Source organism: Salvia splendens, chromosome 15, assembly GCF_004379255.2.
Source record: "Salvia splendens isolate huo1 chromosome 15, SspV2, whole genome shotgun sequence".
NCBI classification, from domain to species: domain Eukaryota; kingdom Viridiplantae; phylum Streptophyta; class Magnoliopsida; order Lamiales; family Lamiaceae; genus Salvia; species Salvia splendens.
Window position 1 is genome coordinate 2,360,636 of NC_056046.1, and position 109,255 is coordinate 2,469,890.

The window sequence follows — 109,255 nt, forward strand, 5'->3', positions numbered from 1 at the left end:
AAAAAATTGCTCTGGCATTAGTAAATGCAGCAAGGAGACTGCGGCCATACTTCTATGCTCACACGGTATGCGTCTTAACCGATCTGCCTCTTCGGCAAGTTTTGACCAAGCCAGAAGCATCAGGCAGAATCGCCAAATGGGCCATAGAGCTGGGAGAACACTCAATCGAGTACCTACCTCGGAAAGCCATCAAGGGACAAGCCTTGGCAGATTTTCTTACAGAAGCCAAGTTCGATCAAGCAATCCCTGTCATTGCCGAACAGAAAAAGTCTGCCAATGCCGAACTAGCACAGCCCTTGGAATCCGAAGTAGAGCCGCCGGACTGCTGGAGTGGATTCGTAGATGGAGCTTCAAATAAGACGGGAAGTGGAGCTGGTATTCTACTTATCGCTCCCGACGGACACGAGGTAACCTACTCACTTCGGTTCCTATTCCCCACTACTAATAATGAAGCCGAGTACGAAGCCCTCCTGGCCGGACTCCAGTTAGCGCAAAGTCTGCTCGTCAAATCTCTCAAAGTCCATTGTGATTCACAAGTCATAGTAAATCACATGTTGGGTACAAGTGAAGCTCGTGACGAGAGAATGAAGAAGTATTTGGACAAAGCGCAAAGCATCAGCCGAAGTTTCTCCTATTTTCGGATAATCCGCGTTCCCAGAGCGGAAAATAGCCGAGCAGATACCTTAAGTAAGTTGGCCTCAGATCCGAGCTCAAAGGCGGAAGAATTAATGCATCGAAGCATTGATGAAGCCGAGGTACATTCAGTATCCAGCTCGCCGAACTGGATGACGCCGATCTTGCAGTATCTGGATCAAGGACAATTGCCCGAGGATAAGAGAGAAGCTCGGAAGATCACGTGCCGAGCACTTCGGTACGAACTTCATGAAGGAGTCCTCTTTAGAAAGTCTTACCTCCAGCCGTTATTGCGGTGCGTAGGACCAGAAGAGACGGACTACATCCTCAGAGAAGTTCATGAAGGATCGTGCGGCAGCCACATCGGAGCTAGAGCTTTAGCTAAAAAAGTTCTAAGATGGGGATATTATTGGCCAACCTTGGTACAAGAAGCAGTGCAGCTCGTCAAGACCTGCCCGAAGTGCCAAATCCATGCAAATATCCCAAGGATGCCGCAAACCGATCTATCCACTATGCAGAGCCCTTGGCCTTTCATGCAATGGGGCATAGACATAGTGGGACCACTTCCTCAAGCTCCTCGGCAAATGAAATTCCTAATCGTTGCCGTGGACTACTTTACGAAGTGGGTGGAAGCTGAACCATTAGCTACGATAACGAGCTCGAAGGCATTGGATTTCGTCTGGAAGAACATAGTGTGCCGATTTGGCATACCCCACATCCTCATCTCGGATAACGGGACTCAGTTCACCGACAAGACGTTCAAGAATTGGTGCCAAGAGCTGAATATTCAACAGCGGTTCACTTCGGTCTCTCATCCACAAGCAAACGGACAAACGGAGGTAACAAATCGTATCCTGGTGAAAGGGTTAAAAGCTCGGTTAGAACAAGCCAAAGGACAATGGGTAGAAAATCTCCCTCAAGTCCTATGGTCCTACCGAACTACACCCACAACCTCCAACAGTGAAACTCCGTACAGTCTGGTATACGGCACTGAAGCCGTGATTCCGGTGGAGATCGGCGTACCCAGTCCCCGAACTCTAAATTTCTCCTCAGAAATGAATAACGACGGACTGAGAGCCGAGCTAGATCTTGCCGAAGAAAGAAGAGAATTGGCATGCATAAAAGCAGTCAAGTACAAGGAGCAAGTAGCCCGGTATTACAACCAAAGGGTGAAGAAGCTGCAATTTCAAGTGGGAGATCTCGTCCTGAGAAACAACGAAGTAAGCCGAGCAGAAAAGCTGGGCAAGCTCGAACCCACATGGGAAGGTCCGTATCGGGTGTCAGAAGTCCTCGGCAAAGGGTCTTACAAATTGGCTCACATGTCAGGAGAACAGGTACCCCGAACATGGCACATTTCCAACCTCAAAAAGTTCCATTTGTAAGAGACAGTCCGGTCAGTCAGTCTTGGGTCCTGTTTGCTCAATGTGCTTTATTTTGTTTGCTTGGTCTTTTTTTGTCTCTGTGCGTTTTGTCTGTGTGTTTTGTCTGTCTCTGTGTGTGTCGTCTCTTACAAATGTTACTGAGGTATCTTGTTCTTCGAAGGCTGATCCCCTTCTTAGAACATATACAAGCACACGATTGTGAGTCAAAGCTTCTACAGAAGATACAAGACCACAATTCAGCTTAAACAAGCAGTTCGTCTGAAACGAGCTGCAATAAGCCAACGATTGTGAAGTCCAAGCTTCTAAAGAGGATACAAGACCACAATTCAGCTTAAGAATCAAGCACTTCGTCTGAAACGAACTGCAACAAAAGTCTGATTCTCGCGATAAAACTTGCCTGAATTAGGACTAGGGAAAGTCCGATCCACGCGATAAAACTCGCCGAATTAGGACAAGGGAAAGTCCGATCCCCAAATTAGGACAACGGAAAGTTCGATCCGAGCGATAAAACTCGCCAAATTAGGACACAAACCAAGTCCGGTCAAAGAAGAGTTCACTTCATCAGACCGAGGACAAACATCAACTTACCCCGTACCTTGATCCAGAATGCCGAAGTGATTCACTTCACTTTTCGGGGGGGGGTAGTGATGGAGTACGTACTAAGCAAATACTAAACAAGCCCAACAGCAGTAAAGCCCAAGAAAGAGTATCAGTTCGGCATGGCTAAAGAGTATCAGTCCGGCATGACTCAAGAGTTCAGTTCGGCACAACCGCAGAGTTCGGCCTCAGCCTACAGCTCGGTAAAAGCCAACCAATCAAACTCTGCTCTCTGGTCGGCATCAAGCTCTACTCTCAGATCGGCAAAAGCTGCTCGGCAATAATTCAGCAGTCCGGTCTCAGTATTCGACCGAACTAGGAAATAGTGGACTCATGCAAGATTTCCACCTCCGCTACACCGACGATCTATTTAGTGGTGTCAAGCAGTCATTAATTCATGCAGAATAGTGGACCCATGCAAGGTCGCCACGACCTCCACGACATCCACTACCTAATAAATGCTGCATGCCACGATCTTGGTTCAATGTATAAATAGAACCTAGGTCAGATAGATAAGGCCTTCTGTTAACTTCTGTTAAGCTCTCTAGAGAGAAAATAGCAAATAGCAAGTCTGTATTGTTAGCTGTAGAAAACAGATCAAGCAATACAACTCTGCCCTCTTTTCTTCCCGTGGACGTAGATTTACCTCAGTAAATCGAACCACGTAAATCTCTGTGTGTTGATCTTCCTTTATTTTTACGAGCATTCATCACCATCAAAAATTCGCCGATTCATCACCCACCTTTTTTGTTAGGATTTTTTTTCTCTATGTTTGTACTCATGCTATTTAGTACGGCTATATATCATATTGAAACATCAATTGCTTTTCACATTTTTTGGAATGTAGAGAGAATTTCTCACGACTCGAAAATAGTCCTTGGTTGCGACCAAGATTTGGACATTTCAAGCACACTCCTATCATCAATTGTTGGCCGAATACTGCTCTGGGTTCATGGATTTTGGCCTTTTACTTCTACTTGAGCTTCGGTTGATTGGCAATTTTGGTTCGACATAGATAATTGTTTCAATTGTTAATATATATTCTTCGGGGACGGAGTGAGCATTATTAAGAAAAGTGTGTGGAAAAAAGTTAGTACTCCATCCATCCCTTCTAAGATGACACATTTTCATTTTTAGTATGTCCCAAATAAAATATTTATCTCTCATATTTACTCCCACATTTTCTATCTCCTATTAAACATATTAACTAACTCCTAAAATGTAGTGTCGACCAAGAAATGTGTCAACTTAGCTAAGATAGAAGGATTAGTATACATGTCTCACTTGTATATACTCCCTCCGTCCCATAGAAATAGTTCATTTAGGGTTGACATGAGTTTTAATGTGTAATTGGTAAATAAGAGAGAAGGAGAAAAATAGTTGAAATTGTGTAGTGGGAGTCCGCAGTCGGGGCCGCGACCGGCCTCGAAGACTACATGTACGCCTAAGGCGTGTCGCGGCTCCCCGTGTCGACGTCGTCGCAGATCCTTGCCACGCAGCTGGCGTTCACGGCGGCGCTCGCGTTCGTGCTGGTGAGGCAGCGCTTCACGGCCTACTCTGTGAACGCGGCGGTGCTGGGGCTCCACACGGACGGCGACCGGCCGGATCGGGAGCATCTGCTGGGGTTTTTTCTGACGCTGATTGCGGCGGCGCTGTACGGACTGATTCTGCCGCTGGTTGAGCTGATGTACAAGCGGATTTGTTGGGGTGGAACTAATAAATAGATGAGAGTTTGAGGACTAAAGTGGAATAAGTAAAATTGAGAGAGTTAAGCGAGCTGATCTCTGCAAAAAAAAAAAAAAGGCAAGCTGATCTCTGCAGCTCGAAGCTTCGGATAAAAGGAGCAGCTCACACACACATTTTCTCCAGTCAGAAATTGAGAGAGATTCAAGAGGGGAACACTATCTTGGTGAGGTTCGTGTTTGTTCTTACTGTGATTGTAAAGAGCGAATTGTATGTGAGCACGAGTGTTCTAGGTCATCTGGATTGTAGTTCTTGTTGTAATTGCTTGGAGTGTTTAAATAAAGCTTGGATCACCTTCTCCGTGGACGTAGGCCTTTACGGCTGAACCACGTATCTCTTCTTGTCATTTCCTGGTTTTTGTTGAGATTGATATTTGGTGTTTGAGAATCGGAGCGCGATCCACACGGTCGATGCAACCTTGCTTTGGAGATTCAGTTAGTTATATGCTTCTTTGCCACGGCGTTTTGTAACAAAGATTTCAAGAATACCAACTGGGAGAGACGAGATACTACGTTGTTGTGGTCGTAGCTTTTCAATGCTTTTTCTTGGGTGCAATCGGAGCTATCTATTACTCATCGTCGCTATTATCAGGTATCGTCATCACTCTTTTTCTTCCCATCACTAAATTATTGGCTGTTGTATTCTATCACGACAGATTCCGAGCTGAAAAGGGTGTCTCTCTCTCTATTTGGGTGTTATTTCCTATTTCTATGGTGATATCAAATAAGTCGATGATCGATAGCCTTGGTATCTCTACGAAGTGTCTCCAGTCTCTGTACAAGCTTTTTTTAGTGATTTTCGAGTGTGGCAGTGGCCAATTTTTTAAATTTAGGTAGACAAGGCCTTATGAAGCCAGCTGAAGGATTTTTATTACAAGAAAAAACAGTTGTAATTGAAGTATTTTCATATTGGGTTTCTCAAATAACTTATTTCAAATTGTAGCCCAAATATAACGTAGTAGTACTATTTTGTTTTGTATCGAGGAAGAATTTGGGTTTGGCCCATGAGCCTTGGATTTTATTCATAGATACTACTCCTTCCATCCACCAAATATTGTTTGTCATTTTTATCAGTCTATAAAATATTATCCATTGTTTGTTTTTTTCTATTTTTATAAGTGGATCTCACTTATCACTAACTTATTATATTCACATTCTATTATAAAATTAAAATACGCTCCCTCCGTCCCATAAAAATAGTCTTATTTTTTCATTTTGGTATGTCGGTCTCCTTCTCTACCAAAAATACTTCAATCATTTTCCCTACAATTCCTACAAATTATAATTTTTTTGGTTGGTAATTTGCTGGCACCTATAATTCCTACAAATTTGATAAAAAAGATCACGGAGTAAAATCCAAAAAAAACTGTCCCCATTCTTACCAAATCAAATCAAATCAAAATTCTATTGATCAATAAAAATCAAATAAATGAGAAAAAAAATGTATTATTCCCTTTTACATTATTTCGTATATTGTCAATGATGAAAACTGCGATGATTATTGGAATTTTATATGATTGAAACAGGAAGAAAAGGTGTATTGTATTAGAAAAAAGGGTCAGAGTGGCAAATTAGTCATGGTATGATAAAATTAATAATGGAATCGGTTTAAATAAAACGGACCCGATTCAATTTAATTAGGGAACTATGTATGTACAATTTATATAAATTTAACTCGGGATTATAGTTACTCCTATAGTTTGTTTCATGAGGTCCATATATATATGAGTTTGTTTTAAAATAAAAAAAACGTCTAAAACCTAATTTCATAATCTTGCTGTCACTGATACATTACATATTCATCTGCTCAGACCTCATTTGTTATAAATAAAAAATATACTTTCAACAAATGCAGTACGTGACAATATTCAGAAATTAAGTATTTTTCACAAATTAAATTTGAGTTCCATTACTTTAATAATAACGATCAGCTAAGTTTAATCATGACAAATTGACAATAATTGAATAAGCTCGACTTTACGACTCAAAACACTGATCATGAGTCATGACTACAATGCCTACTCCATATAAACGTGGAATAGTAAGGTTCACCACCTAACCCTTATTTGGTAGGTATAAAGCAAAAAAGTAAATAATGTCACGCCTTTATTAGGCACCACTTTTGATGCGTGTATTGTGTATATCTCGTCAATCTTTTTTAATAAAATCATTTACATGGATAACCTAGTTACAATTGTATATTTATATACCACGTGACAGAGAATGTTTGGCGCTTTAGTTTCTTTCGCAATTAATTTTTATTACCTTTGTAAAAAAAGTTGTTTTTGGAACCAAAAGACAAACTTGCAATAATAATACATAGCATGCTTTACGAATATTTTATATGTAAATCAAATGAGGAAGTCTGTGAATTAGGTTTGATCGAGAAGATGTCGGTCGAAATTGTAAAAATCACTTTTTATTGATGAACCCATGAACTCGCTTTATAAAATATCCTCAAAATATGTTTCAGTTTTGAGAAATTGTCTGTAAATTACTACTCACATTATGCACTTAGATAGCTATCTACCTAATTGACAAGCTCCTACAAGTGAATAGATTAATTTAAGTGCCATCACTCTCAATAAGTCACATATTTGAACAACTGATAAGCTAATTGTCTCAAGTCTTAACTAACTTATTTGAATCCCATGACACATTTCTAGCTGTTGAGGCTTATACTTAGTTTAACTGCTGTATTACCTTTATAAAGTATAGTGCTAGTAAGGCCATCCACAACGCTGTTCCTATACCGTTCCTTAAACTACTATTTGCGGGCCACACTGTACTTTTTTACTCCATTCCTTAACTAAGGAACGGAACCTGCAACCCTCCGTTCCTTAACCGTTCCTTAACCGTTCCTTAAATTACTATTCATTCAATTTCATTTTTTATTTTTATTTCCAACTCAATTCAATTAAAACAAACACACTTTAATAAAAAACAAACACACTTTATTAAAAAACACACAACATTAAAACAAAGTTACAACTTAAACTTAAAAAAATAAAAAGCACACAATTAAAATCCTAAAAAAATAAAAGTACACAATTTTAATAATTTCATCCGCCAAAGTTTGCCCAAATGTGCTCAATTAGATCCTGTTGGAGTTGGGTGTGTGCGCTAGAGTCGCGTGTCCTTGCACGAATAGATAACCGTTCTTGTATAGAAGGATGCGCTCCACATCGAGGATCCATTAGTTTGATTAAATTTGGGAGAAGAAAAACAGAGTTGATTTGAGATGAAAATTGGGGTGGAAATAGAGAGGATTTGAGAGGAATAGATGTGTGTTTGTGAGTGAAATGAGTATGAAATAGGAGTATTTATAGAGTAAATAAATAAATAAATAAATAAATAAATAACGGCAAAAAAAACCGGTAACAATACCGTTGCAAAAAAAAATTTATTAAATTTGAATTTTTTTTAAAAAAAATCGAATTATTGCGTCACCGTGACGACGCCCACTCGCGGGGCAGCGAGTGGGCGTCACGCGTCGAATGGGAGGCCGCCACGTCGCCTCGGCGCGTGGCGGAACGTGTCGTGCCGCGTCTCGCGGGAACGGCACCGGCACGGAATGGCGACGACACGGGCGGCTGCAACGCGTGCCGCCGCGGTTCCGTTCCTCCGGAACGAAATAAGGCACCGCAACGGCACGCGTTACGGGTGCTCTAATTACCTTTATAAATTTGAGCACTCCTTAAAATAACTGTTTTCTCAATCATTAATTGGTTAAAATCTTGATGGTTTATTCAGTCACTAATTGGTTAAAATCTTGATCTTGACATCAAAAGATAAAGGTGGATTAAAAAAGTAAAGGAGAACGAAATAAACACTCTTTATTTGAAGTGTCCAGAACACTCATGTGCACGAATAGCGAACTTACAATACACATAGAACACGCAAAACCTAAAACTTTTGTCTGCGTTAATTATGAATATATACCACTTGTTTACAATAAATAATTACGATTAAATAAATAGAATTATCATGATGGGATTTTATCAAGTAAAATAATGAAATGGGAGTATCATTATGCACAAGAGGTTAATATGCAGCCTGGACCACTTCAAATCTTCAGCAGTAGTATGATTTTGTTGTACGAATTTAATTTTAATATTCGCACCACCTTTTCAACAAAGTGTTTATAAATAGTAAAGTAAAATTCGTTTCACGAATGATAAGTTAAATGTACCAAGGCTAAGGGATCCCAAGTATGAGCATATACATTCAAGCCAGGGACGGAGACACCAGTGGCCAAGATACCGCTCGAGCGGGGGCTTGGCCGGTCGCGGAACCCTACCACCATTGATCATCCCCCGCGCCGGCGTGCCGGCGCCCCAGCACCGAATCCAAAATTTCACAATTGAGTTGTTGCGCGCCGCCCAGAAAGTTGGGGAAGAAAGATGTAGTAAATGGGCTTCAACTAATATACTGGGCCTTAACCTTTACTACTACTACTATTTAACTATTTTCTATTGAATTTTAATAATAAAATAAGTTCAAAGTTTATTTTAATTAAACCCCACATGCCAAGTAGCCGATGAGAAATTCTTTTTCATCAATTTTGCTCTCTTCTTTTAATTTACTTTTTTTTTACTTCGTATTTTATTATCAATTTTTTATGCAAGGGTGGACACTTGTCACCATATTCCCAAATTTAAATTCATCAAGGAGTATAAAGTTTGCACACACTAAAATTTAAATCTCCTTATCTTAATATTTTATAGATAAAATTCAAGTACAACACTATAATTAGTTGGCACACAATCTCCGTCGTTCTAATCATCAATTATAAACATTTTATGATTTAAGTTAATTTTGATTATATTAAAGAAATAAAATCAAATTTAAAGACAAATAACTAAATTACAACAACTAAAGTTTTGATTCTAATACTTCTGTCTATAGATTTATTTTGATTCTAATGTATCATTTAAATTAATTTTTTACTCTATCACTATATAACCCTTAAAAATAAGAATTTTCAAAAAGACATGAGTTTTAATGTACTATTGATAAAATAGTAGAAAAAAGGAAAAATAATTAAATTTTATTTAGTGAATAATATGTCCTATCTCATTAGAAATAAAAAAATTCCTAAAACAAAGGGACATACTAAAATAAAATATAGTTTTTATTTTAAAGGTTGGATGAAGTATTTCTTGATATCCATGATCACTTACTTTTGGATTTCAAACAAATATTAGTTCTTCTAAATTTGATTGTATATTTTTTTAGTTCGATTTTATTTTTAAAAATTGAATAAAATAATAAATTGAATTATATATATTATAAATTATTTTTTAATATTATTATTTTCAATATTTTAATAATATTATTTACTATTGTTATATAATGAAATTTAAGCACCGGCTAATTTATTTTTCTAGTTCCGTCCCTGATTCAAGCAATTATTTATACACATTGTATATTAGCACTCTCTCCTTCAATAGATATCTCACTTTTTATCGGCTCGCATCTTAAGAAATTGTTTGAGTTTACAAAATTAAGAAATTGGTAGAAAAAGTTAGTACCAGAATACAATACCTACTTATTTATATTGATCTTATAATAAAATGTGAGTGGAGTGAGTTAGTGGAACGTGCATAGAATTCACTTGCTAAAAATGGTAAAAGTGAAATGAAATTTTTATCGACGGACAGACAGAAATGAAAAAATAAGATATTTATTGACGGAAGTATTTAGGAAATAAAATAGTGGCAATAGTATATTCCCATAGGGTACATATATTCTGGTGCTAATAATAAAACTTCTCAATAATTTCTACACTTTAGTTATCACTTTTCAAACTCGACAGACGAAACGTGATTTTCGGTGGTGACTGGTGTTTTTTGCAATATTTTATATAATTTTTTTAATTATTGTACAACCACTGTTGATTTAATTTGTTTTAATTTAATTATTATTTTATTCACAGGAAAGCCAATATAAATACCTCCACCACTTAATGCAATCACCACCAAGCATGGCTTCCCTTCAATTATCATGCACGGTGCTCGGCACCACCGCCCCCAAACCCCACACCCTCCCCAATGCAAGGCGGAGCCGTCGCTTCCACGTCTCGTGCAGCGGCGGCCCGGCCGAGGAAGGCAAGGTGGACCGCCGCAACATGCTCCTCGGGCTAGGAGGCATGTACGGTGCGGCCAACCTAGTCTCTGATACCAAACTAGCTCGGGCGGATCCGCTTCTTCCGCCCGAGTTCAAGAGCTGCGGGGTCGCCTACGTGGGCGAGGACCCACTCGACGTCAACTGCTGCCCGCCAACCTCTGACGTCATCAAGGACTACAAGCTCCCGCCCGTTCACCGGCTCCGCGTGAGGCGGGCCGCGCACCGGCTGAACCTTGCCAACGTGGCGAAATACAAGAGAGCCGTGAAGATGATGCGGGATCTGGACGTGGCCGACCCCACCGATCCCCGCGGCTTCTCCCAGCAGGCCAACATCCATTGCGCTTACTGCAACGGCGCCCACGACCAGGTCGGCCACGAGGGGCTCGACATACAAGTCCACTTCTCTTGGCTCTTCTTCCCCTTCCACAGGTTCTATTACATTTTTTTATAATTCCCTCCGTACTCGAAAAAATCTACCCATTAGTCTTCTATTAACAGTCCATTTTTGTCATTTTCATTTATTCTCTATTAATTTTTTTACTATAAATAGTAAGTAAGTAATAAAATAAGAGTGTGATAAGTTATTTGGACATGTGGTCAATTAATAAAAGTTGTACAATTAAAAGAAAAGGGTGTCAATAATTGTGAACAGACGAAGAGGGGAGTAAATTTTAAATTACAAGAATTTAAATTTAAAGATTGCGTTGTTATCCGCAGGTGGTACCTCTACTTCTACGAGAGGATCATGGCGGATCTACTGAAAGATCCGACATTCGCCCTCCCGTACTGGAACTGGGACCAACCAAAGGGCATGCAGCTCCCGTGGATGTTCGACGAAGAGGACTCGTCCCTCTACGACCCCAACCGCAACCAAGATCGCCGCCCGCCCGCGGTCCTCAACCTCGCCCTAAACAGCACCATCACCGACCCGGTCCAGATCATCTCAAACAACCTAAGCCTCATGTACAACGAAATGATAGGCACCCCAGCCTCTGCCACCGACTTCATGGGGAAAGCCTACCGAGACGGGGACGCGCCCCCGACCTACCCGGACGGGGGCACGTCCGAGAAAGGGTCCCACACCGCGGTGCACGCCTGGTTCGGGGACCCCAGGAACGAATACAATGAAGACATCGGAAACTTCTACTCCGCAGGAAGGGACCCCGCTTTCTACTCCCATCACGCTAACGTCGACAGAATGTGGACCATTTGGAACGACATCCCGGCCGATTATCAGAAGGCGATAACCGATCCGGATTACCTCAACGCGTCGTTCTTGTTCTACGACGAGAAGAAGCAGCTTGTGAGAGTCAAGGTCGCCGACTGTTTCAACCATAAAAAAATGGGGTATGACTACGAAAAGGTGGACATTCCATGGGTGAGGTCGAAGCCGCCGCAGAGGGCGGCGGCGGTGAACATCCAGGATCTGTCGAAGGGGGTGAAGACGGCGGAGAAGGTGTTCCCGCTCAAGCTGAGGAAGACGACTAGGGTTTTGGTGGCGAAACCGACGGTGGGGAAAGCGGATGAGGTGCTGGTGCTGGAGAATATAGTGACGGATAATCGGAAGCTGATTAAGTTCGACGTGTTTGTGAACGATGAAGACGATAAGCCGGAGGAGGTGGATAGGGCGGAGTATGCTGGGGGTTTCACGCAGCTGCCGCATAGGGTTAAGGCGAAGAATAGTGTGAGTGATCTTCGGTTGAACTTGAAGCAGCTTTATGAGAATATTAATATTGCGGATGATGATACGGTTGTGGTCACGATTGTGCCTCTAATTAACGGCGAGGCCGTCACCATTGGTGGAATTAAGATTGTGGAGGCGCCGACCGCCTGAATCTGCCGACTAGCTTTGGGTTCAGACTTGTTTGGTTTATGCAAAGACTTGTGAGAACAAGTGACGTGTGGGTGTGTGTTAATTTGTTTCCCTTTTGTAATTTTGTTTGAATAAACGTCTGTCCTCTTGTTTTGGATATTTTATATAGTAGTAGACTAATAATTTCTTGTCGCGCATCAATTAATGAGTAAGTATCCTAGGTTTGGTTCGACCTAATCCTAAACATCGGGAAAGAACCAACAAGAAAACCCGACGGAGCTTATAATTACGCTCGACTCGTACTTAAAATAAAATAAATAATCCCAAACAATATTCTGAAAAACCAAAAATAACAAAAGAAATAAAACATAACTTTGCTTGCTTATTTAGGCACGAACTCGGCCCATCTCTCGGGTGGGCGTCGACTCCTCCTCGGCCTCGTTGCTGCAATGGAAGGTTGCGCTGGTTCATCTTCCTGCGCTCCTCTGTCCTCCTCTCGCTCCTGCGGCTCGTCGTCTGCTCGAACATGGTCAGGTGATTGTAGGAACGTATCAGTTAATTTTATTTTATGAAGCTAAATTATGATTGAATAAACTGTGGATATCGTGTTATAATTTTAGACGTTTTAAATGTTCTATATTTAAAATAAGAAATTTATAATATACTAGATTATAAATTTATTTAAAATTTTAGTTATATGTACGTATTTAATTTTCAACTGGATTCATCTGCATTCAATTTATTCATAATGCTATATATGAACATCATTTAACCGAAAAGTGATCAATTAAATTTTTACTTTTTCGATTGCTGAAGCCATTTATGTGGTCATATTTGTATTTACTTTTGACGTCATCAATTAGTGCATCTGAGCATCTTTTATTTTCCTTGCAGTAACATGAACGAGGGAAAGAAACCAAAGAAAAATGAAATCATTTAACTTTTTCATCATAATTTCGTGTTCACCTATTCCTCACATGAATCTTTTTATTTATTTTAAATTTTACCTTGACATCAAAATATTACTAGTAGTATTATTTTAATGTTTACGTAGAAGAAGTACACATACAAAAATACTTTATAAACTATATTGACTTATTCCCGAGTTTTTACATATGTTCTTCAGTTTTTTAATTTGTATATATAATTATCTTGTTAACTTCCCATTCAATAAACCAGTTGCTGATCACTATTCATATTAAATGTAAACATTGAAAATGACTAAACGAGGAAGCCCTTGCGTTAGAAATCCAGATATTCATAGATAATCTGAAAGCCATTGTATATATTATATAATTAATTTAGAAAAGAACAATAACCAACAAATCAGAGTGGCGCAGCGGAAGCGTGGTGGGCCCATAACCCACAGGTCCCAGGATCGAAACCTGGCTCTGATAATTTGTAAATATCCATTTTATTGATTACTTTTTAGTTTTTCGCCATATATTTCTACTTTATTGATTACTTTTTAGTTTTTCGCCATATATTTCTACTTTATTGATTACTTTTTAGTTTTTCGCCATATATTTCTACTACTTATACTGGTATCCATTTTATTGATTACTTACTCTGATAATTTGTAAATATCCATTTTAAATATCCATTTTATTGATTACTTTTTAGTTTTTCGCCATATATTTCTACTACTTATACTGGTATCCATTTTATTGATTACTTTTTAGTTTTTCGCCATATATTTCTAGTACTTATACTGGCATCCATTTTATTTGTGTGACCAAAAAAATCCCATCAAAATTCTAATGCAGCAAACTGTGTGTGATAAGTAAGAAACTCATGGCAAAAAACATGCCTTCATTCACCTAAAACATCGATCTACACACAAAGCCACCCTAAAAAAACAGAGGAACAAACATCATAACGTCGATCAACACATTACAACACCACCCTAACAAGAGAGAAAAGGACATGTTATTTTTCAACCAAACAGGAAAGAAAACAAACACCACATCCTTCGGTCCTCACAGGAAACACACACACATGAGCTACCAAATCACACATAGATAATCTTGACTCCACCAATGGTGATATCCTCCCCTCCATCTCTGGGCACCAGCGACACCAAAATCTTGTCATCATCCTCCACATCCAAATCCTCCAGCAGCTCCGTCAACCCCAGCCTCATCTTGCTCTTCACATTCGCAGCATTCTTGTGCGGCACCTGCGAGTAACCCCCCGCATACTCCGCCAGATCGATCACATCGCTCGGCCCATCGTCCTCGTCGTTCACGAACACCTCAAACCTCACAAACTCCGACGTGTCCACCTCAATCCCTTCGATCACCAGCAGCTCCTCCTCCTTCTCCTTCTCACCCTTGCTCCTCTTCCTCTTTGGCCGATCCACCAAAACCCTCACCACCTTATCCAGCTTCACCGGAAACACGCTCGCGTCGGTCGCCTTCGGCGCCGACGACTCCTCCGCCACCTTCAACTTCCTCACCCTCGCCTTCGTCTTCGGCCTCTTGTTCAGCCACGGAATCTCCACCTTCTGAAAAGTGTAACCCATCTTCAGATTCTCCACCGTGTCCCTCACCTTGACCCGGACCAGCTGCGCGTTCTCGTCGTAAAACAAGAAGCTCGTGTCGAGCCAGTCTGGGTCAGCGAACTCCTTCGGCTTCGAGCCGCGGAGATCACGCCACACAGACCACATACGGTCCACGTTGGCGTGATGGCAGAAGAAGAGTGGGTCCCTTCCGGTAGAATAGAAGTTACCCATGTCCTCTCCTGCCGGGGAGTTGGGGTCCCCCACCCACGCGTGTATCGCGGTGTGGGACCCCCGCTCCACGGTGCCAGCCCCGGGGTCGGGTTTGGCCCCGAGCTCGTATTTGGCGCCGTAGAAATCCTCCAAATTGACCGCGCTGCGGACCATCTCCGAGTACATTTCGGTGAGGTTGCTCGGGACTACCTTGTCTTGTGGAGTACTCGATTTTTTGGAGAATCGGAGATCGGCGTAGGGAGGCGGGTTGGTTAGAGGGAGGTGGGCTTGGTTGCGCCTCGGATTGAAGAGGGGAGAGTTTTCTTTGACGAACATGGAAGGCATGGCCATGCCCTTGGGGTTGTCCCAATTCCAGTAGGGAAGGGCGAAGGTGGGATCATCGATCAATTTGGCTAAGATTCTCTCGTAGAAGTATAAATACCAGCGGTGCCAGGGGAAGAAGAGCCAGGAGAAGTGGATCTGGAGCTTGTTGGAGGGGTCAGCGCCGCCCTGGTCGTAGGTGAGGTTGCAGTAAGCGCAGTGGACGTTGGCTTGCTGCATGAAGCTGCGGGGGTCGTCGGCGGGGAGGGCCTTCATGAGGACGGTGGCCTTCTCGTACTTGGCGATGAAGGCGTTGTCGGCGAGGTGGGCGGCAGGGCGGACGCGGATGTCGGTTGCAGAGGGGAGCTTGTAGTCGAGGGCGTTTTCGGAGAAGGGGGGGCAGCAGTCGACGTCGAGGGGCTGGCGGAGGTTGAGGTTGGTGCCGCGGGTGCATTTGGCGAGGTCGGGGGCGGGGATGGGGGAGGCAGGGGCGGCGCCGGGGAGGATGAGGTTGGAGGCGCCGTATAGGCCGCCCATGCCGAGGAGGAGGTTTCGGCGGTCGACTTTGCCGGGGTGGGATTCGGAGGTGTTGCAGGAGATGGTGAGGCGGTGGGGTGGTTGGGGGAGACGCGGCGGGCGGGAGAGGGAGGAGATATTTGTGATGGCGACGGTGGAGAGAGGGAGAGATGCCATGGTGGTTTAAAGTTGGAAGTTTAATGTGGGGTGGGTTTGAATGAGTTATATAGAGTGGGAGTGTGGAGTTTGGAGTGGGATTATTTATTATTGCATGTGTAATAAAAGGATGTAAGTCTGTATCGTTTTTCATAAGTTGATATTGTGGATAAGCTATGGCATGGAGTCATTTTGGCACGTTTTGGTCTTTTTGGTTTTGCTACTTTTTAGTGATGGGTATATGTCAAAACATGGTTAGGTTAATCACGGTTTTATAGTTTCATGTGTTCTATGTTTGTCCTCGTGTTCTGTTCGGTTGGCTTTTTTCTCAAAAGCTTGATCTATGACAAATCACTTTCGATCTATCTTATTTTCACCTTAATGCCATATCTATGTTCTATTTGCCTTAGAGCATCCGCAATGGACGACGGCACGCCCGATGGTGCGCATCGTCCGCGCCATCCATCGTCCGCACCCATTGCGGGTGCGTGCCATAGGGCGCGGACGATAGTCGTGCCCTATACTTCGATCGCGGAGGATAGCGCGGACGATGGCCAATAGCGCGGACGATGGCTATCGTCCGCGCCATCGTCCCCCCCATTGCGGCTGTCGCGGACGATGGTCATCGTCCGCTCCATCGTCCGCCCAATTGTGGAGGTCGCGGACGATGGCACGCGGTTTTGATTTTCTATTTAAATCTCGTTTCTCATTCAGTTGTGCATACGAACATATCGACTATCTCTTTACATATTCTCTCTCTACATCCAACCAAAATGAATCTCGGCGACGACACCAATAGTTCTAGTTCGTCTGAATCCGGTGGTTCGCTTGACGAAGCATTAGATGCAGCCGTTGAAGAGGCCATGGCGGCGTGCTATGCGCAAATGCAGCGCGAGAAGGAGGCGGCGGCAGCGGCGGCTGAGCAAGTCCATTGGCCTATTCGACATAGGTAGTATGTCCGACGTGACCACCAGGAAGCTCACAGACGTCTGGTTGAAGACTATTTTGCCGATCAACCGCGATGGGGCCCGACTGTTTTCCGCCGCCGGTTTAGAATGTCGAGGTACCTTTTTCTCAGCATTGTTCGTACATTGTCTTCACGTGATGAATACTTCACGTTTCGGGAGGACGGCATCGGGAAACCCGGCCTTACACCATTGCAAAAGTGCACGACTGCTATTCGTCAGTTGGCATACGACACCAAGGCGGACCTTTTTGACGAGTACCTCCACTGTGGGGAGACTACAGGCCGCGAGTGTCTGAAGAGCTTTTGTCGGGGGATAGTAGAGGCCTATGGCGACACATATTTGCGCAAGCCGACAACCACTGATTGCCAGGGTCTGATGCAGATGCACGAGAGGGCGCACTGGTTTCCCAGGATGCTCGGGAGCATCGACTGTATGCACTGGGAGTGGAAGAATTGTCCGACGGTGTGGAGAGGCCAATTCACAAGTGGATACAAGGGCAGCCACCCGACGATGATCCTCAAAGCCGTCGCTGACCATCGGCTCTGGATCTGGCATGCTTACTTCGGTGTAGCCGGATCGAACAACGACATCAACGTCCTCAACTTGTCCACCCTCTTCACCGACCAATGTAACGGCAACGGCCCGGCCATCGAGTTCACTGCCAACTGACGCCAATACCATATGGGGTACTACTTGGCCGATGACATCTACCCACGGTGGCCAGTTTTCCTAAAGACGGTCAGCTGCCCAATTGGTGAGAAGAGGGTTTTATTTGCGCAAAAGCAGGAGGCGGCGCGGAAGGATGTCGAGCGGGCATTTGGGGTGCTCCAATCACGGTGGGTAATTGTGAAAGGGCCGGCTCGTTTCTGGTACAAGGAAGTCATCGCCGATGTCATATATGCGTGCATAATCATGCACAACATGATAGTCGAGAGTGAAGGGGAAGCATCACCGACTAGAATGAAGACGACCGTGCATCTAGCTCTTCCGGCACATCGACCGACACACCCGATAGAGGGTTACCGTTAGGCTTTGAAGATGTTCTATCTAGACAGGCCTCAATGCACAACCAACAGGAGCATGCGCAGCTCATGAGTGACATGATTGAAGAAGTGTGGGCTCGTAACCGCCGTCGCTGAGTTTGCGTTTTTTTTAATTCTCATTGTAATGTATTATTTTTTATTAAATGAAATGAAGTTTATGAAATTCGTATTTTAATGTTTTATTTTTTTTTTAAATTCTTATGGATTTTGTAAATATTAAAAAAATGATGACGTGGCGCGCTATAGAGCGCGCCTTAGGGCGCCCCACTGCAGGTGGGGAGGTAAGAGGATAAAACTGCTGACGTGGCGCGCCTTAGGGCGCCCCATTGCTAATGCCCTTATCACTCTCCACTCCTCGGCCATTTTGTGTTGCCGCCTCTACAGCCGATTTTCGGTTTCTTGATATTGGTGGGTGGTTTCTTGATTATGATGGCTGGTTTTAGGCCGATTTGTATTTTTGGCTATTCTTACTATAGTTTAGTTCAATTTTGGATGGTACTATGCACTATTCAGTAGGTGAGAAAGGTCACCTGTATTTGGAGAGGTCATGCAGATGGCATGGTCAAAACATGCAATTTGTGCTTTGCAGTCTATGATATTATTGGACCGGAACTCCCTTTGTCTATTTGTAATACCATAGCTGTGCATGTACCACATAGATTTCATTAATTAGTTTTTTTAAGATAAAATTAAACAAGCTTAAATTATGATTAATCGTTATAATTATTTTTAACTGAAAAATTGAGATAAATATAATTAATTTTATCCACCAAACATATTAATAGCATTATCTAAGATGTAATCTAGTCTATCTAATAATATCAAATTTAATAGTAAAAGTTTTATTCTAGACAAAACTCGTTCGTACATACATATTGTAATTCACTATTATTTCATCAAACAAATTCCCTAAAATCATATAGTCCCCCAGTCTCATTAAAATAGGCTGAATTTTTGTTCGTGTCCGTCGTATAAAAATAATCCATATTTATTTATGAAAAAAAAAATTCATTCTTTTTTACTTAATTATTTATGAGTCCTACCAACATTATATTATTTCAGTGACTTTTTTTCATTTCACTTATTTTAATAATTACTTATTTCAGTATAAAATTTGTATCATCACAATTAATCTATTCCTATGAGAGAGGGAGATAGCAAGTAGTTACATATTTTGAACAGATTGGACATGCAATATCTTCTTCTACTTGCAATATCTTAACAATACGAAGTGGCCAAGTGGGTTCCATAGGAAATTATTATTGTAGTACAACCAACCCATTTTTAAGTACTCAATGTTGTTTTTAATTTAGCTTTTGGAAAGAATATATATGTATGGCTCAAAATATATTCCAATACTCCTAAATCCTAATTGGAGATTTGAGTGCCCAGACAGATATGTAAAAGTATACTCCTACTATTCACTTCTCTTGCCTTTTATTTTCAAAGAAATACAGATACCAGCACTAATTCTTTAAAAGGACTTTTATTATACTCTCTCGTCTATAAAATGTTGTCCAATTTTATCATTTTAGTCCGTCCGTGAAAAATTGTCCATTTTGCTTTTTTACTATTTTTGGTAAATGAACTCCAATTTTCACAAACTATTTACACTCACATTCTATTATAAAACTAATATATAAACGTTGGACCCTTGGTTCACTGATTTTTTCAACTCATTTTTCCTCACATTTCTTAAAACTTGTGCTGAGAGTAATAATGATAAAACACAGCTCAGTCAATAAGGATGCTCTCTTCCCATTAATAAAATGCTTCTTCTCAAATTAATAAGTAAGTCAGAGGTTTAAATTACCATATTCAAAAAAATGAATGAAGATGGAGTAGTATTAACAAAATTCACAAATTAAGTTACTGAACGGAGTAGTTTTCAAAATAGAAATAATCTTGAGAGATTGGAAACAAGGTACACTCACCCACTGCAAAGGTAAAGCACTAAAGCCCGAAAAGGATAAAAGGATGGGATTTGGATCCCCTGTTGTACTGTGCACACAGGGATAATAAAAAAATATTTTTTTTATTATTAAAAAATTGTTTTGTGAGTGTGCACAGCAATGCTGTGCACTGCAGGGGATCCACCCAAAAGGATGGGGATGGATCCCCTGCAGTGTATGGAAAACGCAGCACGGTGCTGTGCATTGGAAACGACACCGTTTCGTGTTTATTTGCCTTTAATTAGTTGTAATAGTTGAATGGCAATACTCCATAGTGAATGCGAATGGTTGACCTTTTTTGTTCTCTTTTTTTTCTTTTACACCATAGTACTTAGTAATTTATGTTCTTTATAATTTACTAGTAAACTTTAATTAGCAGTTATATTTAAATGGTACACTAGTAAATTGGCGATTTTTTATAATTAGAAAATGACGACGCATTTTTATATTTTGATGTTTCTTTTCCTCTTTATTAATTATTATAACTCAGTTTGTTTGATAATTCAATTTTTAATTAGATATTTGTATGCAAATATTTACATGTGTTTTGTATTATAATAGTTTAATTTATTTGATAATTTAATTTTTAATTTACATGTGTTTCTAATGCACAGCACCATGCTGTGTTTTCCATACACTGCAGGGGATCCATCCCCTAAAAGGATACCTACTTTCAGTTCCATTGTCTACATCATTTACTCATTTCGTACAAATATAATTGACTAAAATTAACAATTTGAATACTCCCTCCAGTCTCACAGAGATGATCTCACTTTGATCGGGCACGAATTTTAAAAAATGTAATGAAAAATGAATTGAAAAAGTCAATGGAACGTGAGTCCAACTTTTATATATTAGTTTTATAATAAAATGTGAGTAGGAATGACTTAGTGGAATATGAGGTCCATAACAAAAAAAATGGCAAAAAGTGAATTGAGACAAATCTTGAGGGACGGACATAAATGAAAAAATAGGACAATCTTTGTGGGACAGGAGAGTAGAAAACAGAGTATTTAAAATTTTGAATATAGAGCCACATTATATACCACCTACCAGTCAAGGAAGAGAAGTCACATGCTATGTTAGGTAGTCAGATAATAAGAGGTCACGTCCTAAATGAAATACCGCCCTTTTATGAAGTGGAAAATAATGACTTTCACCACCACTGTAATTTTGACAAATTTATTTAAAAGCTTATAGAAAATTAATTTTACACTTGTACTACTTTTTTTTACAGCTTATATAGCTTATAATTAACTTTTAAATATATTTTTCTTTAATTGAATTGACAAAATTTAATTCGTGGTGAAATTTAAATCATCTTCAATCCATTTACACGAAATTAAGTAGTCTGGTTTCATTATCATTTAGTCAATTCATCTAAAGTGGGGTATTTGAGTATTTCCCATAGGATGCTTCTTCTTATACTCCATTTGAATTCATTCATACTCACAATATACAAAAAACTCAATTTACTAGCAATACTACTAGAGTGTTTACTCTAGTGACCTTTTTTCTAGTATCGTTTCTGAGATTTAACTCTACTTAAAAATACCTCTTTCTATGTTTCTCTTAAAACACGTAACATTAGTTCATTCCACACTTCACCCTAGTCCTTAGGGTGGGAGCCTTAATTGCATTTAACAAATTAAAGAGGAGTAGTACTTAGAAAAACCCTCTCCGTCCCAACTTAAGAATCTTGTTTTGCCATTTTCGTCCGTTCCAACTTAAGAGTTCTATTTCATTTTTACCATGAATAGTAAGTAGGCATCACATTTTCATCAACTTATTCCATTCACATTTCATTATAAAAGTAATGTATATAATGGGACTCATATTACACTAACTTATTTAACTCACTTTTCTTTACATTTCTTAAAACATGTGTCCTAACTAATTAGGACTCTTAGAGCATCCACAACGGTGGCGTCCGTCGCCACGGCGGTCCGCGCCGCTGCCAGCGAGCAGCTGACGTGCCACGGCGGTCCGCGCCGATGCATCGAGCAGCGCCGTGCCAGCGAGCAGCTGACATGGCGCACCCTCATTCGTCAACGGCATAGCCGTTGTGTTTAAATTATTTTTTTAAAAAAAAAAATCAGTTTTTAATTAAAAAACCGATAAAAAAAATTCACTTCCCAAAAAAATTATATCCGTTTATAACCGTTTTTTCCCACTTTTTAATTTTTAGGATTTTAATTATGTAATTTTTAATTTTTAGGATTTTTAATATTAGCCAATAATTATGTAATTTTTAATTTTTAGGATTTTAATTATGTAATTTTTAATTTTTAGTATTTTAATTATGTAATTTTTAATTTTTAAGATTTTAATTATATAATTTTTAGGATTTTAATTATGTCTTTTTTATTTTATTTGTAATTTGTAATATTTATTGTGGTTTTTTAATGAATTTTAGTATTATGGAAATGTTTTTGTGTAATTGAATTTTAAATTAATTGTGCTCGTCCTTGCGGAAGAGCACAGCTGTGGGTGTTGTGCTCTTGCCAGAGAGCAGGCAGAAAAAGTGGGGTCGGGCCCACAACCGTGCCGCTGGCAAGAGCACGGTTGTGGATGCTCTTAAGTTGAAAAGGAGGGAGTAATTCAAGACCATATATGCGTATAATTATCTCAGTTCATTAATTTTAAACTTAAAAGACCAATTAATTTGTCGACATCCACCAAATCTAGAGTTTGGAAGAACGTCGTCTCATTCGGAATTTAAAAAACATCTATGCGAGAGCTTGTAAGACTAGGATTGAGTTTTGGGCATCATCTTGTTTGGGGTTAACCACATGTGCGTTCATGTTGAGAATCATTTCATTGGAAGCTTTGAAAGACCAGATGATGCACACAAATTCTAGACGAATGGTGCTAAGATGTAAGATGTGGAAATATCTAAATAGTAGGAGTAGATATTTTAAATAGAAAAATACAATCGTCGGAGATATGTGCACTTTTAAACCAGACGAATGGGATAACCTTAGGCGCCAGTGTACATAATCTTGATAAAATCTGATGAAAAAGACTATACATTAGTCAGGACATCCGCCACTCAACTTGATCTGTTTTTGTAATTTTTGGACATGTCACCATCATGTTTGTTCAAATTATAAATGACCAAGGGCATTGAAATTATTATGAATTTGTTTTGTAAAAGCATGCTTCAGTAGTACTACTACTTCTGAACTTGTTTTGTAAAAGAACGTTATTTTCTTTAATGCTATGAGAATGAAGTTAATTTAGTCAATGGTCTTGTCTTTTTATATTCTGCTGGATATATCATGCGCAAATAAGTCAAGTTCCATACCTAGTAAATTTAAAGATCATTGTAGAATAAGTTCAGTTCAAAGTCCAAATAGATGGGGATGATTTATGTTGAATGTCTACATGGCAAGTTAAGATGTACTCCCTCCGTCTCGCCATTAGAAGTCTCATTCTTTGGCAGCACGAGTTTTAAGAAATGTAAAGAAAAATGGGTGAAAAAAATTAATGGAATAAGAGTCTTACTTATATATATTAGTTTTAAATGAAATTTGAATGGAATTAGTTAGTGGAAGGTAGGATCCTATTACCATTTTTTGTAAAAATAAACTGGGGTTCCTATTTTTGAATAGACTAAAATGGAAAAATGAGACTTTTATTCGGTAAGAGAGAGTACTAACATTATGATCAGTTAATCACATACACAAACGAAAATAAAAGAAATTGCCACATACACAACTTATACCAGGTATGAACAAAGGTCCCACCTTATTTTCCTTACACACCAACCAAAAAAGAAAACAAAGAGAAAAGCATCACTTATTTATGCTCCTAGTTGGTGGAAAAACAGCAGCAGCCCATGCACACAATCAAACAGCCAAACAAGAATAAAAGAGAGAGCTCAAGAAAAGCTAAACATAGATGATCTTGACTCCACCAATGGTGATATCTTCTCCCCCAGCTCTAGGCACCAACGTCACCAAAATCTTGTCATCATCTTCCACATCCAAATCCTCTAGCAGCTCCCTCAGCCCCAGCCTTATCTTGCTCTTCACCTTCGTCGAATTCTTGTGCGGCACCTGCGAGTACCCTCCCGCATACTCCGCCCGCTCCTTCACCTCCCCCGGCTCGTCGTCCTCGTCGTTCACAAACACCTCAAACCTCACAAACTTCGACGTATCCACCTCAATCCCCTCAATCACCAGCAGCTCCTCCTCCCCCTTCTTCCTCTTCGGCCTCTCCACCAAAACCCTCACCACCTTATCCAGCTTCACCGGGAACACATTACTCACACCAACCGCCTTAGACGCGATCCTCGACCTCCTCACGCGCGCCTTCGGCCTCTTGTCCAGCCATGGGAGGTCAACTTTCTGGTAAGAAAACCCCATTTTCTCATCCTCCAGAGTGTCCTTCACCCTCACGCGCACGAGCTGCGCGTTCTCGTCGTAGAAGACAAAGCTGGCCTCCAGCCAGTCTTCGTCCTCGAACTCCTTCGGCCTGTGGCCTCGGAGGCCACGCCACACGGACCAGAGGCGGTCCACGTTGGCGTGGAGGGAGTAGAATATGGGGTCTCGAGCAGTCGAGTAAAAGTTCCCCATATCCTCCCCCGCAGGCGAGCGGGGGTCCCCCACCCAGGCGTGCAGCGCAGTGTGGGACCCCCGCTCGACAGTGCCGGGGCCGGGATCCGGAGCGGTCCCCACCACGTATTTGGCACCGTAGAAATCCTCTATGTTCGAGACATTCCGCACCATCTCACCGTACATTTCGGTGAGGTTGGTCGGGATTATGATATTCGGGTCGGTTTTCGACGTGGAGGAGTAGAGGAGGTCGGCCGGGGTAGGCGGGAGGTGGGTCTGGTTGCGGCGCTCGTCGTAGAGAGGGGAGTTTTCCTTGACGAACATGGCCGGAATGGCCATGCCGTCGGGATTGTCCCAGTTCCAGTAGGGAATAGCGAAGGTGGGATCATCGATTAATTTCCCTAAAATTCTCTCGTAGAAATAGAGATACCATCGATGCCAAGGGAAGAAATGCCAGCAGTTGTGGATTTGGAGCTTTTCTGATTCGTCTCCGGTTTGATCGTAGGTGAGATTACAGTAAGCGCAGTGGACGTTCGCTTGCTGCATGAAGTTGCGGGGATCGTCGTCGGGGAGGGCCTTCATGAGCGCGGTGGCCCTCTCGTATTTGGCGATGTACTCCTTGGAGGCGAGGTGGGCGGCGGGGCGGAGGCGGCGGTGGTGGTGGGAGGTGTGGGGGAGTTTGTAGTCGATGATTTTGTCGGAGAATGGGGGGCAGCAGTTGACGTCGAGGGGTTGTTGGGTGTTGAGGTTTGTTCCTTGGGAGCATGTGGAGAGGTCGGGGGAGGAGATGGGGGTGGCGGAGGCGGGCGGTGGGGTGGTGATGAGATTGGTGGCGCCGTAGAGGCCGCCGATGTTGAGGAGGAGGTTTCTTCGGTCGAGTTTGGGATGTTGGGGTGTTTTTTCGACGTTTTCGGCGTTGCATGTGACTCCTGAGGGGATGTGGGGTGGCTTTCCGGTCAGTTTCCGGCGTAGGGTGAGGTGGGAATGCGAGGAAATGGTGGGAAGGGGAAGAGGAAGGGAGGCCATGTTGGTTTGTGGGTGGAAAGGTTATGTTGAAGAAGATGTTATATAGAGCATGTGGTATGTAATTATTTCAATTTGCGAATAATAATAAGGTAGGATACAAAATAAAATATACTCCAAGAGATTAAGCTGATTAAATTTTTATAACTTGCTTAATTTGGGTACGAAGTTAGAGTTAGGTACGAAGCTCATGCATTGGATGACTCAAACTTCTGACCTATTGATTGGAGGATAGACTAAATTCGTGTTTGTTAAGCGAATTTAATGAGAATTTGTTTGTTTATGTTTTAGTTGTTGATTAGTACGTTCTATATTATTAGTTTGCAGCATTTTCTCACGATTAAGTGCAACTTAGTTGCTAGTAATGATCTTTTACTACGATAATTGCATAAGGGGGATGAAATGTCAATGTTAATTGGTGTGATTAATTGAATATGTCTAAGATCATTGCTCCAAAGTTTTGAATTGATTTCGTTTTTAAACTATTCAAATTATTCAACCACTCCATTTAAAATTTAAATTTTACCTACTACTACAGCAATTTGCCCTATTTCTTTTGGAATATTTTCCGACTTAAGATTCATTGAATAATAATACTCCCTACAATATTTCTTTTGGAGTAATCATATCTATGTTTGCTAATGAAGTTTGACGGAGAACAATCTTCGGAAACTGTTAATATAAATACTCATATAAAATTAGAACTAATATTTTGTTGTTTTCATTTTATTTTATTATATATGAGCTTCAACAGATTGAAGAAATTGTTTTGACAGTTGAGAGAGATCAGGATTATTTTTCTTGGTGAATTTTAAAAGAGTTCAAATCATATTGAAAATTTCTTCCCACCATGAGGGGATTTTTGTTTTTTTGTAACTATAAAACAAATATCCCTGTTTTATTTAGTTTGGATTATTATTTTACATATTTATGAGGATATATAACCTGAAACTGGCAGCCACCACTTTAGTGTCTTACATTTTGATTATTTTTCTTTTTTCATATTTACGCATGGCGGCTTCGAGTGGCAAAGACTTTTACAATTTTAAAATCTTAAAACACCATTCGTCATACATGCATACAAAAATTATGAATTCATATCGATATTAATATTAAAATCAATGTACAGGATATATAATATCAACAAATTAGAATGGCGTAGATTCAAACCTGCCTCTATTAAATTTCATTAGAATGCTTCCAATTGTTACAATTGTGTTTTATTTTCGTTAATGGTTTCATTTTATATCGCCATTTTCGATTTATGATTTTAGCGCCAAAAAAAACTATTCAAATGCTAGTGTGCATTTTAGAGAATAAGTGAGAAGTACTTTTAAATAGTAAAAAAAAACAATTATGTCTTGAGCATACACAAAAAAAAGTAAAGTTTTCAAATTTCCAAATATTAAGATAATACTATGAATTAAACTAATGTTCAAATATACTGTACCCATTTCTTAGCGAATATTGTCTGAAATTTTTTACGATGGATTGAGAGATGAAGAAAATACATAAAATTCTTATCAAAATTCGGTGTTTAATCTTACACAATTTGATGGGACTGTAGTGGTAGATTAGTAGGTAAAGAAGAAAAAAGTTGTAATTACAAAATTATTAAAAGTGACGTTGATTTGAAACGAAAATAAATTCTTCTTATATGCGAAATGTCCTAAAAGTTGAGAATTGTTTAGTTAAGTAATCCTTATTTTATGGGCTAATTTGCACTTAAGACATAATCTTTGGCCCAAATTGCTTTATTGGGCTAGAAATCCAATCTAATCTTAAAACGAGTAATCCTTTTGGGCTCATAGTCAGAGTGGTAATTGCCTTATTGGGCTAGAAATTCTTAATTTGGACTTGAATATATATTTGGATTGGTAGTAATTATTTCCTCTTTTGGTTTAAATGTATACTATATAGTGCATAAATTGAATTGAAATCCGATTCCCGAAAAATTGTTACGGTATTAGTATGATATTGTTCATTTTAGAACAGTCCATTACAGATTTTTTTTGGATCATTCCAAATAACATTTATACCAGTCCTTACTAATTAGAGTTGTGAATATATTTTCTAATTTTTCTTGTTCATGTAGAATATTATTTGATAGTACTAACTTATACACTATTAAAAATGAATAAGTCCGTCGTCATTTTTGTTTCAAGATTCTCTATGAAAACCAATACTCCTACTTTATAGGTAGAAAAAGGTAGCTAACCGGACGTGCCAATTTTGTCAATTTATTTATCAATATATCTATTTTATAATTTATTTAGACTAGATTTGGACATTATAAGTTAGGTACAAGTAAATGTGACAAGCTGTTGGGATGGAGTAGTTGAGTATATGCACTTAAGCTTCACATGCATTGTCTATAAAATAAAATAAAATCATATCTACCACTTTGGAATTTTGCGATTTAATCAAAGCCATCTTCGGATTACTTCTAACCACTATGGTTCTTTCAACTAATTATAAGCCATGTAAGTTGAAATTGCAATAATTTTGGAATAATTAATGAAATAAATTAGTAATAATCAGGACAAACACAAACATGGGACGATAAAAATTCGTTGTCGGACTCTATTCGACGCTCCAATTACGTGGAGATTGACAATTTGCATAAAATGTCACAAGATGCTAATACTTGCCTTAAATTAGACCATGGTTGACACACAATTGAAGTGACATTTCTCCTCGAGTTTTTTTTTCCTCGAGTTTATTAACGCAAATGGGACATATTACTAATGAATTGTGATTCCTCATCTTTCATGATCATCTCTCTTATTCAGTTTGTTAAGAGCATGCGCAGCAGTGGACGGACAGCGTTCGTCCGTCCGTGCCAGCTCCACCGCCGTTGAGCTCGCGCCGCTGGCACGGCGCTGCTCGCTGCGAAGAGCACGTCCGTGCCAGCGAGCAGGCGACGTGGCGGCATGCGATTGGGCAACGGCATAGGCGTTGCCTTTGAAAATTTTTTTTATTAAAAATCGGTTTTTAATAAAAAATAATAAAAAAAAATTCACTTCCTAAAAAAATATATCTATTTATTACCGTTTTTACCACTTTTTAATTTTTTTTATTTTTTCCCTTAAAAATACACATTTTCATCTATAAATACTCTCACTTTCACATCCAAAAATTCACACCAAACTACACAATTCTCATCTTCATTCTCCCATATCCATTATCATCTTCATTCTCCCATATCCATTCTCAATCTTTCTTCCACTCTTACACCATAACAATGTCCGACCACGGCGATAACCCCCCGGGCTCCGGTTGGGACCCCCGAATGGTTCGGTTCAACCGCCGACCGCAAGGAAGGAAGAAGGCGGCGGCCAACCGCCGTCGAGCCGCGGCTCCAACCGCCGATGCTCCAGTTCCCGCTCCCGTTCCATATGAGCCACCTCCACCCCCACCAACTCGTTGTGACAGCTTTTGGCCCGACTCAATATGGCCGATAGGTCCACTATGATCCCCTCGCTACTTCGATCGCACGAGGCCATGATATTGGGCCTCCAAAGACAATTGGGGGTAGTGCCGCCGGATGAGTAGTCGTCCATGGGGCTATTTTTAGCTTTTAATTATGTAGTTTTTTATTTTTAAGAGTTTAATTATGTAATTTTTAATTTTCAGGATTTTAATTATGTCTTTTTTATTTTATTTGTAATTTGTAATATTTACTGTAGTTTTTTAATGAATTTTAATATTATGTAAATGTTTTTGTTTAATTGAATTTTAAATTGAATTGTGCTCGGTCTTGCGGAAGAGCAGTGAGTGTTGTGCTCTTGCCAGAAAGCAGGCCGGAATAGTGGCGCCGGGCTCACAACCGTGCTAGCTGGCAGGAGCACGGTTGTGGATGATCTAATGCTCTTTTAGTTTGAAGGATGGTCCCTCTTAAACTTGTGTGTCTAACTTAATATGTTTGCTCTTTTGAATATGTTTTGTTTTTCTAGACTTTATAAAGGATGGCCCAAGATGCTATCATGGTAAATTTTTAAATTTTATTTTGTGTCATTAAAATATTTCATTAACATTTAGGGAGAATTAAATTACAATAAAATATTACTCTTTAAATAGATTCGGTTGGTATCACATTTGTCCGTTGGTGTCCCTCTCCCTCCATCCAATGTTTTTGAAATTACTCTATTGTCCTCACCTCTACGGTTTATCCAAATTTTTATCTCTATGCGTAAATTCGAACTTTCAAACTTCCAACCTTTCTCTCTCATCTCTCTGCCTTTTTTTTATCGTGTCCCAATAAGAGCTGTCATACATACACACAGGTAGTGCACAATTGTCTTCATAAATGCCACAGCGGTTTCAAATTTAATGCTCTGCAAATAGCCATTCAGTTTAAGCTCTGCTCTTCAACTTTGCGCTGCTGCTGACCTTCTCAAGGTCTGATTTTCTTATAAGCTTCTTTTTTTTATACTATTCGATATTTGTTTGAATGTTTGTTCCTAGTTATTGCCCTGCTTCGAAACGCTCATACTGCATTTTTTGTTAATGGAGGAGTATCTTTTTTATGCGATTTTGTTTTGGTACTTTTTCACTTCACATTGATTTGTGGTATTGAGCTTTTTCCTCTGTGAAATGTAATCTCTGCTCTCTTTTTTTTGCTTTACCCCCCTTTTGGCTGCTTTCATTTTCAATTCACCCTCCGTTTGTAGATCCACGACTGAATCCTTTTGATTGTAAAATTTCGTAAGAAATTACAGAGATTGGGGATTCTGCAATGGGTTAGGTTAGATTTGTGGTCGAATTCTAAAAGAAACCTGCGATTTTGTTGAGCTTGTTATCTCCAATTTCTGTGTTCTGCAATTCGACTTTTGAAGCATGTGACTATGCTGAAGTTTATTTTAACTGAATGGCAATCTTATTGTTTCATTCGATTAAGCAGATAAAAAATTTAGAAGTTCATTTTGCTGTCGAAATCATTGACTTGCCCTCAAAGAAGAGAGAAATGCGACGAACAAGGTATTTGCAGTCTAATGAGTAGCCTCCCCCTATTTAATTGTGTTTTGATTTGGTTTTCATTTTGCTCTTGTCATGATCACAGTAGAGTAACAGAAGTAGCTCAACGGCAATCTCCTCGGGGGCCTCCTAACATGAGAACGTCCAGCGCTGATTCCTATCCAACACATGTTCGTCCCAGGACGGAGAGGAGCCCAAAAGTAGGCGATGGTCGGATACAGAGAGGCACCCAGTCTAACCCGTCGAATCAGAAGAAACTAGGAACTCGAATTGCAGATTTGGAATCTCAGCTTGGCCTTGCAGAGCAGGAGCTCAAGAGTCTGAAGGGCCAGATAGTGTTAACCGGGAGTGCGAAAAAGGTGGGGCAAGATCAACTTGAGAAGAAGCCTAAGAAACCCCAGAAGGCTCCCGAGTCATTGGAAATCGTAGAAAAGCACTCAACTCCAGCTGAGGCACGTAAACTGAGCAAGAATGATAGCACTGCAGTGTATGAAGCATCAGACGAAATCCAGGACGAAACTGATGTTTTTGAAGTTCCTAATGAGAAGACAACCGTGGAGCCTAAGGCTGAACCAGAACTGCCAGCTGAAGATGATGAACTCAAACCTAAGACTGTTTCGTTGTCAGTTGAAACGCCAGCAACTGCTGAGTCGGAGAATCCATTGGTTGATGAGTTGGCTTCAAAGAATGAGGAGATAAACTTGCTGAAAGCCCATTTGGATGAGAAGGAAAAAGAATTGGATGTTTTTCGTCAAGAAAATGAGAGCCTAAAGAGCCAGCTTGATGAGAAGTTGCTGAAGATATCATCAGCTCAATCTGAGGTTGATGGATTGAACCAGAAGTTGAGTGTGGTTAGCGAAGAACTGGAGAAGAGTAAACATGGTGCTTCCCAGATGAACGAAAAGTTAGAAGCGACGGAAAAGGCAAAAGAGTTGCTTGAGAATGAGATGAAGATGCTTCGTGTACAAACTGAGCAATGGCGAAAAGCAGCCGATGCAGCAGCTTCTGTTCTGGCTGGGGGGATGGAGGTGAACGGCAGGAGGATATCGGAGAGATGTGGATCCATGGATAAAGTCTATGGCAACATGTTCGATCATGTTGGTGGGTACGCGGGTTATGCAGGCTCACCTGGACTAATAGAGGATGGAGATGATGATTTTGGAAGTGAAAAGAGGAAAGGCATCAGAATGTTTGGAGACCTGTGGAAAAAGAAGAGCCAGAAGTAGATTTCGACAATGCCCTCTATTTTGATCAACTGTGTTTTCTTGAGGCTTATGAAAATGGTTTCTCACCATTTGTTATTTGTGTTGTTCTGTGTATCCTGATGATTCTATCAATCACTGTCGTAGAAGTGTCGTCTTCACCATTAATTATAATAGATATGTACTTAATTATGATTATCATGGTCGCTAGCGCTAGCGTATGGTAGAACACTAAGCTCGACATATTTCATCAGGATGTTCATCATTCCATGCTCATCGATCATCACATCAAAACTAGCTAGAAATACAACAGATCATCACATCAAAACTAGCTAAAAAGGGCATATCACAATTACCCTGTCTCAATATTGCACAACCACGTCTTCAATCTGCATCTTCATCTTCATCTTCATCTTCCTGCTCTCGTTTAGCTTGTGTGCGGTGTCAGGAAGCAGCAGAAAAGTGGGTTAATTTACGTGTTGTCGGTCTAAACAATCCGGGGTTACGAGTAACTGGACCAGTGACTGCAATTACACTTGACGTTGCAGGGAGCTTATTAGCAGCATAATTTCAGACGACGCAGGGAACAAGAAACTCTTGTTCTCCAAGGATTGCTTGCAAGAAAGCTTTAATTCATGCATGCTTTGGGCTCATGTGATATGCATTATGGGATAAGGTGTGATATATTTGATTAGGATAAGGGAGTGCAATGTAACATATGAATATCATACTTGGTAAAAAAATGGAGTATTAGATATAAATATTCAAGTATATTTGGTATGAATGCTTTGTAAGCAAAATTGTTCTTCATTTGGGCAAATGCTGTGTTTATATATAATCCCATGGGTGTGGGGATTTGAGATGCTTCATTCTACTCAATTACAAAGCTGACCAGTATATGTCTTATGTAGAATGAATAACAAGATTCTAACATTTTTAAAAAAAAAAGTAATGCTATTCCCAAGGAAAAAATGTTAATGACATTGCTATTGTGATGACAAGACCAAAAGTTTGGAATCCCCTCTATCAGAATAGTATGTATGGTTTTGCTTTCATTCGACAATACATCATCTGGTAACCTTGTAACCCTGCAGAGCATTGAGCATATATGCAAAATATTATAAAAAAAAAGAAATAAGGTAGTATAATAAAGTAGATAGTAAAATTAACAGGGAATAAAGAAGTCATCAGTTCCATGCAGTTCGAAGTAGAGAAAGAAATCAAATGTGCATACCTTCACTCTTTTCAGTAGATCCTTAGCCTTCGGATCGTTAATGAAATGATCACGTACCGGCTGCATAGTGTTACAAGGCTAAGTTAATATGCAGGTAACAAAAGAACGGAAACTGATTTTGAGTCAGGAAATCAATTCTTCATATAGGTTCATAGGTTGGATTCTGTGTTTTTCCTATTAGTCAACCAGGCCAACAGGTTCAGATAATCGTACTAACAAGAATCAAGTTGGTAGCTATATGAGATCTGAATCTAAGTAAAAATATTGCTGATAAGCTCACATGGAAAAGAACATGAAACAAAGCAAAATATGAGTCATTTCCAGCGAAACTATAGCATAGTCCGATGTAATTAAACACACAAGAGATGCACATTCATACCTAGAAAGTGCTGCCTCAAAATTTAGGCTACACAATGTTTGGGGAACTTTCAGGTAGATGAGCTAAATATGTTTCATGCTCAAATGCAAAAGGAATGATGATTCAGAATTTAGTGCACAACGCATTAACATGAAGATATAAAGTGCGTCACCACATCAGAAACAAACACTTGGGTCATGCCAAAAGGAACAATTATATATCTAAATCAATACTTAAAACAGTCAAAGCTATATTTGTGTAAGGTAAAGAACATAAATATCACCTGCAGTATCCGGTTTAGTGATTTAGCAAGAGCAGGTTTGAGATCTCCAGGATGAAGCTCTCCACTTTCGTAGTCACCAACTAAATCTTCAAAACTCTTGAAAGTCCTGAAGGATGTGAATGTGTAAAGAAAATAGCTATAAAATGTTCCAAATTAATTAATACCAACGTGTATATATATCTGCAATATGGATTGAAAACAAAAGGTTTAAGCAAGTCACCAAGACCGGGACTAGATAGATAAGTACTGTATAAAATAAAATCAGAAGCCAGGACTTACTTATCACCCCCATTCTCTTGTTTCCGCTCAACTGTGAACTCATTGAACCATGGGATAACAATGTATTTGATGTACTCTAGGCATGGGTTCTTTTCCGCCACTTTTGGGGGGCAGAAGGCTTTCTTTATCTTCAAGTTCACCTCAGCCTGTGACATTTGTTTTCATCAAGCTAGCAGAGGCTCACAAGTAAAAGTGTAAAACTATAATAAGAAACTGCTGATCATGGTCCTTTGTTGGAAACTGGAAATAGATAATACCTCCTCGTCCTCCATGAAAATAGAAGAAGATGGATCACTCTTTGACATCTTCTCTTGTCCTTCCTGCAGACCAGGGAGCATATCTGCATGTAATTTAAAACAATTAAATTTAACATAATTTTAATAGGACTGTCACTTTTGTGAAAATGGTAATATTATGCTTACGATGAGATAGTATAATGGGCTTGTTTTTTCTTTTGATGTCATCACAATATTCCCTAGCCAACATATTCACTTTGCGCTGGTCCATACCCAATTGGCAGATGTCAGCCTGTTTCAATACACAAATTCACAAGTCACAATATTGTTATCTGATGTGTCTTGCCTTCAAAGTTCATTGATAATATTTCTGTTTCTCATCACTATAGAAAAGTAATGAATCATAATTAACAAATCAAAACTAATCAAATATATGCACTTTTAGTTTTACAGTTTTACTTTTATATACTCAATCAGTATGTCATTTCCAAATTAATCCAAGCAACAAAAGCATAACTATATACTGTGTTTATAAAAAGTCACCTTAAGAAAGAATATATCGGCGCATTGCATGCATGGATAGAATATCTGGGCTGCTGACAATTCATCTTGCTCTGACCGGCCCATAATTTGACAGCACCTAAAAGACGACAAAAGTTAAGACATAACGGTTGTGATTAGATATTCACTTAGCAGAATGAGAAGGATAGCCATACCTCAAAATCCTAGGAAGCTTGTTTCTTCTAGCTATGTCCATTACAAGGGGCCAGTACTCGTGAGCCCGGGAGTTGATCTCCTCAGAAGACCATAGAAATTCTACCTGACCTCCTTCGAGGTTCATTCCTACAGCTTTCCAAATCTCAATTAGGTATTGCCCTATCACTTGAATTTTTTTCAAGTCACCGCCCATTTTGTTATTCAGCTGTGCGAACCAATCTGCAATCCATATCTTCACATTGCATCCAGCAGAAGTCAGTTTGTTGACATTGATAGCCTTCATAACTCCCTGCACATAGATGTTTGATCGTTCCATCAGACATTATCACACATAAGCATCTACATTATGTTGTTTCCAAAATTTACAGGTATATTCATCTACGTTATGACAAAAGTGAAATCCACCACCAAAAAGTGCTATTTCACAATCACATTCCATCAGAGCAAATCAAAATCAAATAACATCACTATCCTACTATATGAGATCAAGTCCTCAGAATTTTGGTGCTAAAAATACTCTGCAGCAACAGTTCTATTTAAAAATCAAATTCAAATCAAGCCAAAAGCCACAGATCCACACTCAGATGATGACAAACTAGATTCATTAAAAAGTCTGACAATTTCCAGAAATACCTAATGAAGCATTTTTCCCATCAACTGAAGGAATAAATAATACTACTAATCATCAAATTCTGCACACGCTTAACAATACCAAATACAAACAAAACAATTAATCAAATATTGAAAACAAAGAGAATATTTTTCCGCTAGACTATACAAGGAAATGGATTCAATTCAGTAACCTGAGCAATATGCATCCTTCCAGAAGGTTCAAATCCATCATAGCAGACAATCCGAGGCTTCTTCGCCAACAATCTCTCCAATTCATCCTCTTGTATGCACTCCTCACCGATGCTCCTTATTAAATCGAACCTCTCCTTCAAGCTCAGCCTATTTACAGTTTAATCCAACTAATTAAAATTCTAGATCATGCCCTCGGCAATGAAATCTCCCATAAAATAAATAGGACTAGAGAGGACTTACTGCGGTTGAGGAGAAATGGAAAGAGACTCTAGCGGTTGAGACGGAGGGACTTCACTGCCATTGTTGCTGCTTCCTTCGTTCTCCATTGAAAGTGTAGGGTTTAGATTGGAGCGACAAAATTCCAAATGGGAACGGTTCATTGACTCTACATATTTAAGCTTAAATAGGAATACATAGCTAAGAACAACTTAAAATTTGGCATTGGAAAAGAGAAATGCAAAAGGAATAAAGCAACTATAGCAGATTTCAATAAAACTAAATTTTCTGTATTTTCAATCAATTAAAGATTAGGTAAACCATATATAAATAAGCATATAGTATTAAAAGAATTTACTATAGTAACAACTAACAAAAAATCACCTTTACATATGTACGTATTTTCAAATTTGTAATTTGATGTAAATTGGTCAAAAACAGAGTTCAGGATACGTTCAAAATTAATACTTTGGGATAATATTATATCACAATATGAAAACTAACAGGAAATTTATAAAATTTGGTCAAATTTGATTTGATCCACTACTTCAAAAGTTAATCGAAAAATCGCGAAATTTAGATTTATTCATAATTATCTTCTGTCAATAAAAATTGTAAATTGTATCGGGTATAATAGTCGAAAAAAAGTCATATGAACCTCACCACTAATGCATTAATGACTATAAATAAGGGAAATATTGTTGTTTGACTTGAAAAATATTGACATTTAATTACGCTTTAATGTCGGATATTTTCTATCATGGATTATTACAAACATACTTCCTCTCCCTTAAAAATAAATCACATTTGTTATTTTAGAATGTCCCTTAGAAAGAAATATTTTCTATTTAAGGAAAAAAAATATCTAATGAAACGGTTCTCATTCTCCAGGATAATACTTCAATCATTTTTAGTTTCTATCTATCTCTTACGTTATCATCGATTGTGCATTAAAACTCATGTCGTTTCCAATGTGGTTTATTTTTTAAGAGACGGATTGAGTATAGAAATTTTCAAGCCCGTCACAATTGATCTAATATTCATAGTTTTATTTTAGTCGACTTTTAAGAATTGGGCCTATCTATTTAGTTGACACAAATCAAAATGGTCAGCTTATAAACAAGTTGCCCTTAAAAGAATGGCCCATTTGCTAAATTTGATTTTGAAATCCCATTTATATAGGAATCATGTCCATAGATCTAAATTCATATTCCCTAAGGTGATGTTCGGTTTCCAAGATAAAATAATACCAAGATACAATCTAGGATTGAGTTATGAGATTATTTTAGTCATAAGGGGTTAACTATGACTAATTATCCCATAATTAACCATCTAGGATTGAGTTGTGGGGTTGAATCTCATGAACCAAACACACTATAAATTTAATCTCGAATACAATCTTGCAAACCGAATACCCCCTAATACTACAAATTGTTTGAGTAGAATTTGTGTATCAATACTTACAATATGCTACTATACACATCATTGAATTTTAAAATTTATATTTTAAATAAGATTAATTAGTTTATGATGTTTCATATTAGCTTCATTTTGGTTTTTAGTTTCTAGGTTTATGATTTATTATTTTACCATTGGGGATTTATAGTAGTGGGCTGGAACATATTTTATTTGTCCTTTCCACGATAGATTGGTAATTTATTAACCGCAAATTGAATTTAATTAAATTAAATTATACTACTATAAGCTCTAGATAGAGAAAAGTGGAAATTTTGAAACCATGTGATATATCCTAACCACCCAACAACGTACCAAATCTGTGTGCATGACTTCGCTTCATATGCTGCAAAACTACTCCATATGTATATAGTTTTTTTAATATTAAATTATATTCTGTTAATAGAATAATATTCAATTATTCATTAGTGCAATTTGATTAACTACATCACCCCAATGAATCAGTAATTCTATTAGACACTACATAACAAAAATAACATAAAATAATAATGGGATTTAACAATAGCAATGATTAACATAGAGTTTACTTATGAAAAATGTAGTACTAGCAAATTAAGCATGCTAATAGAATTGAAGTTACATTAAATACTATCATACACAAGATAATTTCACCTAAGTACAAGATAGATATGAATACAGTATTCTCCGTCTCAAGGAAAATGACCCATTTCTTGGGCAGCATTAGCTTTTATGCAATTTTAATTTGTATGTTAACTGAAAAGAATAAAGTAAATGAGAGGGAATAAAGTAGATAAAATCAAGTACTATAACATATGAATGTTTAAATTAAATGTATAACATAATTATGGATGTTTAAATTAAATGTATAACATAATTATGGATGTTTAAATTAAATGTATGAGTATAACATAATTATGGAGTAATAAGTATGAGGGACCACTAAATAATGCACGGTACTAATTAAGACATTCATATGCATAAGCTTGAAATTATGTTTTTCAGTCGCTCATTGGTTTGACTCTTTATTTTCAAAGCAAAAAGTACCCACAGTTTAATGCGCGCAAATATCATATATATATATAAAAAAAATTAATTCCATTTAAAGAATAGATTTCTTGCACTCAATCATCATAGTAAAATATTGAAAGTAGAAAATTGTCCTCCTTAGTATTTAATGTCTATATTAAACGTACCTCGGCTCCACCCATGTCATTTCTAGTGGGGGACAAGCAAGTTTTGAACTACACATGTAATAATTCAATCCTTGTATTAATTGACAAGAACATTTACACGATGTATAAAAACCAAAACGAAAAAGTTACAAGTTTCGTCATTCTGGCCTAATCCTATTACATATAATCCCCGTGTCTCGTTGCGTCAGTCCTGACAAAACGAAGCACGAGAGACGACTACATTGCGCTAGCTATTATAGTTTACTCAAGATTTTATGAGGCTGCAATCTTCTCAAAGAGGCCTAATCTATTATCGGCCAATTTGGACTTATAAGCTGATTTCTTGTATTCAAACCATGTAAATTCCTTATACAAGCTGTCTTCTTCATCCTGCATTAATGATGCTAATGGAGCTATCGTTTCACTCAATGGTGGTCCTCCAAAATAAATCATTGATAGCCTCGATTTTGAACCGTTGGCCACCACTCTATGCTTTACGCTCTTAAATCTCCCGTTAGTCATCACCTGCACCCATACACATCATAAATAAATAAATAAATAAATAATGGACGGTGCAAAACATATTTTTTTTTGTTTTCTATATTTCCCCTTTAATGTGGAGGTATCTATCAATTCGGTATGAATTTTGATAAAAAGGTGTTTGATGTGATTCACGCCATAAAGACGGTGTTTTTTATGGAGCATTGAAAATATATTTTATTGAAAAAAGTTGGTGAATAATGAGTTTCATATTAATATAGTTTACTAAAATATCATAAATACAAGTATGTAGAGAGAAAGTAGAAAATAACTTTTTTTTATTAAGAAAATGAGTGACTAATAATTTTTATGACTGCTAAAAAAGGAAAATAACGTGAAATAATTTCATTGAGAAACGTGTGCATGAAGATGTTGGTAATTAGTCAAACCTTGGAAGCCTCGCATCATTAGCTAAAAAGTTAATAATAATATTTAATTAATGTTAAATTCTAGCAAGGTACAGTCACGTGGCTGCGTGACTGTGCCACGTGTACACGTATTCAGACACGACTCTTCATTTCGTGGTTGACCAATTCAAATTCCGTTTGAAAAAGTCAAAGACTAAAATTAGAGAGAAAAAGAAGAAACCAGCCACATTAATAATAAAAAAAACAGAGCGAATATTTGATTAGGTGCGTGAAATTAGTTAGTTGTACCTGCAATGAGTCGCCCACATTAATGAAGAAGGAGTTCTGGTCGGCCGGAACGGGAATCCACCGCCCGTCTTTGAGCGAGATTTGGAGGCCGGAGATGTTGTTCGATCGCAAAACGGAGATGATCTGAGGGTCAGTATGCTCCCCGAATCCAATCAAATTCCGGCCGTTGGATTCGGGGAAGTCCGGGCACGGAGGGTAGTGATTCACCCTGAAAACAGAGTCGCTCTGTTCATCCATCAGCAGCTTGCTGAACGCTTCTCTGTCATCAATCCTCAGCCCCTCCGCCAGCATTTCCAGAATCTCGCACGCCATCTTCTTCACCGCCGCGATGTACTCATTCACCAGACACCTGTAGTGGCGAACGTAGAAAAAATTAGAAGATTAAAATTTAAAAAAAATGAGACTATTTTTTATGGATGGTTAAAAAAAATACCGAAATTTGTCAGCGGCGTGGCCGAAGATGGAGGATAGTTTGTGGTAATCGGAGTGGGAGTTGGTGGTGAGGAGGAGGTATTCGAGCCAGCCGACGTCGCCGTTGAGGCCGATTTTTTTGTCGCCGTAGCCGAAGGGGTCGGGGGGGCCGGCCTGTGCCTTGACGGAGGGGGGGAGGGAGAAGAAGCGGACGGCTTCGGACTCGAGGGCGCGGATGAGGTGGGCGGGGACGCCGTGGTTGATGATTTTGAAGAAGCCGAAGTCCTGGCAGGCTCGGACGAGCTGGGATTTGGGGTCGGGTTTGGAGAGGTCGATGAGGGGGATGCCGCCCAGCAATGCGGCGCAGCTGTTGGCATTGGATAACTGTTCGATTGCCGGTTTGGAATGGACTACCATTGCTGTTTTCAGAGATTCTTTGCTTTGATGAGGTGATGAGATGAGGAGGTGAGTGTGTTGAATTTGAATAGATTTGATGTGGGAGGGCTTTGCTATTTATAGCCAGTTTTTGAGGGTGGGGGGGGGGGGGGGGGGTCAGGAGGGGGTTGGGGGCTGAGATGCGGTGAGAGAAAGTTTGTGGGATTAATTATGGTGTAATAAAATATACTCCCTCCATCCCACAAGAATATTCAATATTTTCTTTTTATTTTGTCCCATAATAATATTCGTCTGTGAATTTCTAGCTGTAATAAATACACGATTTTGTTGATAAAATTGTTGGGAAGAATTGCAAATAAATCTGAATTTTTAACTAGGGGTGTGATCAATTGCTAACTCACCCCTTAATTACTAACTACAACTAATTTAATACCATAACATATGAAACATCTAATGATCTATAAATTGCCATATGTAAATTCATTTATATTTTTTTATTATTAAAAACTCTAAATTTAGGGTTTTAGATCAAAATGTCAACACACTGAATTGAATATATCAACACCATATTTTGAATATGTCAACATAGTTTCATATTGACATTTTACATGTATTAAGTTGACATATTTTGTTAGTTATATTGACATTATCTGCTTGACAAAAAATACGAAAATTCATTAAAAAAATTCAGATTTTGATCTCGAAACATATGCAATTGAGATCTCGTTGGAATCCTTATTAAATTATCTTTAATTTGATATATGTTTGTGAAAAAATAATTTAAATTGAGATAGTTATGATCATTTAAAGTTTAGAGATATTTTTCAAAAATTAGTTACAACTAATTTGTTGTGAATTGACCTTAATACCATTATTAACGTTTTTTCTTGATCATATTGATATTCCGGGGCTGATAATCTAGACCCTTGATTTGAATATCTAATGGTTATTATTTAATTATAGTTAACAATTAAGTATTGAGTTAGTAATATAACACTCCCCTTTTCGACTAATATTAAAAAATTAGCTACAACTAATTTGTTGTGAATTAACCTTAATACCATTATTGATGTTTTTTATTGATCGTATTGATATTCCGGAGTTGATAATCTAGACCCTTGATTTGAATATCTAATGACTATTATTTAATTATAGTTAACAATTAAGTATTGAGCTAACAATATTACACTCCCCTTTTCAACTAATATTAAAGTTGCAAGAATAATTAAAATTTGACAAAACTTTGTAATTTTATCTGATAGTACTAGTTTTTATGTTTTGTATAAAGAAGATTGTGTTAGTAGTTGATTATTATGTTTTTGACCTTTCGATGGTTGGGATTGGGAAGTTGGTTTAGAAAGGATAAATATCAACGGTGGGAATATGGAATATATTCAGTGAATTACTACTTTTGGGCAGTACTAGCTCTACAGAAGTTAATGTTAGATATGATCTCATCCATACCGCCCAAAGTGTTAGATATTGAAATTTGAAATACTACTTGTTTACAAAGTGTTAATAATCAGGTCGAATTTGTGAAAATGGGGTTGGAGAAGCATTTTTTGGCATGTAAATTAAGAAATTAGTGTTGTTTGTTTAGTAAATTAAATTAAGATAATACACATAAGAAAGATAAAATAGGAAAGATAAGAAAGTACTCCATAAAATAAGAGAAATGGTATAAATGATTATACTCAATCAATGATTAAGTAAATTATCCATTTAATCGATCAAGTAGTAGTACAAGATATAAAGCCAACTGATTTTCTATTACATATATATCATAACTAACTAATCTTGCTTTTCAGCTTACGGAATTTTTTATTTTTTGTTTCTCTTTCCATTATCCTACGTTTTACATGTACTATTTCCCATGGCCGTCCCGACAAAATCAGAAGGCCTGTGCAAAAATCTAAAATGAGGCCTACTACTATAGAAAAAAAGACAATGCATTTTAAAGTTATATGATAATTAAAGAAATATACCATTTCGAACCTCGATTGCATAGTCTTTACTTGAACAACATCATTCTTTTGGTATTCTTTGAAATGAAATCTTCGACGATGTTCTCATATGCAATCTTCTCCAGCATCTCACTCTCGAGTGCGATTATGGCCAAATCATTCAGTCTATCTTGTGTCATTGTAGAACGCAAATATGACTTCAAAAAATAGTCACGGTGCTAGAAAAAGGTCTGGGCGTTGCTATACAAGAGAAATAGCTTTGTTGGGCTGAAAAAATAGGAATACATGTATATGAGCTGAAATATTTCAGAGGCCCCTGAAAATTGGGGGCCCTGTGCGGTCGCACAGGCCGCACGGGCCAAGGGACGGGCCTGCTATTTCCATATGTTTTTGTTTTGTGTAAATTTATAAACAAATAAAGTAAAGGCACTATGCTTGTGTTTTTTCTCTTTAGTCTCTACACTTTAATTATTATCTCCGCTATTAAAAAAGAATGTAAAAGCGTAATATTCTAGGCACAACGACAGGTTGACATTTGCAACGGTGGAAGTCGAGGCTTATAGGCTCGTCCAACACGACTCCATGAACGTTAATCTTCACCGTTGGAATCACATACTCCCGCGTTGTGTGATTGACTCTCTCTATAATTTAGTTCTCTATTTTTGAATCGATTCCCAACCCAAAGTATAAATTTTAAAAGTTCGATCGAATGCAATTATTCAAGCTTGAATTATTAATTGGGAATCAAAGACAACATATATTCGCGTCAACAGTCACTGATTGACGAACACAATCAACACTCAAAAGAAAAAAAAATGGAATAAAATATAAAAATATATTTAAAATTATCTATTTAATTAGCACACATGAGAATCTTAGAGTTGAACGACGGTTTGGATAATAGATTTAATTTTCGATGTCTCCGATGAATGGAACAGAAACCGACCAAATCTATTTTCCATGATTGCCCAAATTTGATAACAATTCATTTTTGGAGTTTGTCAACCTATTTATCCGATGCCACTCCTCTATTTGGTATAACAATCCATGTGCTAACTATACCCAACTTGATCGCCTTGTCACAAATTCATTATTCTATCTTCACTTTTTTTTTCTAGTTCACACTTAATTAAATTCCGAAGTTAATGTTAAATTTTGTTTTGTCTTAAAATTGTTTAAATTTAATTTTAAAATCAAATTCTTTTACATTATTTTTGCAACCATCGCGCTGGTCCAGTCCAGTCTTATCCATTTATAAGCAAAACCAAACATGCATAGAACTATCATAAATACATATTCCACCATTACTATTTACGATAAATACTTTATCGGTGAAATAAGTGGAGTATTAAAGATATCCTCGTGATTTGTTTTAATTTGGCTAACTACAATTAAAAATCAAGTCTAAGTTTGGGAACAAACTTAATCTATAAAATATAAGTGACATTAAAAATTAAAATATTTGCTTAAAATTACTCGCTCCACCGTTAAATCAAAGATTCAAATCACATAGTAATTTTTACTAGCATATTAACAAATCTTGTCTTAAAAGTTTAGAAAAAATACTAAGTACTATACATGAGGAGTTCATACAATCAAATAAATATACTTTTCTTTACTGCCTACAATGTTTAAATATTTATGTCAAACATAATTGAAAATATTACGAACTTATCGAAATATACTCTCCCCACGACACAAAAGCGGCTGGTCGACTTAGCAACATTAACTTTTATTAAATAATAACCGCAGAACTAAAATATCTGTTATAATGAAAACGATATAAGAAAGAAGAAATGGATGTTTGCATCTCTCTCTAGTCATATGTTGCATACTAATATTAAAGAGTCTATCAAAATAGATGCATTTATGGTATAACTGCATTTCTCCATTTCATACACTAATAGCATGTTTTTGCATTGTAATCGTATTAAAATTAAGAAAGGGATGGTGCATTACTTAATTAGGTGCTTGTACATCACTAATCTAAGCAGACATATAAATTTTATTTTGTGAAATCAGCTTCTTGTACTTTAATTTGTATACCCTCCATATGATTCTTTCGGCATGAGATTTTAAAAGATAGTACTAATACTTAATAAATTAAATAGAAAACATAATAAAGTAAAAGAAGTTATAAATATAAATAAATGATTCAATTAATTCAAACACTTAAAAAAATAATATGCTTCTTTTAACATAAAACACAAAGAATATTAAAGATATTATGTAAAACAATACTATATTCGTTCACTTAATAGTCTTAATATTGAATAACACAGTATGTATCAATTGGCTTAATGATAGAGTGATAAACGTATGAGGCTAAAAGCCTCTAATTCGAGAATACTTGAACATGATTTTTAAATTATGTTCATTTTCATACTAAAAATAACAAATAAAGTAAAATAATGGTTGGAGAGACGCCGACAGTAATAGCGCCAAAATTAATTAAAATTAAAATATATAATGAAATAAGAGAGACTTTGAGTATTGAAAATATCAAGTGCTATCCTTTTCTTATTTTTTGGTTTTAATTAATACTAATAATAATAGTATATGAAGTTTCTTTTACTCACACGAGTAGAATTGCACTTGCCACGAGGGTGGATCTAAGCTGACCACTAAAAGTAGTCATTAATGCCGTGGGCCCATAAGGCTGATCAGTGGGCCCGCCGGCCTTTTTAGCCCATCTGTGGGTCTATCTAGTTAGTCTAATTCCACAAATCTCTCTCACATCTCTTTCTATATTATGGTTACAATTTAATACTTGTGGGATTTTATGCAATTCTATTTAGTGCTAAGTGGAAAAAGTAAAGTATGAGAAAATAATTAAAATGGAGATAAAAATCTTTTTATTTTTAATAATTATTACTATTTTAATTGGGATAAATAAAAAAAAAAAAAGAGAGTGAATTATTTTTAGTGGGTAGAGGAAGAAGTAGTAGTACTACAATTCTTTTGAATTAATGATACCCTGCAACCGCAACTTTACAATTCTTTTGAATTAATGATACCCTGCTACCGCAACTTTTATATGCTGATAAATTTATACAGCCTATAAATCATGGTACAAAACATAAGACAGAGTTGTACTACAAAATATAATATTTTTACTTTATTTATATAATTTTTATTTTAATTATCACAATGTTATTATATATAAATAAAGTTAAAATAATTACTTCCTCCGTTCCATAACAAGAGTCACTTGTTATTTCGGGCTGTTTTCACAATAACAGTCGTATTTTTCACTTTTACCATAACTTGTGAGTAAGTCGCACGTTTCACTAACTTATTTCAGTCACATTTTATTATAAAATCAATATAAAAAATTGGGTTTCATATTTCACTAACTTTTCTAAACCACTATTCTTTATATTTCTTAAACTTCATGCACACATCAAATATGACTCTTTGTAGAACTGATGGAGTAAATAATGTAAAAACAGGGAAGAAAAATACTACCTCCGTCCAAAAAAAATAGACTAATTAAAAATACTACCTCCGTCCAAAAAAAATAGACTAATTTTGAAACATGAAATAGTAGTAAGCATTTGATTTCATAATTAGGCGGTCCAAGTCGGCGTTGAATTGATTATATTATTATTAAAATTAGGCATATTGAGTTCACAAATTGTTCTACGTCTTCTGCGTGGTGGGTGAACACGTGTTTAAGACTAGTGTCTGTGACGTGGCAGAAATAGATTCGTATAGATTGATGTCGGCGACTAACTGGAAAAGTGGGTCCCACCATGGTAGGCCCTTCGGGATTAATACCGCCTTTTTGGTTTAATCAGGATAGGTCGGCCCAAGCCCACCACGTTTTTCATTTATCATTTCCTTCATTACACCTCTTATTTCTCTTTTTAATAAAGAAATAATACTCCGTTCATTATTATATATAACAATTTAATTTAACATGAATTTTAAAATTTTAGTTAACTGACAGTATAACAATTTAGTTGAATATAGAATTAATAATATAGGATATTTCACTGTGAATATTTTTAAATAATAAAATGAGATATTTAGTGATGGACATCTATACTAATTTGAGATCCATAAATTTCTTAATATATGCGCCGTTCCCTTTTTATTTCACGTTGATTTGAATTATCCGGAGTTAACACATTGATGTTATCATGGTAAACTATACATATGCATTTATTGATGACTTATCATAACTCGTAATAGGCTTTGGTGAATCTAACAAGTTGTGATATAAGTACGAGGATTCATGGATAATATTTTGAAGTGTACTACTAATTAGTGTTTTATTTTGAATTCTATTTAATTTTTTATAGAACTTTGAATTTTTATGTTACTTTTGCTTTATGTTACTCGTATACTGTTAGCTCATTATTTTCGACTTGAGCGTTTTGTAGTACGTAAAAAAGTATTTTTTAAAAAATTATACTCCCTCCGTCCCATAAGAGTATACATTTTTTTGTTGAGCACAAATTTTAGTGCATAATTGGTAAAGTAAGAGAGATACATAAAGAAAAATTAATTATAGTATTGTAAGTGAAAAAATGAGTCCCGCCGAGTAGAAAGATTAGAGCTTCCAAAATTAGAAATTATATTATCTTGTGGGACGGACTAAAAATGAAGAATGTATATTTTGTGGAATGGGGGAGTATATTAGAAGTTATACACTATATTAGTACATCATAATATACTGTTTTATTAATATATTTTCAAAACATGTACTTTGTTTAAAGACAATCGTTTAAATAACCTGAAAAGACATAATCTGTATGCCATTCCTAATAAATGAAGATGAATTAGTAGGCGTTTATATTAATTAGATGTCTCCATTTTAAAGCACTAAATAAGCTAAGTTTCTGTTAGGGGGGATTCTCGTTATATATGCTAGTGAGATTAGGATTTTGTACCACAAATGTCATTTTCAAAGTATTACAATTAAAATTCGATAGTTAATTGTGGAAAAGGATAGATGGTATGGAGAAGGTTGCTTTTTGGTCTAAATTCAAGAATTGAACCAATAATTGGTGAGGCATAGGCATAGTTCCTACATTTGTGGCAGGATATGGATGGATGATGAGCCATTTTAAATGGTTTCACTTTGAAAGCTACTTCTCATTAGGGCTAGATAAGGAGGTGTCACTCTTTCATACTACACAATATGGCCACTCCTTTACCCATCTCCTTCAATTATGTATAATATCACTTCATATCATATAAAATACAGTTTAAGTAGGTCTTAAAATTAGAGGTTGTTATTATCCACAAATGGGATTTAGCCAGAAAATATGGTATGCCTTTAAATGTATATTTCGTCGTTCATCAATCTCTAGGAGTGCATCTACACCCAAAGTCGAAAAAATGGATTTAAATAAAAATATTTTAAACAGGCAGTGAGTGCTCCTCTCTTGACCTTGAATAGAATCTTCTATACTTAATTATTTTTATATTTGTACAATACAGTATTTTGGTCAAAAAGAGGAACTTTGCCAGTCAATTTTCTGAGTTTCTGCGTGGATTCCCTGTCAATTTAAAGCATGAATCTAGACTCGTACGTTGACCCTCAATTCATAAATACATTGATAGTAGGGAGTACTACTGCTTAGTCCCCCATCCACTAGTCTCATTTCTTAGTGTTACGGAATTTAAAAAATATTAAGAAAAGCTTGTGAAATAAATTAATGGAATATGAATTTTATTTCATTTGTATATATTTCCTCCGTTCTCTCATAACTGAGGTGAAACTTTTTGGCACGGAGTTTAAAAAAAGAATGTTGAGTGTGTTAAATAAATAGATAAAAAAGTAAGAAAGAGAAAAATGTAAAGAGAATAATGTAAAAAGTGAATAAAGTAGAGAGAATAAAGTAAGAGAGAGTAAGTAAGGAAGAGAAAAAAAGTTACTACATATGGAAATGACTCAACTAGGAGGGAACTTCCCGAAACGAAAAAATGACTCAACTATGAGGAACGGGGAGAGTATTAGTTTTAAATGAAATATGAGTGGAATGTGGGACCCTATTACCATTAATAGTAAAAATGAAACGGGGCTCCTATCTGTGAACGGCTAAAATGAAAAAAACGGAACTCCTATTCACAGATGGATGGAGTATTTTATATCTCTCAGTCCCAAGATGATCCATTCTTTGACGACATAAGATTTTATACAGTTTTATTTTATATGTTAGATGGATAGACAAATATGAGAGAGAATAAGATATACATAAAAGAATTTATATTTTTGGTAATAGATAATCTTGGATGAGACGAACTAAAAAAGAAATTGCATCATTTTTAATGTAACAAAAGGAGTATAACATTCATTGTATTGTGTGGTTTTACTCTTTTAATACTAGTAATTGATTGTATGTTGCTACTTTTCAGTGTATAGTTTCAGTGTAATAATGTGTGGTCATGTCCCGGACTTTATACGGTGCGATCTAATAAATGATTTTTTTAGAGATCATTATTCCAATTTTCGATCTATCAGTAGTACTCCATCCGTTGCTTGTTAATAAAGACATTTCTTTTCGATACGAAATTTAAGAATATAGTGTGTTAAATGGATGGTGAATAAAGTATGAGAGATGATAAAGTAAGAGAGATGAAGAGTGAATAAAGTAAAAGTAATAGTTACTTTTTGCCAAATATGTAAATGACTCAATTATCTTGGAACTTTCCGAAATAGAAAATGACTCTGTTAACATGGAACGGATGGAGTACTGGTTAAGACTTCAAGATTTTATTTTAGGCATAATGAATACAAATTTATGAACTAAGTATAGAAAATAAAAATATACTGTAGATAATTAAAAAGAGAATAAAATAAAATAAAATAAAAAACTTAAATTAACATTTGAAGAGAGAATTCAATAAAAAAAATTATTAAATTGATTTCTGCCATAAATTAATACGAATTGCTAAATACAACGTAGAAAGTGTAAGTTGGATTGAGTATATTAAGTTAGTAAAATAGTAGTAATTAATTTGGACTATAAGCCTAATTTTGTAACACTTGACGACGTGCACTCTGAGAGGTACAATTTCTTCGGTGATTAATCTTATCGATATTTATCTTAAGTTTTCTTTTTAAATTTAGAGAGAATAAACGATGTTACTCTTTTTTTGTATAAAAATACGAGTGATGATGAAAAATGCATTAATCGTGGACTATAGATATTTCGGAAAGGTGGACGAAATTAATTGAGACGCTTTTGCGGAATATAATTGTTGAGGAGAAATAAAAAGATTTGCATATACATTGAATCAAGATATACAACGTTGGAGGAAAATACTTTATTTTCCATATCAATAATGTTTGCTATTATTATAGATTGATAAACCAATAAAGGAATATAAATGTAGAAATGGGGGTCCGTGTCGAAAAATGAGCCGAATTTCTAGTAGTGATATAGTAAAAAATAACTCACACATCTACTTATTGAGTTTCAAATCAAGAGCATCATGAGACGAAATTGAATAACTTCTAGTGAATGTTGATGTATTTGCGTTCGTGATTGGGATCATGATTACAATATTTAAGTTAATCATAAGTAGATGGTACAAAAAAACTTTGATAGTGGCTTTTATCGACTCTTTTTTCTTGCGTTTCAATATGTATGGAGTTAGGTTAATGTAAAAATTACTTTAATATTCAATTCTTTATGCAACTTTAGAGCATCCGCAGCGGTGGCGGTTGGCGCCACCGCCGTCCGTGCCAGCGGCAAGGCGAAGGACCGCCACCGCTGCAACCGCGCCGCTGGCACGGCGCTGCTCGATGTATCGAGCACGTCCGTGCCAGCGGACGCACACGTGGCGGTCTCCGATTCGCCAACGGCATAGCCGTTGGTTTCAAACAATTTTTTATTTTTTTTAAAAAAAAATCGGATTTTTATTAAAAAAATCGATAAAAAAAAAAAAATATTTCACTTCCCCAAAAAATTATATCCGTTTATAACCGTTTTTCCCCACTTTTTAATTTTTTTTTAATTTTTTTACCCCAAAAATACACACTTTCATCTATAAATACCCCTAATTTCACTCCAAAAAATTCACACTTTCACTACACAATTCTCATCATCAATCTCTCATATCCATTTTCATCTTCCTCTCACACCCTACAACACCACTATGTCCGGTAACGACGACAACCCAAGTGGCTCTCACGGTTGGAACCCCGAATGGTTCGGTTCGCAACCGTTTCATAGTCCGGAAACGGAATATTCGGCCCCTCCTCTCACCCAAGATTCGGGCGTTCCGAGTGGCTACCGGCCATACCCAATCGACGATCAAGGTGCCTCCGATGGGCGCTACGGGTGGACACCGGAGCCTAGGCCTCGCGCCCCTTCCCAAATGCCGAATCCTCCATCTCGCGCCGGTGTCCGCACACCGTACTCACCGGCGGAGATGGAAAGATTGTTCAAGGCGTACTTGGAAATCTCCGAAGATGCGGTGGTTGGAACGAACCAATCCGGCGATCACTTTTGGTGGCGCGTCTCTAGCCGGTACAATGCACACCGGCCGCCGGGAACGATCGAGCGCAACGAGAGTATGGTGCGCAACTGCATCGGCCGAGCCAACGAAGAAATTGGCAAGTTCAACGGCTATTTCATCCAGGAGTCCCGGAATGCCGGGAGCGGCCGAAGCGAGGTCGACATCATCACCGCCTCGCTGAGCACCTACCAATCCATGAACGGTAAGTCGTTCAAATATCTTAACGTTTGGCATGAGACGCGGACGCACCCGAAGTATAAGGGAGGCATAACATCCTCCTCTAGCGGCTCCTCCAAACGCTCACGGTCGGCATCCCTATCCGACGCCGGCGAAGAAGTGGCTAGCCAACTCGCCGAAGCTAACTTGGGTAGCCCCGATGCCCAACCAAGCGGTTCCCGACGCCGACCGCAAGGTAGGAAGAAGGCGGCGGCCGAACGACGTCGCGCCGCGACTCCATCTGCCCCTGCTCCCGAACCCGCACCCTATGTTCCACCTCCACCCCCGAACAACTCGTTGTGGGCCCTTTTGGCCCAACTCAATATGGCCGATAGGTCAACTATGACCCCCACGCAACTTCAAACGCACGAGTCCATGATATTGGGTCTCCAAAAACAATTGGGGTTGGTGCCGCCGGATGCGTAGTCTTCCTCGGGTTATATTAGCCAATAATTATGTAATTTTTAATTTTTAGGAGTTTAATTATGTAATTTTTAATTTTTAGTATTTTAATTATGTAATTTTTAATTTTTAGGATTTTAATTATGTCTTTTTATTTTATTTGTAATTTGTTATTTTTATTGTGGTTTTTTTAATGAATTTTAGTATTATGAAAATGTTTTTGTGTAATTGAATTTTATATTAATTGTGCTCGTCCTTGCGGAAGAGCACAGTTGTGGGTGTTGTGCTCTTGCCAGAGAGCAGGCATGAATAGTACCGCCCGGGCCCACAACCGTGCCGCTGGTAAGAGCACGGTTGTGGATGCTCTTAGCCATTTATTCCTCCAACATTTATCCAGATAAAGATGAAGCATGTTCAGAGAACCCATTTATATCTGTTGGGTCCCCGGTGGTGCACACCCGAACTCCAAATTAGTATGATATTGTCCGCTTTGAGCAAAGCCCTCACAGTTTTGCTCCCTAAAAGGCCTCATACTAATAGAGTTGGAGTAGCTCATTTATATGCTTGCAACTATTGTTCATTCTCTAACGTGGGATATGATTTGCTTCATCACAATGTCAATTACGTTAATTCACTTGAGCTTCAAGTCAGTCCTATAAGTTTTTAAAATTTTCCGATTGGGATAAACTAGATTAATGTTTTTTTACTTTTTGGCTACTCTAACTTTTATCTTTTGGTGTCAATGCTCTACAAGAATGATCGAATTACGAGAAAATTATTAAAAAAAAACACTAGCTAGCTTCTTCAAAACCCTAGTCTGATATTCTAAAATTATTGTTATAAAAAATAATTTCCATACCATTCATATGAGGTATACCAAACCTAAACAACTTAAAAGGCAGATAGAAACATTACGATTGTATTTTTTTTTTTGCAAAAAATAATCGCCTCTCAAATGACCTTCGATGGCCAAAATCTGTCACGCTGTGTTGAATTCAATTCACCTTCCCGTTTTGTAATTCCCTTGCGATTTTTTCTTATAATTTCGTATTTGTGATTTTTTAGCTTCATCAACTAGAAATGCATAGTATTCGGACCAATATCCCATGGTTTCTAAATTGAATTGGGAATATAAGAATTTAACCAATTAGAATTCGACATGCAAATTTGTAATATACGACTTCTATTTGGCACATGAAATTAGTGAAGGTGCAACTTGCAAAATGCAAAATGCAAATCAAAGTTGAAGACTGAATCTTGGTCCAGTTTCAATGGTGACAGACACATATATCAAATTGAAGTGATGTATATTCACCAAGTTCGGTATCATTCTTTAACATTTCCACTAATTAAAATATACAGGATATATCTCATAAAAAAATTTAATACCCTTCATAAAAACACAACAAAGGCCAAGCTAATTAACAATTAAACAGTGTCACACATTTTTTTGTGGCAATCACCATATCTTCGTTAGTTATACATCGTTTTAGATCCCACGTTATTTGTCGTTAAATTGAAATAAGCAACATTTCGAATTTGATTATTACCATGAAATTAGAATAATCAAAATCATTCAAAGACAAAACATAAAAAACTTAGACTAGGTGAGACTAGGGGGTTGCCAGCTACATCACATGACACTTACCAACTTTAATCTTCCAAGCCACTAACTCAACACTTTATTTTCTTCTTTTTTTTACCTTTAATTTCTTTTTATGTCTTACTTTGATAACGATTTTGATAAACAAGCATACCAAAAAAAATATATAATTCAATTAATTAGTGGCACATATATGGTTAATCTATTTCATGCAATCCTTATTTAAAGTTCAATTTATTTAGCAAAAATTGTCACCCTTTGGTGAAAACCTTACAATTAAGGAAAAGATTCGCAAGTTGAACGAGATATTATGATAGAAATGATTCTTATTTAGAGTACCCACATTTGATTGAGATGAGAAGATAAGATGTGTGTCCCATCTAAGATATAATATCATCCAAATATTGGAGGATATGTGATAGAAATGATCCCTCCTTTTATGCTTATCTACCCAACGCTGATCTACATGTTTGTACTTTGATGAGATGAAATTAATGAGTTCAACAACTACTATTATATTACACAGTTTAAGTGTTGATTTTCTAATGGTTGAGATTGCAGTTATTCCACTAGGATAAATGGTAGCTTTCGGATAAGCCTACCACATAATTTAATTTTGAAAAGTAATGGAACTTTGTGTACTACCACAAATTTTACTACCGTAATAGACCCATTAAAATTTTTTTACTCCACTATTATAGTTTAGACCTATAATTAATTGGCATTATTGATAATTTAGGATACTATTTTTTGGGTTTAGGATTTAAAATATAAAGTAATCCGAATGGGTCTTGGGCCAAACGGGCCACTCTCAGGCTCAGCCCAACAAGCTTATTCTTTATTTAGAAGTTAAATAAGGTAGATGGGCCTATCTGGCCCAAAAAATACTAGCCCAAGATCTAAAAAAACACAAAAACACTTAAATCACCATACAATTAAAAAAAACACAAGACAAGATAATCACCATCTCCCATCCATCAAACCATTCATATACACACTCTCAAAATCCATTATTTGCATATACTCCCTAATCATGATAAAATCTTCAACTTCTCCAGGAATCAAACCACAGAAGCAATAGCACCTTCCTCAACATCGAACCTAAACCAAATCTCATTGACTCTGTTCTTGAACTCAAACGGCGAATTATACTGCGCCACGATGTAGTGCGAGGCGCTGTCCCCTGCATGGCTCCTCTCGATGGCGTCCGACCACACAGTCCCGGCTACAGAGGCGTACAGCGCGGCGGCTTCGACTCCGACGTCCTCGTCCTTGACGAAGCCGCTGAACTGCCGGACGGCGACGTAGGTGAGCCCCCATTTCTGGAGCCAGAGGGTTTCGCTGGATGGCGCGGTGGGCTGGTTGGCTTTGGGGACGAAGAAGCTGACGACGAAGGAGGAAGCGCAGAAAGGTCCGTCGCTGGGTTTGACCTCGATGATCACCGGCGCCGTCATTTCTATCTTCTCGTGGTTGCTGTTCTTGCCTTGGATGTAGTCGAATAGCCTATGTATCAAGTAGTAGAAAATATTGGTTCTAAGGCCTAAAAGATTAATCATCAAACTAAACTAACACTCATAGATTTTATTTATTTTATGAACCTCCTAATATATTTCATATGGCAAATTGTCGTAGAAATGAAGTTTGGTCAAATTCTAATGGGCGCACAATTTTAAAATCAATCAGACTAACTATGAGGTTTGGAGCACCTAATATGGTACTCGGAAATCATACAAGAAATGAAAATTATAAATGATACTCCATCTGTCCGTGAATAGGAGTCCCGTTTTTCCATTTTAATCCGTCCATGAATAAGAGTCCTGGTTCACTTTTATCATAAATGGTAATAGTGTCTCATCTTCCACTAACTCATTTAACTCACATTTCATTTAAAACTAATATATACAAGTGGAACCCCTATTCCACTAACTTTTTTCCAGTCACTTTTCTTAACATTTTTTAAAACTCATGCCGCCCATAAATGAGGCTCTTAACAGCGGACGGAGAGAGTATTTATTGTCTATTCATAAACATCACCAATATATTACACTTATGCGACCGTATTTTTCGCTATAAAATAATTGTAAATAACTTCAAACTAAATTATTTTCCTACTGATTTTTTGTTTGCGAAGACAACCAGAATTAGACCAAAATAAACTAAATTTCCATTAATTAAATATTTTTTATTAGACAATATCTCAATTAACATTCATAGGATTAATGATTGAATCTATTTATCAATTTTATCTTCAACTTGTAATAAGTATATCAGTTAATACTCCAAACATCATAATTTACCAAGTAATTTAATCAACTATTAAAATATAATTTACATTGAAATTCAAATAATACAAATTAAAAAGATACAAATAAAATTGACAAGTTAAAAAAAATGAGGTGCAAAAAGTAAAACAGTGAAATAAAAAAAAGCTCACTGGTAGAAGGCAACACTGCCGGCGTGAACCAAGGAGATATCATCGATAGGTTGAGTGGAAATCCACATGCTAGAATTATAACGCCGGATTTCGAACCCTTCCCCGCTTCCGACGACGTCGTAGGTTGGGCACTCGATGCGCTCGCATTGCGCCGGGACCACTCCTACCCCGCCGCCGGCGACGGACCGGAATAGAAACGCACTCACAAGAAAACACAACTCGAAAAGAACCAAAGCTACGCCCATCTTTAGCTCCTTCAATTCAATTTCTGGAATTTGTGCAGTGAAAATCTGAATCCATTTATTTGGATTTTGGGATTTTGGCGAGGTTTTCTTCGCTGGTGTGAATGCTGCCACGTATAATGTGAAGGCTTATCGGAAAAACTGGTGGCCCAAATTATATCAAGTTTTATTCTAAATTGAAGATATTGTTTTTGGCTTATTGTCGAGAATATAAGAGAGCTGTAAATTGAGCTTGAGCCCACCCAACCCAGCCCAAGCAATTGGGTCTAGGTTCAGCTTCAGAAAGCAATTGGGCCGGGCCTTCCTATCAACACAATGTAATTTCATTTTTTGTTATCTATAGTACTATATGGACTATATAATTAACGAAATCATTATTCTTTATATAGCACAAATAAGAAAAATGTAAATGAATGAATCAAGAAACCAATAACTTAGATCATATCAATACGTCATCACTGAAGAAGCTAGTATTTTGCGGTCATTAAATATTGAATGCTGAAATATATGCCAAAATGCTCAATCTTTTTACTATTATCAAAGTGTTGGCAATTGAAAATACAAAAATACTCCTTCCGTCCCACAATAGGAGTCACTCTCATTGTGGGCACGGGTTTGAAGAAATGTAAAGAATAGTGGGTTGGAAAAGTTAGTGAAATATGAGATCTATTTTTTATATTGGTTTTATAATAAAATGTGAGTGAAGTGAGTTAATGGAATGTGAGATCTACTTACCATTTATAGTAAAAAAAAGAAGTGTGATTCTTATTGTGAGACAGATCAAAATGACAAAGTGTGACTCTTATTGTGGAACATAGGGAGTATAACATAACTACCTCACATCCCTTCCTTTACAAAGAGAATTGAAATCAATATATAAGTACATGGGCCTCTCTCCTATAACCAATTGGTTTTAGAATGGAACACGTGAATTTTTATCACAAAGTTCAATCCTTAATTTCTTTAATCATTGGTTAGAATCACGAGAATTTGTATAAATTTATAAATTTAGTGAATTGTTAATAATTGGGTTGATTCGAATTGGAACATATAAAAAAGTTGGATACAAATGTGCATCACTTTAAGAGTAAGTATTGTAACTGAAACTATAAGATGCTGATTTGATTTGGAATATATTAATCCGAAACCCAAATGCATGCATGCAGTGAAAAAATTGGAGCAAAGAAATTGCATTTATTAAATTCAAAGTCTTTATTTGATTGAGACTCCAAAAGTCGAAAGAATTGTGTAGTGAGGAGTAGTATTATTACATTTTGTTGGTTACAAACCGATATCAAAAGGAAATAGGAGTATTACATTTATTAATGCTTATTTATTCAATCTTTGAGGTTGTGATGATGTTTGAAGATAGAAGTGGATTCTCCGATCACCGGAGCTTGAGAACTTAGATGTGAGCCTTTCGATTTCACCACTTCACTTGTGTTGTGAATTTCTTCCTCGACATGCAAGTCCTCGTCGATGGTCAGCACCACCGTCGGTGTCCCGTGCGGTCCCGGCACGATGTCTTCGTGGACGCGCACGTGTTCCTCGATTTTCACGTTGTGGGTTTCTCGGACAATCTTCTTCTGTCTCTTCTTGATGAAGCAGAAGAGAACGGCTGCCACGAATGCAAGAAAGAACACTCCACCGATGGAAAGAAACACGACGATGACTACGGTGGAATTGTCAGGCGGAAGTGGTGGCGAGATGGGATGCGGCGGTAGCGGAGAGAATGTGTGAGGCGATGGCGGCGAAATGGGATGTGGCGGTGGTGGCGGCGGCGGAAGTGGGAGTTTTGGTGGTGGAGGAGGGCTTGGAGAGTGGTGCGGAGGTGGTGGTGGTGGTGCAAATTTGGGAGGAGACGGAGAGTTGTGCGGCGGGGGGGAATAGGGAACGGCGGAGCCAAATGTGGTGGGAAATATGGGAAGAATTGGGCGTTTTGGGGTTGGGCCATGGGGATGTTGGAACTAGTTAAATATGTGGATTTGTTTGTGATGAGATGTGATTGATTGTGAGTTTTATGTATTTGTAGTTGTGGAAATGGGTGTTGTGACTTTGTGAGGGAGTTTTGTTTATGCTTAGGCTTCTAAGTTTTCTCTAACTTTGCTCCGAGGCTACGTAGCTTGTGCATTCAAATTCACTCCTACATTATAAATTCACAATTGCATGTTAGTATGATCCACATATGACCATATTATGGATTTATAATTATTACTCTGTATTATTTACTAACATTTGGGAATCTTGAACCATTTAACTAATCATATGTTCTTTATCTATATATGCATTGGACAATGGAGTCCCATTATTCACAAATATAATATTAAAGACCGAACTAGACACCAAATTAAGGTCCTTCATTTTCTTAATCTTGTGGTTATGATTAATTTACAATTAATTTAATATTTTATTCAATAAAACCTTTTTTTAATTTTTTAATTTTTTTTATTTTTATTCAATAAAAACTTGATGTTAGTGTTATTTTTCGCATTCATTACATACCGAATTTACTTCAACTGAAAGATAATTATGTCATAACACATTATAAAGTAATAAACTAATGGAATGAAGTAATAGCATGACTGAATGAAGTAATATGTTCATTACTACTGCTTGACGTAACACAGTTAACATTGTATTTAAATAAAATGACATATTTATTTCATTACTAACGTTCATTTGGTTCATTATTTATTGAATATAGTTCATTACTACCACTTAACGTTTAACACTAAAATTTGTTGTATCATTAATGTATTTCAATAACATGCCAAAATTACTTCATAACATACGTTCATTTAGTTCATTATTTAGTGAATATAATTCATTATTTACTCCAATAAGTTTTTTATTGAATAAAAAAATTAAAATAAAAAAAAATTAAAAATAAATTTTTTTATTGAATAAAATTTTAAATTAATTGTAAATTAATCCTAACCACAAGATTAAGAAAATGGAGAGCCCTAATTTGGTCTCTAGTTCGGTCTTTAAGAATTGTTCGACATTGATCATAACCCATAGACAATGTCCCATATATATACTACTACAATATAAAAGTAGAACTCAAATTCCACTAATTTAGTAAATATTAAATACTAGTATATTCTAGTATTGCATTATACTCATATTTTATTATAGAATTAGACTATATAAAAGTAGGATCCAAATTTCACGTTTTATTACTCATTTTTTTTATATATTTCATGACATGACGGACAATTCACACAAAAGATAAACAAAACAAAATAGAAAGGAAAAAAAAAGCTAACATATATATCTCGAAACACACACTTTAATTCATTTTACCTTAGCAAATGGACCTGTACAAAATAGAGGAAAAGCTAACCAATATCTCGAAACCCACGAAAATATATCGCTGCCCAATCTTTTATGATCTTTAAAATTGGGCCCAACTCAGTATCTACTCCTTGGTGATGCTGGCCCATTTATCCTCCTACGTTGCAGCCCAATTCGTCGTCGAGGCCCTCACTTCCTGCCTAACACACAGATATGGTGATATCTTTTATCCAATAAAATAATGTAAAAACACGTTCAACAACCAGGGAATCATGTATTTAATGTATCGATGTGCTCATGATAATATTCTTAATTATGTGTGCCAGATTTCCTATTTTTAATATTGAATTAAATCAGGCATGTTGGAGTAAATATATATCCTCTTGTGGTCTAGAACGTGGCTATGCCTGGATATTTGTGTTTAAAAGTTATAAACTCGTCTTACATTACTTTATACATATTATATATTGGTGGTGGTCGGTTTCCAAGATAAAATAATACTAATATATAATATAGGATTAAGTTATGAGATTATTTTAGTTATAAAGGGTTAGCTATGACTAATTATCTCATGATTATCCATCTAGGATTGAGTTGTGGGATTGAATCTCTTGAACCAAAGACACTACAAATTTAATCTCGGATACAATCTTGCAAATCGAACACCCCCATTATATTTATCTTAAAATTTAATCCTCTATCAGACTAAATTAGTTTTATTTTACTGTATTTATTATTTTTCAGTTTCTTAGACTTGATTTTTATCGTTTAGTTGTCCACTTCATCACAATAATGCACATACGTGCCACTATTACTTTTCGTGACCAAAATTGTATGGAATTGGATCCCCCATTAAGGAGGGGTGCTGAACAAGGATGTTGTTCTTCACACCCATTATTTTATCCATCCAACAAAATTATTATTTTTTAATAAAATAATGGGGTGTGAGGAACAACATCTCATGGGGGCTGTGCACCCCTCCACAACAGGGATGCCAACCCAAGTTGTACACGTGTGCGCTAGCTTAACATGGTACTATAATTTGCTCAAACAAATCATCTTGTGACATTTGTGAATTTTTGAAACTTTGTGGGGCAAAACTTCCTGAAATTTACAAACAATTTATAATCCTTAATTTAACTATGTAATTATTTTATTAAACGTTCAGCGTTCTAGTGAAAAAAAATTACAGTCTCATATATGGTGATTTATTACTTTTTGAGTAGTGAAACAATTCGTAGATAAAAGACGTACTAGCTTCAAATATAAAGTTTATTGATTTAAAAGAATATCTTTACTAATCAATCTTTGCTCGATTAATATATTTGTGGTAGGCCCAACTTTTCATAAATGAATTCTTTCTTTAAATTCAACTACCACGTTAGAATTTGCTAGTTTATTTAAAGTAGGACAGATAATAGTACCATCCTTTTAATAGTAGCTTCAATTAGTCTATGCATACAACGGTAATTATTTGAAGACAGCCTGGCAAGAGCTCAATTAATGTATGATTATCTGGTCAAATTGTCGTGAATCACGTGTGTTACAACTTCAAATGCATTTCTTGTTCGTGTAATGAAGTGTTTAATCTTCATATGAATGCTATTATTAAAGGATATCCCTATTTTGCAGATGACATAGGATGTCTATTGCGAAAAAATGTAAGAGTGAGGGAAATTATGAAGAAAACTAATTCAATTATGAAGAAATTCGATATGCATTAACTACAATTATGATGGCTACGTCATAAAAGTAATAATAAGATAAAAAAGACTTGCACATTAAGCATCAGTAGTGGGACGCCCTAACGTGTGCCCTAAAGCCCGCCCTATATACTGTCACGTCAGCATTTTATCCTCCTACCCTTTCACCTGCAGTGGGGCGCCCTATAGGTTTTACTATTGGTTTGTTAATTAGTTTAAATGTTTTCAAATATATAAATGCAAACTAATTGTATAAATGCAAACTAATTATAGGGTACTTGATCCGCTTCTTTCTGGCGGCAGAGGCGACGGCGGCGCGGCGGGGCGAGTTGGAGACGACTCCATGTCAGACAGACAGTACGAATCCGTACTGAATTCGGGATCGTACTGCGTGTCGGGGTCGAACGACCGATATTCGTCAGGTTGTGTACCCGGCCAACGTGCACCACCTCCAAACATCAGACTATTGAGACTTGAGTAATCACTAGAATCCATTTTCTAGTGTAAATTGAGAGTGAAAATGTGAATGAAAATGTTACAAATGAAGGTGGGATAGGGGGTATTTATATAAATGATTTTTTCGAATTAAAAAAAAAAACAAAAATGCGTTGCATCATCAGCGTCATCGTCCGCGTCGCCATCAGTGGGCGGACAATGGCGCAGACGATGCCCTATCGTCCGCGCTTCCTCCGCGGACTATTTGTCGGGCGAGGACGACGCATCGTCCATCGTCCGCGCACCCACAGTGGCGGACGATGGCGCGCCCGAGGCATCGGACGACCTATCGTCCGCCCCAATGGTGCCCTAATCATAGATTTGAGGGCAAATGGTCTTCAGAACTATTTCATACAGGATATAATTTTTCATTGTGTAGATCTCTAAAACGTGAATTTTCTTACTTATGAAACTTAAAAAGTGCAAACCTCATTTTTAAAAAAATAATTATAAAATTCACTCTTATATTTAAATAATTGACGGATCAAACGGTAGTATGGGGGATGAATATGATCATAATAATACCCTCCATTAGTATAGCATAAATACAAAAAAGTTTAACTAAAACACTATTTGTATCTGTATAAAGCGCGGGTGCTAAAATATTTAATTTAAATGTATATTTATCTATTTTTCTTTCAATTTGTGTAAGTAGAAAGAAGACGTAGAGGCTGTTAAATTTATAGATATTCCTTTCCACTTTGCATATTTAAAAGTTATAGGAGTAATAAAGCTGGGATAAAAGAGTGCAACCTTAAGAGCATCCGCAGCGGTGGCGGTTGGCCCCACCGCCGTCCGTGCCAGCGGCAAGGCGAAGGACCGCCACCGCTGCAACCGCGCCGCTGGCACGGCGCTGCTCGATGTATCGAGCACGTCCGTGCCAGCGGACGCACACGTGGCGGTCTCTGATTCGCCAACGGCATAGCCGTTGGTTTCAAACATTTTTTTAATTTTTTTTTTTAAAAAATCGGATTTTTATTAAAAAAATCGATAAAAAAAAAAAAATTTCACTTCCCCAAAAAAATATATCCGTTTATAACCGTTTTTTCCCCACTTTTTAATTTTTTTTTTTATTTTTTTTACCCCAAAAATACACACTTTCATCTATAAATACCCCCAATTTCACTCCAAAAAATTCACACTTTCACTACACAATTCTCATCATCAATCTCTCATATCCATTTTCATCTTCCTCTCACACCCTACAACACCACTATGTCCGGTAACGACGACAACCCAAGCGGCTCTCACGGTTGGAACCCCGAATAGTTCGGTTCGCAACCGTTTCATAGTCCGGAAACGGAATATTCGGCCCCTCCTCTCACCCAAGATTCGGGCGTTCCGAGTGGCTACCGGCCATACCCAATCGACGATCAAGGTGCCTCCGATGGGCGCTACGGGTGGACACCGGAGCCTAGGCCTCGCGCCCCTTCCCAAATGCCGAATCCTCCATCTCGCGCCGGTGTCCGCACACCGTACTCACCGGCGGAGATGGAAAGATTGTTCAAGGCGTACTTGGAAATCTCCGAAGATGCGGTGGTTGGAACGAACCAATCCGGCGATCACTTTTGGTGGCGCGTCTCTAGCCGGTACAATGCACACCGGCCGCCGGGAACGATCGAGCGCAACGAGAGTATGGTGCGCAACTGCATCGGCCGAGCCAACGAAGAAATTGGCAAGTTCAACGGCTATTTCATCCAGGAGTCCCGGAATGCCGGGAGCGGCCGAAGCGAGGTCGACATCATCACCGCCTCGCTGAGCACCTACCAATCCATGAACGGTAAGTCGTTCAAATATCTTAACGTTTGGCAGGAGACGCGGACGCACCCGAAGTATAAGGGAGGCATAACATCCTCCTCTAGCGGCTCCTCCAAACGCTCACGGTCGGCATCCCTATCCGACGCCGGCGAAGAAGTGGCTAGCCAACTCGCCGAAGCTAACTTGGGTAGCCCCGATGCCCAACCAAGCGGTTCCCGACGCCGACCGCAAGGTAGGAAGAAGGCGGCGGCCGAACGACGTCGCGCCGCGACTCCATCTGCCCCTGCTCCCGAACCCGCACCCTATGTTCCACCTCCACCCCCGAACAACTCGTTGTGGGCCCTTTTGGCCCAACTCAATATGGCCGATAGGTCAACTATGACCCCCACGCAACTTCAAACGCACGAGTCCATGATATTGGGTCTCCAAAAACAATTGGGGTTGGTGCCGCCGGATGCGTAGTCTTCCTCGGGTTATATTAGCCAATAATTATGTAATTTTTAATTTTTAGGAGTTTAATTATGTAATTTTTAATTTTTAGTATTTTAATTATGTAATTTTTAATTTTTAGGATTTTAATTATGTCTTTTTATTTTATTTGTAATTTGTTATTTTTATTGTGGTTTTTTTAATGAATTTTAGTATTATGAAAATGTTTTTGTGTAATTGAATTTTATATTAATTGTGCTCGTCCTTGCGGAAGAGCACAGTTGTGGGTGTTGTGCTCTTGCCAGAGAGCAGGCATGAATAGTACCGCCCGGGCCCACAACCGTGCCGCTGGTAAGAGCACGGTTGTGGATGCTCTAACTACTTTATTATTTGGCAGTATCTCCATAGAATTATTAATACGGATACAATTCATCTTTAAAAAAAGAAAAACGTGAAGTTTGGGAATCCTTTTTCGTCATCGACACAGTCGAAAGATGATAAGAAATTCGAAGAAATAGATTACCGAAGAGAGAAATTGAACTCATAAATGGTGGAGAGAGGTAAAGTAAAAATAAGTGAGCCAACTAATAATTTTGACTATATATAATTTCACACTATTAATAGTAGTATTAGTTTGGATTATTCCTCGTTGTAAGATATGGCTAGATTTTCGTAGATGTGATAACTTATAGTACCAAGTCACACTTTTTCTTATTTATGCGTATTTTTAACCCAAATTACATAAAACTTGTTATTTTTTTATAACAAATGGTCCCGTGATGGCATATTCGTGGTTGGATACAAATCAGTATCCTATCTCCAAATATTCCTTTTTTAGTTTTTAAAAAAGCACTTAAATTGAAAGGTGGTATTCAGTGGCTATTAGTATTAGATCTACCTAATCAGATGCAGAGTAGGATAAAATTATTAAATTGTTGCGATATTTTAGCGACTTATCGTACAATAATCTATTTCATGTTACTCCCCTCCCTATTAAAAAAATAAAAATATTTGAAACGACACGTGTTTTAATGCACAATTGATAAAGTAAGTGAGAAGAATCGGTAAGGCAAGAGAGAAGAAAAGAAAAATGAGTAAAGCAAGAGAGGGAAAGAGAAAAAGTAGTGAAAGTAGAGTCAGTGATTGTGGGGTCCTTGTTCTAAAATAGAAAGATTATAAAGTTTTTATTTTGAAGGAACGACCCAAAATGAAAATAACTGCTATTTTTAAAAAACGGAGGGAGTAGTATATACCAAACTTTAAATTCGAAAATATTGCTCTTTGATTATTAGTCCTTAGAGCATCCACAATGGCGGATGTCCCGGCGGACGTCGGACCGGCGTGCCGGACGTCCGCCATTAGGCAACATGCATACGGATACGGACGTCCGCCATTGCGTTGACACGACGGACGTCCCGATTTTTTATTGTTTTTTGTGGATGTCCGTCGGGATGTCCTTGGGGATGTCCGTCATTGTGTAGTGGGATGTCCTTATGACGTGGCAGTGCAGTGAGATGTCCTTATAACGTGACATGAGGTGTTTTTGGAAAGTCCGTCTGGATGTCGACGGACATCCGTCCCATTATGGATGCCCTTATAATGTTACAACTACGGACAATAGTCAACAACGGTTAGAGGAAAAAACAGCCTTGCAAAAGATTAATTTAGCTATATGTTTTTAATTAGCTGGTCAAGAATATCATTTATTAGTATCAGAAAACGATGCTACATGGCTCAATTAAATATTGTATGATTAGTTGGATTTTGATCTACAATGACTAAACTATTACATATTGTGTGAATGATGGGAGTATTAATTAATAAAACACAGAGTAGCCAATATTTGCTATATATACCCATGCATCGGCAGCAACCAAATCACCAATTCACAAAACCATGGCTTCCCTCCAATCCTCATTCACGGCACGCCCCACCATCCCCACCACCCGCATTCCGCCATCCCAGCTCGCCGTCACCAAACGCTCCGTTGTCTCATGCAGCGGCGGCGGCGTTGACCGGAGGAACATGCTCCTCGGCCTCGGCGGCTTGTACGGTGCCACCAGCCTCGTCCCCGGCCAGAAGGCCGAGGCGAGCCCGATCCTACCTCCTGACCTCAGCACGTGCGACCCGAAAGGGGCGTGGACTACTAAGGGCAGTGAGGTGGTCGTTCTCGACGTCAACTGCTGCCCGCCCTACACCGACGTCCAGACCGACTACAAGCTCCCGAGGGTCACCAAGCCCCGGGTCAGGCCGGCCGCGCACCGGATCAGCAAGGAGTACCAAGCCAAGTACGAGCTCGCCATCAAGAAGATGAGGGAGCTCGACGTGACCGACCCGGACGACCCCCGGGGCTTCACCCAGCAAGCCAACATCCACTGCGCTTACTGCAACGGCCCCTACGACCAGATCGGCTTCCCCGGCATCGATCTCCAGGTACCACAACGGCCTTAAGCCCCTAGTAAACTTAATTTTTTTCTTTTATCCAAAATTTATGCTAATTTTTAGTATTTTTAAATACTAATTTTATTTTCTGCGTTCGCCCCCATGTGACCAGGTGCACAACTCGTGGATATTCTTCGCCTTCCACAGGTGGTATCTCTACTTCTACGAGAGGATCATGGGCGAACTCATCGGCGACCCCACCTTCGCCCTACCCTACTGGAACTGGGACAACCCCAGGGGAATGCAGATGCCCCCGGCGTTCGACAACGAAAAATCGCCACTGTGGGACATCAACCGCGACCCAACGCATCGGCCCCCGGCCTTGGTCACGCTGACCATAACCAACCCGCCCGTGACCGACCCGGTCCAGATCGTCGCCAACAACCTAACCCAGATGTACAAGGAGATGATCGGCGACGTGGAGTCCGCCATCGACTTCATGGGCGATCCCTACAGCGCTGGGAATGCGCCCCCAGCGCGCGCCAGCGGAGGGTCGTCCGAGGGTGGGTCCCACGCCGGCGTCCACGTCTGGACCGGAAACCCCAACAACAGCAACCGCGAGGACATGGGGAACTTCTACTCGGCCGGGCGGGACCCGCTCTTCTACTCCCACCACGCTAACGTCGACAGGATGTGGACTATCTGGAAGGACATCCCCGCGGATTACTCCAAGGACATCGAGGATGCCGATTTCAAGGACGCGGCCTTCATGTTCTACGACGAGAAGAAGAACCTGGTGCGCGTCAAGGTCGCCGACTGCTTGGACCACAGGAAAATGGGGTACAAGTATGAACACAGCGATACTCCATGGATGGCCTACCGGCCGGCTCAGAGAGCCGTCCCGGTGGACATCAAGAAGTTGAGCAAGAATGCAAACAGACCAGACAAACTCTTCCCTCTCAAGCTGAACAAGACTGTCAGGGTTCTGGTGCCTAAGCCAAGCAAGGGGGCAGCTGATGAAGTGCTTGTGCTCGAGAAGATTGTCGCGGACAGCACCAAGCTCATCAGGTTTGATGTTTTCGTCAACGATGAAGACGACAAGCCGCAGGAGCTTGATAGAGCTGAGTATCTCGGGGGATTCACGCAGGTGCCGCACAGGGCGAGGGCGCAGGAGAGCGCGAGCGATCTCCGGTTGAACTTGAAGGAGCTGTATGAGAACATTAATATTGGCGATGATGATTCCATTGTCGTCACCATTGTACCGCACATTAACGGGGACGAAGTCACCATTGGTGGCATCAAGATCATCCCACGTGTTGCTGCTTGATTCGTCGATTTCTCCTTTGGAGTTCGTTGCTCTGTTTTCTTGATGTTTGAATAAGATTTGTGTGTTTCAATAAAAATGTTTCCAATTTCGTGCTCCTTCTTTGTATCTTCTTCCGGATACGAAATGGATTAATGAAACATTTCTTTTAATCATAGCAAGTATTTGGAATCCATTTAATGAATGCTACGTTATTTACACTGACTAGTGTTCTTGTTTCTTCTCATTTCTTGTTTATTCCTTAGTTTCTAGTAGCAATTTTCTTTTACACAGAGACTTTGAACAAAGAAATTGAGAATTCAAGTCACATGTGTGAAGATAAAAAAGATGCATTCCAGAATAATGTATTGGGTGTACTATTTAACTCTCTAAATACTACTTTTTAACCAAAAAAGATATAGTAATAATGATCAACGACTTTATTGTATTTTAGGTAATATTTTAGGGTTGAATGATTGAAATACTTATTTAATTTAGCTAAAATCTTTGAGTGGTTTAATGACGTGACCGTGAGGTGGAGAACGTTAAACATGTTTCGAAAAAAATATTGAAAATGTCACGACACCTTTCGGTAAACACGTAAAGTTCCTCCATCATGTGAGTTATTTATTTAACCCGCAATAACTTCAATACTATATTTATATTAGTAACTTGCAATTTATTTCTAGATTTTTTTTCAATATAGTAGTCATTTACGTAACTTGTCAAACTATTTGAAACCACATGCATCCGATCGATCCCAAATTGATAATTGTCGACATTGAGTGAATTGCAACTCTATGCTACATTGAACAAAGTGAATAATATTAATGGAATTGAAATGCATTTAATATAGTAGAAACTACAATAATTCATGTTATATATTAATTTATATTTTAATCTTTTATTTTTTGGGATGTTTTATTTTTCGTCCCTTAATTTTAATCAGAAAGGTAAGAACAAGGACATTTTTCGAAGCTTAGGCGATTATTCAGAAAAACCACTTAATTAGTGGGATACTTTGGTGATTTCAATTTCAGAGTCTACTGTATATATTTGTTTTGACTTTTGACACCAAATCTTCCCTATTCCATTATTTTGACTTTTGAGAGCAAATCATCTTCACACCACAAATAGTTAAGCGGTTAGATTTTCAACTTACTGTATCACAACCAAATAGTTAAATGGAGTGGAGTATATAAAAACAGTGAAGCAACCAATGGAAAATAAAATAATGGGACATTCAAATATCATATTAATTCAAAATATCATACTCCACAAAATGGAGTATTAATACAGTTTGATAAAAACTAATGTTTCCACAGAAAGGGCGCGGAAACTGGAAACATTTTTTTATTGGAAACAAATAACAAAAGGTTTATTCAGCCACACAAAACATGACGAGATGGAAATGATCAGTTAAGCAACGCGAGGGACGATCTTGACACTACCAATGGTGACAGCGGAGCCGTTGATGATGGGAACAATGGTGACGACAACGGATTTATCATCGGCGATGTTGATGTTCTCGTAGAGCTCCTTCAAGTTCAAGCGGAGGTTGCCAGTGCTCTGCTTGGCCTTCACCCTGTGCGGCAGCTGCGTGAACGACCCGGCATACTCGGCCCTGTCGACCTCCTCCGGCTTGTCGTCCTCGTCGTTGATGAACACACCAAACTTGACGAGCTTGGTGTTGTCGGTGACGATGTTCTCGATCACCAGCGTCTCGTCTGCCTTGCCCGTGGCCGGCTTGGGCACGATGACCTTAACAGTGTTGTTGAGAGTCAGAGGGAAGAGCTTCGCCACCGTCTGCGCCGTTTTGGAGAGGCTTTCGAGGTTGGCAGGAACCAGCCTCTGCTGTGGGCGGTAGTTCATCCATGGGGTGTTGCTGGGCTCGTACTCGTATCCCATTCTCTTGTAGTCCAGGGCGTCGGCCACCGTGACGCGGACGAGGTTCTTGTTCTTGTCGTAGAACATGAAGGCGGATTTCAAGAAATCTGGATCCGTTATTTCCTTGGAGTAGTCCGCTGGGATGTCTTTCCAGAGAGTCCACATTCTGTCGACGTTAGCGTGGTGGCAGTAGAAAAGTGGGTCCCGCCCCGCGGAATAGAAGTTGCCCATGTCCTCGTTGTACTCGTTGTTGGGGTCTCCAACCCACACGTGGATAGCGGTGTGAGAGCCTTGCTCAGAGGTTCCCCCACCGGAGAAGCCGTGTGGGGCGTCCCCGTCTCTGTAGGGCTGCCCCATGAAGTCGGTGGCGGAGGCGGGGGTGCCTATCATTTCATTGTACATCTGGGTCAGGTTGTTGCTGATGATCTGGACGGGGTCGGTGACAGTGCTGCCCACGTTGAGGGTGACGACGGGGTTGGTGCCGGTGGGTATGTGACTCGGGTCGCGGTTAGCGTCGTAGGCTGGGGTGCCCGGGAAGGTGAACATCTCGGGCATGAACATGCCGCGAGGGTTGTCCCAGTTCCAGTATGGAATGGCGAAGGTGGGGTCGTCGATGAGGCTGCCGAGGATCCTCTCGAAGAAGTAGAGATACCTGTTAACAATTCATGAAACATAAATAAATTAATGTAACAATAAATAGAGAACTTAAATCACTGTATAATTCTATCAGTACCATCTGTGGAAGGGGAAGAAGAGCCAGGAGTTGTGGACTTGGAGATCGAGGCCGGGGTGGTCGGGCTGGTCGTAGGGGCCGTTGCAGTAGGCGCAGTGGATGTTGGCTTGCTGAGTGAAGCCGCGGGGGTCGTCCGGGTCGGTGACGTCGAGGTCCCTCATCCTCTGTGTTGGGTCGTGATACCGCCGATCTCACACACGCACGAACGAGGAAATAAAGCACGCAAACGATATAACGTGGTTCGGTGATAATCCACCTACGTCCACGGAGAAGATGACCGGAATCTTATTGATGGAACTCTCAATACAAGAACTTCACACTCACAATCTATCACTCTAAGCAAACGCTAGCTAGTGCAAGAATTCTCTTCTAATTGTGTGTGTAATCTGTGTTCTGCGTCTCTCACTACTGAGCTCTATCGAGCTATTTATACAAGATGCAATCAAGAAATAAAATCCAACTAACTCTATTTCCCAAAGTTAGTTATAACCGCTGCTCGGCTAAAACCGAACTGCCATTCTTGGTTAGCAACCGAACTGCATTTCTCGGCTATCAACCGAACTGCCTTTCTCGGTTATCAACCGAACTGCCTTTCTCGGCTATCAACCGAACTGCCTTTCTCGGCTAGCTCAAAGCCGAGCTTTATTTCTTGATCTCTTCTCGGAGCTGCCGAGGCTCCACCACTCGATCACAACCGGACTCAAAACCGAGCTTCATTTCCGAGCTCAGAAGCCGAGCTCCAGTAGTTTGCATGGACACACTTTCACAAATCTCCACCTTGTCCTTGCAAAACTTCATCAATATCTGGATTCCCTTCTCAATCCTTGTTACAAGCTTCAACACTCCACAATCTCAACCAACTTCAAACAATGTTTGAATTTCGAAGTTGGCAGAGATTTTGTCAACATGTCTGATGCATTTTCTTCGGTAGGAACTTTCACCACATTGATCTTTCCACTTTGAATCTCATCTCTGATGAAGTGTCTCCTCACATCTATATGCTTCGACCTCTCATGGAACATTTGATGTTTTGCTAAACATATAGCCGAGTTGCTGTCACAGTTAATCTTCACTGCTCCCAGCTTCATTCCTAAATCTTCCAAGATTCCTTGCAACCATTTTCCTTCCTTTGCAGCCTCAGTCAGAGAAATATACTCAGCTTCGGTTGTGGACAGTGCAACCACAGACTGCAAATTTGATTTCCAGCTGATTGCTGTGCCATATAGTGTGAATATGTAACCACTCTGAGACTTTCTGTTGTCTAAGTTAGCCGCATAATCCGAGTCACAGAATCCTTCTAGGACTTCCCTCTCCTCAGACCAAACTCCACCACCAAACTTCAAGCCAACCATGACAGACCCTTTCAGGTATTTCAGAATCCACTTTAGTGCTGCCCAGTGATCCCTACCTGGATCAGCCATATATCTGCTTGCAACGCTTATGGCATGAGCCACATCCGGCCTTGTACATATCATCAAGTACATCACACTTCCCACTATATTTGCATAGGGTATCCTGCTCATCTCTTCTCTATCTTTAGCTGTCTTTGGCATCTGTTCTTTACTGAGTTTGAAGCAGCTAGCCAATGGAGTGGATACTGACTTTTCACTCCTTACCTGGTATTTTTCTACCACCTTTCTGATATAATCAGCCTGAACCAATTTCAGTTCTTTCTTCTTTCTGTTCCTGACAATATCCATACCCAAGATTCTCTTGGCTTCCCCAAGATCTTTCATATCAAATCTCTGCTTCAACTCCTCCTTGACAGACAGCAGCTCACTCTTGCTTGATCCTGCCAGCAGAATATCATCCACATACAGCAGTAGATAGGCCAGTATTAGATTTCCACTTCTCTTGACATACACGCAGCTATCAAAACTGGATCTCTCAAATGCCATCAATTCCATCTGCTCATGAAACTTCTTGTTCCACTGCCGGCTGCTTTGCTTGAGCCCATATAGGCTTTTCTTTAACAAGCAAACTTTCTTTTCTTCTCCCGGCTTCTCAAAACCCTTAGGCTGCATCATATAGATCGTTTCCTCTAGATCTCCATGCAAAAATGCTGTCTTCACATCAAGTTGATGCAGCTCCCAGTTGAAATGAGCAGTCATGGCCAATAAGATCCGAATGGAAGTGTGCTTCACCACTGGAGAGAACACCTCTGTGTAGTCAATACCCTCTACTTGTGTGAATCCTCTAGCAACCAGCCTTGCCTTAAACCGTATGCTTTCAACTTCCCCCACCTCTACTTTCTTCTTAAACAGCCATTTGCAACTGATCAGCTTCTGAGTCCCTGGATCAGTCACCAAAATCCAAGTCCCATTTTTCAGCAAGGACTCTATTTCTTCTTCCATGGCCTTGATCCATTTCTGACTTTCCTTGCAACTCATGGCTTCTTCATAGGTTGAGGGTTCTGAAAACATGAGTACTTCTGCTACACATAGAGCAAAGAAGCTCATGTCATAATCTGAGAATCTGCTAGGTAGGCCTGCATTTCTTCTTGGATTTCTTCTGGCCCCTTGAGCTGCAGCAGCTTGCTGCACTGGTGACTCCTGCTCACCTGTGTTCTGAGTATGTTGAGAGCTAGTTGCTCCACCTTCTTCTTGATTTCCTGTGATCACAACATCCTCATCAGTGTCTGTTCCAGCAGATTCTCCACCAAACTCAAGGTTTTGCATTTCAGAGCTACTGCCACCACCAGAGGGCTTCCCATCATCTTTAAATGGCATCTCCTCTTCATTGAATGTCACATCTCTGCTCACAATGATATTTCTGCCTTCTCTATCCAAATTCCACAATCTGTATCCTTTTACCCCATCTTGGTATCCCAACAACACACATTTCTTTGCCCTTGGCTCCAATTTACTCTGCTTAATGTGTGCATAAGCAGCACACCCAAACACCTTCAAGGCTGAGTAATCACCTAGGCTTCCATACCATCTTTGATCTGGGGTCTCATTGGATATAGCAGATGATGGACACTTATTGATCAGATTAGCTGCAGTAGAGACAGCCTCTGCCCAGAATCTCTTTGGCATTCCAGAGTAGAATAGCATGCACCTCACCCTTTCTAGCAATGTCCTATTCATTCTTTCTGCCAGCCCGCTCTGTTGAGGATTTCTTGGCACGGTCCTATGCCTTCTTATCCCTTTCACCTTACAGAAACTATCAAACTCCGCAGACAGAAACTCCATGCCATTATCAGTCCTTAGATATTTAAGCACTGAGCCCTTTTCATTCTCATATCTAGCATGCCATTCTCTAAATTTTTCAAAAGCTTGGGACTTCTCTCTTAGAATGTAAATCCACACTTTTCTTGAGTAATCATCTATGATGGAGATGAAATACTTACCTCCACCTATGGATTCAGTTTGGGATGGCCCCCACAAGTCACTGTGGGCATACACAAATGGGGCTGATGAAGTGTGTTTCCCACCAGAAAATGGCAGCTTCTTTGCCTTTCCTAGAATGCAAGATTCACATTTCTTTAGGCTGTCTGATGCACTTAACTTCATCACTCCTTGTTTAGCCAGCTCTCTTATGCCTTTCTCACCCACATGTCCAAGCCTGGCATGCCATAGATGCAGGTCTTCTGTCTGGGCAAGATTCACAGCATCAACCACGGTTTCACCCAGCAAATAGTATAGGCTGTTCTTTCTCTGGGCCTCCATCACAATTCTGGTGCCTTTTGTTACTGTGAGGATCCCATCACCAGAGTTGAATCTGCACCCTTTTGACTCTAGCATTCCAAGAGATATTAAATTTCTCTTGATTTGAGGAATGAATCTGACTTCTGTGAGAGTCTTCATACTCCCATCCTTTATCCTCAATCTGATGTTCCCAATGCCCTTGACATTGCACACTTGATCATTTCCTAGCATCACTGATCCTTCCCAAGCTGATAATTCTTGGAACCAAGATTTGTGTGAGCAAATGTGGAAGGAGCACCCTGAATCCATGATCCAGCATTCTTCAATCTTGGCCCCTGAGTGGATATTCAAAGCTTCATTATCTTCAACATCCTGAGCCAGATCAGCAGTCTCTATGTTCCCAGCCTTTTCTTGCTCTTGTTTCCTCTTCCAAGCAAAACAATGCTTCTTTAAATGGCCCGGTTTCTTACAGTAGTGACAGCTTCTCTTCTCCTTCCATACTCCACCTTCTTCCTTCTTCTGGAACTTCTTCTTGGAACCCCTTTTATTCTGATTATTTTTCACATGCAGACTCTCAGCTACTGGATCAGTTTGTTTGTTATTAGCCTTCTGCGATTCCTTCATCTTCAATGCAGAATGAATCTCTTCATAGGTGACCTTGGTTTCTCTTCCAAGAAGCACTGCATCCTTGAAGTGCTCATAACTTTTAGGCAGGGAATTGAGCAACATCAATGCCTTATCCTCATCTTTAATGACCTCATCGATATTCTCAAGATCATCTATGCATTTCCCAAACTCCTCGAGCTGTTCAGAAATGCTCTTCCCATCTGAAAACTTGAAAGCAAGAAGCCTTTGCTTCAAATGTAACCGGTTCGCCAGAGACTTGGTCATGTACAATGACTCAAGTTTCCCCCATACTCCTGCAGCCGTCTCCTCCTTGGAAACTTCCCTTAGCACCCTGTCCGTGAGGTTCAAGATCAGGGTGCTATAAGCCTTATACTGCATATCTTGAAGCCTTTGCTTCTCCTTTTCATCAGCATCAGGTTTGCCTTCTTTAGCGTCACCTTCATTCTTCAAGATATCCCATAGGCCTTGCTGCATCAAGATGGCCTTCATCTTCAGCCTCCACAGCCCAAAATCGTTTCTCCCGGTGAACTTTTCCACCTCGAACTTGGCTGTAGACATTTCTCAAAACGAGCGGTGGGCAATCGCCAAGATCAGCTTATACAACGGAACCTCTAGACACGAACTCACCCAGAAACCAATCAATCGGCAAATCGTGGAAGTCTTCCCACAGACGGCGCCACTTGTTGGGTCGTGATACCGCCGATCTCACACACGCACGAACGAGGAAATAAAGCACGCAAACGATATAACGTGGTTCGGTGATAATCCACCTACGTCCACGGAGAAGATGACCGGAATCTTATTGATGGAACTCTCAATACAAGAACTTCACACTCACAATCTATCACTCTAAGCAAACGCTAGCTAGTGCAAGAATTCTCTTCTAATTGTGTGTGTAATCTGTGTTCTGCGTCTCTCACTACTGAGCTCTATCGAGCTATTTATACAAGATGCAATCAAGAAATAAAATCCAACTAACTCTATTTCCCAAAGTTAGTTATAACCGCTGCTCGGCTAAAACCGAACTGCCATTCTTGGTTAGCAACCGAACTGCATTTCTCGGCTATCAACCGAACTGCCTTTCTCGGTTATCAACCGAACTGCCTTTCTCGGCTATCAACCGAACTGCCTTTCTCGGCTAGCTCAAAGCCGAGCTTTATTTCTTGATCTCTTCTCGGAGCTGCCGAGGCTCCACCACTCGATCACAACCGGACTCAAAACCGAGCTTCATTTCCGAGCTCAGAAGCCGAGCTCCAGTAGTTTGCATGGACACACTTTCACACTCTGAATGGCTAGCTGGTACTTGGCAATATATTCGGGCTTCAGGGTCCCCCGGTTGGCCGCTGGCCTAACCCGGGGCGTGGTGAACGAGGGGAGCTTGTAGTCGGACTGGATGTCGGTGTAGGGGGGGCAGCAGTCGACGTCGAGGCTTACTGTCTGTCCGCCCGAAGTGGTGGTGGCGCCGGTCGGGTCGCACTGGCTTAGGTCAGGAGGCAGGATCGGGTCAGCATTGGCTTTGCGGCCGGAGATAAGGTTGCTTGCGCCATAGAGGCCGCCGAGCCCTAGCAGCATGTTGCGGCGGTCAACACCGCCGCCGCCGTTGCTGCTGCAGGAGACGCGGAAGCGGTGGCTCCGCCTTGCATTGGTGGTGGGGAGGAGGGAGGGCTTGGAGAGTGAGGAATTGCGGGGGGTGGGGGTGGTGGCGAGCACCGTGAAGGAAGATTGAAGAGAAGCCATGGTTTGGTGATTTCTATTGCTGGGGATGCATGGGTTTATATAGGGAGTGCTTCTATGCATTCATGTTTTTTTAATAATTTAATTTCTACTAATAGCTTGATTTGAACGTTTGAACTATATGATAGATGTAGACAGATCCTTTCGTATAGAATCATTTCTCAAATAATAAATGAGATTTTGTAGAAACGAAATAAATAAGTAGGTACATAAACACGTGCCTTTTGCCTGCCTAACAACTTAACAAGTGCGTCCGTCATTAAATGTCCCATTTCACTTTTATTCTACTCCATCCGTCCCATTAAATATGCAACATTTATTTTTCAATACGGGATTTTATGTAGTGTTATTTTGTGAGTTAATGAAGAGAGAGTAAAGTAAGAGAGAATAAAAAGTAGAGAGAGTATTGTTTTCATTTTTAGAAATGTTGGAACAAATATATGGGCTAACAATTCTGGTAGTAAACGCCTGAACATGAAATAGATATTATGATACGAATAAGGATAATATATTGTTGTACTTGTATCCCAAATCATAATACTTATATTGTTGTACTTGTATCCCAAATCATGACCACATATTAAAATTTAAACCTCTAAAACACTTCCAATAACAACTGAACTGATGTTATTATGTTATAATAATGATTCCGAAAAATCTACATTTATTAAAACGACTTTATTAGTGACGGATCAGTTTCTCCCAATTAGTGACGGATTTGTGACCCGGTAATTAAAATCGTCAAAAATTTGACGGAACCGTCCAAAATGGACCAAATGTGATCCGATTTCAAATGTGAGGGACCGAATAATTCAAAAGATAATGATTTGGACTAAAAAAATGTAATATTTTAATGACCATTTTGGGACTTTAGTCAACTATTTATTATCGTTTTGCAAAATGAGTGTAGAAAATAAAATGACTCAACTATGACGAAATGAAAATGAGTACTGTATTGTGTTGACATTGTTATGTGTTCGTGTTGATATATTTAATATACTATATTGATATTGAGTTCCTAAACCTTGAATTTGATACTCCCTTTGTCCACGATTTAAAGAGCCATTTTGACTCGGCACGAGTTTTAAGAAATTGTTTGAATTTGTGAAGAAAAGTAAAAAAAGTTAGTGGAATGTGAGATTCATTTTAAGTATTGGTTTTATATTGGATTGTGAGTGTAAAAAATTGGTGGAATGTGAGGTTTGCATATAAAAAGTGAAATAAAGTAAATGATTCTATAAATCATAGACAAACCAAAATGAGAGTTCTTTCTTTTTTTGGTCAAACATGTTAATTGAATTCCATTTTAATGAAGAAGATTAGATTTATTCCGAATGGGGGAGTGACGCACAAGGGTTGTGCGTCGTTATTAATGAAACGCATATTGTTTGCACAACGACGAGTATATCTATCATTTTTCTTTGTTGAAAAGGTTTGGTTTTTGTAAATCATTTGGCAGACCAATCATATTTCTTGTCACAATTTATAAAATGTAAAAGTAAAATAAAAATATTAAATATATGAACTTTCAAATTGTCAATCATGAAGTGTGCATCGCATGCTTGTCGTAATTTATTGGATGTTTATTTTAATATGAAAGCCACCTATATATAAACACCCTTTTAATAGGAACAATATAATTCCATAATTTTTATTAACACATATTTATAAATAAAATATTTAGATTCATATTTGGCGACTTTCCGTTTTGAATCTTTTTATAGAAAAAGAGTAAGTAAAATATAGTAAAGCAATTCATGATTGGTATGAACTTTGATTAGCACGATGCTCGATTTATGGAATACGACGTGTTGTAGAAAAATATAAATTAATAATCACGTACTTAATTAATAATTACAAGTATACATACCACCAATAGAAGTTTCTAACTTAGTGACAAATTTCTTTACTTTGTCGATGATATTCTATAGTCTCATCCCTCAATAACTCACCCCTCTCTCTTTGCCTCTCTCACGTAATTTCACGATTGTGTGTGTAGACTTAGACTCAAGTTATAATCCAAAAAATACGTACAAAATTTACTAAATCAAAATCTTAGCCTAGCAAGACAAGTTAGTATATTGATTTGAGCAAGAAAAGTTATAGTATATATATATATATATATATATATATATATATATATATATATATATATATACACTTGATGATTGCAAAAAGTAATATGTATTTGCCAAAAACAAATGTTTAGAATAACTCATTTTTATCAAATACTAATCACTTAAAAAATGCGCCGTTGCCGGGGATCGAACCCGGGTCACCCAGGTGATAGGCGGGAATACCAACCAATGTGACGCACAAGGGTTATGCGTCATTAGGGTAAGACGCATAACCCTTGTGCGTCGTTGAACGACGCATAACCATTGTGCGTCACTCCTTCATTTGGAATAAATCTAATCTTCTTCATTAAAATGGAATTCAATTAACATGCTTTAACAAAAAAAGAAAGAACTCACCAAAATGACAAAATAGCTCTTTAAACGGTGGACAATTGGAGTAATTGTTATTATTTTTTAATATTAGAAAATAAAAAACAAAATTACAAAATATCAAATTATAAACCAACTTTAAATGCTTATTAAGTGATGAGTTGATAATTGATCACATCCTTAATATTTATCCTCCTAGAATAAGTATAAAAAATAAATGGTACTGCTATTTTCCTTGTAAAATGAGTGAGGGCCTAGAAGGAAGTTTGTAGGCAACTTCGTGGTAACTTCAATACAGAGATAAACGATAAGACAGAAGACTTGTCCTCTCAAACACAAAAAAGGATTAATCATGAAACTTGATCTGATCGTAAAACTTTTATAGGTGAAGATGAGTAAGCACTACGACAATTGGGAGAGGTTGGTAGAGGCCGTGCTGCGCCGACAGCACGACTGAGAGATAGCCATGCGTCGTTCAACGAATTCTAGCCCAGAAAGCTCTCGATCTTCCAGTTTTGACAGTGAATTTTATGATAAGCTACACGGTAGCTTCATCAAGTACTGCCAAAATTTTCCTCTTTTCTCGGCAACTATGGTGAGCAATAGTCTTGTGTTTCATCTGTAAGTTTGGTTTGAGAAGGGAGCTTTCTTTATTTTACTGTTCATATTATTTTTCTGTACCACATAAAAAGTGCATGATCTTTTCGATTTGATGATCGTATGCAGGTTAAGATTGTGGTGGGGGTGTCGATGAACGACGAGAAATCCCATTCCGAAGCCATGAAATTCACCGTCGGGATACCCGGCATCAAATCGGTGGCTCTGGCGGGGGCGGAGAAGGATAAGTTGGTGGTGGTGGGAAAGTGCATCGACGCGCTGGAGCTCTTGAAGCGGCTGAGGAAGGGCGTGGGGTACGCGGAGCTCCTGAGCTTGGAGAATTTGAGGAATGAGAGTTTCTCGATGAAGGAGAATTTGGAGAGTGGTGATGTGAAGATTGGGCTGATTGATAAGAAGGTTAGTGGGTCTAGGAAGGTGAGGGATGATTATTATGAGAAGAAGAGGAAGGGGAGCTGTGAGGATCTAGGTGGGTATTTCCCCAAAATGGGGAGCCTCCCGAGCGCGGTGGAGGGCGAGCAGGTCGCGGCTGGGTGGCCGTCTTGGCTGGTCGCGGTGGCTGGGGAGGCCATCCTCGGATGGGTTCCGCGGAAAGCTGATACCTTTGAAAAGCTTGATAAGGTACATGATTTGGATGTGTTAATCTGTTTAATGAATCATCTTGATCATTTTTTCAGTGTAAAAGTGGATGAATTGCCTAATTTTATTGACTGTTATTGCTATAAATGGTGGACTGTGATCTGTTTTTTATCTTCTTTAAAGTTTTTGACTTTTTGTAGCTTATCCTTATGGTTGATTGCGCGGTCGTTATCGATTTTTTGGTTGATATTTCTGGTTGCTTAGCATCAAGATTTGTGATTTGATAACATGATCAGAGTGAGATGAGAAGATTGTTGATGGCATATGACTTTTCTTAATTTTTGACTTTGTATAGTGAATCAGTGATAGCTTGTGCATTCTTCGTAGATTTTGTGGATGATATTTCTTGTTGAATAGCAAGACTGAGATGAAAAGATCGTTATGTTGAATATGTTAATTGAATCATGTTGGCCATTCCTTCAATACAAAAGTAGTCGAATTTCGCTAATTTTATGAACTATTATAGCTAAAAAATGTTGGATTTAAGGTTCTCTTTGATCTTCTTTGAAGTTGTGATGTTATATGTGTTTTGGGATGTATGATAGTTTCGACTGTGTGTATTTTACCCTTATTTGATTGGTTTTGGTTCTTGTGTGATAGCATTTTGTTGTTGCAGATTGGTCAAGGGACTTACAGTAGCGTGTATAAGGGCCGAGATCTCCTGACTAACAAATACGTGGCTCTGAAGAAAGTGTGTTTTGATAATATGGATCCAGAAAGCGTGAAATTCATGGCAAGGGAGATTCTCATCTTGCGAATGCTTGATCACCCGAACATTATCAAGCTGGAAGGCTTGGTCACTTCAAAAACGTCTACGAGTTTATACCTCGTCTTTGAGTATATGGAGCATGATCTCACCGGACTTGCATCACTACCCGGCGTCAAGTTCTCAGAGCCACAGGTGATAAACGTGATTGTTTATCATGACGGGACATTAAGTGGAAGAATCTGCTTATTTTGATGTTCGTTTGTTTCTTGTTCGTTTCAGGTGAAGTGTTACATGAAACAGCTATTGAGTGGGCTGGATTATTGTCATAGGAAGGGTGTCCTGCATCGTGATATAAACGGTTCAAATCTCTTGATTAACAATCACGGGATCTTAAAGATCGCCGATTTTGGCTTGGCGAGTTTTTTTGACATTCACAACAAAATCCCCCTCACAAGCCGCGTCGTGACTTTATGGTATCGGCCACCTGAACTTTTGCTCGGAGCGACTCATTATGGAGTTGCTGTCGATTTATGGAGTACCGGCTGCATACTCGGAGAATTGTACGCAGGCAAGCCCATCATGCCTGGTAGAACCGAGGTATTTTCGCCATAAATTGAAGAATTTGTTTCTATTAAGACCTTCGACAACACGTTATTAATCTTTGTTGCTTAGGAATTTGCATTATTCATCGGTATTTTCTGTATGCAGGTTGAGCAGCTGCATAAGATATTCAAGCTTTGTGGTTCGCCTTCTGAAGATTATTGGAAAAAATCGAAGTTACCTCATTCCACGGTCTTGAAGCCGATTCAGCCTTACAGACGACGAATCGCTGATACCTTTAAGGATATTCATGATGCGTTTGTAAAGCTGATGGAGATCTTACTCTCAGTCGATCCTTCTGATCGAGGGACTGCAGCTAGTGCTCTCGAGAGTGAGGTGCCCTCTCTCTCTGGATGAGACGTACTTTCTTATAAAGTGTTCTTTCGAAACCAAAATTTAGTGTGTCGTACTGATTCTATGTTTTCCTACAGTTCTTCAAAACATCTCCCATTCCGTGTGATCCTTCGAGTTTGCCCAAATATCCTCCAAGCAAAGAGATTGTTGCAAAACAGAGAGAAGAGGAAGCGAGAAGGTCTCTGCTCACATCTATTCGTTCAAATCGTTTAAGGTTTTTGCTTAAGTTCTTATGCGCACATACATCCCTTTTTGTCCTTGATTGATTGTGTTGTTTGGGCCGTCTTTCGACAGGAAAGGAGCTGCTGAAGCTAAGGGACATAAGGGTGACAATGATTCTAAAAAACCAAGAGAATTCCGAAGTGTGGTAGGGCTTGATTCCAATGCTGAGTTGTCTAGATTAATGCCGGTATGCTCGAGACTCCTTACTACTTTATTACTACTATTACATTTGAGAAGTCGAAACCACACGGCCTAATGTGATTAAATCTTCGACATTAGTAGATTAGTTACACGTCAGTTAAACCTCGATCCTATTTGTATGACCAGTGATGTTCATTCTTTCTAATATAGCTCCCGAAAAATTGTCAATAAATTTTGTGTTTTATACGATCAGCGGCTATCGTCTAACGCGATCCTCGTCTATTCACGTTTCTTAGGACGGGCACGGTAAGGAGAGAAAGATCCATTTCTCGGGTCCTCTGCTCGCGCCATCGAACAACATAGAGCAGATGCTCAAAGAGCACGATCGCCGGATCCAAGAAGCTGCTCTGCGTTTGAGGCACGAGAAGACGAGGGCCGGTAGAGTTCGGCCTCACGAGACGCAAACGTCGTCTAAACAGACGCACGTCTCGAATCAAAGCGCCGGCTAGGCCGGCCGGTCGGAATCTATACGTATATATATTCATACACATAGTAAGTGCTTTCATCTATGTAAATCTTGTACAGATTGTGAGGATTGTGTTATTTTTTAATAATCTTTTTTTGCTATATTTTTAGAATGTTCCAATCTCTAAATCAAGAGCAGGAACTGATTCATGTGTTTGAAGTAGGAAGAGACCAAACAAGTTCTACTTATTCTTGATGGGATTGGATTGTTCAATTAGAGATCACATTTTGTTGCAATTAAGAATTTAGTTCAATTTTGATTCTAGTGTTTTTTGTAATTTCAAAATTAATTTTACTAATTGTTTCATGGCGGATTTGAATTTGATATTTTTTCGTTTAGATGTTAACGTCTCTACTGCTAAGCCAATACATATACGAAAAGAAAGATTGTCGTTTCTTAATTTTGTCAAGGTTTCTGTTGTGTGTTACTATATCGCAGTTTCGGATATGGAATCCTAAATGATCAAATAGGAAAGATATTTTGTAATTGCAACATAAATTTATTGATTGTGTCACGAAAAGATTGCAAATAATGTATGATTAATGTCTGAAGATAAAGATCTCGAGTTTGAATCCACTTAGTATATAAAGTGATAACAATGGGATACCAAATCCAGTGTAGCTGTCATTTCACGCTCATTGACTTATATTCATTCACATTTATATAGAGAAAGAAAAGGTCACATACATTTGTATATGTATTTTTTTAATTTGAAAATTTTGGTATATTAAATTCGACAACTACGCACTAAATGTAGCACTATTTGGTGGTGGATATGCATTATCTCCATCAACTCTCTAACTTCGAAATAAATAAATAATTGCAACTTCAACTAATCAAAATTCAAAAGTCAAGCCCAATTATTTCGATTTCAAATATATGTAACTATTAAGTTAGACTTTTGTGTTTGGTTGATTTTAGAATTTCATAATTAGTGGAGATAGTTGCTGCGTGATGGCGATTGCCATATATGGATGTGCACAAGTTAGGTTTACCAAATTTTGTGTTTGATGATGAATAGAAGATGTTAAGGCCCTCGCAACAATTGACAATATTTAGCCGCGTGAGGCGTGGGCGGATCGTCAGTCGCGGGAAGCGAATTGGGGCGAATGTGAGGATTGCATAGTGGTCCAAGTCGTATGAAATCAACCAATTCGGAAGTGCCATGTGACATGATAGTTTGATTTTTTCTCTCTTTATGTCGTGATTGTTTTTTGTTATTAAGAATTTTTGTGGCATGCTATAGTCGTGGCTTATGAGCTGAGTCTTTGATACTTGATCTGAAAAATTGATATAACACGTAAATAGTGTAATATGACCCAATTTGGTGCATCCATATAGTCGTTGCTAAAGAAGAATCCAACTCAAGGAAACGTGTTCTCAAACACAAACTTGTCATATACTTATTCATTTTATACAAAAGAAATGCCCAGAGCCAAGCGAACACGGAAGTAGTTCAACATGAAAACAATAATAAAAAAAAAACATAAATCACTGTATAAGCAAAAACAACACAACGTTCTATCCAAAATCACTATAAAAGAATACAACCGAATATATATAAGAAATCAAAGCAAATGGACAACACTCTGTCCTAGCATTATCCGCCAACCTGATAACCACATACAACAAGTAACATAAAAATCCACGAATTTAAACAACTAAACCATAGACTCAACTGTTTTATACTCCCTCTGTCCCATAGTAGATGTCTCACTTGGGGACACGAGATTTTAGCAGGTGTTTTGTGTTAAGTGGAAAGATAAAATAATATATTTATATTAATGTGAGAGGAAACATTTTCCAAAAAAAGAAATGTGACATCTTTTGTGGGACAAACTAAAAAAGAAAGCGTGACATCTATCATGGTACCGAAGGAATAGTATACTTACTATATTGTTCCATTGACTAGGGATGTCTCAAATTCATCATATGCTTTCTTCTGTATTTATTCCAACCCAAGCTTATTTTTTTTCCCTTGATTTATTACTGTGATTGAATTCCAGAAAAATTACAAAAAATAGTTCCAAAATTACACGCAATTGGTAATTTTTAATTTTACAGCTTTACATTCACAATTTTACAAAGAAATAAGTATAGAAATTTAGGCCATGTTTGGTTGGCGGGAAAGTAAAGTTGGCAAGGAAAATTATTACTGGGAAAATGAATCCCGGGAATATGATTCCTAATAACTTTACTTTCCTGTGTTTGGAAAATATCAAGATTTTAAAGTTTATATTTGATTTAAACACTAAACTAAAAATATACTTATCATTTTTTTATAAATAAAAATGATAATACATATTATTTAATAAATTATTAATTACAAATGATAATAATTATATTATTTTATTTATTATTACGATGGATAGTTTAAATATGGAATATACATCATAATATTTAATAATATAATAATATATAAGATTATTATTATTATTATTATTATTATTATTATTATTATTATTATTATATTTACTAAATTTTTAATTGAATAAATTTTATAATTAAAAATTTTACTATAAAATTGTTAATTACTAATTTATAAAGTAATAACTATTATATTTTTATATAACGATAATTATATTTAATTATTTAATAAATTATTATTATTATTATTATTATGATAATAAAAATTTAATATAAATATTAATAATATAGTTATAATTTTGATAATTTGAATTATAGTTATTTATTATACTGAAATTAAGTATGATTTATACTTTTAAATTATTTTTAAACATTGTAAGAAATAATAATAATAATAATAATAATAATAATAATAATAATGATGATAATAATAATAATAATAATAATAATAATAATAATAAAACTATACTATATTGCATTAAATAGGTAAGAATCCTAAAACTGGGAAAAAGAATAACTAAGAAAAGTTAGGATTCACAATCCTGGAAAGTTGTACTAACTTTCCTTGTTTTAGGATTTTGATTACTTTCCCAGTTTGATTAAAAACGGAAACAAACAAAGGAATTTAAAATTTAAGGAATCAGATTACTTTCCCAGACAGAATCCTGACAACCAAACATGGTGTTAAAGTTCTGTGATATTGTTTTATTTGGATCTTTAAGATAGAAGCCCAAATAACTACACAAACTGGTCATAAAAGCCCACTCATTTTAATTACACATTTTACTATTAATCATTCAGCCTATTATGCTCCGGATTAATTTCATTATTAGGCTATATTTCTTTCTCACCAAAACAATATTGAATTTTTTGTATCATAAAATATTTTTGATTGTATCATTTTTTACTAGTCGCCAAAGCCAAATGACGATGAACATCAAAATAAAAGTACGAAAGTGATTATTAATAGTACTCGTATTTTCTTTATCTATATTAGTTTCAATTTCGGAACATGGTGAAATTTAAAAAATAAATTAATCATAAATTTAATCATTCTAGTCCCTCTCTCTTTCTATTTATAGATATATTGGCATCTAGAATCAACCTTTTCCATTTATAGGTACAATTAATGTCATTTTGAATAAATTCATTTACAAATCATAAAAAGAAAATTTTGGGTTACCAAAAAGGGTAAAAATCTAAAATTTTCAACTAAAACGAACAGAATAAAAATTAACGTATAAAAAAAATTAAACATGTTAATTAGAAAAAGTAAAATGGATGAATCAGAAACGAAGTATCTTTTCTCATACGCAGCATTGTCGGTCTGTGTCAGAAGCTGTCCTAAGATTATTCATGTCTCATCATCTTCTCATCCGATTATCAATCAATTATCAATAAATAAAAAAATAGAGAAAATTTAATCGAGAAAGAAAAATTGAAAGAACGAATCAGAAAGAACGTAGCGAAGTGAGAAATACATTAAATCGATCAAGTGGAATTCACCATCACACATCAATTCTACTCATCATCTTCATCCTACACATAAACCAAATCAAATTGAATCCAAAAACATAGAGATGCAGAGATGGGAGAGAGCTGAGGTGAATGAAAATGAATGGTTGAAGAATGTGTTTATATAGAAACATTTGAAGACCTAATGGGCCGGTTTAGGCCTAGTATGTTTTACAAATCGATTTTCAAAAGCCCAATCCAAAGCCCACTTGCTAAGCTAATTTTTATATTCCCTCCGTCTCACAATCATCGTCACTTTTTTTTTCATTTTGGTCTGTCCCGTCTGTCCCACAATAATTGTCACACTTCATTTTTACCATAAATGGTAAGTAGGGTCTCATATTTCACTAACACACTGCACTCACATTTTATTATTAAACCCATAAAAAGAGGGTCACACATTCCACTAACTTTTCCAACCAACATTTCTTTACATTCCTTAAATTCGTGCCAACACCAAGAGTGACAATTATTGTGGGATGGATGAAGTAATTTTTATATTCAGTTTACAATTTTCAGACACGCCAAGAAGTCGCATGAATGTCACCAGTCTTGTCGTGTTTTTAATCCGACAAAATGATTAACTAGTTAGAAATTATGAAGATGAAGAAAATTATTCTCTCCGTCCCAAAAAATTGACAAACTTGAAAATGATATGGAATGTATTGTACAATTGATAAAGTAAGAGAAAAATGAATGAGTGTTGGTGGATTGTGGGGTCCACATTATAAATGATGTGTATGATTATTATTTGTTGAAAAACTTTTCTTACTTAAACTTTGTCTAATTTTAAAAAACTATCCAAAATAGTAAAATTAGTCTATTTTTGTTAGAACGGATGGAGCATGATTTATCTCAGCCCTTCTATTGTTCAATAAGTTTTGGGTGACTACAAACATTAGCAATTTCAATAAAAAAAAAAGAAGGGCCTAAGTTCCCAGCCATTATACTTTCGAATCTTACATAAAAATTCAAAAGAGTTACAAGCAGTAATATTTAGTAACAACAATTTTTCAAATGTACATAATTCAAAAGAGCCACTATAACAATCCCACTTTCCCCAATTTTCAAATGTACGTAATTCAAATAACATAACACATATATATGTATTCAAGAACTCCCTCCGTATTCAAAAAATAGAAACATTTGAAACGACATTGATTTTAATGCATAATTGATAAAGTAAATGTGAAAAATTGGTAAAGTAAGAGAGGAAAAAGAAAAATGAGTAAAGTAAGAGAGAGGAAGAGAAAAAGTAGTGAAAGTAGAGTTATTGGATTGTGGGTACATGTCCTAAAATAGAAAGATTCTAAAGTTTCTATTTTTAAGGAACGGTCCAAAATAGAAATAGTTGTTATTTTTAAAAAACGGAGGGAGTATGTAGTTGTGATCAAATAATAACTAATTTCTAATATAAAACGCGAACTTTAATTTTGTATAAAAAAATTATCAATAAAAGACATCATTTTATCAACACACAATATGTAAATTTAAATATCAATATAAAGATATAAATATATAACACAACAAGACAGTTAACAATATTACGTATCGATAGTTTTAATATACAAAATTAAAAAAATTATGGATTATATATTGGAATTAGTTATTATTACAACGTGACCCTTCAAGTATGTATGTATAGATAATTGTAGTCTAAGCTTCAAGGGCAGCTTTGTAGATAACCTCAAACGCATATTCGATACATGAATTCAATTTATTTTGGTCAATGAATCCTTTCTCTGCTGTCACTGCGATCCTCAGCTTATCCACATAGCTTATCATTGTTAACGTGAGACTCAGATTCGACAAAGTCATAATTCAAGGTTGTGTGTAGATGATGTGTTTTGGGATCATAGCATTGGTATCCTTTCTGATTTTTTCCGTAGCCTAAAAACACACACTTGACAGCATTTGGTGAGAATTTGGAACGGTTCTGTTTTGGGATGTGGACAAATACTGTGCATCCAAAAACTTTGGGTTCGAGAGTGAGAGAGGAAGGAATATCTGTATAGGCTGAGAAAAAATCCAAAGGAGGTTTAAAATTTAGGATATGGGTAGGGAGTCGGTTAAGAAGGTAAACTGATGTGGCTACGGCTTCGGGCCAGAAGGAGTGTGGGACACGAGATTCGATGATTAGGGCTCGGGTCATTTCTAAGATGATCCTATTTTTCCTTTCTGCCACCCCATTTTGTTCAGGTGTGTATGGACAGGTGGTTTGGTGAACAAGGCCTTTTTCAACGAAAAATTGTTTCATTTTGGTGTTTACATACTCCCCCCATTATCAGACCTAAGGATTTGAATATTCTGTTTGTGTTGGGTTTGTATGAAAGTATAGAATTGGGTAAATTTGTCAAAAACTTCAGACTTAGAGTTCAAAAAATATACCCACGTCATTCTAGAGCAATCATCAACAAACAACAAGAAATATCGAAAGCCATTATCACTAGTAACAGGTGCAGGGCCCCAAACATCAGAGTGTATTAAAGAAAAAATAGACTTCGCACGAGTATTATTGAGTTTATATGAATGTCGGTGGCTTTTGGCCAAAAAACATGTCTCACAATTCAAAGGGTGTGAGGTGGCTAAATTTGGATAAAGTAAACGTAAATATCCTATGGATGGATGTCCTAACCGGCGATGCCAAAGCCAGGTCTGTCTGTCAGTCAGCCCTTGAGTCAGCATCGCAGTTCCCTGTTGAGCCATCCCATCCACGTAGTAGAGTCCTCGGTGTTCAGTGCCACGCCCAACTATCTCCCCCGTCCTCGTATCCTGTAAAATGCAAAAGCCAGATTGCATTAGTAAGTTACAGTGTAGTTCTCTCGTTGCCTGACTAACGGACACCAATTTATGAGACAAGGAGGGGACATATAAACAATTTGAAAGGGTCAATTTAGGTGAAATGGTAATAGTGCCCGCCCCTTGAACCTGTGCTAAATTCCCACTAGCAGTTCTAATATATTTTTTCCGAGTGCCGAAAATTTCCTTAAAATCAGATGCATCCCAAGACATTGTGTCTGTTGCCCCACAGTCAAAAATCCAATGATAATCTTTATCCTGGGTTTCGGTGGAAGTAGACGAGAGTGCTAAGGCTTGGAACGAATTTTTACATGCAATATTGGGCTCAAAATCGAAATTACAATTCGGATTTTGGGACTTTAGGGACTTATTATGCACAGGTTTGATTTTATAGGGTGAACAATGTGATAAGTAGGATGGATGGGGCTGTTTTTGTGAGACTTGAGTAGTAGGAGGACTAAAATGGGATAGACCTAAGTTTTGGGGTCGAAAATGATATAAATGAGAAATTGAGGGGTTAAAAGAGTTTAACCCCTCATTACCTCCATTCACTACCCTAGCCGCCATTGCCGATCCCCTTTCCTCCTCGACATTTTGATTTCCGGCTGGTGATGGACCGATGCTGCCCGCCGGGGCTCCGCCGGCGTTGGAAGCTCGGTTTTCTCCACCTGCCCAGACTCCAGGCGCAACCATCTGTCCTCCCTGGAACCACGGTTGACTGCCGCCACCGCCTGCCCAAGCTCCAGCCGCTGTCGGCGCTCCTCCTTGTGTCGCCGTTTGAACACCGTGATTCCACGGTTGGTCACTGAAGGCGACGGCTGCCCTTCCTCCGACGTTTCAATTTCGGGCAGCTCTTGCCTTTTTCATGTCATCCCACCATTCCGGGAACCCGATTCGCAAAAAACATCCGTCTCGGGTGTGTTTCTTCCCCCCACAGTGAGAGCAGGTGAGTTTGCTCTTGTCTTCGTCTCCCTTTCGGCTGTTCCACGTTATGTTTGGGGCTGAATTTGACTGTGGTGGAGGGCGGGTTCGGTCGGTGGCTGCCAGTCCAGAGCCGATGCCATTATTCGGTGGTTCTGTGGTTCCGAGGACGCCTTCGTTAATTGAATGCCTTCGTACCATCCCGTAAGCCTTTCGGACAGTTGGTAGTGGATCTTTGTCCATGATTTCTCTTTTGATGCTTGCGTATTTTTCATCCAATGCACTTAGGAATTGATAGAGGCGATGTCGTTGCAAAAGATTGAATGCCTTCGTACCATCCCTTCGTTAATTGAATGCCTTCGTACCATCCCTTATAATGTTACAACTACGGACAATAGTCAACAACGGTTAGAGGAAAAAACAGCCTTGCAAAAGATTAATTTAGCTATATGTTTTTAATTAGCTGGTCAAGAATATCATTTATTAGTATCAGAAAACGATGCTACATGGCTCAATTAAATATTGTATGATTAGTTGGATTTTGATATACAATGACTAAACTATTACATATTGTGTGAATGATGGGAGTATTAATTAATAAAACACATAGTAGCCAATATTTGCTATATATACCCATGCATCGGCAGCAACCAAATCACCAATTCACAAAACCATGGCTTCCCTCCAATCCTCATTCACGGCGCGCCCCACCATCCCCACCACCCGCATTCCGCCATCCCAGCTCGCCGTCACCAAACGCTCCGTTGTCTCATGCAGCGGCGGCGGCGTTGACCGGAGGAACATGCTCCTCGGCCTCGGCGGCTTGTACGGTGCCACCAGCCTCGTCCCCGGCCAGAAGGCCGAGGCGAGCCCGATCCTGCCTCCTGACCTCAGCACGTGCGACCCGAAAGGGGCGTGGACTACTAAGGGCAGTGAGGTGGTCGTTCTCGACGTCAACTGCTGCCCGCCCTACACCGACGTCCAGACCGACTACAAGCTCCCGAGGGTCACCAAGCCCCGGGTCAGGCCGGCCGCGCACCGGATCAGCAAGGAGTACCAAGCCAAGTACGAGCTCGCCATCAAGAAGATGAGGGAGCTCGACGTGACCGACCCGGACGACCCCCGGGGCTTCACCCAGCAAGCCAACATCCACTGCGCTTACTGCAACGGCCCCTACGACCAGATCGGCTTCCCCGGCATCGATCTCCAGGTACCACAACGGCCTTAAGCGCCTAGTAAACTTAATTTTTTTCTTTTATCCAAAATTTATGCTAATTTTTAGTATTTTTAAATACTAATTTTATTTTCTGCGTTCGCCCCCATGTGACCAGGTGCACAACTCGTGGATATTCTTCGCCTTCCACAGATGGTATCTCTACTTCTACGAGAGGATCATGGGCGAACTCATCGGCGACCCCACCTTCGCCCTACCCTACTGGAACTGGGACAACCCCAGGGGAATGCAGATGCCCCCGGCGTTCGACAACGAAAAATCGCCACTGTGGGACATCAACCGCGACCCAACGCATCGGCCCCCGGCCCTGGTCACGCTGACCATAACCAACCCGCCCGTGACCGACCCGGTCCAGATCGTCGCCAACAACCTAACCCAGATGTACAAGGAGATGATCGGCGACGTGGAGTCCGCCATCGACTTCATGGGCGATCCCTACAGCGCTGGGAACGCGCCCCCAGCGCGCGCCAGCGGAGGGTCGTCCGAGGGCGGGTCCCACGCCGGCGTCCACGTCTGGACCGGAAACCCCAACAACAGCAACCGCGAGGACATGGGGAACTTCTACTCGGCCGGGCGGGACCCGCTCTTCTACTCCCACCACGCTAACGTCGACAGGATGTGGACTATCTGGAAGGACATCCCCGCGGATTACTCCAAGGACATCGAGGATGCCGATTTCAAGGACGCGGCCTTCATGTTCTACGACGAAAAGAAGAACCTGGTGCGCGTCAAGGTCGCCGACTGCTTGGACCACAGGAAAATGGGGTACAAGTATGAACACAGCGATACTCCATGGATGGCCTACCGGCCGGCTCAGAGAGCCGTCCCGGTGGACATCAAGAAGTTGAGCAAGAATGCAAACAGACCAGACAAACTCTTCCCTCTCAAGCTGAACAAGACTGTCAGGGTTCTGGTGCCTAAGCCAAGCAAGGGGGCAGCTGATGAAGTGCTTGTGCTCGAGAAGATTGTCGCGGACAGCACCAAGCTCATCAGGTTTGATGTTTTCGTCAACGATGAAGACGACAAGCCTCAGGAGCTTGATAGAGCTGAGTATCTCGGGGGATTCACGCAGGTGCCGCACAGGGCGAGGGCGCAGGAGAGCGCGAGCGATCTCCGGTTGAACTTGAAGGAGCTGTATGAGAACATTAATATTGGCGATGATGATTCCATTGTCGTCACCATTATACCGCACATTAACGGGGACGAAGTCACCATTGGTGGCATCAAGATCATCCCACGTGTTGCTGCTTGATTCGTCGATTTCTCCTTTGGAGTTCGTTGCTCTGTTTTCGTGATGATTGAATAAGATTTTTGTGTTTCAATAAAAATGTTTCCAATTTCGTGCTCCTTCTTTGTATCTTCTTCCGGATACGAAATGGATTAATGAAACATTTCTTTTAATCATAGCAAGTATTTGGAGTCCATTTAATGAATGCTACGTTATTTACACTGACTTGTGTTCTTGTTTCTTCTCATTTCTTGTTTATTCCTTAGTTTCTAGTAGCAATTTCTTTTACACAAAGACTTTGAACAAAGAAATTGAGAATTCAAGTCACATGTGTGAAGATAAAAAAGATGCATTCCACAATAATGTATTGGGTGTACTATTTAACTCTCTAAATACTTTTTAACCAAAAAAGCTATAGTAATAATGATCAACGACTTTATTGTATTTTAGGTAATATTTTAGGGTTGAATGATTGAAATACTTATTTAATTTAGCTAAAATCTTTGAGTGGTTTAATGACGTGACCGTGAGGTGGAGAACGTTAAACATGTTTCGAAAAAAATATTGAAAATGTCACGACACCTTTCGGTAAACACGTAAAGTTCCTCCATCATGTGAGTTATTTATTTAACGCGCAATAACTTCAATACTATATTTATATTAGTAACTTGCAATTTATTTCTAGATTTTTTTTCAATATAGTAGTCATTTACGTAACTTGTCAAACTATTTGAAACCACATGCATCCGATCGATCCCAAATTGATAATTGTCGACATTGAGTGAATTGCAACTCTATGCTACATTGAACAAAGTGAATAATATTAATGGAATTGAAATGCATTTAATATAGTATAAACTACAATAATTCATGTTATATACTCCCTCCGTCCCCGAATAAGAGTCGCTAATTTTCTTTTTAGGCTGTCCCCCATTAAGAGTCGCTCTTTATTTTTACCATAAATGGTAGTAGGTCCCACATTCCACTAACCCACTCCACTCACATTTTATTATAAAACCAATATAAAAAAATGGGTCCCACATTCCACTAATTTTTTCAACCAACTTTTCTTTACATTTCTTAAAACTCGTGCCCGGTCAAACAACGACTCCTATTAGGGGACGGAGGGAGTATTAATTTATATTTTAATTTTTTATTTTTTGGGATGCTTTATTTTTCGTCCCTTAATTTTAATCAGAAAGGTAAGAACAAGGACATTTTTCGAAGCTTAGGCGATTATTCAGAAAAACCACTTAATTAGTGGGATACTTTGGTGATTTCAATTTCAGAGTCTACTGTATATATTTGTTTTGACTTTTGACACCAAATCTTCCCTATTCCATTATTTTGACTTTTGAGAGCAAATCATCATCACACCACAAATAGTTAAACGGTTAGATTTTCAACTTACTGTATCACAACCAAATAGTTAAATGGAGTGGATTATATAAAAACAGTGAAGCAACCAATAGAGAATAAAATAATGGGACATTCAAATATCATATTAATTCAAAATATCATACTCCACAAAATGGAGTATTAATACAGTTTGATAAAAACTAATGTTTCCACAGAAAGGGCGGAAACTGGAAACATTTTTTTTATTGGAAACAAATAACAAAAGGCTTATTCAGCCACACAAAAACATGATGAGATGGAAATGATCAGTTAAGCAACGCGAGGGACGATCTTGACACTACCAATGGTGACAGCGGAGCCGTTGATGATGGGAACAATGGTGACGACAACGGATTTATCATCGGCGATGTTGATGTTCTCGTAGAGCTCCTTCAAGTTCAAGCGGAGGTTGCCAGTGCTCTGCTTGGCCTTCACCCTGTGCGGCAGCTGCGTGAACGACCCGGCATACTCGGCCCTGTCGACCTCCTCCGGCTTGTCGTCCTCGTCGTTGATGAACACACCAAACTTGACGAGCTTGGTGTTGTCGGTGATGATGTTCTCGATCACCAGCGTCTCGTCTGCCTTGCCCGTGGCCGGCTTGGGCACGATGACCTTAACAGTGTTGTTGAGAGTCAGAGGGAAGAGCTTCGCCACCGTCTGCGCCGTTTTGGAGAGGCTTTCGAGGTTGGCAGGAACCAGCCTCTGCTGTGGGCGGTAGTTCATCCATGGGGTGTTGCTGGTCTCGTACTCGTATCCCATTCTCTTGTAGTCCAGGGCGTCTGCCACCGTGACACGGACGAGGTTCTTGTTCTCGTCGTAGAACATGAAGGCGGATTTCAAGAAATCTGGATCCGTTATTTCCTTGGAGTAGTCCGCTGGGATGTCTTTCCAGAGAGTCCACATTCTGTCGACGTTAGCGTGGTGGCAGTAGAAGAGTGGGTCCCGCCCCGCGGAATAGAAGTTGCCCATGTCCTCGTTGTACTCGTTGTTGGGGTCTCCAACCCACACGTGGATAGCGGTGTGGGAGCCTTGCTCAGAGGTTCCCCCACCGGAGAAGCCGTGTGGGGCGTCCCCGTCTCTGTAGGGCTGCCCCATGAAGTCGGTGGCGGAGGCGGGGGTGCCTATCATTTCATTGTACATCTGGGTCAGGTTGTTGCTGATGATCTGGACGGGGTCGGTGACAGTGCTGCCCACGTTGAGGGTGACGACGGGGTTGGTGCCGGTGGGTATGTGACTCGGGTCGCGGTTAGCGTCGTAGGCTGGGGTGCCCGGGAAGGTGAACATCTCGGGCATGAACATGCCGCGAGGGTTGTCCCAGTTCCAGTAGGGAATGGCGAAGGTGGGGTCGTCGATGAGGCTGCCGAGGATCCTCTCGAAGAAGTAGAGATACCTGTTAACAATTCATGAAACATAAATAAATTAATGTAACAATAAATAGAGAACTTAAATCACTGTATAAGTCTATCAGTACCATCTGTGGAAGGGGAAGAAGAGCCAGGAGTTGTGGACTTGGAGATCGAGGCCGGGGTGGTCGGGCTGGTCGTAGGGGCCGTTGCAGTAGGCGCAGTGGATGTTGGCTTGCTGAGTGAAGCCGCGGGGGTCGTCCGGGTCGGTGACGTCGAGGTCCCTCATCCTCTGAATGGCTAGCTGGTACTTGGCAATATATTCGGGCTTCAGGGTCCCCCGGTTGGCCGCTGGCCTAACCCGGGGCGTGGTGAACGAGGGGAGCTTGTAGTCGGACTGGATGTCGGTGTAGGGGGGGCAGCAGTCGACGTCGAGGCTTACTGTCTGTCCGCCCGAAGTGGTGGTGGCGCCGGTCGGGTCGCACTGGCTTAGGTCAGGAGGCAGGATCGGGTCAGCATTGGCTTTGCGGCCGGAGATAAGGTTGCTTGCGCCATAGAGGCCGCCGAGCCCTAGCAGCATGTTGCGGCGGTCAACACCGCCGCCGCCGTTGCTGCTGCAGGAGAAGCGGAAGCCGTGGCTCCGCCTTGCATTGGTGGTGGGGAGGAGGGAGGGCTTGGAGAGTGAGGAATTGCGGGGGGTGGGGGTGGTGGCGAGCACCGTGAAGGAAGATTGAAGAGAAGTCATGGTTTGGTGATTTCTATTGCTGGGGATGCATGGGTTTATATAGGGAGTGCTTCTATGCATGCATGTTTTTTTAATAATTTAATTTCTACTAATTGCTTGATTTGAACGTTCATTAATTATACGTATACTATATGATAGATGTAGACAGATCCTTTCGTATAGAATCATTTCTCAAATAATAAATGAAATTTTCTAGAAACGAAATACATAAGTAGGTACATAAACATGTGCCTTTTGCCTGCCTAACAAGTGCCCTTGTATACTTTCTCTTACTTATTTTACTTTATTCGTTCACAAAAAATAATCCTACTTGTGAACGACACCGATTTTAATGAAAAATTAGTAAAGTAAGAGACATGAAAAGAAAAAATGTGTAAAATAAGATAAATGAGGAAAAAAATACTGCTAAGATAGAGGAGAAAAGTATGAAAGAGAGGATTTCCATTTTAAGAAATAAGAATATTTTTTTATGGACATCTCAAAATAGCAAAATGAGACTATTTTTCCTGGACGAAGGAAGTACATAGTACTACTATATAAACAAATACTCCAGTTTTTAGAAGACATTATTAATACTAGTATGTAAGATTTGAATTTTTTGTTCATTGCAAAAGGTCCGCGCATGAAGTTCGATTTTTTTGTTTTTTCGACAAGCTGAAATATGTATTATTGCATTTTTTCTGTAGAATTTCAATAATATTATTACACTAGAAGTGTAATTATTATGAAAATAATACTCCAATATATAACAAAAAATTGGAAACTTGTAAAGAGTTCACTATAACAAAAAAAAACCCCTTAAGGACATTTTTTAAAATAGTTAAGAACACTAATTTTGGTTTCTAAATATACCATCAATAGTTCAAAAAAGTGTCCTTATTGTTAATGTCTGAAATAAAATTAGAGGATGTAAATGGAAGCGTTCTCAAAAATCAAAAGACTAAGTTAATTTGTTATTAATTTAGGAATACTTTCTTTTGCGTCCTAAATTATTGTAATTTTTAAAAATTTCAAATGCAAGTAACTGCGTTTCGATTTTTTGCATCCTTAAAAAATTCTAAGTTTTTTGTAGTGGTTATACCATATACAACTACTATTTCAAAAATTAGAAGAATATTTTGTCTCATTAGTACTACTTAGATAAAGCTATTGATTATATATGTGCCTGTGTATATATTAGATTACTATTTACAAATGACTGAATGAGTATAGGCAAGGAGATAAAGTGTAAAGCATAACAACTACTCCTATTTCCTCTCATTGCTCGTGATTCAAGAATTTGTGAATTGGTCGTTATTAATCGTGAGTTTATAAAGTAAAACCCTGAACTAGATAAATGTGACAGATTCACTGATTATGCTCTCAAACTCGCGAATTAATCACTATTTATGATTTTAAGAGATTAATTAGTGAGTTTTTTAACCACAAAAAATTAACTTTAATTTATAATATAAATTAGCTAATTTTCTATATAGCCCCTTTTATTTGATTGACTTACCTACCATTCTTTCCTTCCTTAGGGATTATAATTATTTGCCCATTCTACATAATTAACGTAAAGTTAAATGAAATACTCGAAAGTTTGTAACTGCGGACTAATCTACGTATAGGTTTATAATGCCTCTTCCTTAATATCAAATCTTTTTCTAGAAGATCGTCAAATATTTAGTACAATTATATAGTGGTTTAACGATTCGGAATCTATCTAGTAATTCATTTATGACAACATGTGAACCTCTCCCACCGTTGAAATAAAAAAATATGTACATGATACCAAATTTGCAATCTTTATTTTGGGATGGTGTTAATTGAATTTATGAAATTAAACTACCCCATCTCACGATTCTCACCTACCAACGAAAAATAAATACTCTCTCTTCATTAAAAATAGTCTTTACTTGTACACAAATTTAAATACGTGGTAAAACATGAGAGAGAAAGAAAATAAAATAATGAATTTTTTTCATAAAAAGAAATGATATTAATATCAAAATAGAAGAATGAGAATATTTTTTTTGTAGACAGTGAGAATATAGAAAATAAAAATATGAAAATGCTATATTCTGTGACTCTTTTAACCTTGTTATTCTTTTTTTTTATAGTTATATGTTTTGATCATATTCTGTATCACAATATGCATGATTATTTTGACTATTCGATTATTCAAAAGTTGAACAATCTGTGTGACCACGTGAACGGATCCTTACATTGAAGCCAGTATGCATAATTATTTAATTAATGCATCGCTCATAACAAGTCCTCGATCGAATTCCAATTATTTATTTATTATTGTTATATTTTACCCTTGTCTACTGATATCCTAAAATTGTTAATTAACAAAATAAAGTTTTAAGATAAAATCAATTAAGAAAATTGACTATATTTTGAAAATATACTAAAAATGAATAAATAACTAATTTTATGGGACATAGCGATTAATAGGAAAAAAACCAAATACCATAGGCAGCTTTAATTACTGCATGTTTTGCTCTGTAATAAACCATAATAATTCAATTTGTGTAATTTTTTTCACACTTCTAAAATTGCTTTGGTGAGCAGAAAATTATGTGGACACCCTGGCAAGAAAAAAACATGTACGATATTAATTTTGGCATAAATTAATAACTCATCTAATAATTCGATGGTTTATTGAATATTAAAAAAATAAAAATCATGCGTTTTCAAAATAATTAAATTAATATTTTTTCGATTACTAATTTTTGCATATTCATCCACGATCTTGGCCATAAAAGTCCAACGGCAGTTTACTAGAAGAAAATGAATTAGACCCAAACGTATTAAACATGTGCACAATGCTCAATTTAATATTGAAAGTAAAAGAGGAAATCTGCTACACATAGATGTGAATATCTTCACCAGCATACATATCGTTTATTAAATAGATTATATTCTTAGTGGCTCATTGATTGATGAACGTGTTTACATTATTTTAATGATGGCCATAATTGTTAGGAGGAGACCGAGTACTATGGCTTAAAAAATATTTATATATTAAAATAGTAAATATACACATAATTCTGAACATTAATTACCGCATCGTTATCGTTATAATATATATGATTATACATGTACGAAGCTCAGTAATTACCGAATGCTCGAAATCGCAAAATACATAAATTAAATGCTTGATTTTCACAATCATTTAATGCCTCAAACTAATCAGTTTTAATAAACTACTAATACTGAACTCGTAGATATACAACGATTTCACGGAAATTAAATAACAAAAAGTTATTAGTGATATACTCCTAGTAATAAAATTGTATGGATTTTTTTATTCATTTAAAATTTTAAATAAGAACACACATAATTTGAAATATTATTTCAATTACATTTTTTTCTACATCGATTTGAAAATATAACTATAAAAATAATAGTTATAAATATATATACTGATGCATGTTGAGATATTACATCCTTAATTAATCAGGCAAATCAGATCTGAGAAAATCGGCACCTAATTTTAAATTTGGATGCGTGATATGTAGTCACATGTAATTATTTATGCAAGACTAGATACCAGAACTTATATATTAATTAATTAATAATAGTACAAGTATCAATTAATCATCACTAAATGTTAACTGACCAGTAGCTCCAACCAAGCCTGATTGAGTTGAATATTTAAATCTCACTTAGACAACAACCTCTAACATATCATTACATTACAAATTAAATACAGTATGTAATTTGACAAAAGTATACATATTTGTTTTTTAGTATAGAAAGTAATAGGCATTAGCGATTTTATAAAAGAAAAGGTATAGTACTTACAAATACTATCATTTATCAAAATAGAAAAGAACCCGCAATTAATTATAAGAACATTATCATTAATTAACACCTCGTTGTATCACGTCTTTATTTGTGTTAAACTTTGTTTAATTTATTTATTGGACCAAAAACATTACTATCACGACTTACGACACACGATGACTCTATATGCCTATAAATAAGGAAAATGTTTTGGAGACATAATGTCTAAGACATAATGAGGTTAAAGTAGTCATTTTAGCTTGTTTTATATTTTTATTTAAATAAATGTTTTGTATATATACCATACTACCCTTATGCATATAAAAACATTTATTTATATATAACAATTACTTGATTAGGAAAGTTGTGTGTATTTATATGGATGGCTTGATTTAAGCAAATTATACTCAAATTGTAAGTGTATTAAATACTCCTATGATGCTAAGTCACGAATTTTATTTTAAAATATAATTTTAAATAATGAATTTAAACTTTATTTAAATAGTACATTATACAATTATATTTTTAAAATTCTAAACTTATATGTACTTAATAAATTTAATACTCAATCTTAATTTTATCATTACAAAACATTATTGAATCTAGAATTTATATGTATAAAATTAATAAATCAATTTAATTGCTTGAGTTCTTAGAGCATCAAAATTAAGATTTGAAATTTATACATGTTTTAATTTATTAATGGACAAAATGTTAGGGAACAACAATTTAAATATGTATACTAGAATTAAATTGTCAGATGGTGTCAAAATAATTTAATTAAGTAATAATTTCTAAAGCTAAAATAATTTAGCTATATAAATTTAATAGTCATATTTCACAATTAAATTTTTTCATTTTTTATACACAACCCTTTCTTTCATGAGATTATAACAAGTAAAAAATTAAGTATATATACATACATCTATTTACTAAAAGTATTTTAAATTTAGAATTTTAAACATTATTAATAACAAAAAAATTGGACGTTAATAACTATTACTATTTCGTTGGATGATAACACTAAAAAACTAAGTATGTATATGCATGTAGTCATTTTTATGATTCAGAATTTAAATAATTATTTAATACTAATAAAATAATTTGATGAGAATGACTATTACTATTTCGTTATACTAGTCTTTTACAATTTAGAACTTTAACGATTATTTAATAACAAAATACTTGGATGCGAATGAATATTCCTATTTCGCTGGGTAATAACACTAAGAATTTAAGTATATATACATGTAGTCATTTTATGACTTCAAATTTTAATAATAATTAATAAAACAATTTGATGCAAATGACTATTATCATTTCACTAGATGATAACTAGTAGAAATTAAGTCTATAACATATTTATACTACTACTATTTTACAGTTTAGAATTTTACACATTATTTATAGAAAAAAAATTATTGTATGTGAATGACTATTATTATTTTGTTGGACGACAACACTAACAAATTAAGTATGTATATGCATCTAATCATTTTTACGATTCAGAATTTTAATAATTATTTAATACTAATAAAATAATTTGATGAGAATGACTATTACTATTTTGTTGGATGATAACAATTAGAAATTAAGTGCATATATACATGTAATTATTTTTATGACTTAGAATTTTAATAATTATTTAATACTAATAAATAATTTGATGCGAATGACGATTACTATTTCGTTGGACGATAACACTAAGAAATTAAATATGTATATGCATGTAGTCATTTTAATGACTTAGAATTTTAACAATTATTTAATATTACTAATAAAATAATTTGATGAGAATGACGATTACTATTTCGTTGGACGATAACACTAAGAAATTAAGTATGTATATGCATGCAGTCATTTTAATGACTTGGAATTTTAACAATTATTTAATACTACTAATAAAATAATTTTATGAGAATGACTATTACTATTTCGTTGGACGATAACACTAAGAAATTAAGTATGTATATGCATGTAGTCATTTTTATGACATAGAATTTTAATAATTATTTAATACTAATAAAATAATTTGATGCAAATGACTTACTATTTAGTTAAAGAGTGTAATTTGATATGAGTTGACTTTTGATAATAATTTTATTGATGTATATTTAGATAAAAGATAGTAATTTGATATGAATTGCCTTTCCTTTTATGATTAATTGATATATATTTATTTATTCAATTATTATTTAATTCAAAATAAGGGTATGTTAGTCTATATAATAATTTGGTTTATGTCAAATTGACATAGGGGTATTATGTCTTGGAGACATTATGTCTCTAAATCATCACCCAATAACTAAATAGTAATTGCTCCATGTGCTCTGCTCGTTCTCGATAAACACTAATTACAGTAATATTTTTAAGCAATAAAATATACTTTATGGTTCTATAAATGGATATAAAATGAAAATTACCTTTTTTTTAAATTAATAAGCTGTTGTTTATCAATTCTTTAGAGATTGACAGACAAGGATTTAAAGTTCATATTACGTTTTATGATTCATATGACATATCGGATTTGTCTAATTCAAGATGCCCAATTTTTTATATTTGAAAATAAATAATACTCTTGTCTCCTCATTAAATATTTAACAACTTTTTCCTCTTTACTTACTTCACTTACCAACTTCTCATAAAATCTTTTGGCATTTAAGAATATAAATATTTTGATTGAGATAAACAGAGTACTCCCTCTGTCTCAAGATAAGTGAGCAAAAACTTTTCGGCACGAGATTTAAGGAAATGGGGTTTTGTTAGTAAAATGGAAAGAGAATAAAGTAAGAGAGTTAATAAAGTAGATAGAAAAAGTAAGAGAGAGAATACCAAAAAAAGAAATGACTCACTTATCTTGGGACATCCTAAAAAGGAAGGTCAGGACCGACGGAGTAGTTAGTTATTGAAATATTTTGGATAAATACTTTAGATGAAGAGACAAAATTAACCACCTAATGTAAATCGGTAAATGAATGTGTGCATGTAACATATACATGTGGTGTCAGTCACATCAGTGTTGGTGTGCAGGATGCAACATGAATTTTCAGAAATTGAAATTTGGGCCTCGTGACATTATGGAATTCAATTTAAAAAATAATTTGTCGAAAAAATTAAAAAACTGAAAACATTTACGAAAAGGCTCTTGACCCTAGATATCCGATGTAGTTTTCTAAGGAGTGGGCCTTCGAAATTTTTATCAACTGGAGTGGGCTAAAAGGCCCAATAATATGGGCTAACATAGCCGAATAATATGGGCCAACAATATTTTAACAGGACCAACAAAAAAAGCCGAAAGGATGCAATGCCAATTCATCTTATTATTCACAAATGGCCTCATTTATTGGTGTAAGGATTGATGGATCCGTTTAGATGTTGATTATCCATTTAATAAAATAAAAAAATCATATAAATTTTTTTATATCATTTGAATTTATATATTCAATACAGTCCAGTTACTTTAAAATTTATAAAATCATCCAAATTCCTTAATAACAATAGTTTATAAAATAATTCCTTAATTAGTGGACCAATTAGGCGAACAGTGTACTTACTATATAACAATAAATGGTGCTGTACTAATCTGAGATTGAATCTACCAATCGAATGCCCCTGTAAGAATTGCATGTCTCAAAGTCTTTATTTTAAAACTAAAGCCATAAGAGTTGTAGTAATATTAGTAACAGTAATTATAAATAGTGCCCTCTCTTATAGTAGACATTTTTCTTTTAGCCATGAAATTTTTAAAATTTATGTTAATTAAATTAGCGAGGAGAAAATAAAGTTTATGTTCACCAAGTAATCGCTTATTTTAATTATGTGTCTTGTTATTGATTTTATTTTCGCTTAATTACTATGTGATCATCTTAATTAATGAGTGTGTGCATTCTGATTTTTTTAGGCGTGATCTAACTAATTTATGGATTTTAGGTATCTGCAAGATGCATTCAAGGTGCCTCTAGTGATACAATTGACTGATGATGAGAAGTGCATGTGGAAGAATTTAACGGTGGAGGAGAGTCGGAGGCTCGCACGGGAAAATGCGAAAGACATAATTGCTTGTGGATTCGATGTTTCCAGGACATTTATTTTCTCTGATTTTGATTATGTTGGAGGGTCAGTGCTTCTAGTTTTTTACTTTTAGTTGATAGTGTTGCTTTTTATGTTTAGAAGTTCTAGTGTGCTATCAGTTGTTAGCTATTGTTGTTTCTGTTGAAATTAAATTATTATCATCTTTGTGCCGTTAGTTACCTTTTGCAGGAAAAAATATTCTAAAATGATGATTATGTTTCTTCACATGTCATTTTCCACACTGTGAATCTAGCAATATTTTAAGCTGACTAGTTATTACATTACGTTGAATAACATTTGAACTCGATGCCAAAATATTCTTATGGCCAATGAGGTAATCAGTTATAACTTGAGCTTTTGATAACAATGCATTGAGAATGGAATACTAGTTCTCTAAAGAGCCCTTCAGGGCAAATCTCTATAAAGATGCAACCTGTTCAATTGTGCATAAAGTTTATTTAGAAGTGACAAGTGCTAAACATGGACTTGCCATCCTAAATCTGATTCCAGTAGTAAAAGCTGTTATGAGAGTAGATATATGGTGATGTTTCTCTCGGTTGATCCAATCCTACACCATAAATAGTGTACAGACATATGAATTTGAAAACAAATGTTGTTGGTGATTATTACACCGGTAACTTGATACTATTAGAGCGCTCTAGTTGATATATTTTCTGCTCTTTCATATACAGTCACTGGTTCTGCAATCATATCTTTCCTTTCTCGGATACTTTCAGGTAGATATACTCTTTAAATATCTTGGGTTTTTCTTGGAGGACGATAACAAACTTGAGCACATCCGAACAGTAAGTATTGTTGTCTAACCATATCAAGTACTACAACCAACCATTTATCCTGATATTTAAACGAAAATATGTTCCTCCTTAATTTGCCTAATGTTAATTTCATGATTAAATAGGAATATGGTTCAGGCCGTATGCTTACTGGAGAAATTAAGAAACGGCTCACTGAAGTTTTAACGGAGCTAGTTGAAAGACACCGCAGGGCCAGAGCTGCTGTGACTGACGAGGTATAGTCTATATCTTTGTTTTACAGCCGTTAGAATCGCCATCGTGTACTAGCTAAAGCGATATACCTGTCCTTTGGAGATCTTATTGCCTCAAGTTTTGTGTTTGGTGCAGATGGTCGATGCATTCATGGCGGTCCGTCCACTTCCTAATATGTTCCACTAAACTTTGAGAATTTTCTTTAGTAAATCACTTTCAGAGTTGGGCTGTATGAACACACTTTTTTGTTCAACTAAACCATAGGACATAGTTATGAAAACACTTTAGTATATAAATTTTGGTCTGTGGGATTCCTGATATAGAAGAAGCATCTTAAATTGGGAACCTGACAAATGTTTGGTGTCAAAGGTACAAAATCCAGCTCTTTTCTTACTGACCTGACATTTTGTAATCCAACAAGAATATAGACAATAATCACTCCAACTTTACCACATGGAATATTTATTTAGTAAAGTTTCATCCACTTTCTTTCATATATGCATTTTTCTATACAAAAGAAATGCTCAATTGGCGAATAGTAGGTTAGCAGAACAGATTCTGCGGTACTCATAAAAGAAATAACAATAAAAGTGGAAATACAATGCAGAAGAAGTAGACTTACTATTCATTTTAAAAAATATAAGTGGCTAGTTTGTGAAATAAAATTGATAAATGTTAATTTGTATAATCCAAAGTGCGTAAACCCCATCGTTTAGGATAAACAAAAGCGTATAGAATACTATGTTAGGAAGTAATTGGCTCAAAGCTTTTAGCCAACTTTTAAAAAATATTAGTAGGAGGATTTGGCCTAAAAGAAATAAAAAAAAAAGCAAAAAGAAGAATTGCTCAAATAATGATAGATTGTATACCCTACGTAATATTTTCAAAAAAGATAACGTAACCATAGGTCCATAACCATTCATGAACACAATAGATGGTGTCACCTCACATATAAAAGTAGAAAATAAATTCATTATGATTCTTGCATATCTAAGTATGTCATCCATCTCTTTTCCCAATTTCGGTTATCTACTTTATTTTAATGGGATAAGTTCATTAGGTCACTTAACTTTGCAGCTATTTAGTGAAACACAATCTTGAAGATATTGCTTGATTGTACATCGTATGCATTATTATTTTCCTACCTTGTTTAGACCATACATGAACCAATTTTTCTAGGTGCATGTCCTTTGATAGTCACTTTGTGGTAGACACAGACATTTTATCTAAATTTTATAGCCTTTGTTAGTGCGAGTGGCCCCTGTTTTGTCAACACTCGAATTTAATGTCTAGCTAATTTGTGGGTAGATTTTTGACATTGAAAAAGATGACCATGTGCCACACATCACAACCATGGTTCCACTCTTTTATTCTCTTAGTATATTTTGTCTATAAAAAGGGTTGTGTTTGCCTAATTGCCTTAAGCCCTTTCGAGTTTACATTAATTCCATACCAAGAATTGTAGTACTTCTCTTACAAATTTCTTGTCACATTGTCTTGAGTACCATGGCCTCTATAGTAGGTGAGAATTGGGGACACGTGGATGGCCAAGATCGGCCGGAAAACTCTGAGTTGTCGGCACAAAATTATAACCTTCTCATGTCACTACTCGATGAAACGCAGATTGACGAGTGTGATGATGAGAGGCTAACAAAAGTGATACAATCTTTACAAGATGAGCTTGATTGTGTAGATCATTTTGCATGGGAGGGTGATGTAGTGGATTGCGAATCGTCGATTGATGATGAATCGTACGGTCAAGGATTTCCCTCGATGGCAGCCGTTGATCGTCTTGATTCGATGGATATGAAGATGGTGCCCACTTCACCTAGGGGTGGTGATCACATGGGTGGATGGTGCATGGATCACCATGGACAAGGGGTGATTGATGGTGATGGTGGTTTGAATGATGATCAACTTGGTTTCATCAAGAATAACAACTCTTCCCTTCTTCTTGAAGTTGGGCAAGATTTTTGGCATGGGCACTTTGAGTATGTATGATCAATAAATTTCTCAAGTTGTTATGAGAATTGGCAATTGTTGTGTATAAAATGTGGTAGAAGTTAATAACACTTATTATTATTATTATTACTATAATAGTTCCTTCTTTAATATATGCATATATTTATGATATTTATTGACACTTGAATGATGAGTAAAAAAATTAGTAATCGGGACATATTGCCTCGCAAATGTAAATGAGTAAATCTAATCAATTATAATTGCAAAAGGACAAAAAAAGAGAACACAAAATATAATTTTGATTAGTTGAATAAATTAATGTTTTCGTTAACCATGATTTTCAATATATCAACATACTCTTGTCAAGAAATTGCTTCATGGACAATTGAGGTTCGTATCTAAAAGTTACTTTAATCCATCATTGATAGTTTAGGCTCGTAGAAAGGTGTTTATTTTTTTTGGTCTAGTGAAAGGTGTTTATTTAGTTCATTGTTGATAGTTTAAATTATAGCTTCATCGATTCATAATTGCAGTAGTTTAAGATCGTATTAAAAAATTATTTCATTCTTCATTGATAGTTTTGGTTTATATTCAGAAGTTTCTTCATTATTCATTGATAAGTTTAGTGGGTATTAAGAAACTTCTTCATTTTTAGTGATAGTTTTGAGTCGTATTAAGGAATTGTTTCGTTAATTAGACATCTTTGAATTTTGTATCGAGTCTTGTTGCAGTGCTTAAAAAACTTTGGGGCTTTTCTGAATGTTTTCATAAATTAGGAGACTTGATTTCAATATCTGTAAGATCATATGGAGTATTGATTTGCGGTTGCATTTAATAAATATCCGTATTTTCCGCCCACGGCCCACTTAGGCTGCCCATATATAAAGGTAAGCCCAATTTAAAGCCATTTTCCCGATCTTTTATAAAGTAATTTACTAATATTAATTATTATCAAATTTAGCAATAGTATTAATTTATTTGTTACATAATTACTAAAATAAACATGGTGGTATTTTTTCATTCCACTGTTAATGTTTTCACGAGAGTGATTACAGATCATAATTATTTACTGTATATTTTATTTTATTATTTATATTTTAATTATTGTTATGCCCTTCATTTTATTTTTGTAAAATTATATTATTATTAATATCAAATATTTAACTCACGACTTGGGAAAAAAAGCACATATAAAGTTAGTGCATTGCACAAGTTGCCACAGTAGTTATTAAATACTAGTAGTTTCTTATATTAAAATGATGTACTGTATTCGGTAATATTACTGAGAAAACTATTCAACTAATTGTATTTAATTTATTTTTTTGAATATTACAAGATACATTTAGTTTTATTTCTAAAATCTTATTGCAATTATCGTTATTATTATAAAATTTATATATATACGAACATGCTAACCTTGAATAAAATATACTAGAAATAATTATTTTTGGATGTCGACAACGGCCAGATCCTGCTCATCTGGAAATTCGATCATATCAAATTGTGTAAACAAAAATTAATGGTCAACCATACCTAGCTTTGACTCAGTGGGCTGCTGAAGCCGTACAAGATGTGTATATATAATTTAATAATAATATTAAATTATAGTACGAATTCATTATTATTTTAATAATTTATACACGTCTGATCCAATCCTAACAATTGATGTGTGTAATGTGTTTCACTTTTCCTGAAACCCATCGAATAATTTGAGGTTCTTGACGACTTTATTGCAATAATTAAATGCATAAGACCTAAAAGAAACCTATGCTTTTATCCTAAAAGCAAGCATCGATTCGACCGGCCACAAATGTGGCATCAAAGAAAAAAAAAGGTGAAAATCTTGTTTCAATATATTTAATTTTTTAGATTTACCGTGTCAAAATAATTAACTTTTTTTTTTCATTTTTTCAGCATTACTTTTTATTCCATAGAGTTGAATGGTTCAATTTTAAAAAAATGCTTAGACTATTAAATTATTAAACTTTAACAAATTAAATAAATTTGAGAGCATGCTATAGTTTCATAGTTTGACTGATACGGTACAGTTTTGCACGTTTAAGAGATCATATACATGGAAGCAATCACTTTATATTAATTAAGTTAATAAATTAAAAAAATGTAACGCCAATTCTGGCTTGATTAACTATGTCAATCACTAATTAACTTTTTATAATCCAACCGACGTAGTGGTGTCTGGCTGTGATGAGCATCATGCTGGCATATTTCTTGACAAATGTGACTATATACTAATAATTCAATACTACTTTAATAAATAAATTACTAATCATACAATATAGTACTAGCCCACTAGATTAATTATTTAACTTTATTATCATACAAGTACATGAGTGGTAGGATATCACCTGGATTAGCTGTCCACATGCCCAATGCTTCCACTCCAAATAATTAAAATTCTTCACCTTTTTTCATGAAACAAATGCACATGTTTTTTTTTGTATAAATATGTGACTCCACATTGAGACTCGACACAACAATTCATAGCACATCTCTACTCTATTTAATTTCACTCTCTCTTTCTCTCCCTATCTCTAAAATGGCATCAATTGAAAGCAAGTATGATGAATTGAGCGTCGATGAATTCTCAAACATCGACACCTCACTTGTCATGTCTCTACTCCAAGAGGAAGATAGGGATGATGATATGGTGAGGCTTATGATTGAGTCTTTTGAACCCGAGCTCGTGAATCAGTGCTTGTCGTCGTCAGAAACTTCTGTCTCTGGCGACAGCAAGTATGGTTTTTGTGACGAGATGTCTCATCCTGACTTTGAGTGGGTGGATGTGGAGATGGCCTATTCGTGCCCTAGCGAC

At 37.6% G+C, this 109,255-nt stretch overlaps 14 protein-coding genes, 2 non-coding genes and 1 pseudogene across 18 annotated transcripts; 8 read left to right on the top strand and 9 right to left on the bottom strand.

The window, feature by feature from the left end:
* The first annotated feature begins 3,944 nt into the window (after positions 1 to 3,944).
* LOC121768622 lies at positions 3,945 to 5,432 on the top strand (annotated as a pseudogene).
* A 4,908-nt stretch (positions 5,433 to 10,340) lies between these two features.
* LOC121768623 (polyphenol oxidase I, chloroplastic-like) lies at positions 10,341 to 12,455 on the top strand. Its single transcript, XM_042165150.1, has 2 exons — positions 10,341 to 10,912; positions 11,201 to 12,455. The coding sequence occupies exons 1-2, from the start codon at positions 10,341 to 10,343 to the stop codon at positions 12,315 to 12,317; spliced, it is 1,689 nt and encodes a 562-aa protein (XP_042021084.1). The 3' UTR covers positions 12,318 to 12,455.
* A 1,166-nt stretch (positions 12,456 to 13,621) lies between these two features.
* Positions 13,622 to 13,693, top strand: TRNAM-CAU. Its single transcript has one exon. It is a non-coding gene; the product is annotated as a tRNA-Met (tRNA).
* Positions 13,694 to 14,088: 395 nt separating this feature from the next.
* On the bottom strand, positions 14,089 to 16,065 carry LOC121767974 (polyphenol oxidase I, chloroplastic-like). Its single transcript, XM_042164313.1, has one exon. The coding sequence runs from the start codon at positions 16,021 to 16,023 to the stop codon at positions 14,308 to 14,310; it is 1,716 nt and encodes a 571-aa protein (XP_042020247.1). The 5' UTR covers positions 16,024 to 16,065; the 3' UTR covers positions 14,089 to 14,307.
* A 7,535-nt stretch (positions 16,066 to 23,600) lies between these two features.
* Positions 23,601 to 25,571, bottom strand: LOC121767266 (polyphenol oxidase I, chloroplastic-like). The gene has a single exon (XM_042163503.1). The coding sequence runs from the start codon at positions 25,548 to 25,550 to the stop codon at positions 23,859 to 23,861; it is 1,692 nt and encodes a 563-aa protein (XP_042019437.1). The 5' UTR covers positions 25,551 to 25,571; the 3' UTR covers positions 23,601 to 23,858.
* Positions 25,572 to 29,743: 4,172 nt separating this feature from the next.
* Positions 29,744 to 31,924, top strand: LOC121769153 (interactor of constitutive active ROPs 1-like). Its single transcript, XM_042165865.1, has 3 exons — positions 29,744 to 29,948; positions 30,451 to 30,527; positions 30,610 to 31,924. The coding sequence occupies exons 2-3, from the start codon at positions 30,514 to 30,516 to the stop codon at positions 31,748 to 31,750; spliced, it is 1,155 nt and encodes a 384-aa protein (XP_042021799.1). The 5' UTR covers positions 29,744 to 29,948; positions 30,451 to 30,513; the 3' UTR covers positions 31,751 to 31,924.
* A 552-nt stretch (positions 31,925 to 32,476) lies between these two features.
* LOC121769467 (tyrosine--tRNA ligase 1, cytoplasmic-like) lies at positions 32,477 to 36,132 on the bottom strand. The gene is made up of 10 exons (XM_042166276.1): positions 35,878 to 36,132; positions 35,637 to 35,784; positions 34,833 to 35,122; positions 34,660 to 34,756; positions 34,303 to 34,408; positions 34,138 to 34,220; positions 33,881 to 34,026; positions 33,602 to 33,707; positions 32,961 to 33,020; positions 32,477 to 32,814 (listed from the first exon to the last, which is right to left on the bottom strand). The coding sequence occupies exons 1-10, from the start codon at positions 36,015 to 36,017 to the stop codon at positions 32,794 to 32,796; spliced, it is 1,197 nt and encodes a 398-aa protein (XP_042022210.1). The 5' UTR covers positions 36,018 to 36,132; the 3' UTR covers positions 32,477 to 32,793.
* A 2,406-nt stretch (positions 36,133 to 38,538) lies between these two features.
* LOC121769129 (gibberellin 2-beta-dioxygenase 1-like) lies at positions 38,539 to 40,559 on the bottom strand. The gene is made up of 3 exons (XM_042165828.1): positions 40,092 to 40,559; positions 39,659 to 40,007; positions 38,539 to 38,987 (listed from the first exon to the last, which is right to left on the bottom strand). The coding sequence occupies exons 1-3, from the start codon at positions 40,484 to 40,486 to the stop codon at positions 38,736 to 38,738; spliced, it is 996 nt and encodes a 331-aa protein (XP_042021762.1). The 5' UTR covers positions 40,487 to 40,559; the 3' UTR covers positions 38,539 to 38,735.
* A 13,469-nt stretch (positions 40,560 to 54,028) lies between these two features.
* LOC121769225 (heme-binding protein 2-like) lies at positions 54,029 to 55,928 on the bottom strand. The gene is made up of 2 exons (XM_042165963.1): positions 55,563 to 55,928; positions 54,029 to 54,631 (listed from the first exon to the last, which is right to left on the bottom strand). Exons 1-2 carry the CDS (start codon positions 55,805 to 55,807, stop codon positions 54,190 to 54,192), a joined length of 687 nt encoding a protein of 228 aa, XP_042021897.1. The 5' UTR covers positions 55,808 to 55,928; the 3' UTR covers positions 54,029 to 54,189.
* Positions 55,929 to 57,048: 1,120 nt separating this feature from the next.
* LOC121768624 (protein TRACHEARY ELEMENT DIFFERENTIATION-RELATED 7A-like) lies at positions 57,049 to 59,773 on the bottom strand. Its single transcript, XM_042165152.1, has 3 exons — positions 59,749 to 59,773; positions 59,111 to 59,124; positions 57,049 to 57,771 (listed from the first exon to the last, which is right to left on the bottom strand). The coding sequence occupies exons 1-3, from the start codon at positions 59,771 to 59,773 to the stop codon at positions 57,142 to 57,144; spliced, it is 669 nt and encodes a 222-aa protein (XP_042021086.1). The 3' UTR covers positions 57,049 to 57,141.
* A 5,580-nt stretch (positions 59,774 to 65,353) lies between these two features.
* On the top strand, positions 65,354 to 67,347 carry LOC121769470 (polyphenol oxidase I, chloroplastic-like). Its single transcript, XM_042166288.1, has 2 exons — positions 65,354 to 65,919; positions 66,041 to 67,347. The coding sequence occupies exons 1-2, from the start codon at positions 65,383 to 65,385 to the stop codon at positions 67,193 to 67,195; spliced, it is 1,692 nt and encodes a 563-aa protein (XP_042022222.1). The 5' UTR covers positions 65,354 to 65,382; the 3' UTR covers positions 67,196 to 67,347.
* Positions 67,348 to 68,590: 1,243 nt separating this feature from the next.
* On the bottom strand, positions 68,591 to 75,805 carry LOC121768625 (polyphenol oxidase I, chloroplastic-like). The gene is made up of 3 exons (XM_042165153.1): positions 75,344 to 75,805; positions 69,792 to 69,955; positions 68,591 to 69,710 (listed from the first exon to the last, which is right to left on the bottom strand). Exons 1-3 carry the CDS (start codon positions 75,803 to 75,805, stop codon positions 68,591 to 68,593), a joined length of 1,746 nt encoding a protein of 581 aa, XP_042021087.1.
* A 2,681-nt stretch (positions 75,806 to 78,486) lies between these two features.
* Positions 78,487 to 82,319, top strand: LOC121769086 (probable serine/threonine-protein kinase At1g09600). 3 transcript variants are annotated; one of them, XM_042165768.1, is made up of 9 exons: positions 78,487 to 78,844; positions 78,976 to 79,485; positions 80,120 to 80,404; positions 80,492 to 80,809; positions 80,921 to 81,148; positions 81,244 to 81,344; positions 81,461 to 81,575; positions 81,826 to 82,081; positions 82,166 to 82,319. In XM_042165768.1, exons 1-8 carry the CDS (start codon positions 78,716 to 78,718, stop codon positions 82,036 to 82,038), a joined length of 1,899 nt encoding a protein of 632 aa, XP_042021702.1. In that variant the 5' UTR covers positions 78,487 to 78,715; the 3' UTR covers positions 82,039 to 82,081; positions 82,166 to 82,319. The 3 variants fall into 3 exon arrangements, with proteins under 3 accessions (XP_042021702.1, XP_042021701.1, XP_042021703.1); XM_042165767.1 differs by having other exon boundaries at positions 81,826 to 82,319; XM_042165769.1 differs by having other exon boundaries at positions 78,737 to 78,870; positions 81,826 to 82,319.
* Positions 82,320 to 85,866: 3,547 nt separating this feature from the next.
* LOC121769573 lies at positions 85,867 to 85,962 on the bottom strand. The gene has a single exon (XR_006043603.1). It is a non-coding gene; the product is annotated as a small nucleolar RNA R32/R81/Z41 (small nucleolar RNA).
* A 4,344-nt stretch (positions 85,963 to 90,306) lies between these two features.
* Positions 90,307 to 92,301, top strand: LOC121767273 (polyphenol oxidase I, chloroplastic-like). The gene is made up of 2 exons (XM_042163512.1): positions 90,307 to 90,867; positions 90,989 to 92,301. The coding sequence occupies exons 1-2, from the start codon at positions 90,331 to 90,333 to the stop codon at positions 92,141 to 92,143; spliced, it is 1,692 nt and encodes a 563-aa protein (XP_042019446.1). The 5' UTR covers positions 90,307 to 90,330; the 3' UTR covers positions 92,144 to 92,301.
* A 1,299-nt stretch (positions 92,302 to 93,600) lies between these two features.
* LOC121768629 (polyphenol oxidase I, chloroplastic-like) lies at positions 93,601 to 95,605 on the bottom strand. Its single transcript, XM_042165158.1, has 2 exons — positions 94,989 to 95,605; positions 93,601 to 94,907 (listed from the first exon to the last, which is right to left on the bottom strand). The coding sequence occupies exons 1-2, from the start codon at positions 95,603 to 95,605 to the stop codon at positions 93,788 to 93,790; spliced, it is 1,737 nt and encodes a 578-aa protein (XP_042021092.1). The 3' UTR covers positions 93,601 to 93,787.
* An 8,181-nt stretch (positions 95,606 to 103,786) lies between these two features.
* LOC121767874 (tryptophan--tRNA ligase, cytoplasmic-like) lies at positions 103,787 to 104,912 on the top strand. The gene is made up of 4 exons (XM_042164206.1): positions 103,787 to 104,087; positions 104,191 to 104,259; positions 104,373 to 104,483; positions 104,596 to 104,912. The coding sequence occupies exons 1-4, from the start codon at positions 104,064 to 104,066 to the stop codon at positions 104,644 to 104,646; spliced, it is 255 nt and encodes an 84-aa protein (XP_042020140.1). The 5' UTR covers positions 103,787 to 104,063; the 3' UTR covers positions 104,647 to 104,912.
* The last annotated feature ends 4,343 nt before the right edge of the window (positions 104,913 to 109,255 follow it).

Coding starts and splice junctions, on each gene's coding strand:
- LOC121768623 (XM_042165150.1), top strand. CDS start 10,341: ATGGCTTCCCTTCAATTATCATGCACGGTGCTCGGCACCACCGCCCCC. Junction 10,913..11,200: donor CTCTTCTTCCCCTTCCACAG/GTTCTATTACAT, acceptor TGTTATCCGCAG/GTGGTACCTCTACTTCTACG.
- LOC121767974 (XM_042164313.1), bottom strand. CDS start 16,023: ATGGCATCTCTCCCTCTCTCCACCGTCGCCATCACAAATATCTCCTCC.
- LOC121767266 (XM_042163503.1), bottom strand. CDS start 25,550: ATGGCCTCCCTTCCTCTTCCCCTTCCCACCATTTCCTCGCATTCCCAC.
- LOC121769467 (XM_042166276.1), bottom strand. CDS start 36,017: ATGAACCGTTCCCATTTGGAATTTTGTCGCTCCAATCTAAACCCTACA. Junction 34,409..34,659: donor CCGATATATTCTTTCTTAAG/GTGACTTTTTAT, acceptor GTATTGAAACAG/GCTGACATCTGCCAATTGGG. Junction 33,021..33,601: donor CACTAAACCGGATACTGCAG/GTGATATTTATG, acceptor AACACTATGCAG/CCGGTACGTGATCATTTCAT.
- LOC121769129 (XM_042165828.1), bottom strand. CDS start 40,486: ATGGTAGTCCATTCCAAACCGGCAATCGAACAGTTATCCAATGCCAAC. Junction 40,008..40,091: donor CACGCCGCTGACAAATTTCG/GTATTTTTTTTA, acceptor TCGCCACTACAG/GTGTCTGGTGAATGAGTACA. Junction 38,988..39,658: donor ATGTGGGCGACTCATTGCAG/GTACAACTAACT, acceptor GTATGGGTGCAG/GTGATGACTAACGGGAGATT.
- LOC121769225 (XM_042165963.1), bottom strand. CDS start 55,807: ATGGGCGTAGCTTTGGTTCTTTTCGAGTTGTGTTTTCTTGTGAGTGCG. Junction 54,632..55,562: donor GGCAGTGTTGCCTTCTACCA/GTGAGCTTTTTT, acceptor CTTGATACATAG/GCTATTCGACTACATCCAAG.
- LOC121768624 (XM_042165152.1), bottom strand. CDS start 59,773: ATGGGGGTGTTCGATTTGCAAGATT.
- LOC121769470 (XM_042166288.1), top strand. CDS start 65,383: ATGGCTTCCCTCCAATCCTCATTCACGGCACGCCCCACCATCCCCACC. Junction 65,920..66,040: donor TCCCCGGCATCGATCTCCAG/GTACCACAACGG, acceptor CCATGTGACCAG/GTGCACAACTCGTGGATATT.
- LOC121768625 (XM_042165153.1), bottom strand. CDS start 75,805: ATGGCTTCTCTTCAATCTTCCTTCACGGTGCTCGCCACCACCCCCACC. Junction 69,956..75,343: donor TAGCCATTCAGAGTGTGAAA/GTGTGTCCATGC, acceptor GACCCAACACAG/AGGATGAGGGACCTCGACGT. Junction 69,711..69,791: donor TTCTTCCCCTTCCACAGATG/GTACTGATAGAA, acceptor AATTGTTAACAG/GTATCTCTACTTCTTCGAGA.
- LOC121769086 (XM_042165767.1), top strand. CDS start 78,716: ATGCGTCGTTCAACGAATTCTAGCCCAGAAAGCTCTCGATCTTCCAGT. Junction 78,845..78,975: donor CTCTTTTCTCGGCAACTATG/GTGAGCAATAGT, acceptor GATCGTATGCAG/GTTAAGATTGTGGTGGGGGT. Junction 80,405..80,491: donor TCAAGTTCTCAGAGCCACAG/GTGATAAACGTG, acceptor TGTTCGTTTCAG/GTGAAGTGTTACATGAAACA.
- LOC121767273 (XM_042163512.1), top strand. CDS start 90,331: ATGGCTTCCCTCCAATCCTCATTCACGGCGCGCCCCACCATCCCCACC. Junction 90,868..90,988: donor TCCCCGGCATCGATCTCCAG/GTACCACAACGG, acceptor CCATGTGACCAG/GTGCACAACTCGTGGATATT.
- LOC121768629 (XM_042165158.1), bottom strand. CDS start 95,605: ATGACTTCTCTTCAATCTTCCTTCACGGTGCTCGCCACCACCCCCACC. Junction 94,908..94,988: donor TTCTTCCCCTTCCACAGATG/GTACTGATAGAC, acceptor AATTGTTAACAG/GTATCTCTACTTCTTCGAGA.
- LOC121767874 (XM_042164206.1), top strand. CDS start 104,064: ATGTTGTTGGTGATTATTACACCG. Junction 104,088..104,190: donor TGTTGGTGATTATTACACCG/GTAACTTGATAC, acceptor GGATACTTTCAG/GTAGATATACTCTTTAAATA. Junction 104,260..104,372: donor AACTTGAGCACATCCGAACA/GTAAGTATTGTT, acceptor ATGATTAAATAG/GAATATGGTTCAGGCCGTAT.